The 144,179-nt window shown below is 42.0% G+C and overlaps 1 protein-coding gene across 11 annotated transcripts; it reads left to right on the top strand.

The window, feature by feature from the left end:
* Window positions 1-45,960: 45,960 nt before the first annotated feature.
* CDC42BPB (CDC42 binding protein kinase beta) lies at window positions 45,961-138,665 on the top strand. 11 transcript variants are annotated; one of them, XM_082283554.1, is made up of 38 exons: window positions 45,961-46,374; window positions 74,647-74,738; window positions 87,007-87,090; window positions 90,656-90,751; window positions 95,089-95,237; window positions 97,203-97,296; window positions 98,623-98,823; window positions 100,678-100,926; window positions 101,889-101,968; window positions 102,938-103,104; window positions 103,194-103,313; window positions 105,113-105,246; window positions 106,935-107,177; window positions 108,744-108,854; window positions 109,314-109,558; window positions 109,745-109,850; window positions 110,358-110,482; window positions 111,217-111,322; window positions 112,906-113,054; window positions 113,674-113,768; window positions 113,857-113,936; window positions 116,537-116,626; window positions 117,068-117,142; window positions 117,541-117,646; window positions 120,018-120,154; window positions 120,733-120,872; window positions 122,422-122,503; window positions 125,756-125,972; window positions 126,371-126,433; window positions 129,193-129,789; window positions 132,769-132,866; window positions 132,978-133,062; window positions 133,209-133,329; window positions 133,423-133,540; window positions 134,473-134,511; window positions 134,641-134,749; window positions 134,841-134,911; window positions 136,908-138,665. In XM_082283554.1, exons 1-38 carry the CDS (start codon window positions 46,197-46,199, stop codon window positions 137,037-137,039), a joined length of 5,184 nt encoding a protein of 1,727 aa, XP_082139680.1. In that variant the 5' UTR covers window positions 45,961-46,196; the 3' UTR covers window positions 137,040-138,665. The 11 variants fall into 11 exon arrangements, 10 of the variants coding, with proteins under 10 accessions (XP_082139680.1, XP_082139679.1, XP_082139677.1 ...); XM_082283553.1 differs by having other exon boundaries at window positions 117,053-117,142; window positions 133,212-133,329; XM_082283551.1 differs by having other exon boundaries at window positions 117,053-117,142.
* Window positions 138,666-144,179: the final 5,514 nt, after the last annotated feature.

Genomic DNA, 144,179 nt, shown 5'->3' with positions numbered 1-144,179 from the left:
CCCCGCGGGGAGGGGGCACTTTCCGTGGACACGTGTGGGACCGCACGCCCTCACTCAGCCCCGACCCCCGCATGGTGCCGGTGTCACCCAGCGCACCGGGCGCGGGACGAAGACCCCGGAGGGGTCACTCTCCCGGAGCAGTTCCCCCTCTCCCCGTGCTTTGCTCATGGGTGTCCTGAGCCCGCCCTGCAGCAGTCCTTGCTGAGAAAACGTCGAATGCGGGAGGGACAAACTTTTTGGGGTTCTTTTTGGAGGGGTTCTTTTTTTGCGGGGGGCGGGTGCTCCACTCCGGGGCGAGTTTCTCGGCTCCATCCCCAGCCCGCGGCAGGGAGACGCTCTGCCGTGCTCAGTATCGCACCAGCGTGTCCCGAGGGGCTGCAGAGCTGGGGCTGGCAGGCAGTCTGTGCCAGGGCTGTGATAAGGGGCTCCCCCCTGCCAGGGGCCCACTGGAGACAGGCTGTCAGGAGGCAGCTGCAGCTCTGCATGTACTGGTGGTGCTGGTGATGGAGGCAGAAAACACACACAGTGGCAAGAGTCACACTGGTGGCAGCAGCCTGGGGAGCAGTGGTGGAGAAATGTGGATGTACAAAGCAGCATGGTCCTCCCCACTACTGAGCATCCCCCCAGGAAGCAGCTCAAACTCGGGTGCTAAGGGATGCGAGGGGGGCCGCACATCCAGCAATGGGAGCTGTGGCTTCAGCCTGCAGACCTGCAGCCCTTGGGGTCTCCTCTTTGCCAGGCTCAAAGGAGGGACACGCACCATGGCTGCTGGAACAGGCCCTTCCTTTAGAGCCTTTCCTGAGAGTGGTACTTCCAGCACAAGCACACAAGAGCACGATGGAGCAGCAGGAACGTTGAAAGTGAGATGGGTGTCAACCAGGGGAGACCCTTCCAGCATTTGTTTTGTGCGACGTCCTGTAAAACGAATGCCAGCGTGCATGGATGGCACAGGGTGCATGGAACATCCAGGGGACACACAGCTGCAGGTGAAGAGGAAGCAATGTGTAACCTCTGCTTCAGTCTCCTCTGCTCCATCTAACATTGAGTTGTCAGGAAATAAGGAGCTCGGCCTCCATTTCAGGGGTGATTCATGCTTGGCTGGTGGGGGTGAAAATGTCAGCTGCTGCTGATTTAAGGGAAGAGACTGCCTGTTTCTGTGGGTAATGGTGGAAGGTAATTCAATTAGGGCGGTGGGACAGTGCTGGCACAGCTGCAGTCAGCTCTTCATGCACCCGGGATAGTGGATGAGAGGAATCTGTGCCCATGCCCAGTAAGCCCATTTTGGGAGTGAAAGCAGCTCCTTCTAAAGGATATATATAAATATATGTACACTCTCTACACAGTGAGTGTGTCTACTGGGATTTTTCCAGTGCTGGGGTTATGGGTATGAGTTCCAACCCAACAGCCACCCAAGAACCAGTTTTGTAGGCTCTCCTTTGGGAGCTGCTCTTGAACTGTGAGCTTTTATGCACTTTGTGCTTTTTACAGACTCCTTTTTGTAAAAGTGTGTATAAAACATAGCTATTTACTATGTGGTTTAATCCTATATATTCAATGTACAGCTTTACTGTATAGCTCAGTGTTCTGAGAATGAACCCCATGTGGCAATGGGCTGGCCAATTGTTTCTGACAGTTTTGTTCCCAGACTCCTGGGTTATTCTTGCCTGAGGACAGAACAACTGCAAGGGGAGATTTATCCTGTGGATGCCAAAACCAACTTCCCAATAACATGATGCCTTTTCCTGGTCTTAAAATCAAGAGTCAAACGTGGTTAGAAGGGAAAAAGGGATTTTACCTTGGTATTTATTTTAAGGATCCTTAGGTGCACTATGTCCAGGTGGAATGCACCTCAATGCACACCGCAGTGCTTCCCAAAAGATCTGGTCTAATATTATAGGTCTTACTAATTAGCTTATCTATCAGAAATTCCCGAATGAGAGGCTTGAATGAGCCCCCCTCCCCAAGGAACCTTCCCCTGGATGGTTCTATCTTAGTTTACAAAATGTGTTCTGGAGAGGACCTTGGGGTCTGGGGGCATTTTGATCTCTAACTATGAAGCTTCTCAAATGTTTAGTCTCTTAGCTTGACAAACAAGCCCAAGAATGTAGGCAAAAAGCACTAAGAATACGGAAGTTGTAAAAAGGTATAAAAGGGGTATAAAAGAAAAGGCAAAAAATCATCACGGCATCAACATCGGGTTTGCAGGAAATCTTTAAGAAGAAGGTGTCCCTGGGACCAGCAGCCCAGGGAGATATTAGGGTGCATGTGTACCCTATCAGGGAGGTATCCTATTGGGGAAGTACCTCTTGTGCAGTGCAGGTGCTGGGTGGGACAGGGCAGCATCTGGACATGGGGCTGGATAAGCTGTTCCACTGTGTCAAACAGAGAATCTGCTGCTACTGCTTCTGCCACCTGTATTTAAGGGCACCAGAATCTTGCAGGGAGGTCGGTGGGGAGAGTGCAATTCCTCCAAGAGACTTTTCCCCCTCCTTTCACTTCTACTCTCCATGAGCAAGTTCCTGCCTGTGCATTTTCCCAAGCTGCTTCACCAGGAGCTGCAAAAGGCAAGGTGGAGAGCAGACAGGCAGTGACTACTGTCAGGGAAAACAATGGTTTAAAGCTATTTTGAGCTCTGTGGAAACAACAATTTATTTTGGTTTTGTGGCCCCAAGGAAGAGAAGAGCAAGCTTCTGTCTCCACCACAGGATCTGTTTAGTCCTGGGTGGCAGATAGGCCTCAGTGGCACACAGAGGCTGCACCCAGCCCAGTGGGCACTGTGGGACATTCTGTCTTCTGTCAGCCCCCACAGTGACCTGCAGAGTGTCTGTGGCAGCTAGAGAAAACATTCAGAATCAACTAACGTCTGCCTGGTTGCTCTCTAAGAGAACTTTGAAGTTGTGTTTCCAACCCTTGAGGTCTCGAGTGAGGAATTTGCTTTGCTCCATTGGGCAAGTTCATCAGATCCCAGTTGGGAAAGTAGAGGATATGGGTGGGATATCCTCTGTGTGGGCTCCTGGAAGTCCCGTACTGGTAGTTTCTGAAGCCCACTGCAGTTTCTAAAAATAGGCTGTATGCAAAGACTCTCTTGATGATGAACAGGGTAAGTGCCAGTCAACCAATGTTATTCCTGTGTAACCGATCTGAACACTACACAGACTGAATTTAATTTCATGATTAATTATGCCAGGAGACCACAAGTATTGGATAGGTGCCTTTGTTAAATGAATCTCATGGAAATAATTATTGGCTCCAAGAGAAGGGGGTTGCATTTTCAGATCCAGATAAGACTGGTGTGGGAAGGACACTCATCCTGCACACCAAATCCAGATGAAAGCCCATGGCCAAGATGCTTGGTGAGAATTGCCAGTGCTGAGGCCAAGGGTGGCACCCCATGCACGTGCCATCTCTGAAATCTTGGGAAAAGGATCTGTGCAAGCCCCCATGTGCCAGCACTGTTGCATAAGAAGTGCCTCTGTCTTGAGCCTCAGCCAAAATCTGACTTGTTATTATGGCCAAAGACACCCAGGTTGGACATGCAATTTCCAGAGCTGGACGTCTGCAGCAGCACTTGCACACAGGTGTGTCCATTCTCCGTATCTGCCCGTAGAGCTGTGTGCAAGAGATGCAGCTCTCACCTTGCTTCTTCATGGCGTGTCCTGCTGTTTCCACATGCCTTGACAAGTCAGTGCATCAGCTGAGCAGAGGCAACTGCCCATCTACACAGCATCTATACAATATGCATCTCTTACCATAAACTCTTTTTGCTATAGATTAAAAGGAACCAAATCCTTTTGCCTCTGTTGGAGGGAAACATCAGAAGCAGGGACAGCTGGCTCAGCTGAAGTGAAGGAGTCGGATGAACGTTGCACGTTGCTAAGGCATTATTAACCTTGTGAATTTAATGTTGTAAATTTGAGCTTTCTTCTCCCACCTCTCCCCCCTTTGTGGCTCGCTGTCCCTCCTGGACACACCTCTTGTGAATTGTGAGACGTCACACCTTTTTGTTCGCTGTGCAAGTCACCACGTGAGTGCTCCGAGACAATTAATCACTCCAGTCCTGATTGAAAATTCTCAGTCCTTCAGTTTTCTGGATGCATTCGACTGAGTAATGCCCTTGCAGAGACAGGGAAAAGAGTTTCCAATTCATTTGCAGATCTTTGATTATTTTAAAAGGTGGTTTTGTGAAGCACCTCATAGTACATAAGGTTTTATGCCTTCATATCCTGCAGGAAAACCCAGGCAGCACAGCTCCTCAGTCTAAACAGGCGTAAACAAGCTGGCCAATGACAGGCTCAGCTCTCACACAAATCAGGCAGCAGCTAAAGGAATCAATTCTCACCTGATACAAGGGCGTTTGGGTCGGAAAACCTGGTCACGCTGTGGTTCTGTTTGAAGCAGGGGAGGTGAGGTGTATTAACCTGCACCAAGCATGGGAATCGCAGAGGTTTCAGGTGCCAGGGCTCTTTGGGCTTCAGGCTGGAGAAATAATAAAAGAATCACATAAAAGCATGCTGATATTAAACAGTAAAACCTTACCGGGAGGAGAAGAGTTACTTTTTATTAAAACACATGCTGTTCCTTGGCTGTAGAGCTCCTACTTTAAATGCTTTCCCCATCCTCAAGCTTCACTCCCTGATACACTTTCGAGGCCACACATCTTCATTCCTTGCTGCTGTGCAGGAAATGTGGCCCTGCCTACCCCAATGTGGGTGTGCAGCACTGCAGGGGCTGTTGGTGGGATAAGATCTGCAGAGATTGCTGTAACAGGAGGCCTCCTCCCCCTACAAAACCAAATGTCCATTTAAAATTTTATGCTAAATGTTGACTATCATAATGAGCTACTATGTTTTACAGTTTTGGCTTAATTTCTTTCTCTGAATTTGGTCCCTTCTGGTGCTGCAGCAAGGTTTTATCTGTCTGAATCACTGCATCATCATCAGACGTGGCCTATAGGCACCGGACTGTGCTCCAACAGCCCATCTCCTCTCCTGGAGGCTGTGGTCGGGGGTATGGTTGCCATGGTGGTGCCAAGACAATTAAAATGGCTTTATATTCAGCTGAAGGTACTGACTGTTTCCAGGATGCTATATATCCTAATCAATCTCAGCTCCAACAGACCTTGGGGCAAAGCCAGATCCAATGGTGGCAGTTGGTGGTTAATTTTTTTTTTCTCCTCCAGCCCCCCAGGGTTAGCTTTCCTGCATGGTTTGTAGCTGCAGTTCAAGGTGAAAAAACCTACACCCTTTCTTGGTTGTGGTATCTTTCATTCTGCATCCTTAATTTGAGCCACGCAGCACACAAAATGTGTGAAGTTACCACCATTCCTCTGACCTCCTGACCTGCCGGAAGATGAACTGGCTTCTTTGCGTCGCCTGATGTGGGTGCTGCCCTTGTGATGAGTGCAGGGAATAAGGGATCTCTTTGTGGAAGGCTCCTCCTAACAGGCTGTGCTTCTCCCCTTGCCAGGCCATTCCCCGTGGGTGGTGGGGGCTGGAAGCAATATGTTGGAAGTCACACTGTATCCCAACAGCTTGGGATTCAGAGCTGTCAAGCAGTGGCTCATTGTTAGTACAACTTCTTCCAGAACGCCAGAAAAAGAAAAGGAGACTTGAAACTTTTTATGACCTGCTGACACATGAGTCTGGTAGGAAACTGACTGTGAATCAGGAGTAGCGGAGGGGTTTGGAAATTTGCTGCTGCTGCTCATTACAGGGTTGTTTTTTCCTACAGGTAGCAATGTGAGCCAGAGGGCTCCTCCGATTTACATCTGGTTGTTCCAGCTGGCTTACATGGATCTACTTTGTGGTGTAGGTGCTGCCCTGTGCTTGGTCAGCACTTCGCAAGAGTGTGTAGTATTTCTTTTTGTATTTTTGCCATGATTCAAGAGCAGCTGAATTCCCATTTTAGAGAGTTTATGACCTACATGAGCCCTGAGGTGACTGTATAGTCCCAGGCAGGAGGCTGGGCCAGCTGTGTCCTGCAAGTCTGGATGAGTTTGCAATGTGAGACTACAGGATGGCTCAAAATGCAACTCCTGATTGCTACTACAAAGAAAACTTAACTCAGGGCTGCTCTGTGTGGCACTGGGCACTTCCCCAGTGCAGGTGCTACAGTGGGTTTCAATTTCAGGGCTATTCTGCATTTTGTGGAATTGTGTGTGGAAACACTGTCTAGCTCAGTGTTCTTTAATTTTTCTTGTATCCTCCTGTACAAGCAGAATGCTTAAAGCATCAACGACTATCAGCATTAAAATAAAATTAACTTTAACATTACTTAGGTTTATGGCCCTGCTTAAGCCCTCTAGAGTTGTGAACCCTGTTTTGGAGGCTGCTATGTCTTTGCAATCAGTCAATCAATCAGTCAATCAATCAATCCCATGCCATCAACACTGTAATGCTTTTGCTTTAGATAATCAGACCTTGCACAAATCTCCCGAATTTTTAGCATGCCCATAGATTTGCTAGCTCTTCACTCTCTGTTGGGATTTACCTGATCCCTCAGCTGAAAGCATCTGCTAACAGCCTCCGCTTCACAGAAGGAGCCCTCCACCCGGGCCAATGCTCCTGGCATCTGCTGAAACAACAGATCTGGAAGCATTAGCCTGCTCCATTAAGCTCCGGGTTAAAGGGTCAGTGAAAGTCCCCAGGGTATGCCAAAAACCTTGTCTGGAGACTCTTTCTCCCTTAAGGAGCCTGCTACCTTCAACACTTAATCAGGGACCAAAGACAACAGCTTGAAAAAGCCCCAATTTCCAAAGATAAGTAATTTAGCTATGTAAATGAAAGTTGCGGGTTTCTTTAAAGGCTCTGTTTGAACATATTTTTTCCATGACTCCCCCTTGACACCATTAGGTATTTCTGGCAGCTCATTTTGGATGATTTTGTCTCAAAATATGTTTAGAAGCTTAGGTTCTAACGAAGGATAATAATTACCCAAGTAACAATGAACTTAACCAACCACCCGAGGAGCTGGAATGATTTACAGCTTTCAAAGGAGCTGATGCTAGCTTGCCTTTTGTCTTTCCACTTAATGCCTCTCTAATATTCTTCTCCGGACACAATGCCTTTATGAACTGTTTTTTCTCCATTTTTTTTCCTTCAATAGAATGCCAAGTCCCTCCACCACCTAATTCTCTGCATACAAAAGAAGATTTAATATCCTCTAAATGACTATAAAGAACAAACCTACCAGATGGCAGTCTTCATTGCTCAAGGGGGATGCAGGCTGCTTCTCTTGGAGAAGCATTTCAATGTGGTTTTGAAAGAGAGAGTCATTAGGTGTATTCATATTTTCCTTAGTGGGGTGCTGTGATATAACTCAGCAAAGGTGCAAGAAGAGGGAAATACATTTTGTGATCCAACAGAGGAAACAAATAGAGCTGCATGAGATGCCTTTTTTGCTAATTTCTTGAATCTCTCTGAGAAACGTGTTGACTGTGACCTTGAGCATCTCTGCAGAAGTTTTGAGATGTAGTGTCTTGATGCTATGTATGATTTTACAAACTCGAAGAAAGGTTTAAGAAAGTTACTAGCATTCAAAGACTTCTCCTCCAGATTTAAAACAAGGATGTTGCTGACATATAATCAATGCTCCTCTAGAAGAAACTGTTCTGCTTCATTCTCTTTCCATTTTTCCTATGTCAGAAGCTGACAAGATTAGTTGATTAAAAGGATTTCTTTAAGAACAAATGTTTGCATCTCACTTATTTTCCAAGTATTTGGATGAATAATTCATCTGACACATAGCTAAATCATTCATCTTTGTAGATTATCTGAGAAGAGATCACAATATTTATGTATGGACTTACTGCTCAGATTTATTTGCTAAATAATTTATTGGAATAATCTGTGCTTTGTGTCTCATTTGTGGCCAGTTCTTTGGGAGATGTTGATATTCTGATGATGTGATGTGTTTCTGTTCCCGAGTGGGTGAGTGTAACTTTCTGGAATTATTTTGTGATGTAAGTGGCTGTTATTATGAGTCTGAAATGTGTTTTCACGCTAAATTCACACTTGGTGAGTATTCCTTCCAGAAAATGTGTTCCCTAGGATAACTGTGGAAAGCAAACACAAAAAAAAAGGAAGGAACACAGTCAAAGCAAATCCATAAAAAGATTCAGATGCACAGAAATGTGTTTGCGGGACACACTTATCTCTGCTGTGAAGCAATGTGATAAAGGAGACCTCAGATTTACAAGGCAGAGATGGTTATATGCCAACCAGCTACATATCCTATGTGGACAACTGGAATGATGATCTGCAGCCAGACCTGCTACCAAACAAATATGACCCACAGTCACTTGTGTTCTCCTTGGGATGTAGGTTACACAGCAAAGTACCAAGCAAAGCAAAGTGTAGCATTACATATCAAGTGAAAGAGAAAAGATAAAAAGGGCATATTAATGGGATGGCAACAATCTTGGTATTAAGGGTGAAGAAAATAGGGTATTTTATGTGTCTCCAAAATGACACAGTAGCCTGTCGTAATGGCCACTACCTGATACCTTGAAAGCAAGAGAAAAATTTCCATCATGATATAGTGATCAGCTTTCACGCTGAATTTGGAGATCTGATCTCCTTATCTTTGCAAATGCTACTGGGAGACCTGCTTGGTAACAAGAAAAGAATTCAACCTAACAACAGCCCATTCATCCTGGTGCTGTGTCAGGCAAAATCCAAGCATTTATCTAGAATATTAATTCTCTACGGACCTTTGCTTCAAATCGTGTTTGCTGTGCAGCAGAATGTATTTTAACAGAGCCAAAGAGAGGCCTTACTCTCACAGAAATTCAATCAAACTATGTTTCTCCCCACAATGAAAAAGTAGATTCAAATAATATACCTGTCACAATATAGTCATATAGCTCCATGGGGAAAAACAACTATTTCATGGATTTAATCCCAGCTACCAGTCGGGAAGACAGGTTGCAGTTTTCTCCCCCTCTGGTACTCACATATATGTCTAGATTTTTAAGGATGTCTTTGGGCCTTCGATAGAAAAGACACTGGCTTTTTAGAGCTTTGGCCATGTCCATGCAGGGATGGTATTTTTCAGTGCATAAATACACACGCTGTACACTCTACATCAAACTCCCTGGTGCACCCTGCTTATTTGTCATAGTCTAAGGTGATTCTTTTGACAATCCTTGTGCATATGCTATTTTCTCAGTACTTGGGAGATATCCTGAGGCTCAGAGGTCCCTTCCTCTATTCTGTACTCTACAAATTTACTGGCAGTAATTTGTAGGAGACCTTTCCAAAACTACAGGAATACTGGTCTGGAGGCGTAAGTGTATTAAACCGCCAAACTCCCGTGATTCACATCCTTTCCTGACACCCATTAATGTTCCTGGCACCATTTTCAAATTACTATTTGGCAGATGGAGGACATGCTGCTAAGTGCTATGATTATGAGATTCATTAATATGGACGGGATTATGCACATGCATTTGTAGTTGGGCAGGCAGAAGAATTTACATCTGAGGTTTCCAAAGACACTGGATTCTGAGGTGATAGAGCTGTAGGAAAGGATACCATAGGAAGATGAGACAAAATTTTGTGGAGAAGTTGCATGAAGCAGTTTTACTTGCTGAAATTTTTGTTTCAGGGCTCACCTAGGCAGCAACAACTGGTGAGAACAGGTAGTGGTTCAGAACTGGATGGTCACTGCCACTGGCAAAGCTTTTGGATGGCAAAGACCAATTAGATCTGTGAGCAGAGCCTAGAGCTGCAAGAGAAGAGCATGAATGTGCCCATCTAAGAGGGCAGCCATGTCACCATTACCTCTGGCATCTTGCTGCTGATCAGGAGCTCACCAGCTGGGCTTGGGAGAGCAGCTACAGCAAATGCCACAGGGATTTGAAATGGGGAGGTTTCTGCTCTGTCAAAAGCTTGGAAATGTGCAAGAGTTGGAGCTGGTTTTAAGGGTTGTAAATGACAGACATATACCTGGTCTTTTCCAGCAGGACCAGCTATTTTCTGTGGGTTTTCAGAGGCTGACTGATCACTATAAAATATTCACTGAGAGTAATAGGAAGTGGAAAGGTTTGCGATACTGTGTTGTTGCAAAAAACAGGTCTTGGTGCTGGAATGGAGTGGGACTATTTGCTTCTAGAGATATGAAAATTATGGTTCCTCTCCTTGTTCTGGGCACCTGGATTCAGTGTATGCTCTGTTTCTCTGGCCAAGGAGGCTCTTTGTTGGTGGTTTCAGTATGAAGGAAGAATTATTTAGCTTTGTGCAAAGTGGTTGCAGATGATCACTGGCATGTACTTCAGGAAGATGGATAGGAGGGAGGTGGTACTTCATGAGAAGGGTGGGTGTTTCTCATCATGATGTGCTTCATGTGATAAGTGCCTGCAGTTTTTTTTGCACATCCATAAGAAGATTTCCTGAAGGAAATATTGGAGGAGGAATGTGAGTGGGAGCAGGAGGAAGGAATTTAATGTTTTAGGCAGATGAGGAAAGCAAAATGACCAAAATAATCATGACCACAATATACTGGATGTTTGGTGTGCTGAGGACAGAGAGTGATTTTTGGCCTGTGAATGCATTGTAACCAAGGAAATGTCTTGCTCCTTGGAGTATTGATAGTGTGTGGGCATGATCTGTCATTTAGGGGTTGAGCTGGATCTTCGTGACCTTTTCCAGTCAAATGCACCAATATGAATTTGAGTAATGAAAGTAATACATGATGTGTTGAATAAAACCTCCGAGACTGCAGTGAGGAAGCACACATACAGAACAGCTGTGACTGAGATGCCTGGTTGGACTAAGGACATACAGGGTCACAGAAAGGTGCCAAAGTGGGGCTGGCAGTACTGAGAGCCCCAGGATGGCACGTACCCATGAGTTCCATGGGATTCTCCATGCCAAATCCTGTCTCCCCAGGTGTTTGGCTCTGCACTGCCCATCCTTCCAGGGCACCTCATTCCCATTCTTTGGGAGCACCTCAGAAGTGCCATCTCCCTGCTGTCTCTGCAGCCCCACTACCGAGATGCACTCAGCTGGGATGCCCCGGCACAGAATCTGTCATGATTTTTTTCCCATTCAGGTACCTGTCAGCCTCCCTGTGCAGGAAAACGCTTCTCTTCACACAGGTTCTGTGCTACAAGTGCTAAGGGACATGATAAAACATCTAAGTGCTTATTGTCCATTCCCAGTTTCCATGGCAACCATGATAAAATGTTTCTTTTCCCACGTTTCAGGAATGCCATTCACCTCCTTGCTTCCGACTCCTCAGTTCCCTTCAGGAGGAGGCAATGCTCCCTCTGCTTCCTCAAGGACAGACCGCTGTGGCAAAGGCTCAGTGCTGCCCACACCTCCAGGACAGATGTTACAGGGCATGGAGCAGCACTGGGTAGCTGGTACATCACCTTGTTCCAAACACTCAAGACCCAAACTGGTCTTGCCTGAAGATGCAATGGTCACTCCAGGACTACACCAGGAGCCAGCTCTCTCCCAGAGGAGTATCTTTGCCTTGCAGAAGTGTGCTGTGCCATCTGGGCTTTGATTTCCCTTATACAGGACCTACAGAGTAGCACAAGTGCACTGCAAATTAACTGAGTTTCCCAGAGGTCTTTCTAAGCACCCTAAAATCGGCCTGCACCTTGGTCAGCCTTGGGAGCTCAGCTGCAGGAGCTCAGTGCTGACAGCTCATCTTCTTGATCAGCTGAGTGAAATAATGAGTTGGAGAATCTTTCCTAGAGAGTTTTTCTGCCTGGGATGTATTACTGTTATACACATACTGGGTTTGCAGTGTGCTTAATTATTTAATTAATGTGTTGTTGGTCACTGAACCCTGCATTGTGTGAGCTGCTGCAGGTGTACAGAGCTGAGCAAACTGCTAGCAACATGGGAATGGGATGGATAACAACTGCAGGGTGGTGATGGGAGGCAGAAAACCTCTAAGTCTTGCGTGACTTCATTTTGAGTTGTGCAATGCATTTGGTGTCTTCTTCCAGGTAACAAGTGACAGGACAAGAGGAAATGGCCTTAAATTGCATGAGGAAGAGGTTTAGATTGGATATTAGGAAACATTTTTCACTGAAAGGATGGTCAAGCACTGGAACAGGCTGCCCAGCAAAGTGGTGGAGTCAACATCCCTGGAAGTGTTCAAAAAACATGGGATGTGGTACTTGGAGACATGGCTTAGTGGCAAACACAGCGGTGCTGGGTTAATGGTAGGACTTGATAATCCTACAGGTCTTTTCCTGCAAGACCTTAATGATTTTGGGATTCTCTGTACGGGAAGGAAGAGGGTTGAATGTGAAACAAATAAAGAGTCAATACCTGGAGAACAGAGGTTTTATATATTATCTTAATATTTTAATATATATTTTATAGTTTACATGTATTTATACTTACCTGCTACTGGAGGCTGTCTCTGTACTGTGTTTGATGAAGCTCAAGGCATTTGAGTGCATTGCTCAAATCTGGTAGGTCTCTGCCCATCACTGGCTTCCTCTGCCAATGTCCACCTTGGCAGACCCTGGGGCACTTCTAAGGTGAAAAAAACCAAAGTGCTGGAGGTTAATTTTGCCTTGTTCCTCACTGGCAAGACGGTGGTTCTGGGAAAAGAGTCTGTCTCTCCACTGTCCTGTCTGGGAGCATAATCTGTTCAGCACACTGATAATGCCAGGGAAGTTACCTGCAGAAATATAGGCCAGCACCCCATAAGCTGAATCAAGAGTGGGACCACTGCCTGCCTGCCTGCCAGAGTGGTCTTGCCTTCCTGCAGCACTGCACTGGCTCCAAGAGAGCCACCCCTTCTCTGTGGCTCTCCTTGTCCTGGTGCTTCTCCAGGTGGAGACAGAATGTGCAGCTCTGGGGAGGAAGCCTCTGCAGGCCCCTGCAGGGTGCACAGGGCAGCTGTGCAGTGCTGCTAAACCAACATGCTGCTCCTTAAGCACTGGGAAATGACAGCCCCAGAGAGCTGGCACCTAGTCAAGGTGTCGCTGGAGCTGTGGTGTGCTCACATGGTACCAAGGAGGTCAGTCCTGATAAGGAGCAATCACCTGGCTAACGTTTGGAAACAAGCATGAATGGCAATGTGAGGACCAGAGCTGGCTGAAGATCAGGAATTCCAGTTCACTAAAAGGAACATTTTTCTTGCCTCCCCCTCCTCTGAGTTTCAGGAAATTGGGGCCAGACCCTTAACCTCAAGGCTTCTTAGCCCAGGAAAAGACTTTCCAAATACATCTCTCTGATTCCCCAGTTTGCAGTACTCCCAGCCCAGGGATGTTAGGGATCCAGAGGAAGGCACCCCAAAGCCTTGGCCAAACCTAACTCATTCTATATGAGATATTCAAGTCCTGAAGAAAGCAGCTGTTGCCCTGTAACTTTGCTGGAAAGTTTCCAGCGAACCAGTTTGAAATTAGCCTTCAGGAGCCCTAGACACCAAATGGCTTCACTGGGAAGTCAACCAGCACCTGTTCATGGAGGTTTCTTATGGATCTTTTAGCATGAGCAAACAAAATGCCCCAGGTGCTGGCCATCATTTATACTCTTTAATCATTGTCTTGCTTCCTGGCCTGGTGCCAGCTGGTGCCCCGACATGGCATGGAGGGCAGTATGCACTGAGGACTGTTCCCAAATAAGAGGTAGGGAGGGATAGACTGTACCAGTTTCAGTACTATCCTCCCCACACAGTGCCATTCTTTTTCCATAGCCCTATTTTCACAGAAATAAAATATCACCCTGCTCAACTGCAATACTATTTCAGACACTTAGAAGTGGGTGAAAAAAACTAAATAAGAAGATAATTCTAAGAATACTGTATTAAGGCCATAGGTACAGCACAGGGGTTCAGGTGAGACCCAGAATCAGATATACTATGGACTGGAAATGGCTAATCTGTGCCACTTGACTTCAGAGACTGAGAATGGTCCCTGTTTTGATTTCTTTCTTTATTTTAGACCTAGACTAGCCAGCAAATTTGGTATGGAAGTGAGCAGCTTGAGTACATCAGGCACTTTTTGTGCAGACTAAGTTAGTCCTGCTGGTGTAAATCTCCTTAATGAAGGTTTTGTGGAAGCAACAGGAGGTACAGATGTGTTGTTTTGCTTGCATAACAGGCTCTTAAGGGTGCTCAGGATGAAGTATGCTGCATTAGAGGCTCTTCAAATTGCCAGAATCCTGAGGGGTGCCCAGCTCTTCTGTACATATTGGTGGTCATTTCAGTGGTGGTGTTACAGATGGTCCATAATTTGCCTGCTTTCTCACAGATGTTTTGTGGGACAGTTGCTACATGGATTTATCCCCTAGATGGTCAGTGTACAGAACGGGGAATGGGAGTGATCCAAGGCTGGAGGATATAAACTAACATTAGTTTGGATTTTCACTCCTCTAGTGGTTCTTTGGAAATCAGCCTGGGATCCCTAAGTCTGTTGAAAGAAAGGTGTGTGAAAAAGGACTACAAGAAAAGGGCTAAAGAAGGGATTGGTTACACAACTGATCCCACATCACAGCCATGAGCTTCTAATCTATCTCCCAGCCATTACTATTCCATCTAAATAGACCTGTTGTAGTGAAGCATTGAGAGGTGAAAGAGGGGGTTAATGTATTACTCTGTTACTGCTGAATGTATCATTTACAGTTTGGTGGAGGTCACACTGGAAATTAAGTGTGGTTGTCTCAGTTGATTCTTCAGGGCATGTCCGATGCCTAATTTTCCTGAAATCTGCAGGTTTTGCATTTGTTAAAAATCTGTATATATGATGTTGAGAGAGGAGATTGTAACGAACCTGTTATGCAGGCAAAACAACACATCTGTACCTCTTGCTTTTATTTAACGCTGTATCCTTATTATTTGGGGTTTACCCTTCTGGTGTAATCTGTTTCCCCCCTCTCAGATAAAGCAAACTAATAGCTACCCAGGGGCTTGTGAAATATATTAATTGTGGTAAGTTGGAAAGGGCAGCCCTACAGATATGCTGGACTGGGCCAACAAACAAGGTGAGCAGATTAAGCTAAATAAATATTTAAAGAGCTGTAATTAGGACTAACATGGCCTCGCTCCCAAGGTTCATTATTATACATGCACAGGGCAGAAAAGCAACTAATCATGATCTTTCTCCACTTGCTTTTTCTTACATTTTTAACAGTGTTTTTCACTCCCTATGGTGTTCCTGGCTGGCACCGCCTCCCTGGGAGAGGACAGGAGATTTGTCATGGCTTTCTGTGAGACCAGGAAAAAATCTCAGAAAACTTTCATAAAGAAGCAAGGGGGAGATGTTTTCTCTCACCCAGGCACCACCCTGTGCTGCTGGGATCTGGGGCAAGGGAGCAGAGATTTCCTTGCATGGTTATAGGTCTCATCCAAAGCCCAGCAGGACTTGAGGAGCCCTTGCTGATGGCACCAAGTGTCCGAGTGTCACAGTCACACAAACACCCTCCTCCTGTTGGGATGACTCCAGCTCATCCTTGGCTTATATTTGTGGCTCCAAGGCTCAGCTGTTACAACTCTCCTCGAGGCGTACAATCTCACAAGCTGAGAACACTCATGTTGATACAAAGCACAATATCCTCTTTGCTTAGCAACACACATTTCCATGAACACCTCACAACATGAGGCTTGTTGCTGCCTCAATGGTCTTTAACTGAGCCTGATGCCAAGTCTCTTCCCACGATGGAGGTAAATGACACAAGGGCCAGTGGGACAGCCCACGGGCTGGGCCACCAGGGCAGCTATCCTGGGTTTTATGCTCCTTGCAGTGCAGCAGGAGCTCACCACCTTGGTGCCATGACCTCTAGGCAGGGAGAGCACAGCAGGCCAGTCACTGAAGGAGAGTTGCCTTCTCCTTCAGGAGAGCACTGAGCTGTCTTCCCCAGGAGAAGAGGGTGAATGAGGGTCAGAGGTTTTTTCCAGATTGCCCATGAACAGACCCTGATGCTGGATGGGAACAGACCCATAAATTCTGTCTGCAGCATCCCATGCAGGGTTGCTTTTGGTGGGGACCAGCCCCTTCAGGGCTGGTGGTGTGGGTCAGGGCTAAAAGCATACATACACAGCACATTTTTAGGCCTCCATCTTTTCCAGACATAGCATTTTAATTATCTGTTTGTGCCCCTTCCTACCATGCACACAGCTCAGTTTGGATGGCATTTCCATTGAGAAAGACTTTCTGGTCATCTGACCCAAGAGAAAGACAGAAAGAAGGAGGCAGAGTGGAAGGGAACATGTTCCTAGAGAGTCGGGAAGCTGGTGAGCACACCTGGGCAGCACTGGCCAGCAGCCTGCATCCAGACACACTTCCCTGGAAGTAGCCACAGAACAAGAAAATTCACATACAAGCACAGGGGAAAAAGAAAAAGAAAAGAAAATAAAAAAAAAGAAAAATGAAAACAAGAAAGGAAAAAGGGTTGTTTGCTGCCCTACTCTTCCCTGCAGCTAAATTAATTGGGTCTTACTCCTGCCGTCTGTATGCCGGCAGTACTCCCACAGCACCGACTTTAATAGGAGTGCAGATTGCAGGATCAGGCCCACAGTGTCTTGGAAAAAATGAATAATAATCACTACGTGGAGAAATACTGCAGTTTGCAACTCAAAGAACACTTTAAATCTGCTTAGCAATTTGTAACGCCCACAGTAGCACACTGTGTAAAGCTGCAGTTATGAGACAAATCACTTTTCCATTAAGCACAGCTCCAGGACGTGCCTTATGGCTGCACACAGGGAGCAGGGAGAGATGGAGGGGAGGGGAATGCTGTGCATGAGGTGGTGCAAGAAGCCAAGAGGTTTGCTTTTTCCAGCAGCAGCTGTGTTATCCCTTTACGGTTATTTTCTGGGCTCGCAGCAATTAATCCCCGTACAGCCTGACTCCAATGTCCATCCATCTGTGGACCGTCATGCCGCCTCTCACATCTAACCATCTCTCAGTACTGATTACTTTCCTTCAACAGCGAGCCTGGGAAAAGCAAATTATATGAATTTTTTCAAATTACAGTATTTTTCCCAAGTCCAGATCTCAGTGTTTTTTGATGAAGTCTGACCTGGCCACCCAATGTTCTGCCAGCAGTTATCTGACCTCACCTCTGCCCGAAACATCACTCTGCCCTGCCAAAACACAACAGTGGGGCTATAAAAGGTCGTTTTAAGGGCCTTCCTCTTTCTTGCTTAAGCATTTGATATCCTGCTGATCTTCTGGAGGCAGAGAATATCTCCAGATGCAATGTGTCCTCGTTTGACTTGGGGCTGTTTGACACTAGCAGAAGGCATTGAGCTGTTCAGGGCAGGAGTAAGTGGCAGGTCCCAGTCTCAGCCACCATGAACTGGTTTAACTGGTGGATTTAACCTACCCTTGCCAGCTTTGACCCTTTTGTCCCCAGACTCCCCCACACTGTCCGGTTATAATTTGATGGGTACCAGATGATGACAAAAAGCACCAGCAGAGACAACACCTAAACCACAAGCATCAGTGGCAGGAGGCCACTTGCAACAAATTCTTCACCGAAGGCTTGGGCAGGGTGACCTAGCTCTGGAGTGCCATGACAGCAGAGTGGCCTGCTGAGCACAGATCACTACTGAGAAAAAGGAAGACCTTGGACACACTGGAAATTAAAGTGTGGTTTGAAATGCAGGGAGAAGGAGGACAGTGAGCTATCTTGAAGCATCTACACAAAAGTACAATGACATTTAAGCCTGTCGAGGCCAGTGAGGAAATCCAGGCAGACTGGGGAATTAGACAAAACAGCCAGGGTCTGAGTGCAAGCTTTTATCTCATTCTTAGAGAAGGTGTTTGGAGACCTTGAATGAGAAAAAACGGTAGCAAGATAAATAGAACAGGCAGCTGAATCCCTCAAGATTTTAAAACAATGATCAAAGGAAAATGCAAATGAGAAACCTGCCCCCAGAAAGTCAGAGGAAAAAGACTCATAGCCCAGTGGTGGGAATCAGGTATTAGGAGAGGTATTTCAGCTCCTCCAGGGAATCCAGCCTGTCCCACACCAGGAAAGCACGTTTGTGCTGTAGGGAGAACATGGGCAAGGCTTAACAGATAGGCCAAACTTCTTTCTGCCTAGGTTATGGGAAATGCTGCAGGTCCCAAGTGTTGGATCTAGGATGGCATGGAAGGATATGTGAAAAATAAGATATTCTATGTAAAAGAAAAATTATTTGTGGCACAGATGGTTAAATGATGAAACAGAAGTCAAACTTCCCCAGTTTTCTCTCAGACAGGGGTCTGTGCTGCCATTGTGAATTAGGGATTCTACCAGCCAGCATTTCCACTGGGCAGTGAACCTCCACTTCCAACAGAGGAAAAGAATATCTCTACTTCTTGCAAGCAGTCAGGTATTTTTACCTTACATCCCAACGCAAGACAAGTTTTACTGCTGGTTTTGGGTAGTGATGGGGGAGAAGCGAGAACATATCATACCTCAAGGTCTCTTTGCAGACTTCATCCTGCCAGCCTCAGGAGACAGCGTTTGGCTATAATGTGTTTCAAGAGTAAGCCCTAGGTCATGAACGCTGTTGCCCTGACTCAGAGCAGAAGCTAGGGAAATAAAAATTAAAATAAACCCAAAAAATAAAAGTGGAAAAGAAAAACCCCATGACACAGGCTAGTCCTCAGTGACACCAGTGGCAACATTTGATTTCAAGCTGGTCGTGCCTTGCTTAATGGAGCATGGCCAGGGTGCCTTACCTTGCAGCTGTCAGTCACTCAGGGCTGAATACCCCAAACAGATCACATTTGATCATTATTTCTTCAGAAATACCTTAAGGTTTCCCTATAGGACAAAGAGCCTACAGAACCAAATATCATGTACACAAAATATACCCCACTCCTCCTCCATCATCATAGTGAAATTTCCCATCTCTTTTCTCCCTCAACCCACGTTTTTGTAGCAGAGCAGGTGCTTTTAAATGAAAGAAAGAAAATGAGGAGCAGCTGTTTGATGGCTACTGAACGGCCTGGGATGGCAGTAGCAGCCCGGGCTGAGAAGGATTAATGGGCAGTATGTACATGAGGAGGTCAGAGGTGGCAAATAAATGCAGTTTATCAGAGAGCTACAGAAATAAAGGAATGAATCACATTGCTCACATCACTATAGATGAGGCATAAATGGAGTTAATCAGCACTGAAAGCATATTAACTCAAGGAGAATTATTCATGCACTGCAGGTGTTTTCCCAGTCTCTGTCCATGAAGTAATGAGTGAGAGCAGTAATTGGTGTCCAGCCCATCTCTAGGCAGCAGCTATTGCCCCTTCTGGACTGAATAAAACTTCCAAATTGCTATGCTGCTTTACAACACATATTTCAACATAATGATCTTTTACTTATTATTATTTTTGGTAGCTTGTGAGTTATAGAGATTGATAGCATCCTTTGCAAAAGAAATAATGAACCCAAGGGGAACTGATAATTCATTGAACTTTTGAACTGCCTCCAAGTCACCTCTCTGGGACTTGAAAATTGTAATGTATTATTTATTCAGCCCTGACTGTGCCTCTTTCAGTGTGGTAGGAAGCTTTGGGAGAGTAATAACACAGGCCCTGTACACTTTCCCTCAACACTTGCTAGAGAGAGCCTGCTACTAATTTGCTTTTCAATAGAGGCTGCATTTTACCTTTGTAGCCACCTTTTAAAATACCAATTTCTATGTGTCAGTTTATCAGTGCAGCCTCAAGAGTTTCCCTCACTCTGGTCAGCTGAGCTGCTGCTTCCCAGCTGCGGCACAGGAGGTGTTTCAGAGCTCTCACGGGGAGGTTCACAGGCACTGCTGACCTCCCTGCTCCCTGGGCCAACACCACCTCTTCCCACAGACTTCAGCAATACAAGAACAGATCCCCAAATAAGTGGATGTACCTCCTCTGGGTCCAGATCCTCCCCGCAAGGTGCTCAGCTCTGTAACCAGACTCTGAAAAGTGCTTAAACTGAGGCTTAACACAAGCATGTGTTCACCTTCCTCGGGAGCTCAGAGCTCAAAGGATCATCCCTGCGCAAGTCCAAGCCCCGTTTATTTCCCAGTGAAGTGATAAGGTGAAGACTTCAGTAGGTGCTGAGAAAGCAGCTTTCATCCACACCACCAACGCTGAGTTTTCTCGCCCTCTCCTCCTCATCCTCCCTCCACGGTGTCAGGGAAGATGCTGGCTTTAGGGCGGCTGACGGGACCATCCCCAGCCCTTTGGCCCCTGCACCGGCAGCGGGGCCATGGCGACGGGGCTGAGATGACACCACTTTGCGATGGCGAAAGCCCACTTCCCCGAACACCTGAAGCAGAGCAGCAGGAGGAAGAGGGGCGAGCACCAGAGGCGTCCACCCGTGCCCCTTGAGTCTTGTTTAGCCTTTGACAGCAAAGGTTACTACAGAATCTCTCCGGCGGGTCTTCACGTGTGTAAATGAGTTGTTAACCCTTCGGGAGCCAACGCCAGCTGCGCAGGCCGTGCCTGGCGCGGGGTGCGAGGGTCCGGGTACCCCGCGGCGCCCCCGCGCATCCTCCCCGCGCTCGCCGGCGGGACACGGGGCTCCGCGGCGGAGGAGACGCCGTTCCTTTTCTCCTGGCTCCCTCTCGTGGACCTTCCCAAGCAGCACAACTCGGGCCGCCTCGCAGCCCCTGCCTCGGGGACTCCCCGGCCCGGGAGCCCGCGGCCCTGCCGGTCGTCCTGCAGCCCCGGCTGGATGGGATACACAACTGGAGCTCGGGCTGCGGCACCTGGCTGCCAGGCAAAAGGCAGTAGTTTGAGTTTTCCAGAGTGTGTTGGCTTCACAGCTGTGTTCACGTCCCCAGCAAGAGGGGTTCCTCATTTAATGCTCCTGCCTTCACGCCTTAGCACCAGTTTTAGGGACAGATGTACTTTCTCCCAAGCAAAAAGATCATTCATAGGTGTCGCTTCTCTGCCCTTTCCTGCATTTCCTTAAGCTGAAGTCTTGCAGTAGCTGTATTGCTGCATGTGTTGCTGCAATTCCTTTCACTGCTGCTACCCTCTGTCCCATGGGATTGAGCCTGCTTGTCCTTGTGGGGTCCTCCATCTACCCTACAACCTGGTTTAAATCTTCATCTAAGTCTTCAGCTTGCAGAACTTCCAGAGAGCTGTTGCCTTCCTCCTTGTTCCCAGCCTGTCTGCAAGCTCTTCTTCCCCTTCTTCACCCACTTCACCCCAGCTTTCACCTCCCTTTTCACCAGCCATGACCCTACACCTGCTTGACAGCCCTTTTCCCCTCTCTTGCTCCTCTCTAGACACCTTCCAAACTGTTCTGTGCCAGGGCACTGTCAGCACTGCCATCTGCTTCTGTCAGCTGACCTCTTCCTTTCATCCCCATGAAGCCGAAACACCTGCAGATGTGCTCATTGTCCTTCACTCCCCTCTATTATTTTTTTCCCCTCATGTTTTCATGTTTCAGTTCCCCCTGTATCCCTCACTCCAGCCATAACTCATTCTGAGACACAAAGAGTGACATGCCATGCCACCCAAAGCTGTGCTGGTGATTACCAAGATGTGCCTGCAGCTGCAGGGCTGTGAACTAGGGTCTGATGCTTTGCTGCATGAACTCAGGCAGGTAACTGAACCTTCCCATGCCTGTCTTTCCCCCTTTCATCTGTTCTCTGTATTTCAAACATAAGCTACCCACTGCAGGACAATTTCTTAATCTCTTGTGGTAAGGTGTCAAATTCAAAGAGGTCCTATTTTTGTAAAATTGAAATCTAAGGCCTGATAACAACACAAATAATGAGAGAGCATATAGCACTTGTGAAATAATCCTTTGCAAATGAATATCTTGGAACTGAAGTGATGCTTTCTAATCTTTTACACATTAAACACCCACAAGCCTGCAGCTGCCTCCAGGCCAATTTATTTCAATTCTACCTCATTTTCCTGTGAGATACTCCATGAGATTTAGTGACAGAATGTGACAAAGGAGCTAGAAAACGTTTTGGTGTAGAACAGTCACTGAGCCATCCAATATGCTTGATGTGCTTATTCAGAGACATAAGTCACTAGGTACTGAAAATTTATGGAGAATTATACCGTTTGGTGATGTGTCTGCCTTTCCCTTCTCACTGGTTGGGTTTCTTTGGGCTTACTGGAGCATTTAGCAGGGAGGAGCACACCCTGCCAATTGATCCAAGAGCTCCTCTGCCTCACGGTACAAAGGGTGCTAGTGAAGTGGAAAGCACATGTTCTTTCTCTGTGAGAATCGCTGTTTACATGTCACTTTCTCGGAAAATTTTGCAAGGATTATGTGTGTTAGAAATGTATGAAGACTTTGGAAAACAAAGCAAAACTATTTTGAAATGGTATCATTCAGACTGGAGGGTTTCCCCATCAAGATGGAACTTCACTAGTAGATAGCAAGCTACTATCACAGCTGACAGGGAGAATAAAGTTTGGTGTCCCTTTGGTCTGGTCATCCAGGTCTCAGCAACATCAACTGCACGTGAGCCGTCCTGGGATGCAGTATTTTGGGTAGGAAGGGACTGTTAAAGGCCATCCTTTATGGATGAAATGATCAGGGACATTTTCAACTAGATCCGGTTGCTCAGAGCCCTGTCCAACCCGACCTTGAATGTTTCCAGGGACGGGGCATCTACCACCTCTCTGGGCAACCAGTTCAAGTGTTTCACCAACCTCACTGTAAAAAAGGACACAATACAAGGTACTGGACTGAGGGCAGCATGTCTTTCCAACCACCCCAATGAACAATCAAAGAAGTGCAGGAGGTAAGAGAGGTGAACAGAAAGATTCAGCTTTCTTTCATAGTCCCTTGGTGCTAGGCCTTTTCTCCAATAGATCCTTCCAAAGCACCACTGGCACCACAGAGGACAGCTGACCCCAGACAGCACAGCACCAGCCACTGCCCACTGCCCAGCCACTGCTGTGTGCAAACCCTTTCCACTTGAAGCAGAGATGGGATGCCTCCCATCTCTCATGAGATGCCCTCATGAGGTGGGGAAGAAGACTCTGCTCCTGCTGTCAGTGCCACCTGAGACGTGCTCTCAGTGCTGATGGCATGGGGTCCAGCACAGAGCTGGCCACATCAGGGGGCCAGGCTACTACCTTAAAGCATCGGCTTGGCTCCCATGGAGTCCAGCTGCCAGATTCCCACTGCAGTCTGCAGACACTGGATTTGACCCTTGATGGAACAAATGCCCTGAGGCACAGCCCCTTGCAAGACCAGCAGCAGCCAAACCCCTTTCCTTGCCCTTGTTCCTGATGCTGACCATCCTCCATCACAGAGCCCTGTGTGGCTCAGACATAGAGGAAGGTGTGTGACATTTGTTTGCCATTGTTTTCCAGAGAGAGCAGCCACTCATGTCACTGCCACCTCCATCCTGGCAGTCTGCAAGCCACTTCCCAACACATTCTTGTATCAGAGGGATAAATGCTGGCCAGTGGCATGGCCGCTCAGTGCAGTTAAAGTTGGGGATGTGCTGCTAAATGAAGCAGCATGTGTTCTCTGTCTGCCACTCTCCATCTCCTTTGTCTTCAGCAGGAATTATTTACTGCTCAGGAGCAGCCATGAGGGGCTGGGTGTTGGTCTCCCAGTTGGAGAAAGGCCGGTGCCTAGGCTGAGCTTTGCCTTTTGATTCCTTTGCTGTTGGATTTATTTTTATTCCAGATGAGCAGATATTCTCTTGATGTAAAATAGAAATGAGTGAAGACATAGTTCTTACCCCAGAATCAGTCTCTATGAATTCAGGTTTTTGATCAGCAGACGAAGAGGCAGACAGCAGGGGAAGAAGGGGACATCACAGGACCATAAGAGTCCTGAGGAAGCCTTGCCCAGCTTTGTGCTGTTTCCATCAGCACAGGAAGGGGCAAAGATTTTGATTCTCCACATCAAAGGTGAAGGCAAGTAAATGAAGTTCATTCACTTCTTATTTGGGCAGAAAGTTTACTCATTCCCCACCAGGTACCTGGAGCCCTAGGCAAGGTAAAGCACTGACTTTTATTCACAGCTCTCTAGCACTGATCCTGGTTCAAAGACAGATAACTTAGGTTTTTTCTATTCAGTTTTCAACTTAATATTACATAAAATGGCTGAACAAAGTCCTCTCTAGCCTGTGCCCTGGAGAGGAAACCAGCTGTACTTAGGGGAGACAGAAGCACATGCTTTCTTTGCCCTGCAGCTGCAGGACTTCATCTATGGCTGTGCACTGAGACCCCCTTGGAGGCACCTATGAACCTACTGGGTGTGCATGCCACCCTCACTGCACCTTGGGGGGCTCCTTGGTGAGTCATGGGGCTGAGGTGCTGTGCAAACACCCTCCCAGAGACAGTCCCCTGCCACCCCAGGGCCTTCATGCCAAGATGCAACAAAGCAGAGGGCAGCAGCAAAACCAGCCCCTTTGCTGCCCATGGTTAAACTCCTCTCCATTTGTCCTCATTCACCACAAAACCTGTGTTAGAAAATTTTGGAGATGACTTAAGAGAGACCTCTGCAGTCAACAGGCAGATTTGGGAAGGGATTCCGAGTAGCTGCTGAGTGGGGAAAACAAAAGTGTAACCACAAGCAGCAGAAGACCACAAATCAGCCATCAATATTGCCTACCCAGGGGAAGCAAAGTGGCCAAGAGGGGACAAGGCAGTGTGAATGACTTCAAGACAGAGCCTGAGGTCTGGTTGTAGGAAGGCTTCTGAGCTGAGAGGGAAAATGGCATGACCTTGGTGTTATGCCAATCTTATGATGCAACACAAAAGTTACCTTTCCTTCCTTTTTATACTTACTTTTTATTTATAATTTGCAAGGGGAAGGTGGGGAAAGGGAACTGTTTTGGCCTACATGTGGCATGCTGCAAAGTTGAATCTATAAATGCAGGGCTACGCAGGGGAGTCGGTGGCTGCGAGCTGGATGCCCTGCTCATCCCCACGCCCAGGCTTGTGCTCACACGTCGGCTCACATGAAACCAGGAGTGGCACCGTGACTTGGTCTGCAGCAAACCTGAGTGCTGGAAGCTCTGACACTCCCCAGGGACTCAGGGCTGCTGACTTAGAGGATCATTTGATGTTAGTCAGACTGGAGAAGTCCAGTCACAGGCCGCAATGTGGCATCTTATTGCTCAGTTAATTCATCTTATTTGCTAACTGTTACAGGGGAAGAGACACCCTGGAAGGACATAGCCTCTGACAGGCAGGGAGCAGCCAGAAGCCCTGCCAACACAGTTGCTGCTGCTGCAGCTACAACGCAGGGCTGTGGTTAACATCCCCATCACAGTTAGAGGGCATGGTTATGGTCTTCTGCTGCAGCAAGCAGGATCTTCAGCACTAAAATTGGATTTAAGGGTGGGGAAAACGACACTTTGGAAAGAGGGTTCTGGCTGGAAATGATGGAGAAATACTATCACAAGCTCCTGTCCCCTCCGTGGGCTGCTGCTGCCAGGGTGATTTATGAGCTGGTTTATGGACTGAGACATGCAGGAGTGATTGCCTGTTCCTCTGCAGTGCAACACAGGCTGCAGATAGCATCAGCTGAAGGGGGGAAAGTGCTGCTGTGCAGTCCCCACGGCTGGGAAGAGACAGGCCCCCACTCCTGACCACCAAGAGACCCACCCTGGGGTCCTCCTTCCCAATAACATCCAGCCCAGTAGTCACGGCAGTCATGCCCTGGCTTCTCACAGGTAGTCAGGGTTTGAAAAATCATATTCACAAGACATCTGCAACATTCAAGGGGTCAGAACTGCAAGGATGCTCCTTTATAAATCAAGTGTAGCTACTAGCTACATCTTCCCAATCAGAGTTCCCAGGGACAAAAAAAGACTTTTTGCCTGGAATTAATGTTTGAGAGTTTGCTTTATAGTTCTAAGTCAATATCTTTAAATGCTTTGCAAAAGAGCAATGGAAGAGAAAAGCTCTGCAAACTGGCCATGCATATTAAAAGCCTCATCCTTCAGCAGTCTAAAGCCAAGTAATAATCCACTCAGCTCTCAGTTATTTTGAGCTTGCTTTTAAAACAAAATCATCAGAATATTTGGAGGCACTAGACAGTCCAGTATCTCTGACTGAACAGGTCACAACCTGCAAACCTTCCCAATGACCCGTGTGTGGTTGATGTGAACACCCCCCACCTCCTGTCACTGCGCAGGGCTGTGTGTCGGGATTGCAGCCTACTTGGGCCAAGGACAGCTTATGGGATCAGCTCAGTGGCATTTTGTTCTTATCTTGCTTTGCCACAATAAACACAATCATTACAATCAGCATTATCACCCTAGCTATTTATTACTGTTATTTGACTTACAATGATAATTTGCATTATTGCATGAGAGTTTCTTTCTATTCCAAGCAGCCACATTGGATTAGGAAGATATACTGGCAGTCGGGCTGCCCATTTGAACTGACTCCCTCTTCCTAGCAATGGCAGTGCCGGTCCAGCTGGCACGTGGAGTGAAGGCCTGCCTGATGAGGACACCAGCAATTTCCTCAGCTGAGTGTTTCCTCATTTCACTTATCCAGTAAATGGATTTTCACCAGGAAGCCGAGGAACAGGTAGGCGCCCACCCGAGCCTGCAGCAGTTGCACAAATGTGGATGTAGAGACACACCAAAGCCACAATAAAAAACACGGAGTTGCCTGGGACAGGTACAGTCCCCAGGCAGGGGAGAACTGGAGGAACAGAGATTTCTTCACCCTGGCTGTGTGCAGGGCTGAAGGGAGGGAGGGAGGGAGGGAGGGAGGGAGGGAGAGAAGCCTGACACAGGGCAGTGGGCTTTGGCCTGGAGCCCTGCTGGTGTGGGGGCAAGGGGAGAGGGCTGAGGTAAGATGTCACCATCCCCTCGTTTACCTCATTTACTTGAAAGGTCAGCTGATGACAGAACTGCAAGGAACATTTGTCTGTGACTTTATCACTGGTTTCCATGGAAAATATTGTGTCACAGGGTAGTTTATGAATTCAAGGCAGGAAAAAGCTGAAGAACCAGAGAATCTGGGTAACAGGATTGGGAAAAGGCAGGCCATGGACTATGCCTGTACCTTACCAGTGGGCTTTGTACATGGTCAGCGTGCTCGTACGCTCATACCCGAGGCTGCACGGCTGCCACAAACAGGGTTTCCAGCAGGCTACAATAACAAGGCCACGGGTTATTTTTACAAATCCTCACACTTGCAAAGGTCTTTCCCCCAAATCACCCCTCGAGGCCCCTCCGGGCTCCCAGCACGCCCCTCGGGCAGACCCCGTGCCCAGCAGCCCGGCACGGCTCCGGTGCTGTGTCACTAGAGGGCACTCGGGTTGTTTTTTCCACCAAGCCTCGAGCATTAATATTCATTGCATGCGCCGCGCTCTAGGGGCGCGTTGGCAGTATTCTCTCACGGCAGCAGAGGGGTTTTTTTCAGCTGTTTTGCAGGGAGCGGGAGCGATCACAAAAGCAGCTCCTGTGTTCCGAGGGGATGCCACAGGGGCTGCCGGCAGCGCCGGGAATGGTGCATGCCCGGCCTGGGCTGCTGCGGCCGCCACGCGTGGGACCGCGTCCTGCTGCACTTCCACGTGGTGCCGGGGGACGAGATGGGTCCTGGCCCCGCAGGGTGTTCAATAAAGTGTGCACTCCCAGCCTTCCGGAGCTCCACATGAAGTAAGAGCACTGACACATCTGAAGCTAGATGCCCAGTGAAGGATGAACTAGCAGCGTGAGCTTTTGTTTTCTGCCTCTGCAGCAGATTGGTAACGCAGCAGTGAATACACTTCTGTAGGGGCCTAGAAAGGATCCTTCAGAAAGAGATGTGAGTGGTGATCTGCCTGGACCGAGGGGTTGCACTGCGTGCCTTGCTGGGATGGGCTTTTTTCCTCTGTTTTGACCTGACACTAAAGCTCCTGGTGTCCTGTCCTGACTCTGGTGTCCTCAGCGGAGCAGAGGATCCAGCCACTGCCCAAACACTGTCCTGAGCCGGAGCAGCAGCAGCTTCCCCAGCTCGGCACCGTGCCCTACACTTCCCCAGCTGCAGGATGCCCCACGCCACACCCTCCCCACCCTGTCCTGCCCACAGGTGTCTGTGTGCACTCACACACACCAGCACACAGGACACCATTGGCACATGCCCCAGGAGCAGCCAGCAGCTGGCATGGGGTACAGCTCCAGGGAGCAAGGCTGTGAGAGAGGTGCATGGAGGGTCACAGCTCCTGGGTTCCCCCAGCTGGTCGGATCCTCCCTGACCCAAGGGATACACAACCTGTGGCAAATTCCCTGGTGCCTCCTCCACCAACGGCTGGAAGCAAAGCCTTTGTGCCTTCCCACCACGTGCTGGAGCTGGCACACTGCTGTCACAGGATGGTTGGTCTCACTGTGACCCTTGAGCTTTGGCCAGCAGCAAAGCACATGCCTCTCCTCTGATGAAGCACATTTCTCTCTCACAAACCACATCTCATTAACAATAATTCTTTCTAAGCTGTAACTGGTATTCAAATAGAAGTGGAGTATTTTCCCTTATTTATTGCCACTTTATTTGTGCTGGAGTAGCAGCTAGAGGCTCTGATTGGGACCTCCTCATGCAAGATATAATGAAAAGATGGTCCCTGCCCCAAAGAGCTTCCGGTTTAATTACAGAATGAGCGACAACAGATGGATGCCCCATACAGACAGGGAGGAGCACAAGGTAACAGGGAGACAATTATGATTAGCTTAATAACCCACGGTCACAGTACAGCAGCTGCCTGCCATTGTCACTAATTGTCACTCCAATTGCTACGAAAGAACTATTTCAGTTTAATCCCAAATTGCTCTCTGTCTCCCAGGGGCAGAAAACTCAGATATTTTTCCAACACCTCACCTCTCTATGAAACCGTCCCACCAAGCCTGAGAATGAAGGACACATTGCCCCAGCAGTGGTGCTTTTTCAGGTCCCCCCCTGCCCCTCTTTGCTTCCCACATGGCCCTGAGACATGACAGCTGTTTCTGTTCCCTCCACTCCTGTCCCTGCCTGGTCTTACCATAAAATGGATGGAGGAGCTACAAATACCCATGCTAGCAGGAGTGCAGAGACAGAGCACCATGCACCCAGCTCACACAGGCACGAGTAGCAGGAGGAAGTCTTGCTGCTGGAGGTCTGGCACTGTACAACCACAGCCTGAGGATCTAGCCCACCTTTCTACTTTTCTCTGCCTTTCTCACTACCGTGACTCAGCTGCACATAAGTCCTCACTCCCAGCATCCCTCCTGTGCTCTGACACTATGACTGTTGCAGTGTAAGACCAAATTGCCCTTTTGTGATTCAAGTAACCATCACAATTTAAGTGGTGTTTAATTGAAAACTACTCCCCTCTGTATCTTTCTTGACTAGGTATTTTCTATGTATTTCTGTTTGTTTTTTTTTTTTTATGTGTTTTTATGTCTACTTCCAAATGTCCTGCCTGTAAAAGCCATTTTCCCTGCTTGGATTCATGTTTGAAATATTTCCAGGAATCTGGCTTGGCCATGTCACACACAAATACACATGCACGTATTGCAGGACCTCTCCCTGCCCAGAGAGGAGGATAAGTAGGGGGCACATCTGGCCACCCAAATAGGATTTCTGCTCTGACTGAGCCCCAGTCAGGCAGAGGGAGTCTCAGGAGACTGAGCCTGCTGGTCTTAAGTCCAGGCCCCATCAGGCACAGCTGTCCTGCCTCCTCCATTTCTACAGGCACCGGCTGTCATCCCTTCGTGTGCACAGGCACAAGTCGTGGCAAGGTGAGGTGGCCATGAGGTGACTTGGATCATCCCACCTCCTTTCTCCACATCTGCCCATCTTACCTCAGACTGGAAAAAATGGCCTGTAGTGCCTGCTGGGTTATCCCAGCAGGATCCCTCAAGGATCTCCACTGGAGTGGAGTCACGAGCTCATGTGACCATGCCAGCTCTTGGTACTGTCTTCTAGGAAGGAGCAGAGCTGTGAGCATTGCCCTTGCTGGCTGCGGTGGTCACTGTGTTACAGAGACCTCAACCCACACTTTCTCCCTTCCAGGGGCTTGTTTTAAGCGTTGGTTTCCTTTGCTGGCTCCTCAAGCTGAAGTAAAAGACACCTGTGTAGAAAGCATGGGCTAGGGAGGGAGGATGCACTGGTCTGTACCACAGAGGGCATGGCCCTGAGCTCTCCAGTGCTCAGGGGATTCCTGCAGCACCAAACCTGCTGCTGCAGTGTGGCAAAGAGACAGCCAGCGATGAGGAACAGAGGCTGGGCTGGCGTCTCCTGCTTGTGCTCAGAGGCTTTTCCAAAGCAGGACCAGAAGGCTCCTTCAGCCACCACAGCCCACAGGGAGCCAGGAGAGGCTCTGGTGGCCGGGCCAGGTGAGCAGTGGGCTGCAGCACACCCCTGCATGCTGGCACAGTGTGGCAGCCACGCACACCAAAATTGCTGGCTGCCAGCACTCGGCTGTGGCATGCAATGCCAGAGGCCTGGAGAGAAGGGGATTGACAATTTACCAGATACAGCGGAGCCTGGCCAGCTTTGAGGGAACTAAGTGGGAGCGCTCGCACCAAAGCAAAGGTTAAGCTCATGAGTGCTATGGGCAGCTGCTGGGCAGGCCTGGCTGTGTCCTGCCTGTAAAAGCCATTTCAAGGTACTCCATCCACTTTGTAGTCTTCTAAAAGCAAGAAATAAGTTGCTTGAGCCTTGCAGCTCAGATCACTCTGCGTCCTTGGATACTCACATCAGGTCAAACTTGAATAAATTGTACTTGCTGCTTTCCTAGATATATTGCTTTTGTTGGAACAGAAAACTGCCAGGTTTACTAGCAAGCTGAAGAAAATCTCCTGGGTTTGGTTTATATTTTTTTCCTGAGCATTAATAACTTGTTATTTATTCCACTATTATTAAAAAAATATATTAAAATACGCAAAGATTTTATGGCAGCTACTGCTGAGTCATTTCAAAGTGGAAAAACTCTCGCAGTAAAAATTAGCCCATGACATTTGTTAGCTAGGTTATCTGGGGTTGCATTTCTTTCCTTTTCCTACCTGGTAACTATTGACATGACAAGTACAAGCAAGGTATGAAATAAAGGGTAAATGTAAATTTAAAATAAAGCCTTCTGTGTTGAAAGGTGGGAACTATATTGCAATCAATCTGCTGCTACTGTTTTCCTTCTGCTGAAGTGCATATAAGTCAGGAAAAAGGAGGATGCCACAGAATGTGGCGATGTGCTTGCCGCAGCCCAGGCTGCTGAACGAGGTATCTTGCGGCCTTAAAGACCATGAGAGTTGAAACTGATTTGCTGGCTCATATTTTGCACCATATGTCCCAGCAGTTGAAGTACCTACAAAGTGTGCTTAAGCAATGATATGCTGCCAGGACGAAGGAAGGCTGGTGTTCCTCAGCCTTTCAGCAGCTCTGCTGAGGGAAATGATTACAGAACCTGCAGAATCTGTTGATTTTTTTTTAATGTTGGGAATGCTGAGCTGATTGAACTTGCCATCCAGCCCAGCAAAAAATGGTGAAAGGCATCAGAGGCAATAAAAGGCAAGTCAGTGTAGAACTTGCAGAGTTCAAAAATACTTGAAACAATCCTGTCAGTGAGACAATATTCCCCAAAGAAAATGCATTCAAATAGAATGGGGGTGGGGAAAACCCAACATAAACATGTATTAGGAAGAAAATACTGTTATGTCTGAAGGATGCAGTAATCTGTTTGAGACAGGTCTTGGTAAATCAGTGCTTCAGTGCCTTATTTGCAAAGATGAGACAGATGATGTGAAATGATAAGAAGTCTTGCATAACTAATTCACTGCAATATTTCAGAGCTGTTAGTGGGATGATAGTAAGAGAAAATAGAGAAGACATTTTGTGCCAAGATTTTTAAAAGCACTTCATAAAGAGAAAAGTTAAAGATTAATTGACTACTGGCTGTGGTATGATAATGCAGTAAAGCATTGAGTTAGACAACTGGCTTAAAAACAGCTTATGATGGGAGGCTAGGACGTGAGCACCAGCAAGCATTTGATTTGAAGACTTTAATTATCTGTAATGTCTTGTATTTTTAAATGACTAGGTTGGGATATTGAAATATTAGTTACCAAAATTTGCAGGTTAAGACAACAGTTGGATTTAATAAGCAGGAAGGGCTGGTATGTGTGCAATACAGCTCTGCTCTGAAAGGTGACTGTGAAAATTACATACTGGAATTTTTTTAACATGGTTATATTTCATAATAGTTTCATAACCACCTGCCCTGCAAACTGAATCCTTGAACGTCAGTGGGAATATTTGCAGATTTGGGTGCTTCTCAAAGTGAATCAGGGCATCGGTCTCTGACCTGAAGCCAATAAAGGAGAGATAGGGTTTAAAGTTGACGACTAATGTGAAACAATAAATCAGGGAGAAGTGCCAAGCTGCAAATAGCACTGTCATGCAATACACTGCCAAGAATTTCTGAGTCCTATTCAGGAAAGTTTTGAGCTCATCAGCATTGTATGTCACTGCAATAAAACTGGGAGAAATAATGCTGTTGCTGGGGGTACAGAATGCAGAATTGGTGCCATATGGCCTGTGGTAGGTGCATTTTGCTGAGACTACAGCACAAAACAAATGCAGTAGTTCCACAAGTGCTGGTTTAGGACTGTGTTAAATCTCATGAGCTATGGTAGGTTTCGATTCTGCTTTTCCATTTAAGGGATCTTTAAGATGCAGTAAATATACGCTTCATATAGGGGAGGCTGCTCAGGAATTCAGCTGTTCTGGGTTGCATGGTTTTGTCTGGCTAGTGTTTGAGGCTGAGTGACAAGTGTTGAGAGGCAGAAAAGAAACTCACAGGCCATCCAGAAACAGACACAAGAAGATGTATTAAAAGCACAGTCTCAGCAGTCAGGGAGAGAGTACCTGCCTTGTGTGTCCCTATGTCTGTCCAGCCTGAATCCAGAGAGCTGCTCATTCAGATCAGGGCACTGACTGAAAGGCCTTCAGGGATGTCAGCAGCAAGATTGACTTAGACTGTCTTGAGTTCTGTGTTTGGGAAAGCCTGGCTAGCACCCTGGCATGAGGGGTCTGACTCTCTTGAGCATCACAGCTATATTTTACAAGCCTTAAAGAGCAGCTTCTGATGTTCCCACAGTCCTGTTTTCCTCCCTTCTCCAAACTGGGCATGCAATTCAGGTCATAGTCAACCCTTTCGTTATTGTTTCAATCCCCCAAGCCAGGAAAAATAGCTTGTAAAGGCTTTCATGTTATCTCTACCAAGCATTTTTTAGTAATTCTGCAGGAACACTCTGCACCCTGCTCCCTTGTTGGGCCTGAGCCTTCCAAGTGTCTTTTGCATCTTTTCTTTTTTTCTTTTTTTTTTTATTTTTTTCAAAATCCTGCTGCAAACAGCTCAGCTATCTGGGAAATGGCCACTTACTCTTCACCTTTGCCCACTTCTCTGTTAAGAACCTCATTAAAGTGTTCCTCTGCCTTCCTGCAGTTGAATTCTTTACAACTAAAAGCTTCCATTTTTCTTCTTTATCGTACTCACTCCCACTTGCTATCTTCCCTTCACTGCCACTTTTGTAAAATGCTCACATGCTGTTAGGACTCCTACTCTGCCCCATCATGTCCAGAAATCCACAAAAGAAAGATCTTTTGCTTCATCCTGTCAGCTTTTTGTACCCACTTTCAGCAATATCATATGGCTCTGCAAGAAGTTGAGTTGGATTTTGAATGCAAACAATCAGTCACACAGGACATTAATCCTCAGCTGCTTTTGTGTCATCCTCCCCATGTTGGGTATGTCTTGTAGATACCAGGATCTTTCACAACTCTCATCCAGCACTCTATCAAACCCTCAAATTCTTAGCATTTCTGTGATGTCCCTTTCTAGATTTCGGTTTCTCAAAGCCTCTGGGGTGTTTCTATGGCTGTTCTGCATCTACTCCTTCATCATGCAGGTATTTATGCTATTGGCATTCTTACAAGTCACAGTCAGAACTCCTCAGGAGCCTGGTGTTCTGGGTTTCTGATTTCCTTAGCAACTGTCTCCTGATTATGGGTCTGGTGCTCTCCCTGCACCTGTACCTATGGAACCTGATTTCTACCAAATTTGGCAAAAGCAAAGATGTTGTTGTCCTGCAAGTTCTGTGTAAATGGGTGATTTAATAGAGGAGAGAGAGCAGCTGGACTTTTACCCTCCCAGAGAGAAAGGCAAGACTGCCTCCAGGCCTTACCTACCAGGTCTGGCAACCAGCACAGCCAGGATCCTTGTGGCACTCGGCTGGGAGCCCACAAGAGGTAGGTGAGAAAGAGAAAGGGAGCTGGAAATACTGGCATTAATCAGAAGGAAGTGGTAAATTCTTTGGCATACTGCAGGGCTGGAGGACAGAGCCATGGGAAGCATGGGTGGGAAAGGCAGGTACTGGATTGAGTGCTGGACACAGAGCAGTTCTGGGGGTGCTGCTATGGAAATGACACAGAGAATGAGTAGAAGAATGATGGTTAGTGCACAGGGCACAGATCCACTGGAAAAAGGTTCCTTAGTTCTTCAGCTCATGAACACTCTTCATCCTGGGTCACTATTGACAAATGGATTGACATGACAAACAGTGACCTGATCTCTGGAGTTCTGCATCATATCTCTAGGTGTGGCACACTTAGCAGATCTCATTCCCTTGTAACTACTCACAGCCCAAGGACTCTTTTAACATGTGATTGGTTTCTTCCTGTATTTTAGCACTTAGTTCTCTTGCCCATTTCTTATGACAAACTTGAGAAAACCAGCATGTATCTGTACAGTTCTTCATGAACTGTTCCTGTTTTTCATCACTCACTTCTGCAGTGACTACTGACAAAGCAGATACCATGCTCCCTTTTTTATCCTGAAACAGCAAATTTATTCACTGAGGGCTTCCAAACTGGCGACTGCTAATAACCCAGGCTCATCATAATACACGCTCACACTGCATATCCAGCTGGCTTGCTTCTGCCACAAAACAGCGGCTTTGTGCATTTTTAAATGAGAGTATTCCAGCTCTCTCAACTTTTGCATGGCTGTGATACTCCTCTGGTTTCAATGTTGTATTTTTGGGGATGTCTTAACTGCATAGGATCAAAACATTCCACATTCCAAGATCCACTTGAACATATTGTTGTTGGGTGATTTCCCAAGGTGTATTTGAGTTTCACACAAATCAAGGCTTTTATAGGAGAAATGTTCAGCATATGCCCAGCCTGCAGTCTAAAGAACCAGGCTTCTTCACCTGGACACTCTCATTCAGTGTGATGAGGAAAGGAGCCTGCAAACAAAAACTACTGAAGGAGTAGGTGTGTGCCCGTGGGTATACTAAAGCTCTTCTGCAGGGTCATACACTAGCTAGAAAGGGCAATTAAAACACCATTAAAGCTCATACTTTGTGCTGAATGAGGCCCACAGCCCTGCCTCGGGGTAGTGAAATTGATGCAAACCTTCACTGGCGCCTCAGGACTTATTCTCAAGGGGAAAGGTGGAAGAGGTGCAGGCAGAACAGGACAAGCTGTAAACTTGCAGTACATCTGGGTCTAACCTGAGCTGCAGACTGGTGACTGCATGCCAACTGCATTAAAATCACAGAAGGATTTAGGCTGGAAAAGATCTTTCAGTTCATCAAGTCCAGCTGTAAACCTAACACTGCCAAGTCCACCACCAATGTCACGGCCTGTCCCACAGAGACAGGACAGCTAGCCACAGCTAGAAGGGAGATGGCCACTGACCAGGCTGTGTCACACCAGTCAGGCACCTTAGACATGAGCCTGCCTAATTGCCATCAGGGACAAAATCCTGGAATGGCTGTCCACCCAGGGCTCAGCATGGCTCACACCTTGGGTTGCTGCCCCATTCCTGTGTGTGCCTCCAGACAATGCCATCCTCATGCTTTGCTAGGGGTCCAGGAGGACCCCACAACAGGAGCTGCACATCACTTTGCTCAGTGGTGGCTGCTCCTTGAGGAGGCTTTTGCAGTAGTAACACACCAGATGGTTTTGGGGCAAGATAAATGAGTGGACATGACTAGTGAGGACCTGAACAGTTAAATCCATTGGTTAGCTTAGTGCACTCTTTGTCATGTTCAGAGGAAAGACCCTGTCAGCCCTGCTGAGCACTGTCTCTGCAGGTTCCCTACCTGTGAGGCCTGGCTCCAGGGGTGATGTCATCTCACTCCTGCCCAAAGCCCATTTGCCCTAGAAAAAAAGGCAATTACATGAATCAGCAATGCTTCCCTGTGGCACAGAAGGCCAAAGGTATCCTGGGCTGTGTTGGGAGGAATGTTGCCAGCAGGGAGAGGGAGGTGATCCCCTCCTCTCATCCCTGGTGAGGCCCAACCTGGAGCACTGTGTCCAGCTCTGGGCTCCTCAGTACAAGGCAGACATGGGCATAGTGGAGAGAGTCCAGTGAGGGAAAACTAAAACAATTAAGAGACTAGACCATCTCCCTTATGAGGAAAGGCTGAGAGCCTGTTCAGCCTGGAAAAAAGAATGCTCAAGGGGATCTTACCAATGTGTAATAAAATAAATACCTGAAGTGTGAGTGTAAAGAGAATGGAGCCAGACTGTTTTCAGTGGTGCCCAGTGATAGGACAAGAGGCAGTGGGCAGTGGAAAACCTGGAACTTTCCATCTGAACATCCAGAAATACTTTTTCTCCCTGAGGGTGACTGAGAATGGGCACTGGTTGCCCAGGGAGAATGGGGAGTCTCCACTCCTAGAAATATTCTCTCACCCCTATAGATACTGCCCCCTGCCCTGGGCAACTGGCTCTATGCAGCCCTGCTTGAGCAGGGGGAGTGGGACCAGATGACTTCCAGAGGTCCCTTCCAACCCCAACAGAAACAGAACAGTAACAGAAATACTGAAGATCATGTGTAACACCTGGACTTTTAAAAAAGGTGACTTCAACTTTCTACTATGACAATGAGTGATTACGTTTGGAAGCTGTCCCTGAGATTCTGCTTGAGCTGAAGCCTGCTGTGAGTACTTTGCATTTACTCTTAGAAACTACACCCAGGTGGATGGTTCAGAGAGCAAATGTATTTAAATTAGGCATGTGGATTTGCACCCTAATCATGTTATCATGATTAAGTAGTACCTCAGCATTACCTGAGGCAACCATAGACTACACACCTAACCGAAACCTGAAATAGTCAAAGCCCTTCTGCTTTACATATGTCAGTGCAGATTTTCACATCTGCAGGGCAAATCACAGATTGGTAAGCAGCATTTTAATGATTGAAAGAGACAGCCTTGTCCAGGACAGGCCCCAATTAACTGCAGTAACGATGAATGCTTTGAAATAATATATCCTGTTCCTGGACCATCACAAAATTAAATTTAGGTCTTGTCCTACTCCTAACATAATCAATAACAAAACCTCGGGGTCAGATGGACATCAGTGGATTTCAATGAAGTTATGACCGATTCTATAAGCCCTGGGGAGTTTAGTTATTGACAGAGTGAGTCTCTGCAATTTGCTCTTGACTCCAATGAAGTCATGGCAATTTACTGTAGCTGAGGACCTACCACCCCCCACCTCCTGCATAACATCAAGAACAAAAGCAGTATCCATTTAGAATAGAATAGAATAGAATATTTCAGTCTATTAGGAAGGGACCTATATTGATCATGCAGTCCAAGCCTGTTCCAGTGTTTGGCCACCCCCTCAGTAAAGAAATGCTTCCTAATGTCCAGTCTAAACCTCCCTGATGTAGCTTTGAACCACATATTAGGTCACTGGATCTCAAAGAGAAGAGACCAGCATTTCCCTCTCTACTTCCCCTTCTCAGGAAACTGTGGAAAGCAATGAGATCACCGCACAGCCTCCTTTTCTGCAAACTAGACAGGTTCAAAGTTCTTAGCCACTCCTCACAGGACATTCCTTCCAGCCCTTTCGCCAGCTTTGTTCCCCTCCTCTGGATGCATTCAAGGACCTCACACCCTTCTTAAATTGTGGGGACTAGAATGGCACACAATATTCAAGAAGATCCTCTCAGAAAGAGAGATCACTTCATGCTCTCCTGCATCTCACCCACACTTGCCACATGGTGTTTGGTCTTGTCTGGGAGGCTGAAATCCCGAGGCAGTTCATAATAGATCGAATTTTCAGAACTTCAGGTTGCTCTAAAATGTGTGGAACATTTCAACACTACATGGAGAAAGCTAAAAAGAGAACAAGATAAAAGAGCTGGGGCTGCAGATAACTTTATATTGCCAGGAGTGATTAAGGGCTGGCAGTTACAGAGCTGGCTGGAAACCTGTGTGGGACCAGCAGTTGTCCTTCCTTCTTCACTGGAGCTGGAGAGCAAGCCTTGCTGCTACTCCCTCTGAAGCCAGGTGAATGCCCTACTAGGGACATTGCCAGTCACCATACAGCCTCCATCCCAAAATTAGCAGGTGCATGTGCAGCTCTTCAGGATCCTCCCTGGCTGTTCGTCTGCCCTTCTCCTTGGTTCCTGCAGACAGTATGATCTCCACAGACCTCTGAAAAGTCCAGGTGTGTGCCACTGGAGGATGAGTAATTTATCACTCTTCCCCAAAAGAAAGGGATTTACATGGGGAATGACAGAGAGCCAGCCCTCAGCAGAGAGTTGGGAAGTGGGGGGATCAAATATTTCTGGTGGGTGGTGGACTGGCAGTGTCTGGGCGCAGGGGAGTCAGGCAGGGGTAGTACTCACCCTTGCCTGCAGTGCCATGAAGTTCAGGTCTCTTCTGAAGTGCTGTCAATGTTGTTACAAATCTTTGTAATTGCTAACGTGTGAGAGGAGACGGAGGGCTTTGGCACATCTCTCTGCTCTGGCGGGATAAGTCTGCAAATCCAGCCTGAGTGCCTCTGGATGTGCAATGGTGCGGTCAAGATCAGCCTGAAGCTTGGCTGAAATCTTTATTCAGAGCAAATGAATAGGAGCAAAATGTCTTTTTTGCACATTGTCAGAAAAATCACTTTGTTTTTGGAAGAGGTTTTAGCGAACAGAAAAGTGAGAATTATCAGGAGCAGTCTTTCAGGATATTTGATGCTGGTGCTGGTACAGTTATTTTTTCACTGTCCCAGGATGCTGTGAATTGAAGTCATTTTGGTCCCACCTCTGCCTTTCTGAACAGTGCTCAGAAATTTATAATAAAGAACCATCATCTGGGAATGGCTTGCCAGGTCATCATTACTGAAGAAGTAAAAGCATTTTTCTGCACAGTGTCTCCTGATGCTTTTAGGGCAGTGTACAACTGCATTTTTCCTGCATGCTATTTATGCTCTGCCTGTATCTTAGAAAGGGACTGGAATATTTTCTGATTTCAACTCCTCATTACCACAAAATTATTATCTATGGATTGTCCATTGTGGAGAGGGAACCAGGGAAGAGAGTACCATAGAAGTTGCTCTTTATTTTGATTACACATTTTCTGAAAAATCAAAGAGCACTTTGTCAGAGAAGAATAAAGTATGTATTAAAGAAACATTACTTAAAATGCAAAAATATTTCATTCAAAGCAGATTAGTCCTATTCCTTTTAGAGAGACTTAGTTGTGCTTATCTCCATGGGAACACTACTATTAAAGTCAGTGACAGATTTTTAAAGGTTCAAGAGAGAAGACTGAAGAAGTTTTATTTTTCATCTCCTGTCATTCCTCTCAAGACATAAAAAAAATTAATAAAATGCAGTATGAATAACACTGCTACTCTCAGCAACCCAGGAGGACTAATCCTACAGATTAGCTAAGAAAAAGGAACACATTTCCTATCTATTTATTGCACATATCACCTAAAACTCTTATTCTCTGCAACGAACAGTACGACTGTCAGCTTGGCTGAACCACAGTGCCAGAGTATCTAGCAAAAAAATAAAAAAACCCCACAAAACAAAATCAGATAATCTTAGTCTAGCGTCAACCCAAGCACAAAAAATCGCCTCCAGCAACACGATGCTTTTCACACTTCGTACAAAGATTGATCTGACCGAGTCTGGCAGATGTGAAGTTGCAGTAACACAACACTATTAAATGACAAAATGGCAGCTGTACAGAGAGCAAGACATGGTACTGTGACTTGTAAGATGTCATAATTGTTGACAAGTATTTGGGGTTTTTAACATCATCTCTGTACCACTGCCTCCACCTTCTTGGAAGATCCATGAAGAAGTATGAGCCTAAGGAGGATTTTATGTTTTGTTTTGTAACTCTTTCAACACTGCCATGTGCCTAAACAGATTGGGTCATTGAGCCAATGTTTTCCTTAGGATTCTGTGGACTTGAAATCAGAACTGAAATAAAAATGAGCTGTTGTCTTGCCTAAATGTGGTGATGACATTCTGTTCCAGATGTCCATGACAATGACCTCATATAAACCCCTCCTTCCCTACACTTCAGTCTTTTTCAGACAAATACTGGGGGGGAAAAAAGAAAAAAAAAACAAGAAAGAAAAGAACAAGTGATCTTATAATGATTTTGATGAAAGCAGCTGCCCACTTCAGTTAATGCTGCACTCAAAGTGTGAATGGAATGGGAAGCCTTTTAATTTGATGGGATCCATTTCAGGCTCCCGATATTAAACTGCCCGTAATCAGGAAACACATAGATCAGTAAGACTGACGGCTTCCTGAAACAGCAGCAGGGAGGCAAGATCCCTTCTTTCAGGTGAACTTATATGGGCATAAATTATTGAGTAAGACAACTATATGAGTATGAAAAAAATGCTGAGGGATAAAATGATGTGTTTGGGAATCTGCTGCAGCTAGACTGGAAGAAGTGAGGAATTAGCATGGTTCCTTTGCTTATTAAGGCACCCTGCTCACTAAATCCTGCAAACCAAACCAGTCAGAAGTGACAGTATCCCTAAAAGTCTCTACTAATACACCTAATAAATTTTTGCTTCTTTTTTTTTTTTTTTGTTCTCTTTAAGAAAGCATACAGCAAGTACAAAATCTTTTCATATCCTAGTTTGCTTCACCTTCAGTTCAAAATGTTGGGTTATACCATCACTAAAGTCTAGATGCTTACAAGAGCAAAACAGAAGCACTGCCAACAAATGCACCAAATGGCAGAAAGTACTCATCAGGAGGCAACCTGCCAAACTGTTTTGTTGCTCTCTTTTTTTTTCTTTTTAATTATTGTTATGGGAAAGCATTTTAATGAAAATTGGAAATGACCAGACTCTCAGCCTTTCCCAGCACTTTCCTGTGAACAACTGCCCGTTCTTTCCTCCCACTTCACTCATCATCATGTGCAAAGGCAAGAGAATTAGTGAAACTCCCTTGCTCAAAGAGTGCATTACCAGAGAGCTGAAGCAGACAGAGCTCCCTGGAAGCTGAAGCACAGTTCTAGCATTCACCAACAAAAGAGCAGACTTTGTCTCCTTTGAGAAATTTCCTATGTACCTCCCACCATGGCTAACAAGCCAGTGGTGACTTTGCTGTTGTTGTTTTTAATATTGACTGCATTAGCTCAATGTTCAGGCTTACATGGTGCAATGTCATCAAAAACAGCCCCCATTGATAGATTATTTTTGGTTCCCAGTATAGATGACAGCTGTATATTTACACTGCCTTTGGCAAGAAGGGATTTCTTAGAATATTGCCAAACACAAACAGAGCTGGAAAGGTGACAGTTTCCTAAAAAATAATTCCAGGAAGGAAAGTCCATGATAACAAGAAGATACAAAGCAGTCGTGTGACTTTTAGGCATGTTTAACTCTTTTTTGTATTCTACCTTTGGAACTCATTACTATGAGCTTTCTCTGATTTCAATTTAATTATATTTTGCATTCTGGATCCTTAGAAAACTCCTCCCTTGCTGCACATTAGTCATCTTCTCTCTCAGTTAAAAATTTCTTCTAATTTCCTTAATGAATAGAATATATTTAGGTCTTCTAGCTAGGTTTTCTAGCTCTTTAGACTCTCCCCTTTGCTTATTACTATAAAAATCATTAAAGCAAAAAGCAAATAAAATATTGCAGCTTGATGCTTTTTTTCTCTTTTTCTAGAATTATCTGTCTGAATGTATCAAAGGAGATATTTGCAACTTCTTCACTTTTTATTTTTAGCATGGTGTTTTCCTTGTTAATGAGCTACGCTTGCAATTTCTGTCCATAGTCTTTATATTTCTTCATTTTCCTCAATTCCGAAATGATCTGTGGGTGGATTTTCCTGAAGTCATAAAGCAGTGACACAGCTATTTCCTGTTGCCATCAAAATTCTGTAACAGAATTTCTTCCTCTACAAGTTACTAAGGTACTTGGAGTACAGCCAAAACCAAAAAATGAAAAAAAATAAAAAAGAGAAACACCCTCCCCCCCCCAAAACTTAAGTTGATTGAGTTGATTGGATCCATAAAAACTTTTCAGTAGCCATATGGACTTTGTGCCTTCAATTCTGCAGATCTCTAATGATTTCAGGTAAGTGAGATAGCTGAGAACCTGTCCACTTGCCAAAAAAAAAAAAAAAAAAAAGAAACCTTAAAAAATTTAAAATCGGATCTGTTCCAGAAAAAGGGGCTGTATTTTTCCACTTAAATATGCCATAGGAAAAAGGAACTGGTAAGATGGCTCATTTAATTCATTTTAGCCAGATCACATTTATTTTTAGCCTATGGAATTGGCACAGATGAGTAACAGAAGCAGAATACCTTCAGCTACATTTCCAAGCTTACATACAATTCCTAGTAGGAATACCAAATGTCACCTTTCAGCTCAGTAGGGATTTTTGTAGCTGAAACCCTTGCTGTAAAAACCCAGAATTATTTACAATGCACAAGGCTTTTAACTCTTTGCAAGGGTTTTTTTTTGTTGTTGTTGTTTTTGTTTTTGTTTTTTTTTTTTAATAAAATTTCAACTAATTCTGGAATACCTACAGTATTGCTCATAAATAATCCTGCACGTGCTGGTCTGATGTACTAAACCTTCCATAGCTGTTAAAGCCGGATTCAATATCATCTGTCACCCATCTGTCGTTTTCCCAACACTGGACCCGGTTTTCCCTGCTACTGGTGTAAGTCAGGAATAGCTCCTGAAACCCCTGAATTCTGCTAATGTAAAACAGATTGAGGAGACTGGAAACAACAGGGCGATTGGTAGGCAGAGATGGCTATTTCTTCACCAAGCTGCAGTCTCCTTTATCTCTTCCTTGCTGAAGAAGGCGATGATAATCACCACCTGCAGGAACAGATAAGAAGAGCAAAGACAGATATTGTAACACTATCTTTAAAACTCTGTTCTCCCCGGCCATTACTGTGATCAACTGCCCGAAAATGACTCTCCAAAGTGGTAATAAGCTGAAAATGTTAGGCTCTCCTTTTAAATAAAGCAACAGCACCAGAAGAACAATTGTGATTGTTAAAATACCAAGGATCCTCTAAATGAATGTATCTGTGATATGTCACAGTATGAGGTCAGATGAAACAACTGTAACCAAGGAGGAACACGGCGAGAGAACAATGAAAACTTCGAGATCCGCTGTGAAATATATTTTTTTTTTCAAGTGGATATTTGCAGAAGGAAGTACAAAGAGATAGAAGTTATTCAGGAAAAACAAAACTATTTTAGTCTACTGTGGGTTTTCTTTGTTTTAAAATTATAGGTTCTCTGTATGATTCACAGGATCTTCTATCGACTTGCATTTTTTAGAATTAACAGGTCCCAACACGCCTGCATCTTCTTGATTCAGGTACTAGGTCCAAATGCACAGGATGGCATTATTATGAACTGAATAGCTTTCAAATGTAACAGATACCTGGTGTCAAAGAGATATCAAACATGCCTGACAGCTGAGGGCTCCGAGAAACAAGTGTTTCTGTAATGATCTGCTGGACCTCTGTGCCACATGGGAAGCAATACTTTCTGCTCCACAATACCCCATCACTCTGCCTGGGTATGCTTCTGACCCTTGGGAAAGGGCAGGTCCCTATGTGCAGCACCGGTTGGGTTTGGCCTTGCCATTGGCCCTGGAGGTGACAGATGGGAACGTTCAGGTCTTCCAGCAGTGACTGACATGGCACGTCTGACCATGAACAAACCCCAGACTGGCTCCTGCTGCCAGAGGCAGGGTGTTCCCAGCCCAGACAGAACCAGCACTTGGCTGCTTCTTTTCCGGTGTGATGGTTTTGAGCGCACAGCGCTCCAACTACCTGCCGGGGGAGACAAGCAAGGAAACAGCATCCTTGCCAGTTCAGCTTTGCATCAGGACCTGAATAGCTGCATTCCTACAGAAGTAAACTCCCATCCCAAGCTACTCAGCATCTTGCCTTGAGGTGCTGCAGCCTCCAGAGAGAACAGTTCTCAGAATAAGTTGTGATGGGAAAAAAGCAGCGCTGCAGAAAGTTTTGAGTGCCTTACACCCAGCTCCCTTCTCCTTCAAGGGGTCAAGGACAGCAGCTGTGAACACACAGGGCTCTTTTTGCCTGGGCTACCTGCTGCTGGGAAAAAAAGTCCTGTCACCAGGGAGGTTCTGAAAGGCATAAAAAGCCACAGCTTCCAGACACCACATCCTGCTGCAAAGACACGCTACCCTGCCAGCCCTGTGCCTGTTGCCACTGAGCCAAGTCACGGAGCAGGGAATCATGACCAAAGCTGGGAAAGAGAAGGCCCTGCTCCAGGTGTGGTTGGAGAAGTCTCCCAATGGCCACAGTGTCCGGTGAAGACCTGTGGGGATGGTGGCCCTGGGGTCACCTCATCCTTCATGGGAAGCCATGGCCAGGTGTGGGGCTGGGTGGCTCACGCAGGAGCTGGGTGGCTTGGGCAAGCTGCCCGGTCCCCAGTGCACCTGCCTGACCAGTGGGGAGGGACTTTGCCCTGGAGCCCTGTCAGGATGGCACAGGCCAGGGCACGCACACACACTGGACACACATGAAATGGGATTCATTACCTGGTGTACAAATAGCCAAGAATTGCACACTCGAGGGAGACATTAATTATTTATTTCAGAGTTGTGCAAGCCTGGATGTTCAGTGATATTCCACAAATCAAGTACAAGCCACCAGAGTTTCTGCACCATTATTCTTAAACAGAAATTCAGAGATAGCAACTTCCCAAGCTCAGCCCCTCTATGAGGATTGGTTAGTCATTTCCATACAAGTTACGTAACCCCAGCTAACTCCTCTCAGTGCTCAGAGAAAGGGTCTTCATCTGGGCAGGGGTCTTTTTGACCTGTAGGTGTGATCTTTAGTATTATACTTAAGATAGTTCAGAAGTAGAATACATGGACCTTGAGTATTTTGCCAAAGTTAGCAATGTATAGAGAGACATGGAGCCCTTGGAGCAGGTCCAGTGGAGGACAGCAGGGATGACTGGGGGACTGGAGCATCTCACGAGGAAAGGCTGAGGGAGTTATGCCTGTCCAGCCTCCAGAAAAGACAGCTGGGAGAGGATCCCATCAATGTCTACATGTGTCTGACTGGAGGGTGGCAAGAGGATGGAACCAGGCTCTTCCTGGCGGCGCTGAGCAATAGGACAAGAGGCAACAGGCAGAAACTGATGCCCAGCAAGTTCCACCTGAACATGAGGAAGAGTTTCTTTATTGTGCAGTGACCATGCACTGGAATAGGTTGCCCGGAGAGGGTGTGGAGCCTCCCCCACTGGAAATACCCAAGAGCCCTCTGGATGCAATCCTATGCCATGAGCTCTGGGGTGACCCTGCTCGAGCAGGGAGGCTGGACAAGATGCCCCGTTGTGGTGCCGGACCCATTTTGTGAGCCTGTGATTGTGTGCACGTAGACAGACGCGAACATCGCGATGTACTGCGTGCTCGAAGCTTGTTAGTGCCAGCATGTCCGTGAGTGAGGGATGCTGGCTGCTGCCTGTTCCACTGACTAGGGCTCCTGTGTCGTGCTTGAAAGCACATACAGACCTTACACCAAAGAACCTCCTAAAGATCACACACACAGACACACAGACAGAGACAGACACAGACACACAGACACACAAACACAGAAACACAGACACACAAACACAGACGAAAGTGCGGACGCGGACACGCAACCGCGCCGCCCCTCGGCCCCTCCGCGGCGAATCTGCTGCTACGGGGCGCCGCCCAGCCCAACCTTCCTGTGCGGCTTCGCACGGCCCTGCCCACGTCGGAGCGCGCGGGCGCCGGGCGGTGGGCGTGGCCGGAGCCGCTCCGAGGGACGCGCCGGGCCCGGGGAGGAGGAGCGGGATCGGGAGCGGGATCGGCCCTTCCCCGCCGCCGGGGCGAGGCCGGAGCGGAGCGGGGCGGGGGGTGGCCGGCCAGGTCCGGCCCATGGACCGTCCGTGCCCGAGGCGGAGCCCGTGGAAGGAGCCGCTCGGCCGCGGGAGGCGGCGTGGGGCGGCTGAGCGCGGCTGAGCCCCGGGGCCTTCGCTTCGCCCCGTCCCGTCCGTGCCCCGCGCCCGCCGCCCGAGCGGCACCATGTCGGCCAAGGTGCGGCTGAAGCGGCTGGAGCAGCTGGTGCTGGACGGGCCGCAGCGGCACGACAGCGTGCTGAGCGTGGAGACCCTGCTCGACCTCCTGGTCGGCGTCTACGCCGAGTGCAGCCGCGACTCGCCGCTCCGCCGCGACCGATACGTGTCCGACTTCCTCGAGTGGGGTGAGCCCGGGCGGGGGCCGCGGGGCCGGGTGGCGGGGGCTGTGCGTGGTGCCCCGGTGAGGGGCGGCGGAGCGGTCGGGGGTGGCCCGGCCCCGCCGTGCGCTCCCACCGCCGCTCCCAGCAGCGGCCGGAGACGCCGCCCCTGGATGCGGCGCCTCCCTGGGGAACACCCCCGTCGCCAGTCGGGCCTTGACCCTCCAGGTCTCCTCCCTCGGTCTCAGGCGAACCGCTTGGCAGCCGGCAGCAGGAACAGCACCGGAGTGTCCTTGGCCTGAAACCCTGCTCGGCTTAGTCCGAAATGTCAGGCTAATCCGGAGCTCCTCAGAGGGTTTCCTACCTGGGGGAGGGGAGGAGGGGAGAGCACCAGGCTCAGGCTTTGAAATGTTGCTCTGGTGCCGGCTCGTTGCTTTAGAAAGGGCGTGTGTGTGTGTGTGGCTCGAAGAAACAACAGTTCCCGTTCATCCTACAGTCTTTTTTAATTTGGGCATGCCCCCCAAGGACAGAGTATTTCTAGGCAGCTTTTCTAAGAGCTTTGTTTAATGGTTCCCTACTGTTAAGCAGCCTGATAACGAGAGACCTCCAATAGTCCGGAGCGTGCTGACAAAAGAAAATGTGGATACTTTTGATAGCACTTAGGATAAAAGTTTTCTGTCGAATGTTGTTTAGTTAAGGCTATTGACTAGAGGTATGTGGAGAGCAGAGATCCTTGCCTGCCGCATGTCTAAATGAATTTATGTTAAAACGGCCATGGTGGCTGACTGGTTTATTCAGCTGAGTAAGTTATGAATAATAATGTATGACGAAGGTGACTTAACTTCTCCATGGAATAAGAATTGAAGGGGAGGGAGGAGAGATCATTGGTCACGAGTTTATTGTCCCGTTTATCAGCTGTTCTATGCATGTACAGTTAATTAGGCTTTAAAAGAGCACTCTTAAAAAAATAAAAAAACCCCACCCCTAAAACCTGAAAAAACCCAACCAACAAAACAAAGGATTTCCTAAGGGAGAGGGAGGGGCAGATTTACTTCAGTAAATGCAAATGTGTGTCTTTAGCACTAGAGACCAGAGCACTAACATGAAGGGACAGCTGGTTCTCCTTAATTTCTGTGGGGACCACCACTCTTTGTCATACACTAACAAACTAAGAGGATTCACTTCCTGGACTCTTCTATTGACGTCAGTAATGCGATTGCCAACTGAATAATTAACCACTTTATCACATCTGCCCCGCAAGGCTGCAGCCTGGGGAACATTGATTATTTGTTTTGTCATGGGAGCTTTGTATGTCTTCTGCAAAGAGCATTCAAGGTGTTTTGTTTTCAAGCTGATGGCTTGAACGAGTGAGCACCAGCAAGCTGTTAAGTATGATAGATCAGACTACAACATACTTTGAAAACTGAAGTTGGAAGGATTTGAGGCAGGCCAGAGAATGATATGCTTTTTCTATAGCACTGCTGGTGGTTGTGTCTTACTGATTGATCCCAGCGTTGTCATTTTCTGTGTGATGGAGAGGCTGATTATCCAATTGTTTATAAAATCGCTTCTTTTAATTCTATTTATTGTGTTCACTGAATGTGAAAAGGTTACTGACTTGATGAAAAGTATAGCTTGCAATAAAAACAGTGTGTAGTTTTTACTGCAGTGTGGGATTACCCTGGTATAACAAAGTGCCTATTCAATAAATAATTGAAATGTATGTGAGCTACCATCTGGTGCTGCAGAGTAGGGATAAAAGTTTATAATCCAGGCTCTTGATGGTAAGGGGGTGGGCCTAAATCTGGACTGCTGTGTATTTGTGTTCCATCAACAAGGGATACCCTTAAAACCAATTACAGTTGATACTGTGTGTTCCTTCCTTTCCTTCAAGCTGTTAAAAACAAATAAGTGCCAGGAATGAGGCACCTTTTATCTGTGTCCTAATGCCCTCACAGTGGGTTTCCACTGACAAGGAACTTGTTTCTGCCTCCAGCTAATAAGGAAAATATCATGCCAAACATGCTAATCTTCCTCATGTCATGATGTGTCTTAATTACAGCCTGATTTGCTGCTAGAAGATATTCTGGATTAATGTGCACAAGTTTTCTGTGCTGTTATGTGTCTGTAGAAGCATCAGAGTGTAGTTAAATACCTGGGATATACTTTGAATATCAGTGTTTCTTTATCAACTGGAGACAGAAGGAATTTTGTTTTGACAAAATGGAGACTCATCGCTGGCAATGGAAATAAGCTGCACAGGTGTTAAGTTTGAATTAAGCTGAGCTATATAACAAGCATTTTTTTACAATTTTGATTTTTAAACTGGGTGTGAGGTGTCACATGTAAATTCCCTTGAAATGATTCAACGTGGCTAATGGACTTGCTAGCCTTCTTAATTGCCAGGGGAAAATAGACTTCAGGTGTGGTAGTTGAGGCAGGGTTTTTTTTCTGACTGTTGGGTGCAGAGGAGGTTTTGAGTTGTGTGGTGTAGTTGCTGGTTATGGATATCTCTGCTTTCTGACAGAGCTTGGTGCTGCTTATATTCTGTAGCTGGTGGATGCTGGAGAAATTGGGAGTCCAGAAAATCAAGTCCCATGTTCCTCTTGTGAGACTTACGCCACCTCCTCTCTATTCAACATCTGTGGAGGCCTTGCACCTTACCTGTCGAGGGTGATAAAGTCAAAATGGTGGATCCCATTGCTTCTGTCTTATTAATTCCTCTGCTGCTTCCTGGCAGTCCTGCCACAGGTTTATTTCTTCAAAATCTTCTTCCTATTTGCTAACCATAGAAGAGCGCAGGGTGTGGTCCTTTGCCTTGAGGCAGTTTGTGGCTTCCATTGCTTTACAAATCTTGTAAGAATCTGCCATTTTAACCTTAGCAATTATAGCTTTCCCATGGTGAGTGGAGCTTTCAAACACACTGTTTATTCCCTGTAGTGGATGTATAATACACATATCTTTATGCCAAGTGTCTTTGGAGAAGAGCTAGCTGAACTGCAAGTGAGGAGTCAAAGTCCTTTTCTTCTAGTTATTTTTATTTATAACTTCTGTTGAATAAGCTCTCATAACCCAGTTGGTTATCACTGTTATATTGTTTATATAATAGATATTGAAATAATGCTCAGTATTTTTAGTGGGAATTAAATCCAGATGTGTTAGATGACAGACCCATGTCTACACGTTCAGAAAGAACTTCCCAAATCTGTGCTTAGTGTCTTTTAAACTGTTGCTGCATCTGCTGCTCTTAGAGTGAGAAATAGTTAGAAGTCCTGTTTATTCTAATGGGTTTTGCTCATTCCTCTCTGAAAGTGAAACTACCTAAAGCTATCAGCAGGCACAGAGGAGGCTGCATGAACTTTGGACTTAGCTGATAGACATGGGTGCTGTGGTGTGGTGTTGTCCATGCACTGCAGACAGACCTCCCAAGAGACTCTTCCTGCAAAAAATGCTGTCCCTTGTTTAACTTGACAAGGAGAGAAGTGCAGGAGTGCTGGAGCAGCACAGCTGCAGCTCAGGTGTCTGTGTACCACCTGTCCTTTAGCTTTCAGGTGCAGCGTGTTTCTCCCTATGGAGCCTCTTGTTCTGTCATACTGAAGCATCTGAGTCTTGCATAATCCTATGCTAGAGTGGCTGCTTGCAGGGCACCTTGCTGGCTGGCATTACTCCTGTGCTGGTTTGACATCACCTCGTTTTCCAGGAGTTATCTTAGTTGGCTGTGGCTGGTGCTCACTGCTCCTTCCTTCCAGTCAGCAGGGACTGGCGCAACTGGCTGCTCCGTTTTTGGACAGCTACTTGTCGCAGTTTGCAGCCAGTAGTCGAACATGTTCAGAGGAGAGTCTCACAGGAATGGGCCTTATTTGTATTCAAAATTATCTTGGTGCTGCACAGCCTCTCTTACTCCAGCCTTTGTTTCCTCTGACTCTGTTTCATACTGCTGGCCTGCTACAGAGGGCAAAATGGCACCTGTCCCTATACACTTCATTCAGTGTTGTCTCACTCCCAGACTGGGTACTGGCTGGTTCTCTCTGTGGGAGCACCTCAAAACCCATGTCAGAGTAGTTTAGACTGATCTGTGTTTGTTTTAAGCAGGCGTATGAGTTACTTCTGTGGACTGTTTCTCCTCAGTTGTTAGGAGCTGTCTGTTTGAATGCTGACTTACCTTCTGTGTTCTCAGTTTGTGCAAGGTCTGCTACACAGCTAGAGTGGTGTTCTGCTTTTGGATGGTGGTGGTGGGGTTTTTTGTGTCTGTGTTTGTTTTTGTTTTTTCCTGAGAGGAACTTTAAGGATGCTGAAGCTGTGGGGAAAATGAAGAAGATGCAGATGATTAGCACAAGTAGGCCAGCCTGGCACCTGCTGCTGAGCTCTTGAAGACAGTCTGGCATAACAGACTGGATGATGTTGTAATAATATCAATATATTCCCAGTCTGAACTAGAGGAGAGAAAAAAAGTACACACAGAGTGCTCAAAGCAACCTCTAGCCTATTTGTGAACTGCCACTTTTGGGTATATATTTATTATACTTGAATCTGGACCATACATGGAAAAAATCACTCACAGAATATTCACTGGGAAGGTCTGCGGTCCTGGTGCAGTGATTCACAACTTTAGGTCACTGTCAGGACTGGTGCTTCAAGTTTGGATCTTGCTGTTTGGAGGGGCTCTGTGAGCTTTGCAAATTGACTCTCAGGCCCACTCTTTTCTCCTTCCAGTTCTGCTTTAAGAGGCACCGTAACCTTTCAGATAAAAAAATACTTACTTAGGGAAGGGGTAACCTTTCAGGGTGGCCTTTCTTTCAGGACAGTGTAGAGCCTGTTCTCTCAGCCTGAGAGCAGCTGTGTTGAGAAGTGTACATGTGAGCCTGACAAAGGGTCCTTCCAGCCTGCATTAGAGCATATTCTAAACTAGCTGCAGGGTTGACCTAGTCCTCTGCCACAGCAACTGCTGTACTAGAAAAAGTACTAGGTAAGGGCAGGGGCACACTGTGTGGTGAGTGTGCTGCTAATATAAGAGGTAGAAACTATCCTTAGGTATTTTTGAGATGACCTCAGAGTTGATGGACTTTAAGGGTTGCTTGTGAGGATCTGTTGGTCTTTTGGGGTTACGCCAGGTAAAACTGTTGCTTGGTAACACATCATATCTCTTGACTTGAGGGCTTAAATTCCTCTCTTCATTCCCTTTGGCACTTCTCCCTCCTCCTCCCTTGCAGAAATACACATAAAAAGCCAGGAGGGGACCTGAGGTTCTGCCAGCTCTTGTAATGTCCTTCTCTGTGCAGGCAGAAGCTGTGCAGTGAGTGATAAGCCTGTTAGGCACGTGTATGAAGTGATAGTAGTTGGCTAATGAAGGCAGCTAATGAACAAGAAACTGAATTTCACATTTTGGCTGAGTTTCCTCTACATCATCCTCTCTCCACCAAAGCCTGTTATGATCCATTATACCAGAGCTAGTGGCAGGAGGGCCCACTGGGGCAGGGTACAGCTACAGGTGCATTGCAGGCGTTCTGGAAAGGTGAGTGGTGGTAGTGACCATGGGTTTTTTTGTGCAGTGTGGATGCAGCCAGAACTCTTCCCTGCTCCTGAAGGTTTTCCTGTGGTCAGAGACGGGGTACCATAGCTTGGATCACCCTCAGTAACAAGGTCTTTGATGGTCATCTGGTAGAATAGTGTGACCATGGCTGCATGGAATCCCAGTTTCCTGCATTCTCTGCTTCCCTTAAACTGGTTTTGTTCTTTTCAAAAATGTATGTTAGGATTAATTAATGTTGAAGTAGCCCAAACTGCCATGTTAGCTTTGACAGCATTGTAGTCTAGGCTAGTGACATGAGGGCATGTGGTTAAAACCCTGCTGCTGTATGATGGTGGACTCTCTACAGGACATCTGTTTTAATCCGTTATTTTTAGAGTGAGGCAGTATCTTTTAATGACTTTTTCTGTAAAACTTCATGCTGTGAAGCACTGGCACTGAATGCTGCAGTCATGTTTTAGTAGTGGCAAAGTAACATGGTCTGGAGGATGAGAGGCCCATTGGCATTTGCTGTTAAAGTGACAGATGTCCTGGGTGAAGATTGTCTTTTGTCCCATAGAAGGAAGTCAGTATCCCTTTTCTCCTGTGGATAAAGGGGCTAATAAATAGCACCAGTCTTTATTTAGGGCTTGAGGAATTATGTGGTATATTAAAGGCTGTGATCTATATTTTGCATTTAAATTTTGTTTATCTGTGAAAACTCAGAAGGGGGTAAATAAGTCACTGATAAGTTTGTCTTCATTCAGGAGAATGTGTGCACCTAGTAGTTTCTCACTGGTGGCATATGGTAAGGTGTAGAATGCAGAAGTAAGATTTCATAAGCATCCATAAATCTAACTCTTTTCTGTCTTGTTTCACTTGCAAATCTAAATTATTTTCATATTGTTTTTTCACAGATAATATTAAGATCTAATACTTTGCAAAAAAAAATTACTTAATTTGCATCCTTAAAACTTCATGGTCGGCAGAGTTATGCGTTATTAGTGGAAATGGCTTGAAAGTCAGTTTAGATCCAGTACAATTAATTTTTTTTATCAAATTAGATTGAACTAACCTATTTTTGCAAACAATTAATGCGTGGGAATGAGTCATTTTATTCCACACCTACTAGAACAAATGATTTTACCTGTGTGAATCAGAACTGAAGAGACTTGTTTCATTAGCTTTTTTTAGGAAGTTACTTCTACTTTATGGTTATATATTAATGTTTTAGGTTTTAGGAATGTTGATCTGTAGTTGAGATTAGCTGGGAATGTTAAACTACAGATTCTTTAAATTTATAAAAATTACATTTTATCTCTTGCATGTAATTTGAGGCAATTCATGCAAGCTGGTTTAAAATGGGTATTACAAAAAGGAAGAATTATAATACTTAACAATTGCAAATTTATCTGAGCCATTATCAGAATGTAGTGCCTAGGATTATGGGTTCATCTTTTTCATTACCAATGTCTGAAAAGATTAATAGGGTGATGTACCGTAAGCAAACTGCTTAGAAAAATAGAAGGGACTTGTTAAATCTTTTTACTGTATTTTTGCCTTTGATAATACTTTAAATAGAGTTGATGTTTGTTTCCTAAGTCTTTCATAAGGCACACTTGAGAGTTCCAATGTGTTCTTGATGTTACCAAAGGGCTTGTATTATGCTCACTGTTACAGCCAACCGAAGTGCTATGGGGTTGTGTATTTTACCTTTTTTTAAATTTTTTTTTATTAAGAAAAGAGATTTAATTTAAAAAATTCTCCAGGTCTGAGAATTTTTATGTATGTTTCCTCTGTGGTTCAATGCGATCTGTTCATTTTTTAGCTGTCTCCTAACACTAAAAGCTTCCAGCCTATTTTTCTCATCAGCATATGCAGATTACCAGAATGCAGGCTTTCATTTATAAAGATCTTGTTCACTATAATGAATGTAGCTTTCTTCAGTAGGAAACTACACACTGTTTTCTTAAGCCCTGATTTTGCATAGACCTCAGTAATCATGTCTGTAGATATACTTAGAGTGCATTCAGATTAAGTGTGTGCATCCATCATTTCCAGCTGAGGCCTTAGGCATCCTGAAGTGCCTGAGATCTTAATTTCTATCATTCATGTCATCAGGGTCTTAACACTGAAACGTGTTATTACTTAACCATGGCCTAAAGCTTCAAATGTGATTAGTACCTCTGGATACCCAACCTGAGACCTCTATAAAGGAGTCTGAGCTTTAGAAAATGCATTAAATCATTGAAAATGTGTGGAATTTATTAATCAGATGTGCATTAGCATAGTCTGAGGTATAGTTCTTAATTTGCTTAAGTGCACTACTGTTGAGGGGTGAATATGTATATAGCTGCCTTTCTCCAAAAGGCCAAGAAGAGAAAAGATCAGAAGCAGCACCAATTTCAAATATATCTCAAATTCTTTTTATAATTTGTAATTGTTCTCCAACATAAAAATAAACGTGGATAATTGCTTTGTGAAGTCCTGTTTGGAATGTGTTTATGCCAGTTTAGTGAGATGTGCATGCTCAGGGTTTTGGAAAAGTCAATACAAAGTTCTGTCTGGGCTTTTAAATCGGCTTAAACCTGACTTGCATTGTTCTAATTGTCATCAAAAGATTTGGTGAAAGATGAAGTAACAAGTAAGAAGACACCTGTTTTAAACTTGCTTGAGTAGGTATATGGAAGTCAGTGTTAAAGAGGTGTTGCAGCTATTCTGGCAATACTGTACTTTTATTTGGGACTGTGTAGTTCATGGGATGTGGAGTCATTCTTTTTACAGGAGGTGTGATTTTACCCAAAGCATAGCAACCACTGCAGTTGTATGGGAGGTTGTGTCTTATGATTTCCTTGCCAGTAATGGTCCCTTAGCCTAAGAACTGAACTGTATGCTTGTGAAATCTCTGGCCTCATCTGAGAAAGGACAAGGTTTCTAGTAATTGCATGGTAATAATTATGGGGCATCTGAAATTTTTTTCCCACTCTTGAGGAATTCCTCTGTCCCTGGTTCCCCCCACTACTTCTTACAGAGATTTCACGTGCACCTTGGGGGTGGATGGGGATTGTCTCCATTGCTTTGCACACCTTTGGATTTCTGCTGTTGTTACAATATGGCTTCTATGATCTTCATTTTGCACATCCTTCCTCAAAAGTTGGCTTCTTCATGGAGCTTTTTTGTGTGCTGCCGGCCTTATTGCTGCCCGTGTGACTTGGATTATCAATACAGGAAGCTGGAGTGTTCAGAGTGCCTTTTATTTTACTGTAATTAAGGCAGAGTAGAAACAGCAGGAGGGTGACTTCAGGCATGAAGATCCTATTATATCATTTTGAAATATGTTCCCAAAGGTTTGCTTTTTAAGATGCATGTTTAGTCTTTAGATTTAGCTCTTTTTCTGACAGGAGTAGTTAGGTTGTCATGTGTTGTTGTTCCCTCCACCTCCTTTTCAGTGTATCATGGCGGTGTGGCTGTTGTCTGTCTCTTATTAGCCCTGAGAGATGGACACCCAGTGTGCAAGCCCTGCAGGCTTTGTTCTCCAGGCTTCTGGCCATTCTTGGACTCTGGATATGAAAGAGATTTAGCAATTTTTTCCTATAGTTAGGTGTTTTTCTTATATTTAGGTGTACTTGAGTAAGAAGTTCGTATTGAAATTTTTAAATTAACGGTTCAGGTTTCTGTGTGTAGTCTGTGATTGTTTGCATTATGTCCGCATGAAATGGGAATGTAATATCTGACCACATTTTTTTTCTCTTTAGTTTGTGTGCTCTTTAAACCAAGGAGGGAATCTCACTGTGTTTTCCCTATCAGTGGTTCCTTTTAGGGTGGCATCGTTGCCATGGAATAATCCCTAGTTACACACCTTAAAGGAAATGACATTTTTTGTATTTCAGAACCATGGGACTTCCTCCAGGAGGCTGTGAGAAGAAAAGTTTTACATGTACAAGAGGCTAAAAATGATCTAGTGGTCCTAGTGGAGTAACTGGTAGATGTTGGGTTTAAGTGCAGAGTGAAGGCTGGAGTCTGTGGTATTTAATATTTCTGCCTTTAATGGGTAATAGGTATTTTTCCTAAACTTCACCTGTCAGAGCAGACTTTTGCAGGTTAGCTGTGTCGCAGGGAAGAAGCACAAACATTTTCCTTCCGGGCCAGCTTGAACTAGTTGTAGTAAAACGCCTGAGGTCATGTGGCATCATATCACTGCTTGGAGGAGTTAAGTTTGACTGCGTTAACTTACTGTTATGTAACTGAAGATTTCCATTACCACTTAGTGTTCAGCCTTTGGTTTCCTGAACAGTTGATATTTAAGTTGTGAATAATGTCAATATACACACAGCTGTTTTTAAACTGTGGTTCTTCTGGCCTGGTACTCCAGATAACATGGGACAACATAGTGTGGGGATGCCTAACTGGAGACTGTATCAGGCCCACAGACTGTCTTTATCTTACCCCTAGAGGTATTTACTGGTCATTAAGGCAACTGAACTCTGGTTATCAGTCTGTGTTTGTGATTGTGGGCCAGCAGGATTTACTGGATTGGATGTAGTGCTGTACCAACAAGGCTACACTGGGCAGGCTTGACCCTGTCAGGCACGACCCAGTCAGGTTTACATCCATGGCTAGAAATAACCAATCCTTCTGCATCTTGAAATTGACTCTGATGTGAATTGTAAACATAAAAGACCTGACATTTTGGGAAGGAGGGAAGTGGGAGATTTTTAATTAAGAAAATGAAAAGTTATTCATGGAGAAGCTTTTACTGCCCTTAGGAAAGGGCTTTGCAGTAATTTTCATCGGCATTAAAGGTATGAATGCATTTGAGTGGCTCAGACCAGGAGAAGTTGCCCTGCTTGATCCTGACAGAACCAAAGGTGTAGGTTGTCTAGGTGTACACTTCCTGTTCTTGTGGGTAGTGTTAAACATCATAAAGATTGTGTTTAGTGTTTTCAGGCGTGTTTTGAGGGTGGGGATAGCAGATACTACATTCCGTCCTGTACCTTTTGTATACAGCATTATACTTCCTTCACACTGTGAAACATCACAAAATTCAGCATGACAAGTGCAAAGTCTTGCACTGTGCATCTGTGAAAGTTGGGGAAGGACCATCTAGACAGCAGCCTTACAGAAAAGGATTTGGGGATCCTGGTAAACAATTGTAGAAATGGAAGCTGCCTGTGTACACGACTGCATCTGGAGAGTGTAGCCAGCAGGCTGAGGGAAGTGGTTGTTATTCTCTTTACACCACTCTTCCGAGTCCATTTCTTTAGTACTGTGTCTAGTTTAGGGCTTCCTGGTATAGAAAAACCCCTGGGAAACTGAAGTGAGTCTAGCAGTAAGCCACTGATGTGGTTGAGGGCCTGAAGTACGTGATACGCAACAAAAGCCTGAGATTCCCTTCTCCAGGCTGACCAGATTCAGGTATCTCATCGTTATCCTCAACTGCCACATGTGTGCTTAGGGAGAACACAGAGGCAGATGCTTCCTGGTTGCACTGCCAAGAAGGACATACAGCGGAGACAGGCTATGGCAAGGAGGATTCTGACTCTTTGTGAGAGAAAAATAGAAGTACTCCTCCTAAGAATGGTCTCGGACTGGACAAGTCACCCAGGAAGGTGATAGGCTCTTTATCCTGGGGACAAACCTCAGCTGGACAAGGCCTTCGTCACCTGATTGAACTTTGATGTTATCTCAGATTTGAGTAGTTGGGTGGACTCTGATGTCCAGAAGTCCCTTCCAACCTAAATTGACTCTGTGGTTCAGTATATTTTTTTCCTGTGTCCACAAATGTATTTAACGTCATCGGTGCTCTAATAAAAAACAATTGTTCTTCCTACTTCTCAGAATGAAAAGCAGTATGTGAAATAGCATCTTCTTGTTGTAGATAAAGTAGTTCACACAACTTATTTTTTTGATAGTCTTAGGTGGTTAACTTGATTGGCTGGCATTTTACCACAGTCTGAACATAAGTATTGACAAGCTTGTAACTAGGCTTGTAAATGAAGGGAAACTAAATTTTGTTCATGTTGTTCTTCCATGTATTTAAAGAAAGCACCAGTTTCCTTGTTTCTGGCAGTGAATTGCCAGAACAGGTTTTAAGAACTTTGCACCTATGTTTTCTGACTAATGCTGTTTCTCAAGTGTTTCCTTATGTCTAGTTAGCCTTGATAGCACTTGGAGTATTTTAAAGCATTCCTGCGTGGGGCTGTCAGAAGAGCCTGCCATCCCTGCATGACTGCGAGCCTGAATCATCCTTTATGAAAAATACAGGTTTAGTTGTCCACTAGGTATGTTCTCGTATCACAAGGGATCTCTATCTAGTAGGGTTCCTAATATGCTTATATCTGACACTATAAGGTGTCTGGCTAAGCAGTTGCTACCAACAGGGTGAAAGAAATCTTCCTTCTAAGAGCAAGATCTAATGGGAGATACTAGCTGGGTTTTTTTATTTCCTCTGTAAACTAAGAACTCGTACGACTTACATGAAGTTGGATTTGCAACATGGTTTTAATGCTGATATTCTTGATTGATCATAGTGGACTCAGCTAACCAAAATGCACAACAAGTTCAGTGTTTCAAAATCATATCGGTATATGGAAGTGCTGTCAGTGATGAGGATAACAATTTACAAATGGGACAAAATGTAAGAAATGAATCCTTTATAAGTGTTGTTTTGTACTTAGATGGTATCCAGTGGCACTTGACTTTCCTTACAATGAATTTGTATCTGTGTCTTTGAGTATTTTGCTTGCAGCAAAACCCTTAGAAAATAAAATTCTTCAAAATTCTTATATTCCTAAATGCCTGGAAGTCTGGTAGATCCCCTTCTCGGAGAATATATATTGTCAGCTATGTCATGAAGGCGTTCATTGACAGCACTATATAATGTAATGGTCCACTGCCCTTCTGGGGCAAGGATTGTCTGTGAGCAGTTTATAATGTGTGTTCATTTTTCAGAAGAAACTTTTCTCAAAGTGTTGTGTACTTGTTTCAGATGCTCTGGTACCTGCACACTGTGCAGGTACCTTGGGACAAAAAGCAGATAGTGAAGTAATGGCAATAACTTTCTTGCAGACTGAGTCTTGCTGCTTAAAACTACGAAGAAATATCATTTTCATCCTCTTATGCCCTAATTTCCTCTTTCAGTTAATTATTCAGACTCTTCACTTTTCATTTCTTATTTGTATTTAGAGAAGGCACTTTGCAGTGATGTCTTTAAAACAGCAGTCCTCACTTGTGCACACATAGCAGCAATGATCTTTTGTGTCAGTGGCTGTAATATGTTGTATTGCACATTGGTAAAGATAGTTCTTTCTTCAAGTATGTGGTTGGTAACTACAGAAAAAATAATACAGGGACTTCACTGGAAAATGTGCTCCAGTAATTCACCTTCAGAGCTCTGTGGGTGACAGCTGGTGAAAGATAATGGATTATCTTTCTGCAAGAGGAAAGCATGGGCAAGACCTACTTCTTACTTCAATCTCCTTGCCCTCGTCTCTTCCTCCCCCCTCATGTCCCATATAACACTTAAGAACCTGTCCTCTCCATTTTCTGAGGGACTTGGGTGGAGACTGCTTGTTATCACTTCTGTGTTTAAAAAAATAAAACTAATTGGCAAGGAAATAAATTTAGCTGTGCATAACAATTCATGGAAGAGGAAATCAACACTGTCTGCTTGTAATCTTTTAACACATATCCAGAAATAGATTGTTGGAGAGTCATGGTATTTGTTTTAAAATTTGTAGTATTGGAATAAAAAATAAGCAGGTCTGTGAATTAGAAAGCAGTGGAAAAAACATCATTTAAAGTCCAAAATATTGGTCAATATACTACAAACATTGGTCAGGCCAGATGTCTTTACCTGGTGCTTCCAGAAGTTTCTGTACTTTAAGGTAAACTTTATGTTGAGCATTTTTACTGAAATGTCTGTTAAGAAAAATTTTGAAGGAGAGATGGAACTGGTGGTAATTAAAGACAAACTTCTCACGTGAGATAACAAAGATTCTTACTAGACTTGGGGGTTTTGATCCGTTCAAGTACGTTCACGTAAGAAAGGTGAGACTCCAAAGTGACGTTTTGGTTCCTTGAAAATGGATTCCTCAGAGACTGGCTCTTCAGAAGAGTAATTCTTTAAATTTTGATTTCATATAATACAGTTGTAAATGCTTCTGGTTTCTTTCCTTTCTTTAAAATATAGCTGAATAGTCAGGAGTGAGTTTTTGCCAACAACTGCACAAACTACTCCCCTATTGTAAAATTTCTTAAAATAATTAGGTACATTTTTGTTCCTATGTAAGAGTAATGACTGGTGCAGTCTGAGCATAGTTAATAGACATAGTGACAAAGTGACCCTTGCTGCTCATGCAGGTAAATACAGTGGAATAGTTTTAACATATGACTCTTCCTTCTCTTTTATGATGACTGATACTTGTTTTGAAAGATTTTGTGGAGCTAGATTTTTGTTTTTAATGATCCTTCTGTGGACTTGGTTTTAAAATTCAAATTATGTAGGAAACGAGTTAAGCTTCAAGAAATTATTATAGAAGTGAAATTTTGTGGCTGTTAAGGTATAAGCAGTAGGACTCTTGCCAGAAGCGTAGCCTGGCTTTTAACTCCTATACAGACAATTTGATCAACAAAGAAGCAAGTTTTATAAGCAGAGTCATCCTTCCCCTCAATGCTGTGGGGCATTTGTGTCCTGCAGATGATTGTCACAGACCTGTGTTGTGTGTGTACCTGCTCATGAGAACCAGAATGAAGCTGTATGTTAAAGACTGTGAAACTACCAAGAGATTAAAAACATTTTTGGTAAATGTCATGTCCTTGCTTGATTCATAGTGGCAGTCCAAAGATGGAATAATGTACTACTGAACAAGCAGTCCTGAGCACCTTTGTCACAAGGCTGGGGGGGGGAAGGAGCCCCAAGTGACATATATATTGAGTATCTTATGTAAAGTAAGGGGAAAAAAATCGACAACTCTTCCAGACTTTTCTGTTAGAGAATCCCAAGGAAGTTTATGGAAGAAAAGGATTACATAGCCTCAGCTCCACAATACTAGTATCAAAAATGAACCTAGCTTGCTTGAACTACAGTATCAAGGATGAAGAATTTGACAGTCTTTATAAGACTGTGGTTTGGGACTGAATGTGTTTTTAAAGTGAGTCCATGCAAGTGGAAAATATTACTTAAGAGCTAAAACAATCATGAAATGGGCAAAGTACCCAAGATTTGCTTAGACGATACTGGAGGCAAATTAGTAAAGGAAAATATTAAATTCTGTATGGAAAAAGAAAAGGGAACGGGATATAACTAAAATGACATGTAGAAAAGTAGAAGGGCAACCATTTGGCTTTTCTCTGTGTAAATATTGGCTCAATATCTATACTAGTTTGCAGTTGCATTGAAGTAGATTAAAGCATTTTGTAGATTGACTGAAATTCCTTGGTTTTCTGTTTGTGGTCACCTCTTCTGCTTGTGGTCTCCTCAGAGGCCAAGTACTATGTCAGAAGATTTCTGGAAAGAAGTTAATGTGTCTTTACTGGTTCCTACTCTGGAAATGAGAAGCTGTAAAAGCACATCTACACCAGCAGGGTTTTCCAGCTGCATCTGTACTGGCATGCAGGTGCTCACCCTGGTGTTGCAAAGGAGCTTCCAAATGTTTGGTTGTTATTTCCAAGTATGAGTAAAGAAAAAGGTTGGAAGCCAACAGAATGGAGCCTGAGGTATAGATGAAGATTTGAGATTGCCGGCCTACTACAAGCTTGTTCTGAATGTCCTAGTACTTGATTTTCTGTTTTGAAATCAACACACCTGTCTAGATGGGCTGTAAATGAGGAAGAAAAAAAGGAACTCTCTGCTTAAATGCATGGAAATAAATCTTAAAGCAAAAGGATCATGGATGTAGTGTTTATTAAACAAAGATGGCATGTGGATAATGTTACACTTTAAGTAAAGAGGAGTGTACAAAACGGAAAACTTGCGTTTAAAATGACAAGCTTAAAAGCAGAATGTTCTATCGGATACTGCATCTGATGTAAAAACTTTCTGGGATGATCCTCACTTGCTATGTCTACCTTGAAAAGCTGAGGAACACGACCTAGAGGTGTGACGTGGTATTTACAGTTGCGAGTATAGCGATGGAACAGGTTTTTGTTCCCTACTGGTTCTGGTTTTAAGAATATGCAAGAAAGAGGGAGCGTCTAGAACCCAGGGGTCTTGGGCTGCTGCTCATCATGCTGGAGTGTGCAGTAACAGGAGGTATGTTCTGGATTGGAATGGTAGTGTGGAGGATATAAGATTCCAGGAGCCTACAAGAGGTTTGGGAATGCCTAGAAGCGTGTCCATTAAACAGCATGTCACGTGGGCTGGCAGTCTGTTGAGAGCTTTCCTAAAATCATGATCCAGAAACTGGATTTAAGAATTTCTGAAAGGTACCACGGCGAAGATGTTAGGAAGAGATGGGCTATAAGTACTAAACAAAACTGAAACTGTTCTTTGATACACAAAATACTGAGATAAGGGGAAAGAGCTTATTCAGTGTAATGTACATAAATTAGCAAAAATTTGGATAGGAAAGCATGATAAAAATACAGAATGAGGGGGAGAGAAGGAGGAAGAACTTCATCCTGCATGTACAACAGAGAGCTGAATTTATAATGCTTGGAGACTTGGAAATGTCTCTAGGAAGAGGCATGGTGTTCTATTTTTAGATTCTTATTCTGTATGCTTTGCATATACATGTGATGTTAAAGCTCTTTAGTCATGCTCTAAATCAGTTAGATTTTAAAAATTCACTCTTAAGTGTTCCAAGATTTGCCTCCCCTGAGAATGATTTTTTGATTTGAAGGAAAGTTTAAAAATATGAACCTGTATAAACTGTCACGTGTCTAAGATTCTAGATTATCATATATCCAAAATGTTTTGTTTCATGGGTATTCACTGTGTGTTAGAAAACCAAACCCTGCTTTAAATGGATTTTTGTTCTTATTTAACAGCAGATAATTATGGTCCTGGTCAGTTTGAAACTTCAGAATGATTAGCTGATGTTAGCAAGCTGATGGCTTAAGTGGGCAATATTCTAAAACAGAATTCTGCAGGCTTCTTGGTTTATTTCAGTGGTAATTAAAATTGTTGGCTTTTTTTTTTTTTTTTTAGCCATGAGCACTTTAAAAAAAACTGTACTGCTAATGATCTGTTATCATACAGTTTGACTCCCATTTTTTGAAAGCTACTTCTAAGGCCAGGGGTAGGATTTTCTCAGTTTTCCAGTAGATTCTCCCCACCCCCCACTCCTGGTAGAAATTTAGACATTTCTTACCCATTTTAACTGTATTACATGGAAAGCCTGGGAATAGATACAGACAAATCTGGAAATACATTGAGTCGGTGTCAGACATTAAGGAAAAGTTGCACAGTGAAATTAGAAGCATGTTGTCTTATCCGGGTAAAGTTTTCATCACGCCTTGGAAGGCTGAGAGATGTATTCCTCTTCCATTTTGACTCGCTTTACCTCTCCTGTAAGCAAGTAATTGTCAGGAAGCATCCCTCTGGAGATGTGTTTACCTTCTGAATACCCCAGACCCCAGCGATTTTTGTGTAACAGGCAGCTGGCCATGCTCCTGATGCCCTGCTTGCTCTGAGTTTTGTTGGTAGTGACTTTTAGCACTTTGAGTTAGTGAAAATAGTGCTGCTGTATGTAAGTGGTGTTCCTCTTCCTTGTTGCCAGCCAGTGGTATTGGAATGAGTAGCACAAGACAAAATAGCTTTGGCTCTAGATCCCTGGTCTAGAGAGGGAACTGAAGAAGTGAGAGTATTTTTAATAATAAAAAAGCCATTCTGAGCCATCCACTATAATGTGTAGCAAATCTAAGCGTGGGACTTGTTAGTATTCTCTGCAGATTTAAAGACAATGCTCCTCTTCTCTGCTTCTGAGTGTAACTTGAGCTACTGCAAAGATTCTTGTGCCTGGTTACGGTAATTGCTTGTCGCATGTCTTCGTGGCCTTTTCCTACGGCAAAAATCTGACTTTCAGTGACCTTTTAATTAGATCTCAAGCTCCAGGCAAGTTTTGAAACAGGGTGAGTAATGTCTGAGAAAATGTCCTCCTGCCCGCTGCCGTTTAGAAGGAAGTGAAGAGAAAGATGTGCCACACCTGTTCTTAAAGTGGCTGTTGCTACCTGAACTATTGAAAAATAGCTCAGGGTATTTATATGTGTAGTGTTGCAGCCTTGAGCCATCAAAAAAAAAAAAAAAAAAAAAAGTCAGGTGCAGTTCTGTAGCACTGTAAGCTCACCTAATTATCCCATCCCCTTAGTCTTGTATTTCCTAGTTTAAGGTGTTGATCTGGTTGGGAACTGAAACACCAGGCAAAAGGTAATTGTCGTTTGGCTGTGCTTCCTTATCCAGCTTTCCATCGAGCTCCCTGTGTGTTAGCAGCCAGGCAGGCCACCTCTGCAGGAGCTGGACGTGCTGCAGGCCGGTGCGTGGGCAGCTCATCACACCCTGTGCCACTTAACAGTGGCTTCTGAAGAAATGCTCCGCTCCTTTACCCTCCTTGCTTGTGCTGGCATAGCAGCCTCTCCCGACCCTTCAACGATGATGATTCAGTTTGTTCAGCTACAGGGTGATAGCTGTGTTATGTGTCTTGGTAGCTTGGGATCCTGCTGGTTTCATGAGGAGAATCAGGTCAGTGAGGTGAGACCAGTTGGATTTGTTGGAGCTGACGGAAGGAAGAGAGTAGATCTATGGAACTGCCCGTCTGGTCACAGCGATCTGCTACAGTTGTGTCATTGAACTACTTTACTTCACTCTACATTTATAAGCAGAGAAAAAGGATGCATCCTAAGGTGGATTTCACTCCTGTCACTGTAAGTACATTTGTGTAGGATGTCTTGGCAAGAACAACTTACTGGAAACCTCTAAGCTGTAAAAATGAAGGAGGTGACGTGGTAAATACAGCACCAGTGTAATGTGTAAATTGTTCTGTTACATAATGCACGTATTATGTTGATAGTAACTTGAGAGAAAATCTTGTCTATATTGGGGGGAAAAAAGTGCATTTACTGTAAGTGATTGAGAAAACAGCTATGCTGCTTTCTTAAGTTTTACTTCTAAGATGAAATAAAGCATGCAGTCAGGAACTAGAGCTTTGCTCATACATTGATGATGTAAGTGGTGGCTTAATTAATGTAAGCGTGTGTATGCTTATATCAGCATAGCGTGGTCATCAGATTGGAATTGTTTTACTTCTTAGGAGGTGCAAGAGGTGCTGGGTCTGATGAAATTTAATTTCATCCTATGTTATTGAAATTTGGGTGAGCTCAAATTTGAGATTTTCTTAATCTCTGCTTAGAAACCATCTGAAAAATACGATTTTTTTTTCTGAACAATTGTAATTCTCAGGCTATTCTACAAAAAATTATTAACTATGCTTTTAAGATTATTCATCATGCAGTAAAATAAGTGGATTTCAGCAATATTTGGAATGTTGTTATGGAATAAAAGAAATGCAATCATTGAGATTTTACTGTTTGGAACTAGTGATTCATGCAAACCCCCTGAAACAATTTTTCCATTACTGATGTGTTTCGATATGTGATTACCATTTGCTGTGGCATAAATGGCCTCTCCAACACCTGCAAAATCTGGCCCTGAAGTAGGAGTACAGAAAAACTGAGATACAAATAAAGCTAAATTAAACAGATACTGCATTCTGTGATGTTTCTTGCAATGTTTTGACGTGTTTTGGAAGACCCTATCCTCGTTTGGTGTGGGTTGACTAGAAACAGGCTCCGGTGTAGCCACTTCCATGGTTGCTGCACTCCATGCCACATGAACCTCAATTCCAAAAGCCATTTTGCCCTTCTCCAGCCTCATCCTGGTTCCTGCACTGGGCCGGGGCTCCAGTGCTGGACCTGTATGGGAGTCACATTGGGTGAATGGTTTGGTGGGAGGGGGTGGAATTGGATACACAAGTTAGCTTTTGCCTGGAAATGTTTTCTGGTTTGGCATACCTCATGAAGGATGATGATGATGATGTAGACAGTAGAGTGGAGTGTGGTGGGAAGGAACAAGGAGGAACTCCTTCAGCAGTAGGATGAATTTCCTGGATTGAAGTGCTTGTGTACCTTCCTACTCAGTTGTCTCAAATTCTGGGATGTAGACAGTCCCAAGGAAAATCTGTAAATGGCTTGATGTACGTGTGTCTTCCAGGCTGGGTATGATCATCTTGAGGAAAATTAAAGGACTGAAGATGAAGCTTATGAAGGCATTAGATATCAACAGTTATAAAAGAGCAGAAGAGTTTATTGTGAAATAGTAATCTTTTCTTTGCATTTTTTTAGCAAGACTTAAGAGAAGGGAAAGTATCATTGAAAACCTTGCAAAATTTGAGTAGAAGCAAGATTCATTTGTTTTGGTCTCTGCAGAAAGTGCCAACTTGCAGACATTTTTGGACTTCTGCTCAGTATTTTAGTCAGTGAAGGTTCTAAGGCTGAAGAGGCTGATGGACCACCAGGGAATCCGTGGTTGGTACATGGTCTGATGAAAGAGCTGGGAATCTTAGGGAAAACCTCAGGAAAAGGTTAAAGAAGCATGGCAGCTTTCCCTCTCCCAAACAAATGTGGCAAGTTGGAAAGAGATACGAAAAACTGGACTACCAAGTGCAGTCAGGAGCACTGTTTCTCTAGGGGCTTTCTTCATTCTCCCATGAGAGTGGGACTAAAGTTTAATCTCAAACTGCTGTTTTTTGAAATGCCCTTATGAATACTTATAAAGGTGCAGGTTTTCTTGTCCAGTCTTTCTTTCTGCTTAAAAAAGTCTGTGTCTTGACAGCAGTATCCTGAAATACTACATTTTGTGAAGCTTCACCAGGTTTGTGTGCATAGTAAGTCACTTCTGGCTTTTTCAAAGTAAATGCTATTTACAGTCACATTTTTCTTCAGTGTTAGTATTAACAGTCCCATCTTCCAAGATCAACTTCAGTATTAATAAATAAATAAGACAAACCCTGCCTGAACTGGCTCTAGAAACCAAGTCGTAATTCCCTAAATTTGGATCATTCAGTGACAGTAACATGAGTAAAATGAGAAATGGGGCAGTGAGCTTCACCCTCTGTTTGTTACAGATGTAAGCTTCCTCTCCTTGTACTTGCATCACTTGTTGTACTAGCACATGCCATGGTCTGACTGGCATGTGGTTTTTATTTTATCTGTTATTTTTCCTTTGGTAAATGAAGGTCTTGCATATATGAGTACAGCAAATAGTCATTTGGTTTGTTTCTTTGGATGTGTGAGCCAACACTTACTTTCTCTCACCTGCTAGAACTCTGTTGCTGTTTAGTTCTCAAAGACGCACAGTGGCCTTGGCAGGAGTTAAATTGGCAATGTAATTTGTCACTTGGACTACTGGAAACCATCTGTATGTTCCTCAGTACTTGTCTGTACAAACCTTGAGTATCATCTTTGATGTCCTTTCATTGTAAGCATGGAAAGCAGTGAATGGGCCAGGCAGGCAGATAGCCAGCTATTAAGTGTTTGTGGTAACATTCATCAGCGAGCTGGCATATTGCTGCTGATTGAGTCCTTCTGTGTGGCACTTGCTTTTGGGGCTTGCCACACAAAAAGAATAACAGTGAGCACAGATGATGTTTCAAGGTAAATGCCTTGCTCTTCTGCTGGCAAATTTAGCAACACTAATAGGATCAACATCAGAACTACCACTCTATATTTTTCTTCAAAGCATTTCCCAATGCCATTAGCCTTTAGCTTGGTGATAAATTTTGCATGCAGTTACTGCAGATTAGTGTACAAATTCCAACTGCCACAATCAGTTCTTGTGTAACTGATAAAGCCAGTTATGGAGCAAGATGCCGAAGCTATGAACACTCAGTCTTGGTTTATGCCTAAAATTAATGATGTTTTTATCCTTTTAAATGTTTGAGGAGTTTTGCATGTAATTATCTGATCCGATTGTTATCCAAAGTCATAGTTCTGTTAAGTATCAGCAAGGTATCTGATTGAAGGTGCTCAGATACTCTTTTACATATGTCAGAAAACTTTCATAAAATGAAGCAAAATCCATAACTGGCGGCAAGTGGATACCTTTGTACAATAGTTGTTCAGAAAGCTTGAAGATTTGTTAAGCATTTATATACCAAATAAAGACTAACAACTTGATATTTAAATAATTAGTTACCACCTTCTGTCTTGAAAAATCAGCTTCAAGAAGACTCAGACTTTCTTGCTATTGTGTTTGTGTATATGTCTGTTTCTACTGGCATTTTATTTCAGATTAATACTGTTAGAAGAGAACATGTTAGAGTTAGGAAATACTGAGTACCAGCCACTGTAAACCTGGATGGCCGTGCTTGGGGAATAATGACTCTTGACAGCTTGTGAAGCAGTGTTGTAGCAAGAGGCTGTTCTGCAAGTTCTGTAGGCACTTCACAAGAGGTAACCGGGTTATGCTTCTGTGGTTTTAAAGGCAGCGGAGTTTGTGTCATTGTAGTGATAACCAAGAGCCTTGCACCACTGCATTGGTCCAATGGATGCTGATGAATGATGAAGAATTGGATCATTGAGCAAGAGGCAGAGTAAGTGAAGTGTATGTATGTCATAGAAACAGGAGGGAGGGCATGGCAGAAGTCAAAGGCCCAGGAGAAAATGTGTCAGAGAACACAGAATGTGTCACCTTTGACTGTAAACAGCAGAACTTTGGTGAAGTTTGTCTTCCTTGAGAATTTGTATTTATCTCCTTTACTAGGCTCAGTGGAATAACACCCTGCCCTTCCCACTGCGTGACCTTCCCTTATCTGCTGCACACTTCCTTTCTTCCCTCTTCTGTGCAGTATTGCCCCACTGTCCCTGCATGACTATGGACAGTGAGATATGTCTGCTTTGCACATGGGTGTGTGCTGGCTGAGCAGGTGACTGCTGTATTTCTGCTGCCACCTTTCCCTTAGTGGAAGTGCTACCGTGGGTGTCTCCTATTCACTGCCGTTTTTTAAATAAAACTTGTAGGAACTTGGTATCTTCCAACAGCTTCAGTGAAATTTGGTAAAGGGGATATGTAGGGTCTTTATTGGGATCAAAAGGTACTGGGTGAGAGGAGTGGCCTCAGAATGCCCAGCAATGTGATCACACATACCTTATTTCCTTAGGAAACAAGACTGAAAAAAAAACATTCACAGAGGTAGACAGTAAGAGGAAACAGGCCAGCACAGGAAAAGGGAAGCAAGGATCTATTGGAAAAATTAAAACTCAGTCAGCATAGGATGGAAGAATAAAAAAACTTGCATTTCTAAAATACAGAGAAAATTTCACAATCTGATACAAGAGGATTGTACTTCTTTAAAACTCAAGTGTGGGTTGTAACAGGTATTTATCACCTTAGTAAGCAGGTTGGGGCTACCTGGGTGTGGGTATCTCCCAAGACGTGTATACAAGCACTAACTTGTTAAACCTGCCAGCCTGCTGTTTTAGTAGCAATATCATAGGAACACTGTTTCTTTGAAAAGGGTGCACAAAGGACACACAACTTACTTGATTTCTAGAATGTAAGTTAAGAGGGATGGCTGAGGGAAATGGTAGAATTTGCTGCTCTTTCATGTTCTTTCTCCAAAGAAAACATCTTAAATAAAGTACTGGACCTGCCTGGTGGGAGTATGGGTCCACAGACAGTTATCTGCGTCATTTTGTTTTTCCCTGACATTAACATTTTGCAATTCACATAGTTTCCTACCACAATGTTTTGTAGAGGGGATGAGGAGATAAAGGGAGCATGGTGGCAGATGAATTTCTGTCTGACCAGACAGTTTGGACATACCTTCAGGCCAGATCCGCCTGAATGTTATCATGTTATATTATGACTTAAACCCCAAATCACTTACAGGATCAGTTCTGAACTGTGAAACTCTCTGGTGTAGTCAGTCTAGTATATGAAGAGGTTGTCCCATGGAGTCTTCATCCTTGGAAGGTTTTGAAACCTAATCAGGCAGAGCCATAAATAACCTGGTTAATATTGACTGTGATTTGAGCAGGTGATTGGATTAGAGACCGACTAGTTCCTTTCAACCTGAATTGTGAGTCTGTGTATTATTTTCTTGCAGTTGTCACATTTACTTAAAACTTGGAGCTGCCAGTGATTCAAAACATCAGATGTTCTTGAACATTTGGCTTCTTCAGCTAAGTGATTTTTTTAGATTTATGGAAACTTGTACTGCCTGACAAAATATGGAGGAGTCCTCCAGTGAGAGTCCTGGGCCAACTCCACCACTGAAGCAGCAGTCATCATAACCCAGTGGATTGTCTTTTGCCCACTGCAGTGTAAGGATGTTAGCTTTTGTGATTCCACATGGTAAATTACTGCCATAAATGGAGTGATCCAGAATATGAAAAGAAAGTAAAAATTTGAAACATACCTTGACTTCTCATTTTTAACTACATTCTAGGTGGGAAAAGTTGACCTATTATTTTTTGAGGGTGATGTTGACAATACTGCCATCCTTCCCTGACGTGCTTTCAGAAATGAGAAGAAATCTGTCATATGAGGCCAGTGTGCACCCATTCCTGGGGTAGCAGTGCTGAGTGCCCAGTCTGCTGTGTCAGATCATCTCTGCTGGCGTTTCCTGCAGCTTTCAGTCATTTTGAAACTGCCTCCAAGTATTTTCTATCAGGTGCCATAATACAGATTGACTGCAGTGTAGATGGCACCAGCTCTCAAACCTAAATCACAAACCTATTTACCTGTGACTGTGCTTAAATTATGTTTTCAAATTATTCAAATTGATGTTTTCTTTTTGTGTAAACAAAATATCCTAATCCCATCTATCGGTGGAAGAGGAATATATGATCAGAATAGAATTTGTATATGGAGAATTATGTCTTTCATATGTACCCTGCTATTCAGTGAAGAAATAAATGCTGGCATTTCACTTTCCATTATGAATCAAAACATCAACTGTTACTGTTTTGTATTATTTTCTTGAGAGCATACATTACTTGGCTTCTTAAAGTTTTTTGTTTGGATTTGGTTTTTTTATTCCTTGTCTGGCGTTACAGAAAACACCCTTCTTCCAAACAAAAATAAGTACAATAATGCAAAATCAGCTTGAGAGAAAAGGCAATGATGCATACAAAGATATTGCACATAGAGTGTCTATCCCACATTCTGATTACATCCTCACAGTTGTGAATAAACAAACTCTTGCAATTACTCTCAGCTAATGTTACCCTGACAACAGTGTGTATATATAACAAAATTCAGTAATCACTGCCAACAAAACCCCCACTACAGCTAATGCTTCTGTTTGCCAGGATGAAATACTTTCATTAAGGATTAAATCAACTCCAGATCATAAGTTCTGTCTTCAATATTAGGATCAAAAGTAATTATTCATTCCAGTTTATGGAGATAAGTTTGCTTTGAGTTCCCTGTTCATCAAATAGTTATATTTAAAAGGAGAAGCTGTAGCTCTTTTTACCAGTTAGGTAGTGATAAATCACTTGGAATTGTTCTGGGAAGCACAGTGGACACTGTCTCTGATGCTTTTTGGTGCAAGTTTCTCCTCACTTAGTTTTGCCAGTTCTGTGCATGCTATTGATACGCATATTTGCAGATTGAGGAACAGCAGCCTCCTGGGACAACTGCAGGAAAGCAAATTGGAAATAGTTTTTGATTTAACTTATTAAGAGATAGAAATTGTGAAATCCAGTATTTAAATGCAGCAGGTCACATCCTGTTGTAAACAGGGTTCTACTTCAAAATGCCAATAAAGTTTATATTGGTTTAAATAAATTACTGGTCTGTTGCCTCCTCTGTGCTCTAATCTGCTCTGTAACGGCTGTTGTAGTCTCTGTGGTCATGAGATTCTGTTGACGTTCAGTTTAATTTTCAAGTTATATTTACTTTTAAGGCATCTTAGATACATTGAGAAAGACTTGGAATTTTTCCAGTTCAGGGGAGGTCCTGCAAAATTTAAACTTCTTCTGTACATTCAAGTGTTTGTGTTCGGTGCTTTCAAAGACAGAGACCACTGAAGCTGGTGTGTTTCCGAACATGATCACCTGCTAAGTACTAAAAGCAAACATTAATGAAGTGCACAAATGGCTTGTAAAAATAGTAACTTCCTTCTAGGAGTGAATATTTCTTTTAATTTACATATATTAAACTAGTTGATTGTACTGACTAGTACTTCAGTTGACCAATTGAGATGGAAAAAGCAGGACCAACCCAGGACTCTTGTAGATTTTAACAGGAATGGTGGTCAGGAAAATGAGGGCTACTCATCCTTCCTTCTTCAAGGATACAATTTCTTGAAAGATAGCAGTAATGCCCTTCCCTCCAGGCTCCATTTCTTCTGTTTACTGAAACTTAAGTATGTGCTCTGCTTGATACATAATATTTATTAATATTAAAATACAAAATGAATCAAATTAACTTGCTTTTATACAACTTTATGCATTTCTAAACTGAATTTCAATTTTAGTGGTGTGAAGCTTGATACACTTCCGAGCAGGAAAATTTGTAGATGAAATAATAAAACATTTTGTCATCAGTCAGCAGAAATGTAAGATAAAAGGGTTTTTTTCTGAGTGTACAAGACAGCTTGAACTTTAGTAGATCTGTCTCTTCTGGCTTTGAAAGTTGCTTGTGATCAATTTACAGCAGGAGGGCTTTTTATACTTAAACCAATTGTTTCTTTTGCCCAGAGAAGTTGTGGATGCTCCATCCCTGGAAGTGTTCAAGGCCAGGCTGGATGGGACTCTGAACAACCTGGTCTAGTGGAAGGTGTCCCTGCCCATAGCAGGGGGCTTGGAACGAGATGATCTTAAAGGTCCCTTCCAACCCAAATCATTCTTTGATTTTCTAATTTTGACATTCTGTTTACTTAGTAGAATTTTTGCTAAAATTTGCTATTTACTTAAAACAAAAGTTATTATTGGGTTAGTGTCCTCTAGAAATAAATAATAGATTTCATTTCCCCTTGAGTTTTAATAACAGAAGCTGGTTGTTTTGCAAAATTAGTTCAACGACCAGCATTCTGTAGTAGCAAACCCATACTTAATAAGGGAACTTTCATGTTTATTTCTTGTCTGCAGTTGTGTTTCCTCAATCTGTTTTAATTTGATGGGAAGGAGGTGAGAGAACCTTGCAAAATAGTTGATAGTACCACTGCTGATGGCTGTGATATATTGTACAGGTGTTTGATTGGACTGGTATAGGTCTCTAACTGGTTTGAGATGGTGGTGCTGGGGAACTTCAGTGGAAACAATTTTGAGTTTGAGGTGATAGTCTCAGTGACCTTGTGGTGAGGGAAAGTGTGGTAGGCATTTCTGCCCAGCTGAAGTAGGGAGTCTAGCAGAAAATGTAGTAGAGTCTCATTCTTTAAATTTCATACTTTGGATAGACAAGAAACTCTCAGTGAAAGGGGTATTACTTCTGGAGGAAGCCTTTTCAGTAGCACCCTCCTAAGTACAAGGAGGCAACATGACTGTTCTTCAGTACAGCTGTTTCTTCATTATTTTAGCAGTTACGTTTTTTTGCTGAGAGGTTTTCAGGCATTCTTGGTTAGACTTCATAATGAAATTTTCAGTCTCCAGTTCAGACTTCTGTGTCTCTGTGTGGTTATAAGGTTTAGTTTGTTTGTGTTAACATCTGAAATACACCGTCAAGGCAGTGATCCCTCTTGTAGGAATTCTGTTTGGCTTATAACTTATTAGCTTAATCATAATGTAAGGTGAGGTAAACAGGAGTCTGGGCTGAATTACAAGTAGTAGTTCTGTGATGTTTTATTCAGTTGCAGATGGGAAAAAAATACATGTGTTTGAAAACTTTGGTCTTTTTAGTCTAATAGTGTTTGTGATGAGGTGAAGAGCAGCAATCTTTTTGTGCTTAGTTTGAAGAGTAAACTGCTGCTGTGCTTGTGCAAACTCATCCTTGTGCAGTTTGCTTGCACTTGGCACCACTGTTTTTCCTTATTGAGCTGGTCTTCAGAGTAGAGACTTGTAATAAATGTTCTATCTAAATAGTAATCCACATGCTGTGATATGCTAGAAATAAAGTATTCTTAATGGGATCTGGAGAGGAGAAACCTGATGGATCTGCAGGTATAGTGGAATTTATCCACCAAATATTTTGAGAAATGTGGGACCACCAGAACAAAGTAAGTGTAAGTTAGTTAATTGCTGGACCTCTTTTTAGATTGCAGCCCTTCAGTACTTAGTCTAATTGAGATCTGGTGAATGTTGCTTAACAGAAAAGATAGTTCAAAGTAAAAAGCTTAAATTAGCCACAGATCTTGTGGGAAATGGTTTCACTGCTGTGGAGTAGAGACAGCTATCTCTTGAGATTGGCTTGTTAAAGCCTTAGCTGGTACTAGCTGAAATAATAAAAAGTAAAGCTGTACTCCACTTAAGAAGAGACTTAATCTAGTGCCTGCAGGGTAGGACAGATTTTCCATAGGGTTTACCAATAATGAATGAGCTCTCCCTTTCACATGGTCCTTCACTGATTCACAAAACCCTAAAGAAAGGAGGGGGAAAATCCTTCTGAAAGACCACTTTGCTCTGTATTCTTACTAGCAGCAAGACAGAACCATTCATGTGATTGAACTTTTTAAAAAGTGTTAATTGTTAATTAAATAGTGTAATTAGCTTTTTGTCCTTCTGTAATTGTAATAGTTGAAAATCTGCTATTGCTCTGGGTATGCAGTGAGTATTTTTGACCTCCAGTTTATGGGTTGGCTTGTGATGTTTCTCTTTATAATTGAATTTTCTTTTTTCCTTTTTTTGTTAAACAGCAAAACCATTTACAAAATTGGTAAAGGAAATGCAACTCCACCGAGATGACTTTGAAATTATAAAAGTGATCGGAAGAGGTGCATTTGGAGAGGTAAGAGATTTTTTACTTTCAGTTGTAGTAATAAAACTTTCATTGTTTGTGCATCTGATTTCTTGTTACAGTTGACCTGAGGACGAAAGGTCCACATAGGTGTATTAAAATACTTCCAAATGTGGGATGTAGCTAGGTACCTCGTGCAAGGTCCCTTTGAAGCAGGAGATTCAGTATCCAGGTGTGCCATTTCTGTGGCTGGCTCTTTCTTCTGACTTCAGTGTAGCCAAACAAGTGTCTCTTGGATGTGCGTATGGATGGGGTGGTCCCACCTAGCAGCTGCACAACTGAATTTGGGATCTCTTCTCCCACTTGCCATATGTGCTGCTCGGTGCTGCTCTAATTTAACACAGAGCTGGGCTGCTTCTATGGTAGGAGCGTGGAGGCTGCTCCGCCCATCTGCCTGTCTCTGTAGCAATCTGGTAATGCAGAAAGACGCATTTGGCTGCCTCAAAGGCTGTTCCCTGTCATCTCTGAAGATCAAAGGCTGCTGGATCTGTTTTTTGGACAGCAAGTCGAGTCATGCTGGGATGATAGGAACGCCTTGTGTTTTGAGGACTCGTCAGTCCCAGGACCCTGCACTGAAGCTTTACTTAATATGTTTGATGAAAGTCTCATCAATTACACAAGCCTGATAGGGGTTGCCACTGACAAAAGCCTTCATGGGCAAGAGGCATTAGATAACTGAGAACCTCAAAGACAACCTTTTCAGCATTTAAGAACAGGTAAAGTCATAGATGTCAGCAAAAAAGGTTATTAACTAGAGAACTTCTAGAAGTAATAAAACCCTTATATTTCTTTCCGGAAACTTCTTCGAAGTAGTGCCACACTAAAGTGAAATGCAGAGACTGCCATTAGTGGCTCACTTCAGCCCATTAGCACCTAGTTGCAGCTTTTGCTGCCGGTGGCTGAGGATAAGCTTCCTGATCCCCATGTCCTGTTGTCTCCACAGAGCAGAGAGCAGGGCTGTCTGCTGTGCTAGGCATTCCTTCCAAGTGTGGTGTGCCCTGGACAGCTCAAACTCTTCCACGTAGGGTTTGATTGTGGGACAGGGGTAGCACAGGCCAACCAGAAACTCAGCTAAAGAAACACCAAGACCCTACTTGACCTGGGTTCAGAAAGCAACGAGGTTTCTATGTGCATATGCAGTCGGTAATGGGTGAAGTAATGACTTCATATCCATGTGATTTTAAGCTACTTCAGAAACTGCTTTTGAGAAAAGTGGACACCTAAGACAGAAGTTAATGTTTCAAGAATATCTCTTCATCTGTACTGTCATCTAGTGATGTGATGAGGTAACATGTGGTTCACATTTAATCATCATGAACACAGCTGCTGAAGGAACTGGAGCATTTTAATAAAATGTCCAGATAAACAATAACATCTTGCCCTGTAAGACAAAAGTTCACTTTCTAGTGGATGTTGAACTTGATCATTTGTTACAAAAAAGGAAGTGTTATCTTAGAATAGTGGAAATACTACATGAAAATCAGTTCTTTCACTTGAGTGATTCACTTGAGTATTATTTGAACATGAGTTTTAAAGAAAAAAGGTCACTGTAAAAAGTTTGTCAGAAAAAAGCAAAAATTGAAAAAAAGTTGGTAAGTCTAAGGAAGGACTGAGAGCTACAAACTTAGTCCAGAAAAGAAGTCTAAGAAGGGAGGTTTATAAGTAGATAAAAGGCTTAAAGAATCAAGATAGTAGTAGGTACCTGTCTGCCTCTTTGTTAGGGTTTTGGTTCAAAGCAGCGGCACACTTTTGAAGACAATGCCCCCACGTACTGTGTAAGGATTTTACTCTGCAGGAGCTGGGTTTCTTCTGGAAGAAACTAACCAGAACCTCCATTCCAGGTGTGGACCAAATGGCCTTTTGGATTCAAGGAGTGTGCAAGAATCAAATCACTGGGTTTGACTCTCCTAACAGCTTCAAAGCATGTTTGGTCCAGGAAACCAGGCTAGATACAGTGTGAAATTAAATTCCTGAACTGCATACAGTATAGATGGGAAAGCTAGCACAGGATACTTTGATGTTGTTCTGGTCTTGCTGTGCCAAATGACTTGCTATAGTGGCTGTCACCACTGATATCTAAAGAATTTCAGATTAGTATTTTGGCAGTTTGTGTTTTGGCAGGATTAGAAGTGGTTTCTGGATCTTTTCAGAACTAGACTTGTGAATGCTTTAGCTATCAAAAATGGGAACCCTTTATAGTGACTTCAGATGGAGTCAGTGTTGGGAATGCCTTCCCACAGTATAATATTCAAGGAAGGCCTGTTTTCCATAGTATTTTTTCTGTTCTTTTTTCAAAAGATGCTCTACTTCACCTATGGAACTTACCAATTGGAAATCTCAGTACAACAGCAGATGAAGTATTTATATGCACTTCAAGAGACTTTAGTTTATATTTGTGAGGGCGTTTAGGATGGTCTTCTTTAGCTGTTAATGAAAAGTCTTAAGGTGCATAAAAGATACAAATTCTAGGTGGAAACTTGTGTTAATAGTGCTTGGAGTGCCAGAACCAACAATGTGTTTGATACTCTTTTCATTTGGAAAAGCATGGAACTTTGCAAAAGCAGTTCACACATTCCATCCCCTCCAGTGGAAAGGAAATTTTACAGAAGTGAAATGAGAAAGTATCTTAGTTTTATCCTTCTGTTAGAGTTGTGAGTGCTCACAGAGTTAGTGGTGTCAGTTACCTGTCAATATCACATCTTGTTAATCTCTTACCTAGAAAAGTTTTAGTTTATAGTTGCAGCAGCTTGAAACTTTTGATCAGTTTAAATTATACAGGAATCATTGATTTTAAGTTCACTATACTTTAATCCCTCTTGCCACAGAGTATTTTGTGCTTTTTACTTATGAAAGAATCCTTTGACCTTTGTGTATACCACACTGCTATAGCTACCAGATTTTATAGTTACTATCAAATAGTATGTAAAGGTTGACCTTCCATAATAAGAAAATGAAACATAATTTCTTGAAAGGGGCTTGTGCCATCTGACTTGTATAAAACAACACTTGAGAAAACCGAATGGAGGAGCTGTGATTAATTTTTCCATAGTACTTTCATACATACATGGGACCTATGTTGGAAACTACTTGATGAGCTTAATCTGCTAAAAATACATTTTAAAAATACCTATAAAGTACTTGTTTAAATGTATAAAGAAATTAATCAGAATTAAACTAAACATATTCCTATTAGAATTAAGTAGCTAAACAAGGTAGATTTCAAAAAGGATGAAAATTATATTCCATTCTTCTCAGTTTAGCTTCTTTGGACTTTTTGGAGAATGCCAGGGGCTTTATTCTTACCAAACAACTTTTGCATAAATCAGTAGCTTTGAAGAAATATAGTTTAAACAAAATAAAAGCATGATATTAGTTATTAGTCAGGCTCAGTGATCAGTTTTTGCCAGGAAACAATGTAATCCAAGGAAATGTGGTATTTGACCAAAGGGGATTGAGACCACATGTGAATTTATCCCTGTGAATACAACTGCAAAATCAGTATCTAAGACGGATTGATATAATCACCAGTACACATCTGTACTGGCATGTCAGTACCTTTCTCTTTCTTTCTCCTTTGCAGACCAACAGAACTCACCTTGGTGTTCTTTACATTTTTTCCAGCAGTATGAGAACTAAACCCAATGCAAAAAAGCCACCTGAATGAAACTTCTTGTAGCATGGGATGTCTGAGAAAGCAAGAGGAAAAATGTTTCTTAAATTCTCGTTACTATGCTAGGAGAGAAACAGCCTAACTTAGAGCCTAGAGATTTCTTCCCTAGCCGCCTGGACTTCTCCTTTCACATAAAGGAAGCCAGCCACTTTGCAAGAAGTGTGAATTGAATGTCTGAGTATCCCTTACACCAGCATGTAAGGCTCTGACTCAGGAAGTCACTGCCTTGAGAACATAATTTATTTTTTTCAGATGTGTCATAGTAAGGAAGGAAAGTTTGAAATGTTACTTGAGTGCATGACAGAATAGCTTATAATTTGAAATGCTAGCTGGAAGGAGGATAAACTACTCACGTTCTTCCTCATCACCTAGGCTGTATTCACCTGGGTATATACCCAGCTGGGTGGAGCATTTTCATGAGTGCCCCAGTGTTAATTTCAGTCTTTCATTTCCCAGGTCATACAGGCAGGTAGTTCATGTATGGAGGGACAACCTCCACAAGGGAATAAAACTAATAATAAGTGAAAAGCCCCCTGAAATAAAATCGGAAATAAAATGGGTTTCTGTTACCTTAATTCTGGTTTCTAAGAATAAAATGACTGCAGAAGTCTGTGTTTGTAGACAAGAAAAAGAGTATTCTCTGTAGCATGAAGTTTTTTGTGAACTACGCATAAAACACACAAACTACACAACGGTGAAAAAATCACTTTTGCAAACTATGCAAAAGTGAAAATACACAGTCTTTAGGAGAGAATGTAAGGAATATCAGCATAGAATGCAAAACTCTTCCAGATTTTCAACCTTTAGAAAACCACACCAAAACAACAAAGAAACCAAAAAAGCAATCCACCTGTGGTTTGAAGTTTGCCTGTGCCTGACTATCCCTTTCATCTAGAAACACTATGGACCGTTACTTGAAAAGGTGTCCTGAGAACCTGTGCTTGGTGGAATTGTGCCTACCTGGGAAACTCAGGCCAGCCTGAGAAGTGCTTTCTGCGTGCTTGGTGTTTGGCTGCACATGCCAAAGGAACTGGGAGTAATTGTCCTTACAGCAGGGTGAGAGAGATAGGAAGAGTACACTGTGTGTGGCGACTGCGGCTCTGAACACTTGCATGTGCTCCTTTGCAAGGTTCATCTGCCCTCAGAAATGTTCTTGTGCGTCTTTAAGGTCACACATCCTCATTTTGTGTGAAAGACCATTTAGGCACACTGCTGTAGATGAGCACATTCCAGTTAAAGAGCAGCTGTTGAAGGAAGAGCGTGTCAAAATGTACCTTGTTTGAGAATTTGGATTGTATAACGTGGCTGACACCTCCTGGAAATTTGGCAGCGTGGAACTGAAACAATTGTTTTCCTTCCCTTGTTTGTTAGCAAGGATTTCTTGAATGAGCAATGCTTACTGTGGTTCCTGCAGAAGGGTGGGACTGCTTGGTCTTGCTTAGCACAAAAATAACTAAAACTCTTAATGTGCCCCACCTAAGTATTAGTGCTCTGGATGGATTAGAAATACCTTTTCGTGTAAGTGCTGTTGTGTACAGACTTGATCTGTGCAGTGTTCAGAAATAATACGTCATCTCGACTCAGGATGCTTAGTCAGAGTTTCAGCTGGGATCAACAGACAGAAAAATGTGTTTCCAAAAGAAAATAATGGCTGAGAGAAAGTAAGACTGATCCATTGCGTACCACAGGTTCTGATCAGTGCTGTGGTTTCTAATGAGAGATACTGGTTGAGGTTGCAGTGAGAAGTGAACATGTAAAACCGAAGCTTCCTGCGGTCAGTCATGCTTGGCAGTGAGAGGCAGAGCTCTTTGTGCCCTTTCCACCTTGTAATCAGAGCTGTAGGGTACTGAGTTCAGTGTTTTGATGTACTTTTAGAAATTAACCTGAGGCACAGCGATCCTATGGGCTGCAATTAAGGCTTTCTTACCAGTTCAGGAGCTTTGGTGGTTGGTGTTAGGTGCCCAGCAGGGACTGTATCTTCCTACATTGTAGGTTAACAGAATTCCAAAATATTGCACACCACATATGATACTTTTCATTCAACTATTCAAAGAGTCAAAGCGTTCAGAATACAATGCAGAAGTATTTATTTAGTTTTGCTTTTCTTCAGTATGCTCTTCATGAAAAAATAAATCAAAGCAAGCTATTTTCTGCTGTGGAAATGGATGAAGAAAGAAGCTGCTTTGTTTTGAAAATGCTTCAAATGAGCTGGTTGCTATCTCAGTCCTCCTCAGCTCCGTGTGTTTGTGTGGCAGCACCAAGTAACTATGGAGACAGGCAGGTTGCAAGGAGCTGGAGAGACACAGTTCATTGTGGTGCTGCTGTGAGAGCAGCCATTTGTCTCTTCAAACCACCCCATGCTTCCCCCCCCTTCCCCACCCCGCCCCGGACCTGAGGAACAGCTTAGGTGCTATTTGAGGCCTTTATTCTTCTTCTGCAGAATTTTTCTGGCTGGTGCTTGTAAGGGATTTCTTACTTGCACAACATGAAGATGCACACTGCATGCTCAAAAACCTGATACTGCTTTGTAAATCTGCACCATGACATATGAACTCTATCAAAAGACACTCTGGCTTTTAAATTTAAATGTAAAATAGACATTAAAAAACTGATAGAGCAGCCCAGACCAGTTTTTCCTCACAGATGTAATATTAAAACTATCAACTAATGAGCTCTATATCAAAGACTTTTCCTATCCGAGAGTACCAGGAGGATAAAGTAGATCCTGCAGTGTTTTTGCAGTAGCTGATGTGCAAGCATGAGACAGAAATAGTAGAGTAAAAGTGGCATAAACAAGCTTTAAGCAAAGGAAATGAATGTAATATTCAATTATGAATCTGGTAATAAGACATTATGGATAAATTGTTTACATCTGAAATGACATTTTGTCTCTTTTCCCAGTTGAAAGGCTTGACTAAAATCTCTCCTCAAATGTCTAAAGCCTTTCCAAGTTCCTGTAAAAGGTTAATTCATGGTATTTTACACTCTTTTATCCATGCAATTTTATTGTCTGTTAAACTAAGGAGATCTTTTATCATCCACATTTATTGATGCCCTTCCTTCCAATTTTATTTTTAGAATCATAGAATGGTTTTGGTTGGAAGGGACTTAAAGGATTTTCTCGTTCCAACTTCACTACCATGGGCAGGGACACCTTTCGCTAGACCAGGTTGGTCAGAACCCCATCCACCCTGGCCTTGAATAATAACAATAATACATGTTTTTTTTCTCTTTTTTTAGCAAGTAAGGCCTTTTCTATTCCCACAGTAGCATGAGAGGCCCTTTAGTTCCTTGATCACCTCAATCGTCCTCTTTCACACCTGATCCAGGTGAAGTTTATTTTTCTGAGGTGTGGCTGTGTGTGGAGTTTCCAGTGAGTTTGTATTGCAAGGCAGTAATGTTTACCCATCCCCAGCGGTGTGTATCTGCCTGTGGGTTCCAGACTCGAGTTTCCCTTTTTTAACTACCTGTCATTATGAGAGTATTATCACCTGTATGCCTGTGTTCCTCTTCTTTTCAGCTGAGAACATTTTGCAGTCGAGTTTCACCTTTTTAATTTAAGTCCAGTCTGTGAGAGTAAGTTTCACCTGAAAGTTTAAGGTGCCATGAGCATGAATAGTGTCCTAGTGAGCTTTTTTTTGTCTTTGCTTTGAAATTAATGCCAGCATGATTTCCAAGAAGTATTTGTTAGCTGGCTTAATTGTTTTTGGAAAGCCAGTCTTATATTTAAATGATTTCTGCACTTTATTGCACCATACTTACCGTTTATATAAAAAATTTGTAACTTGATGCTGCTTACTAATGCTGATCATGTCACTCAAAGGGCAAAGTACAGTGGTGGGAAGTTCTGTCATGTCTGTAGAGGCTTATTTGGCTCAGATTCCCACCCTGTAGATTTCATTGGAACATTAGGAAAGGTGGAACTTAACCTGGGATGGCTTTGCCCAGTGCAGCCCTAAATGTCAGTATGGAGTGGGTTTTGAAGATCAAAACATAGCAAAATAGTCCTATAAAACAATTCAAGAAGCAAAATACTAACTCTTGCCGAAGTCTAGAAAAGCTACTTTGACTATATTGGTTCTTTATTTTATTGCAGTACAAGTGAAACAGAGCTTTGAGACACAAAATATGGGAGGGAAATGTATGGCAGAAACAATACGAATCTGATGGGGTGTTGTGGCTTGTAGTTACCATAGCTGGATCTCACTTATGCTTTAGCCCCACTTGTCATACTTTTTTTTGACATAAATATGTCTGAAGTTGGTTGAAGTGTAGGCACTATGATTCATTAGGCTTTCTGAAATCCTCGAGGAAACATACTTGAGCTTTATTGCAGTTTTCCTGTTGCCTCAGCCTTGAGCATGACAAGTCAGTGATGCTAATCAAATCAGATGGTAATCAGTCCATCCAGGCATGCCTGGAATGGGGGTTACAGTGGTGGGGGAACCCTTGCATCTGCAATTTTTCCTTGTCACTTTTTGAAGAGTTAATAAAACATAATCACCTAAATATCTACCAACCTATTCTGTGGTTGTTGAGTATTAGGCCCCCCCTGATTCTGCATTCCAACCTGGCATTATGAGATGCAAGTTGGGAGTAAGTTTTCATTTCCTTAGTTTGACACAGGTATTAAAGGTGGTAGTTCTGGGCCAAAGGTGTGTGGATTAGTTAGCACCCATCCCACCCCTTTGGCCAGGTAGAGAGGTGTAGGAAAGAAATCCAAGAATGGAGCAGAGCTGAATCCTCACAGTTTCCAGTGGCTGAGGGTTCAGGGTCTCCCCAGCCTACATCTTTGACTCGGTGGTCAGTAGTCACTGAGGCCCACACTGCAGTGTGTGTTACTCAGGTATTAAGCATGTATGTATTTAAATACTTTATAAATACTTAGATAGCCACAGCAGCCTGTGGCTGAGTTCCAGAACTTTTGTGTGACAATAATACTTTCTTCATCTTGTTACCTTTCTATTTTATTTGATGCTTTTCAATGTCTGTGTTATGTGAAACAGCAAATTATTGTTCTCTGTTCATCTTCTCCATGACATTCATGGTTTCCTGTGTCTGTCGTAGCTGTTATCTCTTGCAGGCCTGGAATATTTTAGGTTATTAAATCTTGTTTGGAAGCTGTTTTATTATATCTCTGCTTGTACATTTTTTTCCTTTCATTATCTTTAGCATACTTCTTTTTGTTTTTTTTTAACTTCTCTTACAGTGTAAGTTGTATTAGCCTTGGAAATGAAGAGTGAACACCAATATTAAATCCTGGTCTGTGCATAACATGAGCACTTGTTCAGCCAGTAGACTTTTAAACTTTGAAGACAGAAACAATGCCTTTGTTCTTAAAGTAGGCATTTGTAGCAGTGTACAAATCTGTGTCCTTTGGAATACCTCTGAACACCAACTGAATGGTTTTTCCTTATGTTCGTAGGTGTGGTGGATTGGTATGTAGGATAAGAACCATCATATTTAAAACCAGACATCTTGCATGGTTAGCACAATTGCAGTATAAGAGACCTCTGTTTGATCTCGCAAAGTGGTCAGTGTGGTTATTGTAATTGAATTTGAGGTATGCCACAGAAGGAGGAATTGATACAAAAGTAAGAAAAAACAATTCCACTGTAACATCTCAGAAGCAGACAAAGCATTAGATGACAGAAGTAAACTTAGAAATGCTGCCACCTGATGAAGAAAGTAAAAGAAAGGTAACTCAAGGAAATGCTGAAGTATTTTATGGAAGAAAGGATCTTTTCCAGTATTGTAACAGTACTCTTCCTCACAATAGCATTGAGTTTATCAGAGCATAATCTTGTTTGTGCTTCCCTGTTTCAGGTCAGACATCAATGAAGTTTGGATTATGCTTTTCTGTTTGTTTTCTTCTAAAAAAATTCTAATGATTCGAACTGGTTGAGGAGTCAGGTCTTGTCAGGCAAAAATTCTGTCAGTTCTGTGAGATATCTTCAGGAGCCCTAAGATTTTTTTCCGGAGATAAAAATCATGGGGAATTACCTAATTTGATGTGTGATTCAATGAATTTTTTTGCTGACATGAGAAGCTGTCCCACTGTTACCCTTAGAACTAAAGCAGCAGTGTGTTTACTGGTGCCATAACTTGATAACCACTTAATGTGAAAGTATGAGTCAGCTTTCTTTTTATGAACTATACTTTTTCTTCCACAGAAGACAATTATCTTCTTCCAGAAAGTTTAAATTGGTCTTTTTAAAGCAGTCTTTTCAGTTGAAAATAAATAGCACTAATATAGTTAGTGGCTGGGGAATTGCTAAATAAGTCCTACAGATTTGGCATCCTTTCTTCTTTTCCTTTCTTCTTTCTTCCAGGCCTGTTTCATTTGCTACTTTGTTCTAACATTTGCAGAGCTCCTCTGCTGTGCTTACCCTCTGTGATGCCAGGCTTCCATCGTTCCTCAGCAGTTGAGCACACTTAAAACTTGTGCTATTCTGCAATGCTTTGGGACAGTGATGGCCTTAGTTGAAGTGCAGTAGATGCATATCTGGGTTCTGATTTGTGTGCTGTATTTGTACTTAAATGGCTGAGCAGTTCAGTGTTGTAGTGTTACGAAAACTTGAATGTTGCTACTCCAGGGCTTGCAGAGCTACGCTTGCAAATTGCATCTGCTGCAGAGCATTGGTTCATTCCTCTGCAGTAGGTAACCTCTTCTCTCCACCAGGTAACCTTGGTGCTGCTCTGTCCCTGCACTGGAGGTGGGGGCATTTCCTGAGTCACCATGTTCTGTCTGGAACAGTTTAAAAAGTGTAGTGGGTAATGTCAGCATCTTGCAGTTTCTCAAAGCTTTTACTGTGCTGTGTGACTTACAGTGTGCCTTCAGCTGGATCAGGGTAATGACCCAATTAAGTGTATGGAGAGAGGTTTTTACAATGACTTTTACCTGTGATGAGGAGAGGAGCAAGGCTGTTTACATTTTAGGGCATTACTGGAGGTCAGTTGAACAGTTTCATATGTGCCAAGGAACCTCATGTGTTTGGTTGAGACTTTCTTGTCTTGCTCATCCTTCGACCGCAGCAGGGGCAGTGTCTGTGGGAGTTGTTTGTAGGCCAGGAGACACTGGGGTTGCAGTGTAGCTCTGGATATTCTGCATTGCTTAGAGAAGCTGCTGCTTAGTGCTGTGCCTTTTCCAGCTGTGTCCAGGGCCAGATTCCCATGTCTTTCCTGCAATGGGTACCTTTTTTCAGAGCTGTGTGTCTGTTACATGACTGTGCAGGTGTGTACAAGGTGCTGTCATCCACTATGTGACCTGGTGAGTGGAGCTTGACTCACTGAGAGGTGGAAGGCTGAGCTATGCACCTGCAGGGTGAGATGTCTGTCTAAATGTGAATATCCTGTTCTTGTGTTAGTGGAGAAGCAGTAGTTTACCTGCCCCTCACTTGGAACTTCTTTACTGGTACTGTGTAGGGTGATACTACATTTCCCTCTTCCCTCCTCAAGACTTAAAACTTTTTATAGTTGCTCTGCTTGATGCACTATTCCAACCTTTTTTTTTTTATAGTTAGCAAGCATCTTCTTAAAGCTGCTGTAGCTGAATCCTTTCTAGATAAGAGTTTTTAAGCAACAGAAGAGGCGAGGTGATGTCATTCCTGTTGCTTTTCACACGGCTATTCAGAGCTCTGTTGGAAGCAATGAAAGCTGGTTGGTTTTCTGCTTCTGAAATAGAGATGAGCTGAGAAGCAGTAGAAATAGCAGTAGAAATATTCAAGCAGTCCATGTATAGTCCTGTAAAAATGTTGCTGTCTTAGTCATGATGCCTGTTTTTCTTTTGCCAACTGGAAGAACTTTGTGGAAATTATGGCTTTACCACAAGAAGAATTAGTTTTGGTCTTTGAGAATACAAGTCTTGGTCAAAATAAAGTCTTCGCATTCCTGAGCCTTGAAATTTTTGTATTCTTTGTTTTTTTTCTTGCCCTGTTACAGCTGTGTGCAGAGCTACTGTTCATAATAGATCAGTGTAAGCAAGTCTAATACACAGGATGCATAGTAAAACACTTCAAGCAAAATGGTGAATAAATAAATGAATTTTTTTTTCTTTTAATATGCATACGGTACACAAAAGCATGCTAATTTGCAAATATCTTTCAAGTTTCTGAGACTTGAAATGTGAAAACAAATTAGTCAAATGTAGTGTATTTCTATTGACAGCAGCCTTTCTTGTTTTCTCAGGCTGCCCTTTTAAATGTTGCCCCATTGGCTGCAGTCATGACTACAAGCCCCACTTGTTCTTGGGAAACAATGCAGCTTTACTACACATCTTCATATGAAAAGCTTCATGCTCCTCCTGTATCATCCCCCACATACTTCATCATGAGCTCTTGACCACACATGGTGCATCAAGCACATAGTAGTAATGTTGGAGGAATATAGAAGGAGCAAAGACTCAGACTGTAATTTATTGATGTGTCAGTTGATCACTGATGACTCCATAGTAACTTACTTTATTGATTTGTGACCATTAAGCTATTTGAAAACTGTATTTCTCTGACCATGCTTTTGTGTGAGTATTGATCTCTTTAAATATTGTATTTTTCTGACCATGCTTCTGTTAAAGATATCTTATTTTTTCAGGTTGCAGTTGTTAAAATGAAGTGTACAGAGCGCATTTATGCAATGAAAATTCTAAATAAATGGGAAATGCTTAAAAGGGCAGAGGTAAGTAATACGGTTTTTTAACACAGAGAATTTTTAAAATTAGGAACATTAGGAAGATTACATTGAAGCTCTTCCAGATTAGGAAGAATTATTTCATGGGCATAGGAGCTTCGTTCTTTTCTCTTTTTTTTTTCCTTAAGCTGTTTTAATGCAATCAAGTCTGACAGTCCCTTCCAGGCATCTGTTGTTCTCAGCGTTACTGTGTATTCGTTTACCAGACAGTCTGCCCTAGTTCTTACCCGGAATTTATTGGGCAGATTTTTGTTTACAGTAAAGGCATGTTAAAGACTACATGAAAGCTGAGATTGGTGGTACTATGACATTCACAGCTGTATACAAAAGCGTTATGAAAAGGTCTTTCTTCTCTTCCATTCAGAAAGCATGCATTAAGGAGCTTTGCATCCTACAGTTTGTAACAGGATTTGTATAGCTAGTAAAACTATAAATATTTTTGAATCAGAGATTCAGATGGTAAAACAAAACGTGTTAAGAAGGTAAATCTGTTTAAGAAGGGTTTTTTTGGTGAAAGGCGATGTTCACTGTCACAACAAATTGTGTAAATGTAAAGGCGAATGGGTACATCACACATTAGGAGAAGAATACGAGGAATACACAGTGGGAAGCAGCTTCTTAGGTTAGGTATTTCTAGGATATACATACTCCCATATGATAGAGGAAAACCTTATGGCAGGTATATAATATTACATGAGTTAGCAGATAAATGAGCAATAGATTTGAGGAGAAAAGACATGTACTGCATCAGTACTTGCAGCAGTTCTGTAAGGGGCAAGCAATAGCTGCTTTGCTGAGGTCTGAGCTTGCTGTCCCTTCCCTGTCCCATTATTCTGTCCCCTTCCTGACACTTCCTCCCCTCAGCCTGCCCTTCCTAGTCCCTCCCTTCCTTTCAGTGAGTCAGTGCCAGGCCTTTTCCCGGGACAAAATCTCCTCCCTCTTGTTAAGTCCCTCTTCACCACTGCCTTTGCCCGATTTAGTCACAGTCTGTCCCTTCATCCATCCATGCACTTCTTTAGAGGCAGCAGCAGCCGCTGCCACCCGGCTCTCCTTTGAGTTGTCAGGAGATTTCACACCCTGGGCTGTGCTGCATCAGCGGTTCTGCATTAAGCCTTTCCCTGTATGAGGGAAATTTGGTGCCTTTTCTGCGCAGATTTCAGCTGTGTTAATTCATTGGTCAGTATAGAATTATTTTAAACAGAAATCTTTGCAGGGGTCTCCCAAACTCTAATGGAAATACAGCTATGCTGGTTTACTTCTGTCATTTTTAAAGTGATTTCATTAAGTGGCCTAAGTAGATGCAGCTTTTGCATGTAGAGAAGACAGCTGTTTACAAATTGTGTTCTGATCATGCAACTAACTCGTCTTATCCTCTCAGCAGGCATGGAGGATGTATAATGAGCAATAGTTTTCCCAATACACATTTAGGAAAAGTAACAGTCAAAAGACATTTTCTTTCTGTGGATTTTCCCCACTTACAAAGGACAATAAAGGAGCTGTCTTCTCTGTGGGACCGCTTTCTCTTTTCATGTTCAGTTTGCTCTCTTGATTTGGCTTTTCTGGATAAGCAGGACATTACAACCTGCATATCAAGTTCATGCAACATCTGATTGTTAAAAATTTCCCAAATGTGGTAAAACTTGTTAGCTTTTAAAATGAAGCCTGCAAGACTACACTAGCCTCTTAAATGGAGAGTTCCACTGAAAAAGCAGACTTGAGGTATTTTATTAATCCACTTCGTCTATTATTATATAGAAATGTTATCATCATTATTATGAGTGGTCTAAGAAGCATGTTGTTAACACTGGTTTATGTTTGTTGTGTATGACATAAAACATACCAAGAAGTTAGCAAAATACTGCTTATTCATGTACCAGCTACAAGAAAAAAACCCATATGGTTGGAAGCCACTGAAATGAAGGAAAGTTAGTGAATATCACCTGACATCCATAAATGGGTTGGAAGCAAAAATAGGCATGCCATTTATGTTGATAAGGACCGTTTGTATTCGTTGTTCTGACAGCAAAATATATAGTCATTAGAGTATTAGTGTTGACAGCTCCAAATAAGTCCTGACTGCCTGATTAGGTAGCCTGTCACACTTTTTCAAGTCACGTCTCAAGGCCTTTTAAGCTAGTGTAAGCAAAGAAGGAGAATTTTATGCTCTGAATTCATGATGCAGTGTTCAGCAGTATTACTGGGTTTTCAGTGTTCATAACATTCCCTCGCTGTTTGAGGTTGCACAGTGTACTGGATCAAGGGACTGATGTCTTCAAAAATAAACAAACTAGTTTTCTGCGTTGGCAGCCTCCTCACATCGTGGTGCCAGGAGAGCTGAGAAGTGCTGTGCTCTGGTGCTGCGGGAAGGGGATAGGATTACTTGGGGCTGCTGTAGCTGCCAGCCTTTTTTGCAGAGCGCTACTTTGGCCTTGCATTCATAAACCATTAAACAACTCAGTTGGCATTTAATTACAATTTGCTTCTCTTTGCACCAGTGATTACTAATTTATAATGTGACCACAGCATGGTCTTCTCCAGTAAAAATATAGATTGAATTTTGCTTCCTTTGGGAGAAAAATAGTTGGAGATACATTTGTAAGGTGCAATGAGTATATGATAAGGCTTGGGCCTTACTACATTTTCTAATACATCTGAAGAAGTGGCAATGACAAAAAAAACCAAACAGTTCTTGTCTAGAACCCAAACACTTCCATCTGCAGCTACCAAATATCCTGACAATGCCTGTCTGGATTGAGAGTAGTGGAAGAGTCCCAAGGTCTGTTTCTTGATCTTTTTGATCCAATAAAAATATTAATATATTTTTATTGGGGAAGACTCGCTTGAGGTTTATGAAAGTTGGTTTTATGTAAAGATACTGAGAAAACCTGTTACACAGAGCTTGCTTCTCTGAAGTGTTGCAGTGTGCCGTTTGAAGTAAAGGAAAGATTAGTGGAAATGAAAATGTATTATACAGGACAAAGATAAGACAGTAATAGTAAAATCTGCTTATTTCCCATAATGTGTTAGCAGTGTCTGGAACTGGGACTGTAATGTAATAAAAGTATACATGAAACTGTTTTCATAAAGGTCTTTATCGGAAGAATCGGACTTACTTTTGTAGAGCCATTATCTTTCTGCTAGAGATGATAGTGACAAGTTCTCATTTTCTGACTTTTAAAAATGTTTTGTAAAACTAAGATTTGGCTTTGACTTGAATTGATATGTGGGCTTTTTGTTGTTTGGTGTTGGGGGGGGTGTTGTGTGTTGGTGTGGAGTTTTTGGGGATTGGGGGGGTTGGTGGGGTTTTTTGTTTTGGTTTGGGGTTTTTTGTTTTATTTTGTTTGGTTTTTTAAAGTCACAGTCAGGATTAGAGTGACTGAATGCCTAAAACCTGCAGAGATTCCCTGGCATGTCACTTGTGTAGACTGAATTCCAATGAATAGAGACTTCTGTTCAGTAATTTGAAATAATCCCACAAAACATCCATATATATTCATCCTGTGAAAACTACTTGTTGATGTTGACAATGGCTTTTCCCCCCTCTCTTCTTTAGACAGCTTGCTTCCGAGAGGAGAGAAATGTCTTGGTGAATGGAGATTGTCAGTGGATTACTACATTGCACTATGCCTTTCAAGATGAGAACTATTTGGTATGTTTGATTCATCAATAAATAAAAGCTTTGGGTAGTGAAAGAACTTTATTTTTGGTATATTTTTAAAATATTAGTGCATTAAATCAGTCCACCTCATGCCTCACAGCAGTCTTTCAACATTCTTGTTTTCTCCTTGAAGTAAAACTTCAAAGGGACTGACTGTAACTCCAGAAGAGTGAGAAAGTTGTGTAGGACTGTAGTATATAGAGCTTTAGTTAAGAATCTTAAATTAACTAATCTCCCCTTGCATAAAAAATACCATGTTCAAATTTAGTATTTTTGATAAGGTTGTGATTAAGTAATCTGAGAGGTGTTAACTCTGTGAAAGTAAGAAATATTTTTATTTTATTTTAAACTTCCAGAATGTCTTTTGAAGCAAGATTTTGTTTTAAACTGGCGAAAGTAATTTAAAAGTTTGGTATTTTAAAATCCTTAGGGGAAAAAAGAGCCTATTTCTTAAAAGTATTTCTATAAAGTATGTTTTTATATCAGCAGGTTGGTCATCTCAGTAATTTGAGAGACCTTAGCAAACATTTATAAAGAAAATCTGTACTCCTGTGACATTTCTTCATGATGGGTTACTAGAGGTGTGACATACAAGCCCTGTTTACTTTAGTCACAGAATATAGCAGAGTACTGGTTAGGAGCAAAGTCAGTAAAGCCCCAGTATTCTGCAATATACTGAACCATACAGCTTCCCTGTGGCTACTTCAGGCTGGGTTTGCAAACCTGCTGTTTCTGTAACATCTGACACAATTGTAGTGTGAAAGTTTTCACCTTCCTAACACTAGTAGCATGGTAGCAAGTCATGAATATAAATAAGAAAAAATGTATTGATAAAAGCCTGCCAAACAGTTCAGGAACTAAGCAAGAGTTAGAAAATAATCAATCATTTCCACAGATGCTGAAACAAAACATGTTACTTTGTCATGTCCGAAGTATTTCTAGAATAACAAGCATACAGTAAGAAAATACGTAGTCACATCTTAGGCCCTCATTTACAGGCTGTTTCCATTCAGTGGTTTGTGATAGGTCCAGGTTTTTAATCTCTCACAGTTTAGTTATCTCTGGCACTGTTGTATGATTTCAAATCAGCTTATAATTTCAAATTTCTACAGAACCAACCTTCAGACTTGCATAAAAAGCATCCTGTATTGTATTTCCAAGTAGCTTGGAAGAATGGAGCTACCTGAGGAAAAATCATTAGCTTTGTGAGGTAACAAGTAATAGTAAAGACAGCACAGAGGGGGAATCTTTTCCCAAAGTTCCCAAAGGCGTTTAGATATTGAAGTTTCACTTGACAGCAGACCGTAGACATCTAGCATCTAATTTAAGATCCAGTATCTGAGAAGGCAACAGTTCTGCCCAGCAGCCAAAGTCAGCAGATTCTCAGCTTGCCTGAGGTCTGCTTCCACATGTGCTGAGATGCTGCCTTCCAATTTGGTCTGTTATTCAGAAACCATCTCCTGTAAATGTCTGGTGCTCACAGATGGAGTGGATCTGCATCTCAGTCACCGTTGTAAATGATGCATGAAGAAAAGGTGAAACGCATCAAGAAATCAATTCATCCAAAAACTTGGACAGAAGGTTCTCTTCCATACCATCTAGTACTTGTCCAGGGACTGAGATCTCTGATCAATTCTCTTTGGAGCTTGAAGAAGTTTATAGCTACATTTTTCCTCATCCTGGAGAGCGCTGCCTTGTTACAGAGCCTGGGCAGATCTGGTTTACTTTTTAGCTGTGCTGTTCATCCATGATCCTTGCAGAATGGAATACAAAGCTGAGATCAAAACAAGAACAGACAACAGAGCTTGGTTTTCCATCCTGGTCCTCTGCAAGAGAAAGCTCTTGGTTCCGGCATTTCCTCCCAGTGGTGTTGGTGCATTATATCTAGTGATTCTTAAATGCAAAACCACATAAGCTAACCCTGAGCAGAAGGAGAGCCTTGTGTCTTCCCCCACCTAGTGCTCTGCCATCTCTGGCTGCATGATGAAGGGTTCAGAACGAGACAAAGAGGAAGTAAGATACTAACAGAGAAATGTAGAAGCTGCCTTTGGAGAGTCTAAAAGTACTTAGGGTTTTATTCTCTCTATTTAATATTAACAGAGCATTTGATAATGCAGAACTTACATTTAAGCAAGAAATACAAAATTCTATGGAATATGTGTGTTCTGGTGTCCATTTTCTGGTTCTGCTCTTGTAGTTTTAAAACCTTTCAAGCAAATACACGATGTATTACTGTTTTCTAAACAGCCAATTCTTAAATCACATGACATAGAAATGGTAGCATAACTTTTTTCTGGTTCTTAAAAAGCTTTCATAAGAGACAGCCTAAGTCAAGATGGGTTAAATAAGCCTTTGGTGATTTAGCTGAAGCAGATGCGATGTAAGTGCAACATAGTCCATGAGTATTGAAAATTTGTATGGGACTTGAAGTTCTCCATCTCTTCCAGATTTGAATCTCTTAATTTTCTTTCCTAGTCTCATTCATGAAGAAGGGCATTTGTGTATCCAACTGCCGTCAGCCTCTCAAAGGCTTCTGAGTACTCATGAAAGTATTTTGATATCCTTTTTTCCTTTGATTTCCAATTACTTTCATCCTGTTTGATGTAGTCACTTCCCTGGAAGAAATGCAATACCTCTAGATTTCAGCATCAGAACAGCCTTTGTTTTAATCCCATAAGAAGGGAGAAGCACCTCCTGGCAAGCAGATCATTTTGAACTGAAAAATTAATACAGTTCCACTTCCTCATAGAAGAGATCTCACCATCTTTCTGTGATCCAGGTGCCTTACTTCATGTGTCACCTGAGTTGCTGTTGAGCTATAAATACTTTGGGAGCTGACAGAAGTGCATTACCTTGTCTCTGAAAGGGAGAATATTTCACTTCCCACAGAAGGCTCTATAAGGTTTCTTTGCCTTGAATTTGACAGAAAATGCTTCAAGATAATATCCCTTTTAAAAGATTTATGGTTTCTGTCTGTAGCATTTTGTTTTCAAGCATAATTGTTGCATGTGTACAGTGTTCAGTACATGCTTAAAGTTTCTTGGAGCAATATACACAGATCGATTTCAACATAAGTGATGCAATTTGCCTATCAGATTAAGCCATAATTTGAATAAGATAGAGGAAAATACCAAAACTTGTGGCTTTTGGAGTCGCTATTTTAATCCAAAAGATAGTGAGGAAATTGTTAATATTGCACTTTATGTTGCTTGCATTCCTATCTTCTTTAATTTGCTTCCCTTGTGGAAGATGAGTCTGTGGCATGGACAGTGGATTCTAGGTTGATTTACTTTGAGGAGAAAAATAAGATGACTGCTTTGGAAATTTAACTCCAGAATAAGCAAAGTTAGTCCTAAAACCATGTATCAAATCATCTTGGGAAACATGAAACAAAATTGCTCAAGACTGGTAGTACTACATGAAGTCATTATACTTGAAGTGATGCTCTGGTTTAGGTGGATGTTTCTAGGAAATACCTGAAACATAATCCTTGTTTTGTGGTATGAGAAACAAATAGCATGCCTGAGTCTTCTTCTTTTATGTCACCCTATCAGTTGTGGTTTTTTCCATGGATAGGGTGATGGCTGATTGGCCTAGGAGGCTGTTTACATTTTCATTGAAATATATTCAAAGGAATGTTAATCTTTGACTTCTAAATTTCCCACTTTAGTGCCTCTGGCTTGGCAGTGCTTTTGGCTTGTTATGGGCATCCATGTATAGTACAGTAATGTAATGTATAGTGTCATCAAGTGCCTGCCAGCTGTGGTATGCATCCATGATGTGGAATGTGCCAAGATGAGCATTTGAAGATGTTGATGTGATAAGTGCCACTTTAGGAACAACGAGTAGTATTGAAATGGTACCAAAACTGAAAGTAGTAACTAAATGGATATTTTAGACTAAGCTGCATCAATTATTGAGTTTAGCTACACATTTTCTTTCATAATCCTCTGGATGTTTGCAGTTTAAGAGTTGGTAACCTACATTAGTTTTGATGATATTAGGTAATTTTCTTTGTGATACTAGTTAAGACAAAAATAAACTCACCCTGATTAACTTGTTTGTTGCTGCCATATTTTATTTGGGCTTTTTTTATCATAGGAGCTAAATGCTGATGTGTCATTCTTACTGTGATTATGAAAGGAATATGTCTTTTTATACTAAGTAAGTAAATAAATAAAACAGAAGACCACCAATTTTGACTACTTTTCACAGGCATAGAAAAAAAATAATGAAAGGGTTTTTTTCAGGGGTTCACTGATGAACTGTAATTTTTTTTCTTGCCAGCTGTCTCTCAGTACTTGATTGCTTTATTTCCATATTTTCAGTATCTGGTGATGGACTACTATGTTGGTGGTGACTTGCTGACACTTCTCAGTAAGTTTGAAGACAAGCTTCCTGAAGATATGGCTAGGTTCTACATTGGTGAAATGGTGCTTGCTATACATTCCATACATGAGCTGCATTATGTGCACAGGTAAAATACCTTCTCATTTGGCAAAAACTACATGTACAGTTATATGATGTTAATCCCAAAGACACTGCTATATATGCAAATGGACACAGTAGCCAAAGGCAGACTGCTATGGATACATGCTTACTTTATGCTGTACAATAGCTCTATAAGCTACTTTATTTTAAATATCAAGTTTTGATGGATTGATATCAGAAGCAGTGACATTTATCTGACTAACCTTTTAAAGTGTCTTCTATTTTTAATCAGGGCTCTTGACTTATTCTCAATTCACTTAATAAATATTTATCTCCCTTTGTCCAAGCAACCTAGAAGTTTGAAGGGGTTTGAAATGGTTTGAACTTTCTACAGATGTTTAGATATTCTGCAAAATTTATGCACAGTAAGCCCATGATAACATCAGTGCATGTACTTACCTGAGGTCATTCTCAAACAGATTTTGTAATCAGTGGGCATGTGCTGGTCTAGTTTTGCACACAAGATGTGTATTCCAAATTAGTGGCTACCATCAAGTAAACTTAGGTTGTGGTTGGTAGTAGCTTGTACAGTTAAAGTTTAAAAAGTATAGGGAATTCTCAACTATAATTCTTTGAACTCTTCCGTTTGCACTTTGATTGCTGTTTTAAAAATTAAAAAGAAAAGACATTTAAACTCACTAAAACTCCTGTGAGTAAATGTGGACAATATTTGGGGATTTAATAATGTTACCACCTCAGAGAAGTTCACCAGAGGCAGCATTGCACCAATTTCCAAGGATGGTGGCCTGACTTGCTGAGCAGCTACATCTTTTCATGGGGCTGAATGAAGGTCTGTTGTGGCAATAGGAGTATGTGGCTCTGTGGCCAAAACTCGTGCTTTGAACAGGACATGTGCCAATGCCCAAAAAATTACTGCTTGGCAACTGGAATGGATTAGGAGGAAGCATGATTGCTCTGGAGAGGGTTTCAAGGACCCTTTAAGGGCTTATACGACCTGTCAGCTGTAGAGAGGAGACAGTGGAGCTCAGAGAGGAGTCATTAAGCCTTTGTGAACAGCAGTACTGGTCCCTGAGGCAAGTGAGGGCTGCATGCCAAGCAAAGATTGGCTCATGATGCAAGTGGCACTGTGAGGAATGCTCTTCAAAAAACAAACAAACAAATCAGTGTATACTTGTATATTAGTTTTCATAGTCCCCTGCAACTACTGAGCTTGACTTGTGCTTGTGGGACTGTAAGGGAATGCTGACAATATCTGGAACTGAAATGTATGGAATAAGTTTAACAGTACAGAATTACTAATTAATTTGCTGGGGAAGCATAGTGACATAGTCCAATTGTCTCAGCACATATTTTTGTGTATTATCATAAGTAAATATGCATTTAAATTTATGTAGACAGGCATAGATTAGCATTTATTATTTTGTATTAAGACTGCTAATGAGTAGCGGTATTAGTGACATTTCAGTAATTAATTTCATAGCATTAACCCTTGGTTAAAAAAGGTTAATTCCAGTTTGTGTTGGAAAAACGTGTCAAGTTGGCAGAATTTTTACACATATGAGAAGCCTTTGTTAAGTCTGTCACAGTTTTTCTCACAAATCTCAAGTGTGAGTCTGGAATTCAGCACCTTAAAAATCAGCCATTGTCAGCTTCCACATCTGTGTAGCAAGGTGTATTAGAACACCTTATTTTTGTTTACTCCTAGTAATTCTAGTCTCCTTCTCAAAGATTAAACTGGAGGTATTGTACAATTTTTAAGTTTTTCAACACATGTAGTGGCATTTGGAACCTCACATTTGAAAAGAAATACAGATTTCATGGTGCAACAAAACTGGTGGGTTTAAGGTTGGTCAAGAGGAGAGAGTCATAAATTGTGCCATAAAAAGAGTTTACATCAGTGGGTAAAATTTTGTGTTGATCCAAGATTAGTATTTACAAGCAGAGCTAATATTGTGTGTTTAAATCTTTTCATGTCTTTCTGTTACAACAGGGACATAAAGCCTGATAATGTTCTTTTGGACATGAATGGCCACATACGACTGGCAGACTTTGGGTCCTGTCTGAAAATGAGTGAAGATGGCACAGTATGTATAAAGCAAAATTTATTTGGGTTGCTGGTAGTGGAACCTTAGAAGTGAGTTGCTGCTTTTAAAGAGATTTAGACATCATCAGTGTGCATAAGGGAGGTGATAGATTGTGAACTTTCTGACACACTAAAAATTGAGGGTACAGTATAACTCAACATACTTAAATGCGTTTTTGAAACCTTCATCTCCTTGTTTTACAGGCTGCTAACTTTTAAAGTTAGCCTCTGCTATATTTTTCTAATGTTCACTTTTTGTTCTAATGACCATTTAAGTGGGGGGAACGGTCAGTGACCAGCTACACCAGTTAGGCACACACAAATGTGGAGTCGCCATCCAAAAAGATGCATAGATGTGGCACTTGGGGATACGGTTTAGTTGGACTTTGCAGTGCTCAGTTAACAGCTGATCTTAAAGGTCTTTTCCAACCTAAATGATTGTCTTGATTCTATAATTAATAAGCAGTTTGTTTTATATGCCTCTGACAAATGGAACAGCAACATGATGGTAATTGGCCATCTTGTGCAGCAGATTTGATATACCTCTAAAAGATAAATGTGACAGGTTTTGTTTGTTTTGCCTCGTTTAGGGCACTTCCAGGGTGCCAGTCCTGCCAAGGTATGACATGCAGCATCGTTCACTGGTTTTGGCACAAAGTCACATCTTGTTGATGTTCTCTAGTCATAAAATGCCTGTCAAAGCTTTACCATAAAAAATGCAAAATGAAGGAGCCATTAGAATTGACAACATATTCCTAGAGGTTAGAGCTGTGCTGCCCTGATGGTCAGGGCTTCCCCACTACTTGGGCACAGAGTAATTTCCCCACTTTATTCCTCTAGTGAATCCAGTTGCACATTGGGCAATAAACATTAAACTGATTTCAGACATAATAAAACTTACCCAGGAAATTTGTTCTGTGATCTTCAAATTAAACTGTAAAATTCAGGAGCAGGACCTGATCTCCCTACTTACTCCTTTTTCATTTCAACTTCTGGCAATGAATTGCAGTTTTAAAGTATGAACAGCCACAAAGGCAAAATATATTTTGTCTTTCTCCTTTCACAATATCTGTGATTATTTTGGGTTTCTGCTGTGTTCAGAATAAAACATATCGATGTTATGTAGCAGTAGAATGGAACTTAATCTCTGCAGTCTTTGTTACTTTCTTAATATTTTCTTTGTTATGTTGCTGTGATTTTATAGATATCTTCCTTCTCCATAATCATGTCATGGTGTCTCTGTTTTCCAGAAATACTAGTGTTTGAGTAAAAAAGTTCCTGAGAGATACTGGAAACTTATGAGAATTATGTTTGCCTTATTTTTAAGGTACAGTCATCAGTAGCAGTGGGTACTCCTGACTACATCTCTCCTGAAATACTTCAAGCGATGGAAGATGGAATGGGGAAATATGGGCCTGAATGTGACTGGTGGTCACTGGGTGTCTGCATGTATGAAATGCTGTATGGTGAAACACCCTTCTATGCAGAGTCTCTAGTGGAAACCTATGGGAAGATTATGAATCATGAAGTAAGAGTTGTATTAAATCTCTTGTGTTCTAAGTTTATAATGTTTACAGAGCAACTTGTCACTTACAGATATTGAAGTGATGGTAGTTTTTTGCTTTTTCACAGTGTTTTAGATTCATGTTGTATAGGTTTGTTCAGATTTTAGGAATGCTTGCTTCTCTGAACTGCAGAAATTTAATTCTTTGACAAATTGGAATTTTTCTCTAAATGCTGATGTTCTTGTTGGAAAATCTAAGCAATCATCACAAAATCAAAATTAAAATCTGCTCTTGTGTCAGCTTCCTCTGGACTGTGCAGGAGAAATAAAGTAATGCATTATTTGCACAGCTGTGCACATTTTCTGTCACACTGATAACAGTATCAAAAAGTCGACCAGTGTAGACATGAGCTGCAGGAAGAACCTGAGTTGGGGAGGAGTTGCCTGGAGTGGCAGTGGGTAGAAAAACGTGAGCTGCATGAAGAACGTGAGGTCAGGGGGTTTGTCCAGGGTCAGAGTGGTAGGAAAACATTGGAACTTGGGGGTGCATTTTGAACATTAGACAGTATGAATAAAGCAGTCCCTGGTGTCCTTTCACGGGCTCTGTTAGAAGGAGGTGGTCATGTGCATACTCCAGGTAGCCAGAAGCTGTTGCACAGGAGAGTGTGTTCCTCCATTTTCTTCTGCCCGGGTTTACCATGCTGGACTCTCACCATGAAGCAGTCAGTGATGGATAGGATGTGAAATCCTTGCCAGAGCTGACACTCTTACTGTGATGAATATTAATCTCTTCTGTTGCTTGAATTTCTTCAGTGAACTAGCTGATTGCAACAGTAACCAGTGTAAACTTGTTACTCTGTTAAAATATGACTGTATGCTTTTCATTGAAAGTTTTAAAGTTTCATTTCATTTATGAGGGTTTGGTCCTTAATTATTTCATTTTTAAACTTGAAAAGTTGTATTTTAATATATGTATTTATATATATAAATATAGCAGCAGCTTGATCTACTGGGCGGCATCTCTGCCCAAGAAAGAGGGGTTGAAACTAGGATGATCTTTCTGGTTCCTTCCAACCCAAACCATTCTATGATTCTGTGATATGTGTAAATATGCTACTGTCTTTTATTGGAAAGCAAACAAACAAACCAATAACAAAAAAACCCCAACCAACCAACCAAAAGACCCCCCCAAAAGCCCTTCCTGGCTATAAAGTGGTAGTAGTAACATGCTAAAATACAAATAAAGTTTTCCCAGTTTTTTCAATCTAGAGTAATTTCAGTTGTTAGTGGTAATTAGAATTTTTAGATCTTACGTTTGTTTATGATAATAGAAATACTTTCTAAATGTAGATTATATTTTGGTAAGAAAAACAGGTATTTAACTTAAAAATTAGAAAAATACATTTTAAATATGATAGCATAAAGAATTGCCCAACATCATGGGGTTTTAAGAGCTGAAATTAATTTAATCTCAGGGAGTACATCTCCAGGAGATCAACGGGACCTCTGGCTAAGAATACCAGTGAGAGTCTGTTTTTATTGTACAATCTTTAATATATTGTTGTGTGTAAAAATTCTGGTATGTCTTTTAAAAAAAGTTTACTTTTCCTAACAGAGTTACTGTAATCACAGATCAAACAGATCTGTTTTAAAGAAATTGAAAAATGATTTCTTGTCTTTGAAATCCAATTTAAGACAAAAAATCTGTCACTGAATAGATTGAATTGTGCTCTGTCATTGCTCACTGTAACTAGAACAGTATTTGACTATTCATCTCCAGTTTTATTGGTGTAATTTTATGGTTTTTTTGAAACTACAGTTGACAGTTTTGGAATTAATTCCTTCTCTAAAAATTTCTCTATTTGTTTTGTTTTCTAGGAACGGTTTCAGTTTCCATCCCATGTTACAGATGTATCTGAAGAAGCAAAAGATCTTATTCAGCGACTTATCTGCAGCAGGGAGCGTAGACTGGGACAGAATGGAATAGAGGATTTTAAGTCTCATGCATTTTTTGAAGGACTTAATTGGGATAACATCCGAAACCTAGAAGCACCTTACATTCCAGAAGTTAGCAGTCCTTCTGACACCTCAAACTTTGATGTAGATGATGATGTACTAAGAAATCCAGTGAGTGTTTGTTTTTAAATATTACTAATGAAGTGTGCATCTTGCTGCACTGTAAGGTAGTAATGAGAACTTACTTCAAAATAAATAAAGTAAGAGATTAAAAATAAGTCACTCCAAACGTGAAGAATTCAAGTTTTTCACCTCTTTGGCATTTTGTGCTATCAGAAATCATAAGCTGCTTTTTTAAGTGGTAGCACTTGCCAAAATGCATTACTGTTGCACGGTCGGAGTTAAAACATATTTAGGTGGGGAAAAAAGCCCATTAGTTGCCCTTTCAATTTATCTTTACAGGGAGCTAGTATTTGGATTTGTTCCTTTTCAAAGGTGAAATAAAATCTGTCTTTAGAAATACACATATATTCTCTGTGTAGCTTGCAAGCACAGCTGTCCAAGTGAGAGGACTCATCCTGCTACTTCTCCACTCACTTAAGAACCAGGAGGTTGGTTCTTGGAGTAGGGAACATTGGTGTTCCACTCCTCCATTTCTGTTGTCTTGTAGTTTACAAATGGGCCAGGAGGAGTAGAGAGCTTTTGTGGTAATTTGTTCACCAGCTTGTACTCCAAGAAATGAAGAGCTTTTGGCATGTTTTTCGATTACATGTCTGACAGTAACTAGAACACAACGACTAACAGCATGCATTTTGGTGCCAGGTCACTTTTAATTAGGAACTTGAAATTTCAGGTTTCCTTTTACTGGCTGCATCGTGCTTTGAACTTGTTGAAATGCTGCCCTTTCAAGTGCCAGTTCAAGAGGCTCCGAAATTCAAGTCATTCTGTTAGGTGACCTAATCTGAAATAAAGCTTGTCCAGAGGCAGTGGAGCATAACTGCCAATTGTCAGTTGGTGTATTAAGAAAAATCATTCCATTAGCTGTCTCTCTTTTAGCTGTTGAGGCTTAATGAAATGCTTTTCACTCTGTATGGGTTCTCTCTTGGGTTTTCATGCACATTGTTTTCATGCAGGAAGTGGTGCCACCAAGTTCTCATACAGGCTTTTCTGGATTGCATTTACCATTCGTTGGGTTTACATACACAACTGATAGGTAAGCAAAGGATATGTTCTTCATTAAACTTGTTTCCCAAATGCAGCTAATTCTTGGGAATTCTCATTTTTATAAACATGTGGAAAGGTTGATGTCCATAGGTATACCTGTGGCTAAACTTTTATCCCTTGTTTTTTGTTTTTCAAATGTCTGAACATATTTTGATCCTGTTTGCCAAGCTTAGATGTGTTTGTATTTGATATTTTATCTATTTGAAATGAAAGAAAGTTAAGGGACTAGATGTGTCAATTGCAGTTCCTGCGTTGAGAGGCTGAGAGCAAGTCTTGTCCACAATGGACATCTGCCAGGAACTGTTCAGGATTATCTCATTGCTCCACTGTCCTGCTGGTGTAGACCAAGTTAACACAGAAGGTTCTGAGCCTGGACAAAGTGTCTCACTTTGCATATCTTTGAAATGTCCTCCCTCTGACTTCAGAGGTCTCTCAAACATATGCTTATCTCTGATCTTAAGGTATTATGGCCTGTTTGTTATTCTGTTATTTCTCTTTGCTGGGGTTTGTTACCCCATGAACCCAAAACATGCATGTCATCCTTTTCACAGTGAGATGATGTGCCGTAACTTAAATCCATCTTTGCCTTGCTTTAAACTAAACTTTTGGGGTTGTCCCTCAGCTATCTTAGTGCAGGTACATTTACCTGCTTCCTTTCCTGCCAGGTGCCTGTAACCTTTGGCATTGGGAGAGTTAACATTTTCAATCATATAGGCAGTTTGTGAAGTGAAGTTACATCTGCATCATTGAAGTCCTGCATGCAGGTATCTTAATTCTACAGCAATTGCACAGTAGCTAGGGAATAATGAGTTTACCCTGAGAATTGTCTGTACAGTAACAATTACTGCACTAATTGTACTTGTCAATTTAAGGTGCGTATTTGGTGGAATCCCAGCATGTCCCAGCTATATGCTGTGAGTATTTATTAAAATGTCCTAACTTACGTATTTCTGTTCAGCTCTTTATCTGATAGAGGCACTTTAAAGAACGTGCTGCAGTCTGACACTGTAACCAAAGATACAGATGTACAGCGCGACTTAAAGAACACTTCACAAATAGAAGGCTATGAAAAGAAAATACGGAAATTAGAGCAAGAAAAGCAGGATTTGAACAGAAAACTGCAAGGTTAGTGGTTTATATTTGTTTGGATTCTTAGTTCTGCTCATTGAAACATATTTGATTGAAAATATTTTCCTTTCTTTTTGGATTTTAAGAATCTACACAGACAGTGCAGAACCTCCAAGGTCCAGTGTGTGTTACAGCAAATACAAGCCGTGATAAGGAGATTAAAAAATTAAATGAAGAAATTGAACGGTTGAAGAACAAATTAACAGGTAAGCCTCTGGCATGGTAATTATAGTGATGCAATTTATTTTGCAGTAAGTAGAATTAATGTTCTTGAAGTATTTAAAAAACAAAGGGTTTTTTAAAGCCTAGTTCAATATTAAGAGGCATTGCAGTTTTTCCTAGATGAACGCTTAACTAATTCTTCCACTTGCTTGGCTTGATTGCACATACTAGCATGGGAAGTCCAGAGTGTGATAAACTGTGTGGATGGATTTAGTTAAGTATTTTGTGTGATACTTGTTTCCCTAAAAATCTCAGGAGATCCTGTTCTCTTACTCCTCCATTTGGGGAGGAGTATTGAGTTGGAAAGGTTTTATTTGGATGCAGGTGTAAGAGAGGAGATAGAAGTCTGGTTGCTCTTCAGTAACATAAAGGAGTAGATGGGGGAATGTGTAATAGTAGCTCACATTTAAATATTTCTGAGCTCCTGCTCCCTTTGTGTTTCTGTGTTTGGTGATGCATTAATTAGGAAGCACTGAGCGTTGCAGAAAAACAAATACTGGCATCTGTCCTGAGGGAAGACTGACTCACCCATATCACTGAAAATTTGTTGCTTGACAATGTTGTTAGTTTATCCATGTAAACCTCCTGTTAGCCCCTAATTTTTAAGTGGGAATCAGTGAAAAACAAAGTGGTAGTTTTGAATCCTAATGACTTGGCTGAGAGTTTTATAGAGGCCTGTATACTGTGAGTTCAGATGCTGAGTTGCTGATGCTGATTTTTTTAAAATGTTTTTTCCCCATTTCGTTTGACAATATACCCTTTTTGTCTGTGTATGCACTGCAAAAATCAGCTCTGCTCTCCTACATAGATTATCCTTCCAAAAAAAGCTATTCTTGTGTATTCTGAAATTAGGTTTGATTCACAGCAGTTAGATTAAGGTTCTGCTTTTGCAAAGGGTTTGGGTTTATCTAGTTCTTCAATCAGTGATGTCCTGTTAAAATCTAGCAGTATGTTCTGATTAAAAAGAGGTATCATTGGTTCACGTAGGGTGGGAGGAAGTTTGTTCTGAGGTGAGAAAAGGAATAATACTTCAAGCATTACAGCAGTGCTGGGGATCCTGAATACATGGGTCCATTTTCCTGGTCTGTCACAGACATCAGGGAACTTGAGTGAGACAGTTATTCCCTGTGAAATTTCTTATTTATTTGTTTAATGGAAGTAGTAATTAAAACCAAAATAGAGAATGGCAGTTCATTTTCATAGAGTTGGTAAGACTGAGCAGAAGTATATAAAGGTGGCTATGCTGGGTTTTTTGCACTTAAAACCAATAATTTCAAATCAAATTTGTTTATTTGTCTTTGAAAGTAAAGAGAGAACAAACTGCTAGGTATAGGGGCAGTCAGGTCTCCAGATTGCCTTGTGCAGGATGGTATTTCTTTCCCAAACTATTTATTAGTTCTTATCTAGAAAATAAATAGTCCTTGCCTGTCTTGCTGGATGCACTAATGATTGTAGCCCTTTTGTTGCATAATGAAAACTATTTAGGAAACACATTACTAGAACTGGAATTGGAACATTTGGAGTTTATTTTAATATTTTCAAGGGCTAGAAGTTGTGTTCATCAAAAGCAAACAAAGCCTTGTGCTAAGGCTTTTTCACTTAGAGATCACAATCTTTGGGGTCTGAAAAAAAGAAAATTATTTTGAGGTATCAATGCCCCAAAGTTACTTTAAACAATCTAAAAGTTGATTTTCCAGGCAAGTGATGCCAGTTTGCGTGAGTAATGTGGCTTGTTTTATTGGTGTTAATTTTTAAGTTACCTTTAATATGTATTAATCTACAGATATAAGTAAACTGGAAGCACAGCTTGCAGATGCAGTGGCTTTTCGACAAGAACATGAAGACTCCATTCACAAGTTGAAGGGACTAGAAAAGCAGTGTAGAGTACTGAGGCAAGAAAAGGAGGACCTTCATAAGGTATTGATCCAAAGATAGGTACTTCTAAAAATGTAAAGTAGTTCTGGAACAGTTATGTTGTGATTTGCAATTTTAGTGTTTTAAATGCTGCTTTTTAAAACTATGCTGTGATGTTAGGGAACATGTTCAGAAGTACAATAGCTTTCCAAATTATCACACTTCCTTTTTTGGAAGTTGGTGGGCTTTTTATTTTAAATGTGTTCTGCTAGATGAAACAAACGCCTTAAGAATGGTTTTAATTAAGCAGTTTAATTTTTCTTAACTTTTTCAATAGAAGTCTGAGGGCAATCAAGAGAGACTTCAGAGCCTTGGGATGACTTGTTAAGGGATCAGGAACACAAGTATTGTTCTCTTCCATTCTTCTAGTTTCAGGCAATGATGGGAGACGAAACAGCCCCAGCAGATACCTGGCTGGTATACCTGGCAGAATTCTGGGGGTTTTGGCCATTGGTCAGTTTACATGACACCCAGCCTGCTGCTGACAGCTGGGGTGCACCTGTCTATTTAGGGGGAAAGGATCTTTGCACAGAAGTTAGCAGGGCTCGTTGAAAGAGCCTATTTACTATCTTTTATACCGAAAGGTTAATTATTGCTTAAGGTTGATGATGACTTTTATGTAATCGCTGAGTTCATTTGCTGCTGTGTAAATTATCCCTTTGTTTGCTTTCTAAAATTCAGCAGCATTTCAGTTTTAAATCAGCAACATATTTTGCACTAAAATAAATAGGGATTTGCATATACTACATACCATTTTCAATAATAATTTTAAAAAAGCTACCTGTATTAGAATAATGAGTTTTGCAAAAGTCTACCAGTCATATTGTTCCTGAGCATTCATATGGATCCAAAAGTAATCCATGGGCCAAAATCTCTGGGCTGTTTGTACACTAGAATTTAATATTTAATAGTCTCTCTTCTGTCTGTTAACCACCGGTAGGGGTTATTTTCCAGAGTGTATGAGTAGCAGAGAAAGGAGATCTGCTGCTTCTGGTCTGAACACGTGCTTTTTGGGAAGTTAATCCTCCTGCAGTGTCCCTACTAATGGCAGAAATTTTTAGAATTCCCTTGGCCAGTATACATCTATTTTGTTGTATAGTTCTGCTCTTTTTCTCATTTTTTCCTCCCACTATCAAATGATTTTATGTTGAGCATTCCATTTGTATTTTAGTTAATTAGTTAATTTTTGTTAACTACTTTCTGTAAAGGAAATAGTTTTTATACTTTCAATTAAAGTATTAAGAGCTTCACAGTTTATTTTAAGGAATCTTGCTCAGTTTTCTGAAAAACTTAACATTTGCTGCAGCCCACCAGTGCTGGTACAGTGTATTTGATGTCTCTCTTGAATCTGCTGTCTGCTAAAGCATTCCTTTAAAAAAGGTTACAAATATGCAGATACATGGTATTAATCTAAAATTAAGTTATTTAGAAGTGAGGTGGCCTTGTGTACTCACATTTATAAGAAAGACTTCTGGGACACCAAAGGTAGTTTGCTGGCACACTAGAAGCAAATGGCTGTCTTTGTATGTCTCTGTAGCTGCTTAGGTAAACAATTGTGTAAATTAAGAATTAGAAATCTTTAGTAGTTACATGAGGTGGTCAAGACAAGCTTATGTAGGTCCAGTTTTCTTCTTCTTGGAAAGAATATATGGAGTTCAAATTACTCGTTTAATTTTTTTTTTTTAAACCAGCAACTTGTAGAAGCCTCAGAGAGATTAAAGATGCAGTCCAAAGAACTGAGGGATGCCCACCAACAAAGGAAGCTGGCTGTGCAGGAGTTCTCTGAGCTCAGTGAGAGGATGGGAGACCTGCGGTCCCAAAAGCAGAAGCTGTCCCGGCACCTTCGCGACAAAGAGGAAGAGTTGGAAGTGAGCATGCAGAAAATTGATGCTCTGCGACAAGACGTCCGTAAATCAGAGAAGATAAGAAAAGAGGTAGCTTGATAAAATAGCTAGTACTCATGTGTTTCAGCTGCTGCTTACCCAGTATGTCCTATGTGACTGTACTGAAAAACTGCAAGTGTCTTCTGGGGATTTTGGGGTTTCTTTTATTTGCACTCAGACTGATTTGAATCTTGAGGAAAGTATTCTTGCTGTATGCCCAGTTTATTGGTTCTGGTGTTTTGGTTCTTGTAGAGTCTTGACTCACAGTCAGCTTGAAACCAATAAAGCTCAGTGAGTGTCTTCATGTGCTCTGAGGTTGGAGTATTCTGACTTCATTGGTTTTTTTTAACTGAATGTTTCTCTTCAGCTGAAAGGAGAAATAGTGATACAAACTAAATATGTGGTTTTCCTTCCTCTGTAGTTAAGTCATTCTAAGAGTGTCTGTAATATCTTTAGGCAAGTTAATTTCCAATTAATATTCTAGGCAGTTTATAGTTTTACATGAGATTAAGTGGATAGCCAGAAGAGGACATAAGAAAAAGCTGCTGTGGTTAATCTGGAGTGTTTTAATCACTGAAAAATCATCATGTTTTCTGTATTCTCTGGGTGAAGTGTAGAAGAGAAATTCAAGAGCTCTGTAAGCACTGCTAGAAAAACTTCTGGCAAATTGAAGGGCAGTCTCTGAAAATGTAGTAGATGATGAAGTTTCTAAGGCTTTTATCCATGAACAAGAAGTGATAGTTAACTGGGAACGGGTGAATTGCTGTGGCATCTCATCTCTAGAGCAGAGTGCAGCAGACATTCAAGTGTTGTTGCTTATTCGGTTAAATACTTTCATGCAGAGCTCTAGAAATCTCCAGTCTTTGTTCTTAAAAATTCCTCTGTACTCCCTTTCATAACAGTTGTATCAATCTTCTATTCAGAGCATAGTCTAGAGGTTCATTATCTTGTCCCACAGTTCTAAGTACAGTCCTTTTAAAAACAACTTTGCTAGTTTAATTTGAACACAGAAAAACAAATCTTACTCTTCCTGTCAGGTTTTGAAACCGTGTTGCTATTGCTTGAATTCCAGCAGTTACCTTAGTTGCCACTAAATCTAAATTGTCTTTCTGATAAGCTTTCTGAAGTCAGTAAATGGATGATCAAGCTTATTTTATGCCATAATTGCAAAGTAAAAATATTCAGTGTTCATATTTAAAATGCTTTGCAGTAATTTGGCTCAAAGGTTGAGATTTTTAGGCTGCATTAGTTAGATACTAACGCATGGAGCTGACCTGTAAATGTCAGAGACTTTCTTCTTTTTCAGCTGCAGTGTCTTCCTAGTGCCATTTCCTTCTCTTTGCTTTAATAGGAGCTGTGCAGTTATCCCTGAATGGGCTTGATGTAGTTCACATCAGTACAAAGAGTCATAAAATAATAGTTCTCTGCATGTGACAGATGGATGCCTGAATCACTGAAGGCAAAACAATTATCATGACATTCTGAGATGGTTGTTATAGTGGTGTAACTGAAAATAGAAATAAGTAGAGCTTGCTGCTAGGCTGTGGGGAGGAAAGGAAATGAATGATACAGATAGTGCTATCTTGTGTTGAAATGACCCAAAATGACTCGTTACAGCTGGAAGCCCAACTTGAAGAAGTCGTAGCAGAAGCATCAAAAGAACGCAAGCTCCGTGAGCACAGCGAGGTTTTCTCCAAACAACTGGAAAATGAACTGGAGGCTCTAAAGGTTACATGGTTTTTGACAAATATTTACTCATGGCCCAGAAACTGCAGTAGTTTGGCTTACTCAACTGTTGATACCAGTGGGAGACTTAAAAACTACAGCATTACTAGAAACCTGACCTATCCCATCCAGATTTACTTGCCTTTTTTGCTTGAAAGCTTGTAATTGCTGGATACCAATGTCTTGAAAGTGCTCAGTTTATATAAATTCTAAGCAGCTACTAAACCAGTGTGATCCAAATCTGTTATCTCTGCAACCCATTTCAACTGCTTATTTGGGTCATGTAAGCAGAACAGTCACTTATGGGCTTAATGCTTGGAGACAGGCACCTTTTAAATCACTTGGTGCCCAAATAAAAATTTTTCCAGAGTGCCACCAACTGGACAATTCTGACTTTTAAGAATATTCTCAAAATATAAAGATCATAGCTTCTCCGTGATGGTTTCTCCTCTTGTTCTGCAGTTGAAGCAGGGAGGCCGGGCAGCTGGTGCCACACTAGAACATCAGCAGGAGCTTTCCAAAGTTAAGTCTGAGCTGGAAAAGAAAATCTTATTTTATGAAGAGGAGTTGGTCCGACGGGAAGCATCACATGTTTTGGAAGTAAAAAATGTGAAAAAGGAAGTACATGATTCAGAGAGCCATCAGCTTGCACTCCAGAAAGAGATAATGATATTAAAGGATAAATTAGAGAAAACAAAGCGAGAGAGGTAAGTTTTTGGGCATGATTCCCTCACTATGGATTTCTTTTTGTTGTGTGTATGTATCACATTGCATGGGTGCCTGTGCAGGCTGGTATTTCACCCTAACTCCATTTATTCCTTTTTGAAAATTCCAGTGTACAGGTTCAGCAATGTGACAGTATAAGTGTTTCTATTTCTTGCCCTTCTCTTTAGGCACAGTGAAATGGAGGAAGCAGTAGGAACAATGAAGGAGAAATACGAACGTGAAAGATCTATGCTCTTGGAAGATAACAAAAAGCTAACAACAGAAAATGAGAGGGTAATTATTTCAGGAAACATACAATTCTTACTTCATTAGTCTCTGATGTTGAAGTAGTCTACTCACTGCTCAGAGCAGGATCTGTGAATGTTCAGGCACTATGAATTTTAAAAATGTCATTTTTGCCATATAAACATTAGAGATTTGCCTACATAGTAACTTCAGCATCTTGATACTGCTCTTTGGGGGGTTGATTCCCACAATTCAGAGGACATCACCCTTTGATTCTTCATGAAGGCTGCAAAGAGAGGGAATCATTGACACACACTGCCTGCCTTCCTGCCAGTTTACAGTTAAACTTTATTCCTCTCTGATCTCTACACGTGCTTTTTTGTTTTCCTTTGTTTTAGATTATTGTGTGTAAACTGATAGTTCATAAAAAAGAAGCCCATCCAGATAGCCCAGGGTGGTCTTGTTTGTTCAGATTTTAAAGGTGTGTAGGCATACACATATATAAAATGTCTGAAACTGACCTAAGTCACAAGTGAAACTAATCTCTTGTTTCAGCTCTGCTCCTTTGTGGACAAACTAACAGCACAGAACAGACAGCTGGAAGATGAGCTCCAAGATCTAGCAGCAAAGAAGGAGTCTGTTGCTCACTGGGAAGCTCAGATTGCAGAAATTATTCAATGGTATGTGCTGATTAGAGCTCCAGATATGGCCACTTTCAACTTCTGAAATACTGATCGGTTTTTTTTTTAACATATAGCTAGGCCGTGTCTGAGATCAGCAAAAGCATGGTACTTCTGAGTGTTGATTTTGCTAAAATTGCCAAATGCCACTGAAACAAGTACGAATCAGAGTCCTGGTGTCAATTTCCTTCAGTCTCTAAAGTGATTGTTGTCATCCAATCTGGAATATTTTGATAAATTCGTTCAGGAAGTTGGTCATGATTTAAAAGGTCAGCATTAACATATAGATCCTCACTAGGTGTACTAGAAAAGCACTTAGTACTTGCACTGTTCTTCCCTCTATAATTCACTGTTTTAGCAAGCTGTGTGCAAGAATTTCAGTGTGCAGAACAAAAAGGACTGGAAGGTAGCCCTTATAAAAATTGAGCAAGTAATATGCAGATCATATTCCGAACTATAGCAGTCAATCTCTGCAGAACTCTTGCTAATGGCAAAAGGAAAGCTTCAGTTTCCCTAGCAACTGCCACAATCAGGAAAATCAGATAAAAGAAAAATCTAAAGCAGGCAATCTGAGATGTATTCAGTTTTCTGTTGCTGGGAGAGTTTTTCCTGCTCTGTTCATTCCTCTTATGTCCCCAAACCCAGTGCAGACACTCTGATAGTTTGGTGGTACAGTGTTTGGTGCTATGAGCCATGAAACTGCTAAGTTACAGGTTATTGTAATTGCACAACAGGGTAAGTGATGAGAAGGATGCTCGTGGCTATCTCCAAGCATTGGCTTCCAAGATGACAGAAGAACTAGAATCATTGAGAAGTTCCAGTCTGGGGTCACGAACACTGGTAAGGAAATAGGAGACATTCAAGATGTTCTGGGCATGTCTGAGAAGCTACATTTTTGTCCCTAAAAAAACCTAATCCTCTGCTCTGCTTTCTAGTTTTTAGCTATTGCTTGCAAATCCAACTAGGTAATTTGATCAGAATTTGATAATTACAGGGGACAGTTGTTTCATGCTAATATCTGCCATCACAGATATTAAACACTACAGAGCAGAGAAGAAACAATAACTTAAACCATCAAAGGGGAGTACAGAAATATACCTTACCATGTTATGTGCAATTGAATAATTGCTGTTACAGTGGGTTAACAAAGTAAGTTTTCTTCTGTGAAAAATTACGGTCTGGCTGATACCAGTGCAAACGAGGGACACGCTGAGAGCATGTGGCATTATTGACATGCAGAACAATGAGACCTTCTGCCATAATTTTCCTATACAGTAGTAGCATGAATTCCTCAAAATCTAATAGAAGAGCTCTCATAAAGAGTACGGTTTCAAAGAGAAAAACACCTGCATAAGGAAAGGAAGAGAGCCATTTGCAGCTTGGCGTGGGAGCCCACATCCCTATCAATGCAAGTCAGCAGTGTGTCATGCAGAGTCCATCTGCTGCTGGTTTATACACAGGAGAAGTTACTCATCCCTTCCAAACCTATGAATATGAGAGAATAAGAGAAAGTTTTATTTCTGTGAGCTAACACTTGTCTGCATCATCAGGAGACAATTATAATACTGAGAGGTTTAACGTGAAGAAAGATTGGATCAAGTGCAGTTTGCATTTTTATCTAAGCTACTGCCAGAATAAAAAACACTGTCTGTTCTTTATAACTGGTTTTGTAACTTCTACAGAACCTGCTCTAAGGCAATTACATCTCAACATAAAAAGTGCTTCTCAGTTTTCATGACTGTTATTTGCAAGTTCGTCTCTGACTAGGGAGGTATTCATTAGGAAATACCAGAAATGTAGTCCACACTGAAAAATGGCTGGAAAGGCTTAGAATACTAGCTTTTGGGGTAGTAGGGAGGAATTGCGTGGTGTATGCTGAGGTATAGCATATATATATATATGCTATATATATGGCATATATATCTTAGCAAGTGTAAGAATTGCTTAGGCAAACATGCAGGTATCTTGGGCATCTCAAGACCCAGATTCTTTTTTTTCTTCTCATGGTTTTGCTACTCTTGGTATGTTTTATGTTAATATGTTTTACATTAAATGTTGACATTTGTCTCATATTTGAAAGTCCATTATATCACTGTGCAAGTTTTACACTTGATTCTAGATTGGACAGTGAAAATTAGTCATTTTCAATGGGTTCTGTCTGTTTGACTTCCATGCTCAGTGATCCAGCATTTTGGATTCCAGCATACTGTGTTAATGGTGTAACTAATTTTAAAATTGCTTCTTACTTCATTTTTGTGTAATGAAGTCTGACTATTGACTGATTTTCATGCAGCAGGTATGCTGTCCATAACTAATTAAAAGAGCATTCTCTGAACCAGTGTGAAAACTAATTTATGTCTTTGAACAAGAACAGAAATATCCTCAGACAGTTAATAGTAATATTCAGTAACTTACTGCAACAGGATCCACTTTGGAAAGTGCGACGCAGTCAGAAGTTGGATATGTCAGCAAGGCTGGAATTACAGTCTGCCCTTGATGCAGAAATTCGTGCCAAACAGCTAGTTCAAGAAGAGCTACGGAAAGTTAAAGATGCAAACATATCTTTTGAAAGGTAATGAGGGATGTGGTTCTGTTTGGGGATTAATGTACTGATCTAAACTGCTGATTAGAATAGCAGCAACTTTCTTAAAATGGCTCCTTGTGCCTGGGATATTGGACTTTGCCAGAAGGATCCCATTCTACAGACTGCACATTTCTTACATAGTCAAATGACAACTGTAAAAATTTCAAGTAAACATTGCACTGCTATACTAAGTTACGAATCTTGGGTATCTGAGGAAGAGAAAGTGTAAGAGTGAATTCAAAGCAAATTCACTACCATTCCTTCAACTAACTGGAGAGTTAGACATGTTCTTGGGAATTAAAAGTCAAAGTACTATTAAAATAATTTTGTTTAGCAGATACCTGCTGTGATAGCAGAAGTCTTAAGTACAGTTTTAAATATCTAGTCAAGTAATGAGGTGTCTATTCAGGGGAAAAATAAAATTAATCATCCTTAAAAAAATCATTTAAAAAAGCACAATGCCCCACCCCCTCCCCAAAAAAAAAATAATCAAAGGCATTTTCTGAAAGTCTGACATGTAGGACCAGAAATTAACAACCTTGTGTACTGGCACTCCTGCCTTTTAGACATTTCAGATTACATTTTGACCGTATTTTTTTACTGTTAGTAAATTAAAGGAATCAGAAGCAAAAAATAGAGAACTGTTGGAAGAGGTGGAAGGTTTGAAGAAAAAAATGGAAGAAAAATACAGAACAGATTCAGGTAATTAAAGTTACTGTGTTCTAACATAGTTCTAACACCACCTGTGATTGTTGCCTTTTAGCTAAGCCAGTTCTGCTTTTGGTTTTAGGTCTCAAACTTCCGGACTTTCAAGATTCCATTTTTGACTATTTCAACACCTCTCCTCTTGCACGTGATTTGACTTTCAGAGTGAGTTATCACATAAAATAACTATAAAAATGAGATAACCGAATTATATTTTTATCATGTAAAAGTAACTCTTAGGCACTGTATGGCAGATTGGTATCTTGCATATTAGCCAGATCAGTGTGGCACAGAATTGGATGCCCAGTAGATGTTAGATAGCTTGGCATTTTGTAGAGAAGCTGGCACCTCTGAGGAATATTCTCAGAAGTTCACATTAATTATTTCCCTTTCTAGCTTCTTTGTGTAGGTTAATCTCAAACATTTGGCTAAATGAAATATATTCAGGGTTTTTTGGAAGTGCTGGCACACCCTGTTACAAATAAGGAATTAAATGCTTTGCAGTTGGAAGATGCTGATTATTATGAGGAAAAGTGTTCACACAGTTCAAGGAGTGCTTAAACAGATACGCAAAATTGTTGGCTCCAGATCTTAATGGAGCGGTTAGAGGAGAAGGATCTGGGAAGAGAATCAGAGGACCCACAGATGTTGGTATAATAAGTTTATCATGACACACCCTGTGATCCCTAGAAAGCTAATCATACAAATCACAGCTCCAAGTAGGCGTTTCACTTTAAATGATTTGTGCATTCCCCGAGGAAGCAGCTGTTAAATTCAACATTGAATCACATTTCCTTACTTCATGAACTCTTGATTCTTGAAGATTTTTCTGGAGTTTTTTAAAATTTTGTTTTGCAAAGCATAGGCAGTTTAGGATAAAACCAAGGGCTTGAACTGGAACAAATAGTCTGTTTATGAAGTGGAGTTAAAAGGGCTCAGGTTAAAACCTCATCAGTCTCGTTAGATTTTCTATCTGAGACGTGTACTCTCTCTTTTTTCTTTTTTTTTTCTTTTTTTATTTTTTTAATTTTTACTGTTGCTAAAACCAAAAAAGCCTATGGACATGCTGTGGTATTTTCATACAGTTTGTGTATTTGCTGTTCCCAATCACAAAATGTCTGTGCTGCCTTTCTGTTGAAGCAGCAAGATGTGCACTATGGGTGATGTGGAGGGAAGAGAGAAGCATGATATATGCTACTTTCTCAATTTTTATCTACTGTAGCTTTTATCTGCTGACCTTGATATTTTCAAACATTGCTTTAAAAAGTACCAGATAGACATTAGACAGTAACATGTAGAATATCAAGCCCATAACTAAACAAGGTTCCACTCTATAGATCCTGAAATACATACCTATTCTCTATGGAAATGCAGGTGGCATTTTCTGAGGAATTACATTAGAATTGCTGATACTGTGCTTAATGACTTACATTAACAATTTTTTTTTCACATGTACTTATAAAGATATTTTGTATCATCTGCATTGGGGTTAATTTAGTTTGAATGGGTATCATTTGGCCATATAAAATATTTTATTTAGCTAGCCAACTAATATTCTATCTGAAGTTTTCCTGTGGGTGATAAGCGATCGTTTTTATCCCTCATATCCGTTACAACAAAGGATTCTGTTTCTTCTTCGTCTACATCTTCTCTGCTAGCCTTTTGGGAAGAAGTAAGTTTTTGCTAGTAGTTTTGTGTCCTTATTTTGTTGTGACCTGTCATAGTAAAAATGGCCCTCTAAAACTAGATATTTTGCTTCCTTCATCTCTCTGTAACTTAATCCACTAAACCTCTTTGAGGCTTACTGTTTTATAGTTCGACTATCTATAAAGCTAAAGCTAAAACTATCTATATAGCTAAAGAATCACACTATTTTGAAATTGTTCATATTACATAATGATGCAATTTGATCTTAAATGGCCCAGCCCTTCCAATCAATTTGGAACAAAACAGAAGTAAGAAGTATCTGAACATATTTAGTGAGCTAACTGAACTTGAGACGTCTTCCTGTCTGAACTGGCTGGGAAGTGAGTGATTCATTACTTGTTGCCTTTAGTGCTAATTACATCATTGATGTGAAGTCTAATCTCATGTTTGTTAATCATAGTTTTCATGATGTCCTGAGAGTACAGTAATACAGAATCCTACTTCCACACCCAGCTGCTTTAACTCTGGAATTGTAGCATACTTCCCCCTTGTGCTGGCAATTAGTAGTTGCTAATTTAAGTGTGAAATTAATAGATGGCTTGTAATGGATGCTAGTTTTAAATTTTAGTGAAATATGAGATACTGTGATTAAGTAGACATGATTCTTTTAATGACGGGGGCCAATCATTTTAAAACAACTTTTTAAAAGATTGAGTATTAGTAATTTTTTTCTTGTGGCAAACTTGCTGGCTTTTGTATGATAGAAAAATCCTAGCATAGTAAGCTACCATGAGAAATCAGCTATTTTAGGGATGATTGCCAAGGTACTCAAATATCATTCCATACCTGCAAGCAAGAGATTAGACACAGCCTTGCTGGGAGAATTTGACTGTTAGAGCATTTATGCTGTCTACATGAGATTTTGCATTTCAGTACTTCCAGCTTTTCCATCAGGTGTCAGGGTTTGTTTGGAGGAAAGTTCTTTTTTCAGTGGATGTTAAATGTATGTGTACATCATATAAAAATTGGCACTGGGTCTTGTTTCCGTTTTGTTGACATAAGGACACTTTGTCAGATATGTGGTATCTAATCTAACATGTTTGCTGTCGCTTTTGCAGACCAGCTCTATTAGTGAGCAGGAAATGCAGGGTCCCAAGTCAGAAGTTTCACCATCTACTTCAGTTGTAACTGCAGAGCAACAACAGGAAGTAAGAGACCCGTTATTTTACCCTGAAGAGTAATTCACCAGAAAGTCTCTCTGTCTTGTTCACAATAAATACATATTGCAGCATTCACTATGAAGAAACAGGATTGAATGCTGCGTATTTGCAATGCCTCAGTGCTAATTGCACCTGCTTTGAGGACACTTGCAAATGAAATCTTTTCACTGGCTTTGTGTATGTTGATGTACCTCATTTTCATGTTTTCTGTATTGCTGCGTGTTTGTTAGTGTGCAGGCTTTCCTGTGAGTGCTTTAAAACACAATCTGTTTCTATAAAATCAGAATGGCAGTGTTTACAATGATTAAATTTTTGATAATTTTCAAAAAAGGAAAAAAAAGAATCAAAGAACAATAAGCTTTGCCACCGCAATCTTGAAACAAATTCTTGAAGCCTTACTTTGCTCAATTACAGTTTCTTGTGATTCAGGAACCAATTCGGCTTCAGAGGATGCCTGCTGCTCCTTCCCCCACCATTCAGTCCATTTCTCTAGCTGTGCCAAAGGTAGGGGGACTGTGCTAACCTTATTCTAAAGAACAAAAGAAAAAATACCATTTATAAATTAGCCCTCTATGTTTTCTTGTCCTGTTTGGGTTTGTCATGTGTGTGTTTTTGTTAGGTCTGTGTTTTTAATCAAATGTTTCCAAACGCATATCAGTGGGTTTTGTTTTGTTGGAAGGGGTGTCAAAACATGGTTGTAGTTCTGGGTTTGAATGTCTTTTCAAGTTGGCAATAAAACTGTTACTGTTGTCTTGCAGCACCTGCTACAAACTTCACTTACATTAAAGAAGCCCAGGCTTCATAATGTACACGCTGATGTACTGGAGGGTGGTGGAGGGTGGTGCTTGCATTACTTAAGTCCAGAAAATGAAGTTATTTTTTATCCTGACTATATCTTCCAGCCTAAAGCTCACCAGCTCAATATCAAGTCGTTCACAAGCCCCACTCAGTGTAGTCATTGCACCTCTCTTATGGTGGGATTAGTTCGACAAGGTTATGCCTGTGACGGTGAGTCAGTGAAACTTTTTATAAATTTTCAGCAAGCCCCTCAAAAAAGCATCCCAATGTATTTTAAGGCAACCATTTCTTTGTGGAGGGAATGATAGAGAGGGGTGGCTGCCACTGGAGGATTTTCCTTTCTTTTTTCATCATCAGCATACTCATGAAGTCCCTTTAGGACTATGATGATGATGTATGATGAAGCATGGTTTCCTTGCATATTGCTAATTAATTCTACTACCATTAGTGCTGTTATAGTGCAAGGGAGGGGGTGGGGAAGACAGGACTGGTTTCTGTTGCTGTAGTAGAGAAAACTACGGGAATGATCTGGTGACATGCATCTGATTATGTCTATTTATGCAATTCTGGTCATAAACCCCATATGTTGGGAGGACTATTTGCTCGTTTATTTGGCCTGTAGCCTGTCTTGCTGTCCATTAGTTTCATTTAAAATGCTTTCTCTGATGCATGTATCACTACTGAATTCCATGTTTGAGTATATGGAGGTATTTTCATTTGAAAATACTTACTGTATATTGATTAGACACATGAACTCAGTTCAATAAGCCACAAATCTGTTGAAGACACTACAGTATTAATAACCTTATTTCTGTGCCCAGCTTAGCTCTTGCTAGTGGCAGCCTCTCCACTGTCAGCCTCAGTATCACAATTAGATTGCCTCATCTGTCCTTCAGGGCTTTTTTCCTGGCAGATCTTCTGGTGGCAGTTCTTCCCCAGGAGGACCTATCACTCTGCCAGCACTTGCCCTGGGGCTGCCTTTTGTCTCCTTTTGCTGACAGTTCTGAATTCTTGTTTTGCATCTCTTCCCTTCAAGCTTGAAACTGTCTTTTTCCCTTAGTGTAGCTATCGGCTTCACTCTTCTTTTTGTCTTGTGTGTTTTAACCTCTGCATCGTTAGTTTTCCATTTTGCCTAATCTACAGCAGCTCTTTATTGCTACAGTAAAAACTAAAATCACATTGATACAAAAACAGAGATAACTCCACTAGAACAAAACTTTGCCATGTTCCACTTTCAATCACTTGTGTTTCCCAATTCCTCCTCTTTCTAATGCTGGAAGCTATGGTAAAATACAGCTACACTTACAGAAGACTGGAACTGACTCTATCCTGTGGATTTTCCCTATTCTGTAACTGGTGTACCTTGATATCCACTGTCACAAATAATCATGATGCCTCCTCAAAGAGCTGAATTTATTACCTAGTCTTCAGGAGCACCTACAGTACTTTATGTGTATGACTTTTTGGTAGCCCCCTGCCCTCCTGGGAGCAGACAGTAGCTCAAAGAGTAAGTCAGGCATCCTGCTCTGGGCTGTCTCCTCTGCTGTCTCTTCCCTCAGGTGTCATGAGGGACACCTGTGGCTGTAGCAGAAGCAGGCTGTTTCCAGGTTTTTTTGAATCCTTTGACACTTCATAATTACAGGACTAGATGTACCTAGGATATCTGCCAGATTCTCACTTGTGAGAATATAGTAGGAAACACAGGACAGATGATGCCCCTCTCTTCCTGCCTTCCCAAGCCTACTGGTAGAAACAGGGTAGCTGGGACAAACCAAGCAAAATCTCTGTGAAAAGATCGGGCCCCTAAGCTGTGGGTCAGATGCCTCGATATAATACATTAACTCACTCCACAGTTCTTGTCGCCTGTCTCATGTGAAGTGGCATATGAATTTTTTCTGTGTACTGCTTCTGTGTAAAATGCTCTGTAGATGAGATCTAGAGGCCTCTGTCCCTTGATGGTGCAGCACAAAGTGGTACAAAATGGTGCAAATGGTAAGAAAGCATGCAATGCTAGTTTGCTCCTTATTTGAACTTGAACTCTGGGCAGTAGATGTATATGCCTCTTTCATCATGCAGCATTTCACTCCTTGTTCCTGGTTTCTATTTTATTTATGTTTTATTTATGTCTATATCTTGTGTTTAATAGTTTAACCCTTTCTGGTTTTTAATCCGTTTAGTTTTACTTCGTCTTTGCAGTATTCTTGCATATGTGGATCAAATTAAACACCTATTAGCATTACCCTGTAATTTTTATTCCTCCTTTATTAATACTGTTTCTCTTCTGTGACTGGGTTAGTTGGTGCTTAACACCAGCAAGGCTGCCCAACTAATTTTCCTTGAAATGTGGACTCAGTTCCTGCCCTTTATGAATGTAATAGGCTAAAAAGAGGAAATAAAAGCACTTTGGAGAGTTTCATACAATATCTAGGTGTGTTCACTCCTTCAGCATAGTGAGCTATTGCAATATTTGACTGCCAGTTTCAGTGTGATTAATTAATTCACTGAGTGTAGACTGTGTTAATCAGCTGTTATGACTGACTCATACACGCATTTCACTGTGAATTTTCTCTTTTGTACTTAGTGTGTTCATTTGCATGCCATGTTTCCTGCAAGGATAGTGCACCTCAGGTCTGCCCTATACCCCCTGAACAAGCCAAAAGGCCTCTTGGAGTAGATGTGCAAAGAGGAATAGGAACAGCCTATAAAGGTTATGTCAAGGTAACAGTCTTCTGTTCTTGGACAAGAGAAGAATACTTAATTTCACTTACAGCTCTACAGCATGAAACCTCTAAGTATGTTTAAACACATCTCCTAAATAGTGCTAAAGCATTAAGGCTTTGTGTGCCATCTGTGTAACTTATTTAACCTTCGTTGCTTTAGATGTGGGAGAAACACTCGGTTTTACTACAAGAGCTGCAGGTCAGTAGATTAGTAGCTACAATGTTGATAAGCAGCAGGGAAAAAAGAAAAAATGGTTTAAGAAATAATTTCTGACATTGTTTATGTAAGCATAATGTAAAAGGTAAACTGTCCTACCATTTTGGCATTGGTGGAATATCCAAGCCTAATATCTTTATACAAGTCTTAATACACTTCTAAAGCTGTAACAAGAAATGGTTGAACTTAAAAGAGGAAAAATGATTTCTTGATTACTTGATATTTTTCATCCTATTTTGAAGGACAAGTAGAATGTGTTCTAATTCCATTGATCTAAGTATAAGCTTTTCTAAATGTCCTGCTTTCTGTGTCTCCTACATGTGCTTACATGTATTAAGCAATCAATTATTTACCCACAGGTCCCAAAGCCTACAGGAGTTAAGAAAGGGTGGCAGAGGGCTTATGCAGTTGTCTGTGACTGTAAACTGTTCCTATATGATGTTCCTGAAGGAAAATCCACCCAGCCTGGAGTTGTGGCAAGTCAAGTGTTGGATCTCAGGTTTGTATTGTTATGACAGAGTAGAAATCCTCTCTACATTTTTTCTCAACAGGAGTATTTCTTTCTAGTACACAAGAAACGATAAGATTTTGAGAGCTCTGGTCTAAGAATATTTGTGTATTCTGTACATAAACTGCAGCTAAGTTTAGGCTGATCAAGTTGGCTCAACAAGAAACTACTTTTGTGACTTTATAGTCAGTCACACTGCAATCACCAGTATTTACAGCATTAGCATGCTTCTTCCTACAATTCCAAATGCATGTAAAAAGCAAGTGTATTTTGTAGATTGCTTTTCCCATGCACTCTGACCCCAACACTGAGTCACAGATCATCCCATAGCCAGTAAGTTCAGGAATGATAGAAAAATTGAAGTAGTCTGCAGAAAAGCACCAACTCATTTACACTGCAAATGGCTCTTAACCCTGCCTTCTCACAGGAGTTATTACTTCGTGGGGAACCATCTGAACCAGTGAACACTGTCTACCAAAGATCTGAGACTTTGGTTGATCAGAGTAACCAAGGAGGTTTTTGTATTTCAATTTATGGAAATACCAAGAAAGTGTAATACCTTTTAATGTTACAGCACCTTTGTACCTGTGTTGAATATAAAGTTTGCACCTTGATTTATATTTTTTCCAGACAGTAGTATGGTGGGGTTGCACCAGTACTGCTGTGCTGTTCTCACACTCACTGGGATCTGTCAGTGTCAGCTCTCTGACATGCTGGCAGCGGGAGCAGGAACATGGAAGTACTGCAAATAGCAGCATTCACATCAGTGCATTGCTTGAAGCAACTCAGCCAGATCCTAATAGACCAACTGTCCCATGCTTTATCTGCTTATTGTAGCTGCCTCTTTGAGGCTGTCATCTGAGGATTCTTAGATGTTTTTAATAGATGCTAACCACCACAGCTATGAATTCTAGCACGGACAAGTTTCAGACATTAGTGTCATCTTTGCACCAAAATTGGCAATTATGGTGATCAACTTGGTCAAATTCAGTTTAAAAAGGCTAGTGTAGACAAGCCCTCTGGGGTGGAGCACTCTGAAATGCAAAAGTTGTTCTGATGTCTGTTTATTTTACTGTAATAGAGAATAAAATCTAGCTGTTTTGAAAACACTTATTTGAAACCCACAAACTATAATTATGTTGCCAAGAGCTTTTTATGTGATTTTTCTTTTTTTCCAAAGGCCCCTCTCTTGCTACACATTGAGGTATGAATTATTAATTTCTAATGTGTCTGCTGGGCTGGAAGAGCAATATTCTTGCTTCTAATTGTAGAATAGGTGTGGTTGGGACACCAAAACTACAGAAAGCCACCCTGCTTAACTTCAGGTGGACTGACTTACACGTACCAGATGCTGTAGAGACATAAGTGAGGCTTGTGAGTTGTTTGGGTCAAGGATAGTTAGAGCATAACAAAGCAGCTGTGGCCTCTGTGCGGTGTTAGGAGATTGCAGCCTATTGAAACAGTGGTGATATCCATTAGATTTTGCTGAATAATCCTAGTGTGTGCTTGTATGTGATGCTCTTGTTTCTTTTCTCACTAGAGATGAAGATTTTTGTGTGAGCTCTGTCCTAGCATCGGATGTAATACATGCAACTCGTAAAGACATCCCTTGTATATTCAGGGTATGGCTACCAACTGACTCTTGTAGATAATATCAGTTAAATACCAGTGTTTTGTTTTAATAAATGGCATGTACTATCCATATCTAATGTTGATTAAGTTATGTAGAAGTGTAAGAGTTTACAAGGGCTGCTGAGATATGTAGAAGAACAATATGGTGCTCCTCTTATAAGTGAACTGTAAAGAACAAAGTTCTCCTTCTTTAGCTGCCTCTTCGTATATGAAGTTTGGCTTTTTTTTATTTTCTTGACTATAATTCAGTATATTTTTTATATCTTTTTCCATTGCTATTACCAGATTCTGTTTTTTCTTGCCTAGCTTTGGACTTTTGCATTAGGAACCAATGCTGTAACACAATATTCTGAGACTGATCTAGTTTGCCATGTATTGTCTTGTATACAAGAAATACATTTCAAACTTTGGTTTCCTTAATTTCATATTTAAGTATAGTAGAAAAAAATAAAATAAGAGAAAATAATTAGCTGAGTTATCCCCTTTAGTGTATGTTCTATTTGAATACTGTATTTTGTTTTTAACAACAGGAACTTAATTCTTATGTTTTATGTGAATCATATGAAATCTGGAATTCTAAAATGTAGAAAGGAATACATTAGTAGCCAGTATCTATATTCCCTTACATTTGAATACAGAGACTCACTGTTTTCAGCATCCATGATCTTCATCCATTTAGAATCAAGTCAGTCAAACATGGAAAGCAAAGACCTGTCAGTCAATTGCAGTCCCTATCATTTGGTCCTTCAGGATTTTACTTGGCAATTGTCTTTGCTACTTGACTGCCTCTGTGTCTCTGCTTTTCTGCTTTTTTATAAAAATATTTTCTGCAGTGAATTTTCATACTTTAGTTTACTATTACCTTTCCCTTAAGTTTCCTCTTGTTTCTGTTTTGGTTTTGGGGTTTTTTAATTCCCATCTGCCTGCTCTCTTCTTAAATTAGCAAACATAGAATACTGTAGGAAAGGACTTCTGAGGAGAGAAAATATGCTGTGCAGAATGACGGTTCATTCATTTAAGAACAAGGCATCCATACAGTTTAGTCTGCCTGACTTGCTGCTCTAGTTTCTGCCTGCAGGTTTTAACTGAAAGGGTATCTAAATAATAATAACCATTTTTGTCAAATAGCCCTGTGTAAAAATACTTGTGTGGATAGACATGACCAAATATGTACATGGTTTGATCAGATTATCCCCTGCTAAAGAAATGTGATGAATTAACTGGAAGCTTGATGGGCTTATATATCCATTTAGGTATGGGACCAGAGAAGCTGCTGCATTACACCTCTTTTCTCAGTTCTATGTCCTCCTTCAAAAGCAGGAATTTGTAAAACTGGAAACCACTAATACCTGATGAGAGAGTCTCTTTTCTCAATTTCATTTAGTTCTATATTTGCATCTTGCTGACACAGTCGCATAGAGTAGCTTGTACACAACAGTTAAAACTGTTCATTCACATCATCTGAGTAAAAATGTGGTCCTTCTTTTGTGTGTGTCATTGCACATAACACATGATGATACTCGTGGCCTGCAAAAGACAGATTTTCATTTTTTCTGGATCTTCCAGCAGCAGAAAACAATACCAGAATGCTGCCAAACACTAAAATGTTCCCACCTCTGACCCCCCATGAATTCAAGAAGAGTAAGAATGTCTCTCAGATTCAAACATTTCTCCTTGGTAACCAGTTTTTAAAGCTGGATGTTAGGCCATGCTGACATTCAGACACTGCAGTCTCAAGTGCTGCCATCGACACACATTTTTAATAATAGTGTAAGAGAGTTGTCTGTGTGCTAAGCTGAGTGCTTCCACAGCTTAGCAGTTCGAGTTAAGAAGCCTTGAGTTTCATAGCAAATAATGGATTTTTGTATGATGAATAATGCTATTTATATTATGACCAATTGCTCACTTTTTTTCTTCATTTGACTATATGTAAGCTGCCACCTTCAAAAGACTGAGGAGTAATACATGGTGGTACTTCAAAGGGAAAACCATTGCTGGAATCTGTTTTGGTGTTGTTTTCTAAGTATATTATCCATTATGCCTCCATCTGTCTTTAAAATATTAATGCTTTATTACAGTTTAGATAGGAACAAAGCTTTATGCAGAGTAGTAAGAACTATGAGCAACTGCAACTACTCAGTTCTTTCCCTACCTCCCTTCACCTTCATCTTACTTCTGAACTTCTGTCTTTTACATCCTGTTCTCTCCAGTTTACTTTAAGATACATTTAATCTTCAAGATGAGAGTTACTCTTTTATTCACTCTGCCAGGAGGTGTGTGTGTGTGTGTTGTATTGCCACAACATCCATCCTTATGATGAGTTTCTTATCAAGGCATGTAGGCCAAAGGTCTGATACTCCATGTTACTGCCTTCAGATTTGCGCTTTTCTACCTCTTGTTGCTTTTTTCTGTTTAACTGTTGTTATTCAGAGTCTGTGGTGAGAGATGACCCTGGCTGTTGGCCTGTTTGTCTGTGGCTGAAAGTATAGTTCCCATGATCCCACAAACCCTTCAATCTCTTCATAGAGTACAAAAAAACAAATATTATGAATTACTGAGGTCATTCTTCAGGCAACAGAAGTTCCTGGAGAGTTTTTCTCTTTAGAACACATGCTGCTTTGAGATCTGTGGGATGATTTAGCTGAAAAATTAAGTGAAGCCACAGTAGTTTTCTTTTAACGTGGGGACATGGGAGAATGCAGTACTTCAGTTTCAAATATCGCTTTCCTCCAGAGCTTTGAATGCAGATATGATGTGGTCTTCCCCTGAACAAATATTTGGAAATTTAGGTAACAAAATCAAAATCTACAAGAACTGATGATAGCAGTGCCTTTGGGTTTAAATGCATCTGGTTTGCAAAGTATGTGTGTCACTTTCAGTAAGTTATGGGTGGGTGGGAGGGATCAGGACAAACTATGGTATGCCACTGAAATTCCGGTTCAGAGCAGGAAGGAGCCTTTTACTGCCATGTATTGATTATTGTAGCATTCCTTGCCCATATTTTAGGATTCAGAATATTAAAGCAAGACTAAATACTTTTAAACCAAACCACTGTGGCTTGTGCAGTGGTTGTTTTTTGGTTGTTTTTTTGAAGCACCATGGCTGTGTTGGCTGTGTTGTGCATGCCCCTCAGGTATATCATTCCATTGTCATAAGAAAGTCTACTTTATTTTCACAGTTCTATGTGATAAAAAAGGGCTTTTATTACTTTAACTAATTTCACTGTCTCTGTCTGTTTAAAGGTGACAGCTTCTCTCTTAGGTTTGCCTTCAAAGTCTTGTTCTCTACTGATCCTGACAGAAAATGAGAACGAAAAGAGAAAGTGGGTTGGAATCCTAGAAGGGTTGCAGTCTATCCTGCACAAAAACAGGCTGAGGAACCAGGTTGTGCATATTCCACAAGAAGCCTATGACAGTACACTGCCTCTTATTAAAGCAAGTTTAGCTGCTGCTATTGTAGGTATGTTTGTTTTAACTTTTGTAAGTGTTAAGGTGTGAAGGTTGTTGGAACTTTTAGATGGGCTTCTATAATGAGAGCACTGACGCCTTGAAATAAATTCCTCAGCTGAATTCCTTCATAGGAATTTAATAATGGGCAAAAAGTGCTAATCTTGCATTGATATTCAGGTTTCTTCATCCACTTGGAGTAAATAATACTGCTGAGTTGTTCAGCAGGTTGTTCTAGCAATATGGTATATAGCATGCTTTTGACAGGCTGTGTGAACTTAAGCAAAATTGATTTGCTGGTGAAAATCAGTTTATGCAGAAATTTTTTCAGCTGTTCAAAGCAAACAGCCTGTTTTAAAGATCAGACTAAGTGTATCTGAATTAATGGCCTTTTTTTCCCTCTTGGTTTAGATCGAGATAGAATAGCAATTGGTTCAGAAGAAGGGCTGTATGTGATAGAGGTGACCCGCGACGGTAAGTTAGGCCATAATGCATGCAGCAATTACATACAGAATTATGAGCTCCATAACTTTTAGTGCTGCTGTAATATAGGTTGCACATGTATAGTAAGTATTAAGCACTCAGTTAATTGATGAGAAGGAAAAGTGAATGTGAGATATAAGCACTAATTTGGTCATTATCATTACATTCAGTTGACTGGTAGAAATTAAAGGGATGAGGTACTGGGCATATTCTGACACATTCTCACCTTAGCTGTATTCCCACAGCAGGTAGCAAAATGCTTCAGCACACAGAGCATGCACAGCACACACAGTTTGTAGACTTTCTTTTAAAGCCTCTATGTCTCGTTGTCTGTTCGTTCCAGGAATTTGACAACCACTCACATTCTCTTTCAGACTGATGATGTCCAAAGCAAGTGATTGGTTGCTCCTTCCCATTATCTAATTCCTTGACTCTGTGCTTCCTCCTATACCTGCTTTTTCCTTCCTGTTCTTAATGTACTTTGCCCTCTGCCTAGGGAAAAAGGGATCAGTATAGTCTGTTATTCCTGCAGTCTTACTGTGTCCATTCCAGAAATTCACACAGAGCCTACTTTGGGCACCACAGCAAAGCATATGCTGCATAGTCACTGGGCAGCACAGGCATATCCCTCTACTGTTGAGTTATTAGGCATCACAGGGAATAGGGGAAGCATTTTCCTCTTTATTTGGATATACTGAGGACAAACACAAATAACAATGGGAGATTTGCCTTGGTATGGTAGGGAAAGCCTGGAGGCCAGAAGGACATTAGCATGGGAATCAGTCGGGGTCAATCCATACAAAATGCAGTTTTAAACATGGAAAAGCAGAGAACAAGTCTGGTTCACCAATGGACGGTCTTCTTTCCACCATTCCTTTGCCCTTGTCTCCTGGGTCAGAGATTCCTGAGTGCTAGTCTTGTCAGTGATTTCCTTGATTCCTTCTTCTGTGTAATTTAGTTTGTGGCTATTTGAAAGTTGGATTTTACTCATGCTAAAGCTTGCATTTCAGTGTAAAATAAAGCAGTGAATATAGGTTTTTAAAGACTTAACTTTCAAAATTAAATAACGTCAGGGATATGGTTTTGGGTCAAAAGAAAAATGTTATTGCTTCTTCTTGTTTAGAATAAGACATTGCCCAGTTCCAGGAGAAATTGCTTTATACATGGATACAGCAGATATTTGAAATTCTTTTTAGCAGTAATGAATGCCATTCCTTTGAGTTAACTTCCAGTGGTCACAATTCTTTGATTAGTTAGATATAAACATAACTTGAGGTGCAAATAATTCCAGGGATTCCAGTACAGTTTCTTGCATAAAAGAAAGTTGTAAATTTAATTTGAAAGGTCATTTCATAAAGGAACAATTATCTGCATCACCATGTTATATGTAAATGTGAAAATTAATTATCAATTCTGGTTTTAAGTTGACATGTTTAGCAGGAGTTTTCTATGGCCAGTTCTGTGTGTTAATAGCATTTTTATAAATCATAATCTGTTTTTCATTTTATGGCAGTTGTAATTTTTAGTGTTAATTAACTGCCAGCTGTTTGTAGCAAAGGTCTTTGGTTAGAGTATTGCTTAATTCTTGACAAATAAGCTGGAGTTGGAGCTAGGAAGAAAACCATTTCTCTGTGGCAAAGCTGGTTATTTCATATAACATTTCTTAAGACATTTCATCTATTTATGCAAGTGGGGGGATACCACAACAGTACTTTGTGATTTAAACAGCTAAAGTCTTATTACCAAGTTTACAGAATTTGTTTACTTGGCTACATTACTCAACTGTTACTGAAAAAAGGCAGAGAATTTCAAATTACTAATTATCTTTTTTTTTTAACCTACGATTCACAAATATTTTTAATGCATTCAGCTAGCAGAAAAATTAAAGTTACAATTTCATTTAATTGCTTTATGCTTATTAACTTCCCTAGTTTAGAATTGCTCTTCTGTTTGTACCCCATGAAATACTCACTGCTTTCTTGAAAATTCTTGTGTAGACAAGATCACCAGAGAGCACACGTTGCACCTAACCCCCTGCCCTTAGCTGCCTCTAACCCTGCTTTAAAAAAAAATGCATCAAACAAGAAAACTCCCCATGGGTAGCCTGACTAGTCCTTGCTCTGAGAAGGGTTTTCCTGGTGCCTGTCCTAAACCTCTCTTCCTGCAGCCTAAGCCCATTCTTTCCTATCCTTTCCCCATCACGCACAGCATTTTTTTGCCTTTCCATATATGTGTTTTACACCCACTTAGTGGACTGCTTTTGTGTCAGGCTGAGAGATCTGCCAGCAGTACAGCATTTTGTATCCTCACTTATCAGGATTAAATACTTCATATTTCTTGTCTTTATATTCTGCTAATTTGGTCTTCCTCCAAAATTTACTGAAGATGCTGATGTTTTCCTGAAGGTGGGACCCATTTCTGAAGATGCAGCATCTTGCACTGTACAGATAAAATTATATAAAAAAATTTTCTCCATTTATCCTGCATGTTAAGCAATACAAAGAACTTTGTTTTCCCACAAAGCGTTGTTGAGATATTTTTTATGAATAGAGAGGGTTACAGGAATGCTTTGTTTCACTGTTTGCTCTGAGAATTAATAACAGAGAATCAAACGTGTAATAAGTGCTCTTCCTCACCTGGTACATGTCTGTGTTTAGATTAATTTTCAGGCATGACTGTGTAGCACTGCAGTGTTTCCAGGCTTGGTGGCTCTCCTGTTTAACTTACAGCAGTTCTTGTTTCCTTTGCAGTGATAGTCCGAGCTGCTGACTGCAAGAAGGTGTACCAGATAGAGCTTGCTCCCAAAGAGAAAATCATCATCCTCATCTGTGGTCGGAACCATCACGTCCACCTTTACCCATGGGCCTCTCTGGATGGGTCAGAAGGGAACTTTGACATTAAGCTTGCAGAAACTAAAGGCTGCCAATTGATTACAACTGGAACACTAAAGAAGAGTTCTTCTACTTGTTTGTTTGTGGCTGTCAAACGACAGGTTTTTTGCTATGAAATTCACAGAACTAAACCTTTCCACAAAAAATTCAGTGAAATTCAGGCTCCAGGAATTGTACAGTGGATGACAGTGTTCAAGGACAAGCTCTGTGTTGGCTACCAGTCTGGGTTCTCTCTGTTGACCATCCAGGGAGATGGACAATCTATAAACCTGGTAAATCCTAATGACCCCTCGCTTATCTTCCTCTCACAGCAGTCTTTTGATGCCCTTTGTGCTGTGGAGCTCAGTAATGAGGAATACCTGCTTTGCTTCAGCCATATGGGAGTTTACGTCGATTCGCAAGGTCGAAGGTCACGCATGCAGGAACTAATGTGGCCTGCAACTCCTGTTGCCTGTAGTATGTATATGTTTTTCTGTTGCCATATCCCTGTTGCTGCTTTACTTGTCTAAAAATACTCAGCATTGTATTCAATTTTGCTTCGGTTTGTCTTTGAATATCGAGTGTAAGTTTTGATGAGTTAACAGACACATGTTCTTCCTGGTGGTAGTTGCGGACTTGGAGATCCTGGATGCTGCAAGAAATGCTCTGTCTTATTACAGGACACAGAAGAATAAATAGTGGAATGCAAAATAATTTCTACAGAGAGTAGTCCTGGATGCAGGACAGTGCAAGGACCAGCTGTCTGTGAAATTCTATAAAGATTTTTGATCACTTAGAGAATATAAATGTCCAGTTGCCTGTAGGGTGTCTTCTGTGTTCTGTACTCAAAGTACAGTAGAAAGTTGAAGAAGAAATGTAACTGCAAGTCTAAAGGTTCATAAAGATAATAAGAGAGAAAAATGTTGGCAGAAATGGTAGCATTTTTTCTCCTTTTGGTTTTAATTTTAGGGGGCAATATCCAAAAAGAGTATAAATGGAGGGTAGTATTTGAAGCATTCTCCTTGTTTCAGGAGCATTGGTTATCAGCTTGATAGAACAGAGGTACATGCAGAGCATTTTTCAGTATTCAGTAGTCAAAGGCAGTTGGTGATAAATCTGGTATTTGAAGCTCAAATAGCAATTAAAATTTTTTGAATGATTGAAGGCAAGAAATAGCTTTTTGTTTAAGTAATACAGCAAGGAGTTAAGTGCATGTTGGTTTGATCAGGCCAGGCACTAATAGGAATTTGTTTAATTTTATTTGACTTGAACTGAAATTGTTTGCTTGCTTTACTCTGACCTAGTTCTGTACATAAGTCTGAAGCAAAGTCCCAAGGAAACAATGTAGTGGCAAATTTACTTTAAAACACCATTAGGTAAAACTAATGTTTCCTTTTCCTTAATCAGCTTTAGAGTTTTTTGCATTTCAGCAAACTAGACTTGCTAGTTAGTGGTTTTGTCTGTTATTATTAGAAGTGTTCTTACTGTAAAGTATTTTATAACATTTTTGTATGTGCAATCCTGAGTGGTGCTGGCCTCGGGCTGTGTTTGTAGAAGCAGCAACATTTTCTGCTGCCAAAGGAAACTGAATTACTTCCCTTTTCATTAGACTTGTCCTCCCTCCTCAGTCCTAGTGTCTGTCACTAGTAATGGTGGCTTTTTTTAACTATCCCATCAGGAGGCTGTAAAATTACAGAATGGTTTGGGTTGGAAGGGATCTTAAGGATCACCTACTTCCAACTCTCCTGCCGTGGGCAGGGACACCTTCTACTAAACCAATTTTCTCAAAGCTCCATCCAACCTGACCTTGAACATTAGCATGGATGGAGCAGCTTCTTCCAGAGCTTCTGTGAACAACTTGTTCCAGTGCCTCACCACCCTCACAATAAAGAATTTCTTCCTAATACCTAGACTAAACCCAGTCTCAATTTAAAGCCATTTCTCCTTGTCCTATCACTCTGTGCCCTTGTAAAAACTCCCTCTCCAGCTCCCTTGTAGCCTCTTTAGGTACTGTGAGGTGCTGTAAGGTCTCCCCAGAGTCTTCTCCAGGCTGAGAACAACTCTCTCAGCCAGTCTTCATAGGAGAGACCAAGAAAGTGGAAGTGATTCTGCTGTGCTAAAGTACCATGTTGTAGAGAGGTTTTGGGATAAAACAGAGAATTTGTGTCTGGGGCATTCAGTGCCCTTGCCCCGGGAGAAGGCAGGGTGAGCACTAGCACAGCTCTGTTAGCCCAGGTGGCTTGTTGGGGTTGGCCCTACACCAGCTTAGTTCTGGTGTCCTGTGCTGAGCCAGTGTGGGTGTGCTAGGGCTGCTTGGCTCCCGTGCAGCCTGGTGGAAAGCCTCGGAGCCAGCTGGTCTCGAGGCTGTAGCGTGGGCAGGCCCAGTGCAGGCACTGACACGGCTCTCGGGGAGCCACTTGAGAGCTGGTCAAGCTCATCAGCTCTGACTGCCAAGCACCAGCCTTGGCTACAGATGGTGTTTCTGCCTGATGCTCAGTTCTCCCTCTTGATTTCAACATCCAAGCCAACTAAGACCACATGTAATAATGCTTGACCATAAATCACTTTTGTGTTACATTTTTATGATAGCTGTCCAAGGCATTCTTAGAATGAATTTAAAAAATAGCACCACAACTGTACTTTAGTTCTTCTAAGAAGATTCTGTGATGTGTTTAGTGCCCTACTGGGTTATTTTCATTTTGTTTATTGAAGCATCTTCTCTCTATTAAATCCCTTAAGTTTCTAGTAACTGCTTTTTACATCAGGAGACAGTCTTTACATGAGCGGAAGCACGTTGATACAAAGCTCTAGAGATCTCTGCTTTTCGTTTGACCTAAAATAAACTTGTCTGCTGATGCCTTTTATGCTTTTAAAAAAAAAGTTGAAAAGAGAAAATGAGTTATAGGCTTTAAGCATTGTGACATTTTTCTGTCAGCTTGATGAAAGCAACCCATACATGAATATCTAAAGCTAGAAAATTGTAAGCAAAAGAGGAAGGAAATTGAGAGCAGATCTGCATCATGAGTTCATGACCCAGCTCACAGATGGTGGCTCTCTCATCTCCTCTGCACACAGCAGATGTATAGTTGGTTTGCTGCTTCTGAAATGAAGTAATCCATAGCAAAGCTAGCTGCTCAGTTCCTACCACCTAGCAAATTTGTATGCATCTGAAAACTTCAGATGCCATTTTGCAATTTAATGAAATGGCAGTGTGAAGTTTTAAAAAACATTGAGAGGGTCAAAATTAAATCTTTCCATGATGCTGGTGGTTGTCATTAGCAAATCTATTCTCACCAAAACAAAAATCTGTTTTAAACTGGGGCTCTGAAAATGTTTTTTAAAATGTATCTTGCACGTAGTGGAAAACTTGTAACTACTGAAATCTGCTCAAATATTTGTCAGTTCTGGACTACTGAAATGACATTAGGGTTTTCTGTTTGTTTTCAATCAACACAGGTTGCAATTCTTCATATGTAACAGTGTATAGCGAGTATGGTGTTGATGTGTTTGATGTTAACACTATGGAATGGGTCCAGACTATTGGCCTGCGAAGGGTAAGTAATTTTCTTTGACTATTGAACTTAATTGGGTTACTGTCAAATGAGTTGTTTCTTCACAGTGTATGCTAGACTTGAGGTAATTCTCTGTCTCCTTCCTCAAAACAGATCAGACCATTAAACATGGATGGCACACTGAACCTCCTTAACTGTGAGCCTCCAAGGCTAATATATTTCAAGAACAAGTTTGCAGGTGAGTTCTGAGTAAGGGGGTAAGTCAGAAACTCATTCTGACTCAGTAATTTTCACCATGTTACCTTCGCACTAGATGAAATTGGCATTGGATGTGTCTGGGTCAGTGTGTACCTCTGTATGTGAAATTGCTTTGTGCTGTTACAGCAGGAGCTGGCCTCAGTGTACCAGAAACGTCTGACAACAGCAAGAAGCAAATGCTTCGAACCAGGAGCAAAAGAAGATTCGTATTTAAGGTTCCTGAGGAAGAGCGGTTACAACAAAGGCGGTAAGAATTTATTTGTGGTACATAACTGAATATACATGATGACATGCAGAGACTGGGAATGCTAATAGTAAAAATCACTCTGGTTTTTTTTAGGGAAATGCTTAGAGACCCTGAGCTAAGGTCAAAGATGATTTCTAACCCAACGAATTTCAACCACGTGGCTCATATGGGACCAGGAGATGGAATGCAGGTCCTCATGGACCTCCCACTGGTAAAATACATTTATAAGGGAGGGATATATATGTGCATTTGTTCTTGCTCACAAAAACTGAAGATGAGCGGGATGGGCTCAAGTATTACCTCTGTACCGAATTCTTCTTTAAATCCTTTTGAGAAAGGTGAACCTTCCTGCTGTGCAATGCTTCTAAATCCTGTGCAAGGAAATACTGTTAGCTGACTTATGAATGAGACACTGAAAGACAGTTATCACTGCCAGGAGCTTGTTAGTAGTTTTGTAAATAATCAGTCTCTCCTCCTTCCGTTTTCTTGTTTGTCTTCTTAAAATAACAGAATGAATTTCCTTTCCCCTCATCCTCTCAACATTCTGCTCTTGATATCACCTCCAACAGGCTTTGAGCACGTCTATCCCATGAGCCCTATCTCTGCTGAAATCTCTCTTCAGAGTGACCATTCCTCACTGCAAGGCTCCCCTCTGCTTTCTTCCTCTTCCTGTCCCTCCTCCGCTTCCCTAGCAAGGGTAGGAGTAGCTACAAACTGTTAGGAACTGGAATATGGTATGCTTGTGGCACTTCACCAGTTTTAGAGCAATAACAAGGGGAAAAAAACTGATGCTGTGGAGGTAACTAAAATGCATGCGATTTGCAGTGCTTTATAGCATTAATTTTATTTTGTATTTAACCAATACAGCACTTTGTGAGCTATTGTAATGTTAAATCCACAAGAGGAAGATGTGAAGGTACACTTTTTATGTTCTGTATGTACCCTCCGTTTTCGAGCTGTTAGTCAGGCTTTCTCTTGTCTTTCTCGGATAGCCCAGATGTGGGTCAGGCATTTGTCATTTTAGCAGGAGGAGGAAGGAAAGCAGAGCTGCTAAGTACAGTCCCTGCCCCTTCATAGAGGGATTGCTGGCTGACAGGTTCCAGTGGCTGCTATGGGGCTTAGTTCTTTCTCTGTCTTTCTCAGGGTTTGTGTCTGTTACTGAAAATATGTGGATGTGGTCAAGTAAGTTCAGTTTTTCTACCAACACTGGGTTGTAATAGCTTCAAAAGCACAATAAAGTTTTCATGAGTAACAACTTCTCGTTGGATAGCTTTTGTTGCTGGCTAACAAGGTGTTTCATTTCAACTGCAGAGTGTCCTACCTCCTGCACAGGATGAAAAAACCTGTCCATCTTCAGCTAACCTGTCACGGCAGCAGCAGCAGCAGAGAAACAAAACCTACATCTCATGGCCCTCGTCAAGTAAGACTGGGAGCAAGCTGGTCACTTCTGAGCTGTAATCTGTGGTGTCAGCAAGAGGTGTAAAGTGCCTTTTGTTCTTTACTCTCTGCAGGTGGCAGTGATGTGGGAGCAGCAATGCCTTCCCGAAGTATGTCCGACCCTGACCAGGAGTTTGACAAAGAGGTAAAACAGCTTCTGTTAAATGGAGACTGAAGATATCCTGTTGGCGTAGATTGTTCTCTTTTTCCAGTAAATTACATTCCCAAGGAAATACTTCATAAAGACATTTATGGAGATGTTTTCTTTCCACAAGTGCTTTTCCCAGCCTGTAGTTTATATTTGCAAGTTAGATATGCCAGCACAAAAGCAAAGCTGTGAAAAGATCTTCTTACGGTGATATTTTAAGAAGTATTATGTCTTCAATTAAGCTTTATAGGCAACAGAAATTTGACTAATTGATGAAATGTCCTCAAAGCTCCTAAAAATGTTCTCTGGGATATTAGCATAGAATAGCAAAGTAATATGACTAGTTAAGTAATTTTCAGTGCTGCTTTAAGGAAGACTTTTTGTCATGTAACTTGAGAAGGAATCATATCTATAATACATAGAACTGCTTTTAGTGAGAATAAGAGTATGTGCCAGTAGTCACCAAACTTAAAATGTCCTGGCTCTACAAAACTGGTGTTCCTGGATCTAAATAGAGAAGACACAGGATTGTTGTTTCCATGATTTATCATATGTATTCTTCCCAAGCTTTGCTGAAGCACTGTCTGTGCAAGTAAAGTGTTAGGAATTATTCTTGGGAAGCAAAGTGCCTGATAAAGATCTTTTTTACTGCTTTTTGGTACCCAACTGTGGGCCCATATAATGCTCTGAGTTTTGAAGCATGTTTTCGTGAAGCCAGACTTTTGCAGGATGCCTTAGCACACGCCAAGTCCAGGGTTCTGATCACACCTGTGGTCTGACTTCTTTTGTCACCTTCAGGTAGCCATTAAAAGCACATGAAAGTGGGGATCTCTAAACACAGTTATTTTTGAAACAGTCTTGGTTTTCAAAGGTGGTTATGTTAGTTATTCTGCACACCCTTCCCAAACTTCACTATATTCCATGCTGTAATGGTAACTGTTGTTTGTAGGCACAAGTAGTGATAGATTCTGAAGGGGTTTTTTACCATCTTTTCTCTTTTTGATAGCTCTTAAAAAAATAGTAGTTTGTAACTGGAAAGAGGCTCTAATAACACCTTTTGGCTTTATACTATTTGCCCCATGCCTTTTGGCTTTATGAACTGGATCATGTCAGGATAATCTTGTTATAGATTATTTTATTACTGTTCAAGCAATGCAAAATCTTTTGAACAGCATTCTTTAAGGATGCTACCTTTCAATCTATTTGCTAAGTATATATTTCTCTTTCTTGAAAATAACTTGCTGCAATGGTACCAGGTTTTTTTGTGCAGTATTTCATTACCTGTGAATGTGTGCAGTGCTCAAGAGTTGTAACACACCAAAATAGTGGGAAGCTTGTCAGCCATCCTGTTGAAGTGAGACCAGCCTGTGAAGGCAAATACCCAACAACTAATATAACACTGGGGAAATAACTGTGGATAGTCTTTATTAGATACTAACATAGGACGTACCCACTAAGCATATTCTGTTTCCAGATCTCCAGCCTGAATCTTGGCAGCCTTCACTCATTTGTCAGACACTTCACAGGCTTGTTGCTGTTTTGTAAACAGTTCATACACATGTTTCTTTCCTCCTCACCAAACTGAAGATGATTTGACCATGGTTTTTAAATGTTTACATGGGCAGATAAACCTACTCCTGGGCTATAAAAATTGCCTAAAAATTGCAGGCTGGTAAATTCTGAACAACAGTGAACAAACAGATGCATTCCATCAGGAAAGCTTTGCAATGGCTAAAAGAGAGGAGCCAGAGATGTAGCAATTTCCACATACTTTACCATAATTCCTGTTGCATCAGAAGGTCACCTTTGGGACTACACTAGAGACTGTTCATGGTAATGGAAGTACTTGCTTGAATGTTCAACTGTGGAATTAATCTAATGCACACTGCTTCGTAGGTGTTGCTCACCCTCATTTTAAGTGCATTTGAAAGCTTTTGAGTGTAAAGAATTCACTTCAAGTAAACATAATTTTTTTCATGTTTCTCGTTAACAGCCTGATTCAGACTCCACCAAACACTCTACTCCATCTAACAGCTCAAATCCAAGTGGTCCCCCAAGTCCCAACTCTCCTCATAGGAATCAGCTTACGCTAGATGGACTGGACCAGTCGACCTGTGACGCGTAATGCCACCACTCTCACCGTTCCAGCTCTGGTCATCCACTACTCCACGGTGTTCAACAGCAGGGCAAAGCTGTCTCAGATGCTAGTGCCAAGACTGACACAGACTCTCTAGTGTTGTACAAGAATAATTATATATCCAGATTGTAGATACAAACTATGGAAATGAAGAAAATTCTTAACTAATAGTGATTGAGCTTTTTATGCAGAATTGTTCACTGCTCAGTTACGGTTGATTCCTTTCTGCACAGCTGTGACACAGTTTTATTGCATAGGAGCATTTAAGGCCACCAGTAAATAGTCTTATTCTTATGGTGAAAGAGAAATAGAGAGAGTTACTGATAATGTTGCTACAGTATCAGGAATATTATTTTTCTATAGAATGATGTAATGTCTGATTAGCAGGATATCCTTTTAGACAGAATTTGGAGTTCTAAATAGGAAATGTGAGCAGGTCTAGTTACATCCTCAGATGAATACACTTTTCCCTTTTTCCCGTAACTGTTTTTTTCCTAAATCTTAAGGAGAATGGTAGGAAGCTGTAGGTTGTTTCCAACATCAATAGAATCACCAGGAAGTCAAAGACAAGTTGGTTATAGTTTTGTGGCCTTTTAATTCATTTAGCCATTACATATACAGCTGCATAACTGTCTTTCTATCTTTCTACCAACTTTTTAGTCTTGTACATAGGACTACTGCCAGTTACCTCTTTACCCATTCCCTGCTTTTTAGTCCTCATCAATCAGTCGTTAGTCAGGGCTTTAAAAATACTGGTAATTACTGCTGTGAAAAAAATTTTACTCCTAGTTCCTGCCTTTTCTCCTCCTGAGAAGTTGTTTCTCCTGGGTTTTTGGTGTAAGGACACACTACGCTGTTCAGCTAGCAAGCCTTCTCATGGACACACTGCCCTCGGAGTCTGCTTGACTAAGGGACTGTATCGCACTAAAACATCAGTCTGTTCATTGGTTACCAAAGTGGAACGTGAAGGATGTGTAACTGGGGGTGCTGCTTTTCTCATTAATTGTATCCTCACCTGCATGAAGACCCCATGATTATTAATCAAGTATTGATCATGTAGAAAAATGCACAACACACTCCTGTATATTTTGCGATGGCCCACGTGCGGTGATGTTTTGCGTGTATATTTAATCTCATGCTTCCATGTATTATACATTTAGTACTCAAAGATTTGTGACCATGTTTCATTAAAAGCTTGTAATTAATTCAGTGGCTGGCATATCCAGTTTGTCATTGTCACACTAGTGTGCCTTCTGTGCCAATTTTATGACAGTTGGATGTCACTTATTTAAAATTCAGTTTAAATGGGCTAATGATATACCAATGGCTAATGTTCTTTTCTGAAACACTGTATAGGACGTGCACTTATCTTTAGTTTAAACTGAGTGTTCTAGTCAACATTTAATCCTGTTATGTTAAGTGTTCGACAGTACTTGCTCTTTTTCTCAGATTCTTGATAAAGGGGCTCAGTTAGAGCTGGACACTACTGCTTTGGGGGTTTTCTGGTTTTTACTTTTTTAATGTAAGTCTAAGTCTTTGTAATTATTGAATTGTGAGAACATTTTTGAACAATTTACATGTCAATAAAGCAGAAGAGGGAGGTTTTAAAGTTTACAGTCGTCTGTCTTGACATCTGAAAACAATCTACCACTGACACTTGCTTCAGTCACATGGTACATTCACTTTGTTCACATGGACATTTTACATAAACTGAAGATATTTTGGAGCTCTGTAGCCAACCACTCCAAGAAAGGTGAATGAGTGTTCAGAAGCAATGGAAGTGCTTTTGGTGGAATACAGCGCTGAAACTTTGTGCCCTCAGTTTTAGAGTTGTCATTGCATTGATTTGCTGGCCCTATTAATTCCTTTTAAAATGATTTATATGACTCATTCCTTATGGCCAAAGCATAGTAAGGAGGCTGCAGGATCTATATATGCATCGTAAGTATCATAAAACAATAAATACATTTCACTTGTTGTCAAAGCAGTACTCCCAAAGAAAGGCTTAGGAACGTTTCAAAGATTGGTGCGTGAACGGTGCAGCCTTTCATATAGGGGATTTTTTTAAAGATCTCCTCATGCTCTGGTATGTGAGCACCATAAAGCCCACTGTAGCTAGACAGTGCCAACATCTCCTCTAGGGTGTCCTAGGTAAGCATCCCTCATCCCTTATGGAGTGCCAAGTGTTCCTGAATTGTTTCTTGGTTTATCTTGCCCTTCACAGGAAAGGCCGAGGTGGGTGTTTTGGACCCCTGCTATTCCTTGCCTGGCCCAACCTACCTGAGCAGGCTGGGCTGGGTTGGCTTGGGAAAGTGCACCCACACTCTGCCCTCGGGATGGGGTGATTACTGACAGGAGGTTTGAGGGCTGTGTGCCGGAAGCCTTCTCACAAGTACTCATGCTAATCAACCTTTGACTTTTAGAAAATATTTCTTCTGCTCTTGAGCTGATTTTTCTCTGCACACTGAGGACTTGGGATGACAACAAAGTCTTTAATTATGGGGGTATTAAATCATAGCACTCAGCAGTGCCAGGGCTTGGTTATAATTTAAGCAGGAGAATGTTTCTAGAAAAATTAATTGCTCATATGAATACATTATTATTTTTTTTCCCTGCCTACATCTGGACAAGCAGAATTCCTTCCCAAGTCCTCCACCACAGCCCTTTGCAGATCATTTTGGCCCTTATGGATTTTGATTCTAGTTACCTAAAGAGACCTCTTGAGCCCTCAGGAAAATTTTCATAAATGCAAAAATTCAGGATGTGAAATGATGCTCTGACAATGCACTTTCTTATCCCTGGAGGCTACCAGTCTAGGATCAAAAGTGAGGAATTGAGCTATGCAAGGAATGAGGGTAATTTGGTCTCTGCCCATTTCTCTGCTCATTCCATTTTCACAGAGGCATGACATCAGGTCCTGAAGCTGGAGTGGTGGGTGTACCACTCACTGGAACAATTGGTCACTTCTAGCACGTATCTTTGCCCCAAAAACTGAGTATTTTGGAATACATCATGGTGTCACTTGCCACCCAAGATGTAAACTCATCTGCCACCATCTCTCTCTACAGAACAGGTGTGCTGAGAATAAACAGCTTCCTAAATAGGTGCAATCTGCTGGAGAGGGGGTGCATTAAAAGCTCGCTTTATCTTTGCAGGAAGTGCTTAACATAGCTAAGGCACAAGGAGGGGACTCCAATGTGGAAATGCTGGAGGTGCAGGCACCCTTGTTCTGCACAGCGCCAGACTGGCATCCCTGGGAGAAAGCAGATGTGTAAAAACCTTGAAAGCTGGCACTGGTAGCCTAAAGCACTGAGAAGCAGGAAAGTGTTTGAGGGAAGAGATGACTGTGGGAGTTGAACTGCACCTTGAGGTGCAGTTAAGTGAAGTATTAGTCAAAGGAAGGTGGCACGTCATGACCAAAAACCTTGTCTTGCTGAGTTTAGCTTATTTTGAAAGAAAAAGGACACATGGTGTTCTTGCATGCCAGGCTACTGGAGCATCTTGTGTTCCAGTTTGCACCATCTGCTCTGGATGAAGCTGCTCTGGCAGGCAGAAGGGAGGAGGACAATCCAAAAAGCAGTGTTCACCTGCCCAGCCCTTGCCATCCACTGCTGTGGCAGCAGCTCTGACCGGCCTTCTCCTGCCTGTTTGCACGCCTGTAAATGTGGCTCCCTTCTCCCCTTCTCCTTAACATCCCTCCTTGGCAGCCTTGGGGCTCCTGGCAGCTCATGGAGCAAGAGCTGTGGCCACTACCACCCTCACCCAGTGCAGGGCAGCCCCTTCCTACAGAGTGAGAGCTGCTCTTATGGCCTGGGCTCGCTGCTGGCAGGGCAGCGCGTGGGGCTGGAGGGGCTGTGCTTGAGGGGAGGGGGTACCATGGGCACAGTACCGTGTCAGGAAGGCGGGATGGGAGGCACAGTGCCAGCGCCATCTCACTGCTTGCAAAATGTCCTAAACGGTTTTGGGGACGGGGGTGATGACGAGACCAGGCATCAACTGCAGGCCTGGTGTGGGATGCCCAGGAAAGCCGAAAGTTGGCAAGAGCATGTCCCAGCGGTGCCTGATACTTGGGCCAGCGTTGCCGGCAGGGTTAGCTGAGGACAGGAGCAGAAGACAGCAGGACGTGCTCAGCCAGCGGGAGCTGCAGTGCTGTGCTCCAGCCAGAGGAGGAACATGGACTCAGGAATCAGCCCCTTCCCTGTCCTTGCAGCAAATATTTTCCCTGCTCCCCAATAAGCTGCAGCGCTTTTTTGTCATCTGACTGCACAGGTTCATGCAGGTTTATTGGTGCTTTCTCATAGTTAAAACCCTCAGATCTTTTTCAGCCTTGCCTCCTTTGCTGTTTCTTATGCAGCCCCTGCTCTGCGGTCCCGTGAGGACGAGCAGTGCAAAGCCCTGCATGCTGATGGACACAGCCAGAGCTCAGCTGCCACCCCGCAGTGCCTTGGCCAGCTCCTGCACTCCGGTGAGACCAGTCCCTGCCAAACGCCCTCCCACCGCTGCTACCTCCTGCTAAAAGAGATATAAAAAACTAAATTCATTGAGCCAAGTCTGTCTTTAGGCTTGGGGATATTTTGAGGACTCTGCCAGTCTGAATCTGGGTTTGCACAACTTCTATGAGCAGCTGAATCATGCAAAGGGAAGGCACTGTGCTACGAGTTGTGTCCATTAATAGTGTGCAGGTTGCTTTTCCCATTGAGACCCTGGGAAGCAATGACTCCTGAGATCTTGCCATTAACACTAATGCATTTTGAATTAGTCCGTCGCAGTGGGGAACCCCTGACTCTCAGGACCAGAAGCAAAACAAAGCCCTCAGGTGCCCAGACATGCTGCGCACAGCCTCGGTGACATGAACCACCCACCCAATGTGCTGCTTACCAAAGATGCCTGTGAATTAAATTCCTTGTTTAGGCAGGATCCCAGGAGACACCCATGTACCAACCCCCTTTGCGCTGCCCTGCCTGCACCGTGGGCTGTCTGCGTGCGTCGGTGTGCAGCAATCACGGATACAATCATGGATACCGCTGTTTTTCCAGCAGCTCTTGGTCCCCGGCATTGCAAACTGACTCTGGTGCTTCAATTTTTTTCTGCAGAGCTCCCCCCTCCCTGCGGCGCGTTCTGTACGAGCGAGCGGACGTGGCTCCTGAAGGAAAAGTACAGACTGTGCTCTGCCCGTGCACTGACAAAAATTGATCTCTGCTTTAATTAAAGCCTCTATTGTAAGTGACCTCGAGCTGCTAATGCATTTTAAAACTGAAGCTTTGCCAACAGCAAATCCATACACGCCAACACACAGGGGTGACCAGGTGGAGATTCCTGCCACAGAGTGGTCTGCCTCCCTCCGTGCTAGTGATGTGTCCCAGGATGGTGTCCCACTCCACAAGCACACACCTGCCCATGGCTCACCCTCAAACCCCTGTGTGTCCAGGCAGGACACTGAGCTGATGTCCACAGCTGCTTGCAGGGGAAGGACATCATCCTGACACCATATTGTGCAATGGTCCCTGTTGTAAATGAGTTGTCTTTTCTCTCCCTTACTCCATGGCCATGGGATGCTCTTACCTCTCCCCTGCTGCACACATTGTGGGGATGCAGCCATCGAGACCTCTCCCAATCCTCACATCACAATCCACACTCCCAATGAGCAACGTCCAAAAATAGCCAGGGAGGGAAGAAATTCACGCTGAGGTGAGGGACCAGCGGCTTCCTGGGGGACACCCTTGAGCCCCTTCCTTGTGTGGGCAGTGCTGGTGTGATGGGCTGCCTGGTGCAGCAGCCTCCAGCGTGCAGCACTGCATCAGCCCCAGAAAGATAACCCCTCTGTGTGTGTGTATTTGAGGGCTTGTGGGCTGGAGGAGACTCAGTCACCTGCAATGAACTGATGTGAAAGGGGAAAAGAACACAAAAAGGCCCTCACAGGCAGAAGTAGGGATGTAGCTGGTGAAGCATGCGAGTGCTCTCACAGGCACCATGGTAACACCATGGCTGCTGAGCTGCACTGAGCCCTGTCCAGCCTCGTGGGGTCAGCAGGAGAGCTTAAGGTGGGGCCTCTCCCTTGGGCTCACATCACAGGAGTGACTGTGTGTTGTGTGGCGAGTTTTTGAGTCCTGCCCCTGGGTCACTGCTCCCCACAGTGATGCACTGGTTGTAGGACCACGGGATGGTGGGGATTGGGTATTCCCAACCTGCCCATGTCAGCTGCTGCAGGCTGATGGCTTCCTCTGCTTTTTGACCTGGCTGGTGACCATTTCACCCAGCAATAAGTGCCTGACAGATGCAGCAGAAACTCCTGCCCAGGCAAGTTGCTTTTCATCTCAGTACTGGTGGAGGAGCCCCCTCAGGAGAGGTGTGCATGACAAAATCCCAAGGGTGTGTGTGTCCTGAGCACAGGACGACTTCTGGCTCTCCCCCTCTTGCAAATTCACCACAGCAACCAGGAGCTCAGAGAGGCCTTGCTCCCTGCCTGCCTCATGCTTTTGTCCTGCCTGTTTCCAGAGGTATCTCCAAGGGCAGGGCTGGTCCCACCACCACATGCTGCCTGTTACCTTTGTCAGGGCTCTGATGCACCTAATTATCAACTCCCAGGCATTTGAGAAGGGATTATGTCTTCCAGAGACTAGAACAAAATATTATAAACTTAAAATAGCTGCTTCCTTATGGAATATGCCAACAGACCCTACTGAACACCCAGTAGAGTGTAAATTTGCATCCATTTGCATACATATCCATAATTTCAGCCTCACACATCAGCCCTGCTCCATAATGATGCACTGCATGACATTGTGGGCAGATGAGGGTCTTTGACACAGGCCAGGCCTAACGAGGCCCCTGAGTGCCACTGTCCCAACCTGTTGGGGTCCCTCCCCTGCCGTGTAGCCCTGGCAGAGGGGCCCTGAGGGCACAGGCACGGGGTTTCCCTGCCCCTGCTCAGCCTCGTTCCCATTGGTTGGTTTGTGTTCCCTGCGCGGGCAGAAGGACCCTCGGTCCCGTGACTGGAACAGTTCCTGGGCAGAGCCCCGGCCATGCGGCTGGAGAAATAAACATCTCTGAAACAGCTATCAAGAATCTGTCTGTCCATGTATATTTCCTTTCCACGTGACTCCTGGTCTGATATATGCATGTTGCAGT

This window comes from Coloeus monedula (assembly GCF_965178545.1).
Source record: "Coloeus monedula genome assembly, chromosome: 6".
NCBI classification, from domain to species: Eukaryota; Metazoa; Chordata; class Aves; order Passeriformes; family Corvidae; genus Coloeus; species Coloeus monedula.
The sequence above is the reverse complement of the archived record's forward strand: the minus strand, read 5'-3'. Positions and strand labels throughout refer to the sequence as shown.

Bases quoted from the DNA above. Each gene is read 5' to 3' on its own strand.
- CDC42BPB (XM_082283551.1), top strand. From the start codon at position 46,197: ATGTCGGCCAAGGTGCGGCTGAAGCGGCTGGAGCAGCTGGTGCTGGAC. The intron at 109,851-110,357 runs GTAATTATTTCA...CTCTTGTTTCAG, and splicing joins TAACAACAGAAAATGAGAGG to CTCTGCTCCTTTGTGGACAA. The intron at 129,790-132,768 runs GTATGTATATGT...CAATCAACACAG, and splicing joins TGCAACTCCTGTTGCCTGTA to GTTGCAATTCTTCATATGTA.